This window comes from Cinclus cinclus, chromosome 4 (genome assembly GCF_963662255.1).
Source record: "Cinclus cinclus chromosome 4, bCinCin1.1, whole genome shotgun sequence".
In the NCBI taxonomy this organism is placed as follows: Eukaryota; Metazoa; Chordata; class Aves; order Passeriformes; family Cinclidae; genus Cinclus; species Cinclus cinclus.
The window spans coordinates 36,915,493-37,038,853 of NC_085049.1; the positions used below are offsets into that span (position 1 = coordinate 36,915,493).

The 123,361-nt window shown below is 37.6% G+C and overlaps 2 protein-coding genes across 2 annotated transcripts; both read left to right on the forward strand.

Moving 5' to 3' along the window:
- The first annotated feature begins 13,132 nt into the window (after window positions 1-13,132).
- Window positions 13,133-46,913, forward strand: BMT2 (base methyltransferase of 25S rRNA 2 homolog). Its single transcript, XM_062491100.1, has 5 exons — window positions 13,133-13,283; window positions 25,321-25,462; window positions 35,288-35,461; window positions 38,818-38,932; window positions 43,402-46,913. The coding sequence occupies exons 1-5, from the start codon at window positions 13,133-13,135 to the stop codon at window positions 44,029-44,031; spliced, it is 1,212 nt and encodes a 403-aa protein (XP_062347084.1). The 3' UTR covers window positions 44,032-46,913.
- Window positions 46,914-48,416: 1,503 nt separating this feature from the next.
- Window positions 48,417-70,414, forward strand: TMEM168 (transmembrane protein 168). The gene is made up of 5 exons (XM_062491101.1): window positions 48,417-48,454; window positions 51,743-53,008; window positions 61,362-61,504; window positions 63,892-64,166; window positions 68,425-70,414. The coding sequence occupies exons 2-5, from the start codon at window positions 51,815-51,817 to the stop codon at window positions 68,970-68,972; spliced, it is 2,160 nt and encodes a 719-aa protein (XP_062347085.1). The 5' UTR covers window positions 48,417-48,454; window positions 51,743-51,814; the 3' UTR covers window positions 68,973-70,414.
- The last annotated feature ends 52,947 nt before the right edge of the window (window positions 70,415-123,361 follow it).

Sequence of the window (123,361 nt, forward strand, 5' to 3'; positions counted from 1 at the left end):
GAGGCTCCAGTCCTATCAGGGAAAGGTTAAGTGTTCCTTCAAGCACCTGCCACAGTCCTGGCATTCTTTACACTGCAGAGTAGAAATAAGAACTACTGCTTTATTATCCCTTGCTCCAGCACCTTTTCATTAACAACTCCTATCTGAAGCATTTTGTTACCATCTCCAGTTTCCGTCCAAGCCCCACACAGCTGGAAAATTCCTGCTTGGTAGCAAGTGGACCATTTTCTTCTGTTTGGCAAGGGCACTACAGTATTAAATTTGGAGTATGCTGAAGTTACATTTTATATTGTATTTCTGCAATCAATAACATCACAAACTTACATATAAAGCAGAGTAAGACGACATTCTTAGCTGATATGATTCTAAAAGTTTATGCTTCAAGAAAATCAAGAAAATAAAACAAACCCCTCTTTACAACATTATTTATTTTTTAATCAACAAGGTTAACTGCTGCAAATTTAGCTTCCTGATTTGAAAGGCAGTCTCTCTTCCGCTGATTGCATTCCTACCAAGCAGCAAACTTGTGAAAAAGGAAACACTATGGTCAGCTTGTTTCTACTCATGTTATACTGCACATGCTGATAAAGGCAAAGGGATCCTCATCCCTGGAAGTTTTCCAGACTTAGCTAGACAAAGCCATGGCTGATCTGATTTAGTTCCAGGATAAGTTCTGCTACAAACAGCAGATGGGGTAGATGGCATCCACAGGTTCTTTCCAAACACTCCTGGGAATCTGGTCTGTCTGTGAAAGTGGTGGGAAAGTTAGTTGTATCCCAGTGCTTTACAGATGACAAATGCTGAATAAGGCAAGAGGAGAAAATGCACCTAAAAATAAAAATAGAGTCAAAGGATGCTTTGTTTTTCCTGTCTCACAACAGCAGCAAGAGCCAGGAGCAGGCAGAAAATACAAAAGATCTTTTTCTCTCTGGCAGCTTGGGTGGGTGACTCACAGCAAGTAATGAACTCTTTGCATACTGCTCCTGTCAGCACTGAGCAAATTTGCCTTTGAGCCCTGACCTGAGCCATGTCACTGCAGACAGAAAGAGGGAGCTTGGCGTCTTCCTAGAAGTTTTGTCAATAAGACATAATGCCAAGGACAGCTGAGGACAGCAACCACTGAAACTTTGACTTTGCAAAGCAGCTAAAAACCAAGTGACGAGAAAGCAGGTTTAGAAAATCCCAGCATTCTCTGAATTGCAGCATGCTGAGTCTCTCTCAAGACTTGTCTCCCCAGACCTCAGAGTGCCTTTGGATCCTTTTACACCTACCTACTTCAAGACAGAAAAACATATGATGTGTGTTCTTGTACTTCTTTAGCAGCTAAGCTCCCCACCAAAATTTGCAACTTTCCTTGTGACTTCTGACTTTAAAAAGGCAGTGCTTCCCTGTGGGGAGCAGGAAACGGGATTTGAGTATGATTTTGTAATTGACTCATTTTTGTCCAGATACTATATAACGTAATTGCACACAATCACTGAGGCACTGATGGCACATTTCACTGAGAGTGACATTTTATGCATTTTCACAGTGCTTTGTGAGAAACCTGCTCACATTCACACTCTTGCAGAGTAATAGGAAGACAAGGTTTTGCTGTAAAGATTTGGTTTTAAATTTCCACTTGTGTTTTCAAGAACTGATGTACTTGTGTATCAGCAAAACTTGCTATTACATTTATTGGACACACACAGTTTAATTGTATTTCATTAGACCTTCATCCATGGGTACTGGCTTTTAGTCCCCATAGCTTAGACACCACTACACCAGTGCCTTGCTTCTCCATGTAAATAGGATTTTTGATGTATATGTAAAAGCAGTGGGCAGTATGGCTGTGACATCTGCTCCAGAGCAGCTGTGGCTCCAGCTGATTTTCTTCCCTGGGGTAAATGTACAGCACAGTACTTAGATTCTGAGGAGGAGGTGGTTGGAGGGTGAGTTTACTATAGACAATATCTTCATAAACACCAATAACACCAGTTACTTGTTTTCAAACAAGTTATCTTACAGGGAGTATAATTTAAGAAGTATTTCCAACATTTCTCAAGCTTAAGAATTACAAACCTGGGTTTTCTAGTCTTTGCTGCACACAGTGTGTTACTGCTTGCACCCCAGGCAGAACAAGAGCACCTTTTGCCTGCCTTGCACAGCTCAAGGCTAAACACAACCACCTCTGCATTGTCCAGGCTTTTGTAACTGGAAGTTTCCCTGATGAATTCTCCAACACAAGGGCCAAAGTGACTGTTAATATTCAATGCAGGGCTGGTGGAAGCTTTTTAGGTTCATACCCTGAAATGGATCCTTCTTGCCCACATTCTGGAAATAGCTCAGGAAGTGGCAGTGCACTTTCCTCTTTCCTGAGGAATTCCTCCTTTATATTAAACAATAAAATATTTTGTAAAGAGAGATGCTTTTATTTCATGCTGAAATAGTTCTTCCTAAGAAGTCCTTTCCTCACTTATGCTTTCCAATCCCCTACTTCAAATCCACTTCAGTTCACTTTTAAGAGCAGCAAATCTAAGAGTTGCACATGAAGTAGGACGACCTATGGATGCTGAGAACAGCATACCACAGGCTCCCCTGTGACTGTGGTGGATTAGTCCTACTGAACACAGTGACTGTCTTCACCACTCCTAAAACAGCCTGCACACACCATTAGTGACCCATCTGCCATGCAGGCATTTGTCCATTTGAAACTGTCCCTGACAGATACAAAGCTACTGAAAACTACTAATAAGATATTAATTATTTTGAATTCCAATTAGGATAGATCTGAATCTGTGACTTTAGCATGAAAGAAAATGAGTTCTGTGAACTTCCTACAGAAAGTTCTAAGGAAAGCTGCATGATATCAATGGTTGCCTCCTTTCTGGCAGCCAGTCTCTGTTCAAGGTCAGGTAAGGGCAAAATAAGTGAATATAAAAGTAATTGTTTAAGGAAAAAAAAGAGGCAACACCAACAAGACTTGGAATTTTAACTGACATGAAAGGAGTTTATGCTTATCTAAAAGATGCAAATGTTGATAAATAAACACATATATTTTCATTTGAAGACAGAACCATGGATAAGTTTGCCCTTGCTATGTTGTCCAATTGATCACATCTGGATGATTTGATTTAATAGTTTTTCTGGCATGTGATCTTTCCTCCTCTTGGTTTCTATTGCTCAAATTTTTAGAGCATATTAGAAATCAGTTTGCAACTCTTTTTTTCTGATTGCAGACCACTCTTATAGTATCTCTTTTTATTTTAAACACATTATGAGCTTTAGAAAAATGTTCTATTCCTCTGTTTTCTAAGTACTGTATTTATTTGGTCACTTACCATATACTGGTAAGAAATCTACAGTTTTTACTTACAAGAGATCTGCAAATACTAGAATTCAGCTTCACCAGTATAAATAAATAAAAAATCTTCATCAAACTGAAGTCTCATAAGCATTATATTCACTTACTCTGTAAATTTAAAATCAATCTGGTGAAATCTAGAAAGATAGATATTTATTTTTTTTAATTTTTAATTAAAATTTTTATTTTTTTTAAGTTTTAATTTTTGCTTTTCTTCTGTGGTTCATTAGGTCACTTTCAATTATGTACAAGGCCCATTGTAAATTTTGGGTTTTTAAAGTAATACTTGGATAAAGTTACCATTTCAAACTATGTGCTCTTCAGAAAATAAGTACTATTTGCATTAAAATACCAAATTGGGAGTCAGAAATTATAGAGTATCAAGACCAAAAACCTGATTTATGGCAAGTTGCTCTTGTGGCACTCAATGACCACACTAAATACAATTACAGGAAAGGTAAAAACAGTGTAAAAACTGGTTTGGTATTTCTTTGTTTGTTTTATTCTGTTTATAAATCTCTTCTTATTGCAATCTTTTCTGGTCTTCTTATTTAAGGACTCAACTCCACAAGTATGTTTATAAATAAATTTACACTTACTTCTTTCTACCTATGTGAAATTACAAAACCACAAAAGAAACACTGAAGGACTTAAGTGATAACATACTTCTTCTGAACAGCCTATTCCTGCAGCCAGAAATGCAACTTCTTCAAAAACTGAAGCTATTTTGCCTATTTGTCAATCAAGATTTACACATTCACACACTCAATGCCAGCATGTGATCTAATGGCCATTACTGGTTTTGTGTTAGAAAAAAAGACTGATTACATTAGTCTGGAGCCAACTGTTTGTAAAACTGTTGTAAAAAGAGTATATGCAGAGGAACAGTGATCACAAGTCATATACTAAGCATATCAACCCAAGTCTTGCCACTGAGTTTAAGATATTCAAATTTAGACCTGATAAGCACCTGCTGTCAGAAGTGATAGCTGCTTATGTCAGTCATCTCCAAGACACAGCAAGCACATGTGAATTCTGCAATCTCCAGCAGCAAAGGAAGACCTCAGACTATAGTCATTTGCTTGTCACCTTCATTTAGGTGCCAGGTTCTTTAGGAAGAGGAGTCTCAGAAACATTCACAGATGACCTGGTAACTTGATCTACAAAACCAGCAAGTATTATAATCACTGAGTATATATCCCAGAGTGGAGAGAATAGAGAAGATAATTTGTTTAAAATAAAATTCCATTAGAAATGTGACTCACTGAAGATTAGCTAAGTCTTTTGGAAGTCTCTTACCCCATAACAGTAACACAGGCATTTTGGAAAGTCCCTCTCTTCACAGATTCAAAAATCTCACAAAGTAGATCAGATAGCAAAAAGGAAATCCTAGCAATGAAGTCTTAGCAAAGGAGAGCTCTAAAAGCTCACCCTTGTGTTGGTATTTCTCTTATTCAGGATAAAAGAGTAAATTATATTGGAGTACAATTCAAAATAATAACAGGATCAACCTCTGTATTTTCTCAACAGCCCGAAGATTACATGTTCTCATTACCCTTAGGGTGTGTTAGAAAAATCCCTGGTGTCTAACTTCCAGCTAAGCTTCTTCAGAAATGTCTAGTTCCTGTCTTCCAAAGGCTTTAAATAATGTAACTTAAAGAACATCAAGTGCAGGAGATTCACAGGCAAGGGCATTTCACATCATAGAAACATTTATGTAGTGCTCTTTACTCAATCCCCAGAAGCAAATGTTTCTTCCAGCAAAAGAAAATTGGCTAAGGTCCCATTCATGATCATCTGCATGAAGCAGCTATTGCAAAACTAACAAGTCAGGTATGAATTTGAAGTACAATAGCCATTTGTCTTGTTTCTCCCACTGCTCAGTCTCCTGCATGTTACACTGGGGTGGCTACAAAAGCTGCTGTTCACAGCTGGGCACATTGTCTCTTATTCAGAGGTTTTCCCTCCATTATTCATGAAGCAACAGCTGGCCCACCATCAATTACCTACTAAAACTAAGGAAAAACTTCAGCCTAACTTAGTTATAAATCATAACTAAGAATTCATTTTTCTCCTAGGTAATCCTAGGCATCATGAGCAACATCAAGACCAAAAAATAAATGAGATTTGTGGATAGCCTGAAAAAAAAATTGTCTGCAAGAATTCACAGAATGCCTTGTGCTGGATCTGAGGACAAGGTAAAAATACGAGTGACCCCAGGAGTACTCGCCAAACATGAACCACTGTCCACACAGAATTCAATGCCTTTCGTATTCCAAAAAATGGATGTAGCCTTTTTTCCAAAGGGAGTACAATCTGCAATATTTTTACACCAAAAATTTCTTCCCACCTGTTCAGGGGGAAAAAGGAAAAGAAAAAGAAAAAGAAAAAGAAAAAGAAAAAGAAAAAGAAAAAGAAAAAGAAAAAGAAAAAGAAAAAGAAAAAGAAAAAGAAAAAGAAAAAGAAAAAGAAAAAGAAAAAGAAAAAGAAAAAGAAAAAGAAAAAGAAAAAAGAAAAAGAAAAAGAAGTTAACAAAAAGACTGGCTTCAATATTATTTTTGAAATAGATTTTTTGTTATGCTTCTAGTTCTGGTTCAGGGACCATTTAGGTAATGATGGGTAAAATTCACCTTCATAAGTGAAGAGCTTGAAAGGTCACAAGTTATTTCAGAAAATTGGCCACAATTACTCTTTTTGATGCTTCAGAATAATTTCTATGTCTCCTAAGAAAATGCTGTTTCTATTTATGTAGAAAAGCCTCCAGGAGACCATTCTACCTTCTAAAAAGGCAAGGACAGCAATACTTCAAGTACCTGTCAGGCTGTGTGATAAGCTACAGACTGCATTTTGCTGATCATGTTAGTCTCCAAAAGAGGCAAATACTTTAACTTTATAATATGAAATTATGTTCCTGCTGAGAATATGTCCTGGTAGCTGACAGCCATTTCTCCTGGATTTAAAGGAGTTATTCAGCCAAAATCCACCTGTCATGTTTCAGCATGCAGGAGTGCTGTCTCTGGCTCTTACAACCTTCTTACATTACCTCCCATGTTATAATTTTATCTGTTTTGTAGTATGTTATCATTATGGCTTTCAAAATGAAGTCTTCTCCTTAGTGACCAGTGTAGAGAAGTGAGTAGCCAAAATAGACATTTTTATTACTCAAGCATTCTTTATATCCTCTCCCTGTAATGAAGTCATCAACATTTATAAGGAGTATTCACATTGGTTTGAAAACTTTTCTGACAAAGAGTATCACATGCAATGTGTTTCATGGAACACATGGAATGGCAAATGTGAGGACTTCAATACTGGATCCCAGAAAAATTCAGCCTGTTTTGAAAAACAGAAGACTTTTTATGTAAAGACAAGGGATTCACTAGATAACCACAGCTCTGAAGAAATTAAGAGGTACTGCCCCAGAAAAAAATATGTAGATGTGGTGCTTAAAGATATTTGGTGGTGGATTTGGAAGTGCTGGGTTAATAGCTGGATTTGATGAAATAAGAGGGATTTTCCATTCTGAAGTTTTTCAAGGCATTAAAAAGATGGGTAATGTCCAGGGACACCTCTGCACATAGAGAGAGGATATAGATAATTTTATTAGCCAGAAATCTGAAAGTTGAAGTGGTAAATAAAATCTGAACATCAGTATGAAATGTATGTCTCCATTAACTGCTACAGTACCTTTCTGTTCTTTCCCTATAATTTTAAATGCAACAGTCTATCAGTATATCCTCAATAAATTGAAACAGTCCTTTAATTTTATCACAACTCTACCTAGCTTTAAATAAGCATTTCAAAACTGCCTTCTTCTTCGGAAGTCTGTAGCATAATTCATACCTCAGGGCAGCTGCTACCAGATCATTCTTAAGCCATAGTAATGGAGATAAAATTTTGACAAAATCTACTGTGGAGGATGCTCACTTCATGGTATTTGTGTCACAGTTGTTTTATTATATGTTCTGGAGAAGTAAAAAGAAACCGTTCTTTGAAAAGATAATATTTATCTGTGGTGTTCATATGGGAAAATTACTGCAAACCTATGTGAACTTCCAGTCAAAATTTCTGAAGCAGCATTAATGTTAATGTTAATGTTAATGTTAATGTTAATGTTAATGTTAATGTTAATGTTAATGTTAATGTTAATGACTTCATTTTTCCTACCACCATTCTTTAGACTCCTTCAAAACAATGAAGAGAATACTAACACTTTTTATTTTATTTATAATGTCTTAGATACTACTGTCACTGAGACCAGACTTAACCAAACCTAACACATGATCTATGTGCAAGTCAAATACCATATGTGCAGGACAAGCTAGAGCTTTGGCATTCCTCGCTCTTCCTAAAGTATATCATACCACTTGCAATATGTTGTCCTGAAGATAAAGCCCCATTTGATGTTGTATGAATAGACTTTGTTGTTGTTCTGTCATCTGCTTAGATGAAAATTGACTTGAACTTCAGTAGAGTCCCAAATAAGCCATATGACAGCATTCAAGAGGCAGGAGAGATTAAAAGGAGTTGGGCAATCATTGGAACAGACAAGAAGACTTTATTCATTCTAGAGATGTATTTCTTTTATAGGTCATATCAAAGATACCTAAAATATCTTCTCCCACGCCCTCCCAGGACTTAGGAGGGGAAAGAAGGAGAAAAGTGAAATGACATAGCATATGCTGAGCTATACATGGCATCACAGAAATAGATTATTTCTCACAAATTTATTTCTTTTCCTGATTCAAAAATTCACATGCACCTTAGCCTTTCTCTGGGTAATTTTTAGCATACACTACTCCAATCAGACTTTGAGGTCATCTTAGTTTATGAGTCAGACTATCACACCTGCAGTACAAGATTACAAGAAACTGCAGTATTTCCCAAGGTGAAAATGACCTACTGTACAGCTATATTGCTGTTGAGAGGTACTAGAATTATACACATCTGACCCGTGCAGGAAGGCTGGAATTTTAATCCCAAAAATTGAGAACATCTTCAAGACTATCAGGTTTCGCAGATTCACAAATAATCAAACGTAAGTTTTTCTACTAGTATCAAACTCTTAAAGTTACTGTGTCTGAATTGATTACACAGCAAGTTTATACATAACAGCTGACAGAAATATGAACCAGTGCTAAAATCACATACAATTTTGACTGACATTGGAAGAAAACTAGTTAGACCTGCTGGATGTTTTGACATCTCTTGCTAAATCAAAGTGATTTTATGAGTTAATCTTTCATGGCAGCAAGAAATCAGCTAAGAAGAAACTCAAGCTATAAAGAGCAGCTAGTAGTGTTTGTTAAAGCTATCCTGATATTGACTCTGGTCATTGAATAATTAATGCATTCCAAATAATAGGGGAACATGCTCAGACTAAAATCTATTCAAGAAAATCCAACAGGGTTTAAGGTAATTTAGGATTGATTTAAAAAAAAAATATTTATATAATGATCTTTGTTACTAGAGTACTAAGTATGTTTGTGATGTTCACATTGCAAAGAAGTTCCTATCAATACAGCAATTATTAGAAAGTGCATTGTCTGTTCTCAGCATTAAAGGCTTGTTTTACTTTCATGCACATCATGTCCAGGATAATTTAGGTATAAAGTGCTTTGCTGCTTTTCAGTAACTATTTCAGTAGTTCCAGGAAATTTAATTCCCACTTTACTATTACACAAGTGATAGTCTGAAGGGATTTAGCAATTCTTTACTTTTCCCTCCTGTGACAAAAGAAACAGCTCCTTTCCATGGACAGACAATGGATGGTACCTGCTGGCCAGAATGGAGGTAGAGAATGTATTGTTTATCAGAAATGCTGACTGCTGTTAAAACTATTCCTGTCATTTTGCAACCCAAGCTAGCAACGAAAAGACACTATTTCAATAAATAAAATCTTTTATCAGTACCTAATTCTCATGGTCTTAAAGATACTTAAATACATTCCACAATAAGCCCCTGTGTGGGAAATATATTTATCCTTCTATAAACTGGGTGTCTCCACCAACTTGAAGAGCAACTTTAGTTTGTCCTGCAGTGGAAAAATCATCTGCTTTCCAAAAGTAAAATGTTTATTTATGTAAATATTGGGACTTCAAATGCAAACCAAAGTCAGTATTAAGCCTATTTTTTTCCACTGAACTACACAGGGTTCTAAGTAAAGGGACTACTGGTATGTACTTAGTTTTAAAGGTGTCAGTCTCCAGAAATGGAATCCAAGATGTGTAGTTATAAAATTATTGTTATGGGGTAGCAGTTTTAATTACTATATAACTTTAATTACTAAATTACTGCAGTGTGTAATCTGGAGAATGTAATAATAGGCCAACTCTAAATAACTGCATCAATGCAAATTCAGATGTGACTCCCATTTTTTAAACCAAATTATCTTATTTTCATGGTTTATAAGACTCCACAGTTAATGAAGAAGAAAATCTTAATTTCAACTCAAGTATTCCACTGCTGCCTGTTTCTGCCATTCGGATACATATGGCAAAAACCATTTCCACATCTAACAAAGAATATTTTGTTCCTTTTAGATCACCACTGTGTTTCAGTGTTCCATTAAAACAATGACATAGTTTTGGTAGTATTTTTGCAGATTACATTGCATTAAAGACTCTTATGATGATGTCATCACACTGGACAGATTCTTCTCGTTGATGTCTTTTTTCCAGTTAATTTTCAAACAGTTAGCATCTTTATGAGAGAAGAGATGAAGAGGCTGAGAAGTCTTGATGGTCAAAACTGCCAGTGAAAGAGACAGAAGCAAAGCATTGCTGATTTGCAGCTCACAAAAATTTTATGTTGCTTTTCCTCCACACTTTCACTGGGAGACAGACTGAAAATATAGGCTGCTGTCACCCTTCCCTTGGGAAGGAAGAACACTTCCACCTCATACAATCTCATAATAAAGATGTGGGTTCAGATCCCTGTGGGCAGAGTACACATGTGAACTGGTTTTCCCACATCCTCAGTGAATGTTCCAGCCACACAAGTACTGGAAAATGCTGTCACTATTTGTCCTCCCAGCCTGTGAACCAAGATTTTGATTCCAATGTTATTCATGAAAAGTGATTTGCATTAAAATATTTCAGAAATGTTGCAAGAAATGATGCTAATCTCTCCTAAATTGGCTTTTAAGATTAATTAATTTATTTAGAAAGTAATTAATACATAGAGGATCATTCATCCATTTTTTACATGCAAGGTAGTAAGTCCAGCTGCTCAAAACTATTCTTTCCCAGAAAGTGAAACTCCATCACCCCTATCAGGACACTTAGTAGTTTATTGCTTATATCCCCTTGGGGTAAGTGTATGCATCCTTATTGCTCATTCTATTCTCATGCCTCAGGGACAAATACATTTATGTTCATTTGTCCTTGAGTCTTAATTTGCTCCTCGAGTCTTCCTGTAATGTGTTCAAGAAGTGTATAGATCACACATGTTTTTTTCTCCACCTTGACAGACCACTGGGAGATCAGTTCCTTCAGGCCTTAGAGAACCAGTCCTGTTTTAAGAGCCCAATCCATTGCCCACCAGTATCTCCATGCAGCACTCTGGGGCAGTACCTCCTTCAATCATTTTGCATTTGAAGCCTGTCACTGGGACCCAACTCGCACCACACATTCCAGGGAAAGTATCTGTGTGTGTCCTGTGAGTATAATGCCTTTTCAAATATTCTTTTATTTTTATGGCTGGAAAGACTTGACATCTGATAAATGCTCCCTACTTGCTTATTGAAACTAAACTTCTGTGTTACTTCATTGTGATAAACTGAAACTACTTTGTATATAAAACCACTCTGCTAGTTTTAGAAAGAAATCCTGAGAACTGAAAAACAATTGATAACATAATTTTAACAGTAACATATTATTCTGAAAGAGTGTATTTCACATAAGTGTAATTTCACCCCTGTTTTCCAATTCTACAATTAGATTTTCTATTTTCCAAATCACAGACACACTCATATTTTGACTGTGTAACCTACACTTCCAAGTCTGAAGGCTCATGACTGGGAGTGTTGATGCCACAGCAGTATGTCAGGCATCTTCCAAATGCCTCCATCTCTCTTCTGTCACTCTGATACTCCTACTCTTCCAAGATGCCTCCCTCAGTGCTCTCCTGGTATGGTGCTACACACAGAACACTGGCTCATGTTTTTCCTCCTCAGCCTGTGCTTCCCCAAAACCTACACAATGTAAAAATGTAAAGAACGTTAACCACCATGTAGGCTCCCTGTTAACTGAAATGTTCCCAGCAACTATCACTGTAATCTCTTTTTACACCATCTTAGTCCTTCTTAGGTGGACTTGCATGTAAAACTAGAAATAAAAATATTCCAGAAGGATATAATTAACCCTAGCATAAAGTTTTATTTCTGATTCAGATTTAACTACCTGAACTAGTTTAGTGAGAATGGAATACAATAATCCACAGTAGAAGATGACTCTTGGATGTTTTCCAAGTCAAAGTAAAATTAATATACACAGGTATATTTTTTCATTCACATGTGATCAGCTATTTCAGTTTCAGAACTTACAGGAAAACGTAACTAAAGGAAAAACTCAGTCACTACACTGAATTTTTCCTTCTTAATGCTGGTGTTAGTAGCTAAAAATTTTAATTCTCCTTCTGTTATTCTTCTGTATTATGAGGGGAAAAAAAAACCCAACCCATAAAACAAAATGGAAATACTGACAATAAAATAAATAATACCTAAACATAGTGATGAAAGATCCAAAATTCAATGAAGCTGTTTAAACACTCTCTGAAATTACCAGCACAGAAAAACTTGGACCTTAGATTATTTGGGCACTTCAAGGTGATGGGTGACATCATTATTCGCCTACCCCTCTCAGAGTGAGTGAAAAAGGGATTACTTTGCAGTCAGTAACAATGAAAACCTTTTACTTTGACCATTAGAGTTTTGCCTTGATAATTGCACCTTCAAAATAATTTTATCAGAAAAGCTGAAAACCACTGTGTTCTGTGATTAGCTGCAATATTTTTTCTGGCAGGACCATCATGGTGCTGATAAGAACCGATTATACATCCCACTTCACTAAGTCGTGTGTCACAGACTTCTCATCAGGAAGAAATCTGATGATTTCAACCTACCCACCGTCAGATTTGTCACAGATTTAACTGTAGCCGCAACTACCCCCTTAATGTCTTTTTAACATCTTCAAAGAAGACAGTTAGCGGCTCCTGGCCACGTCAAACAAGCAGTTTCATGGCGTATTTCCCTGCCATTATACGTATGCCACAAACTTCTGGCTTTCCACCCAAATAAGTGCCAGAAAGACCACAAGCTCTTGAGGCGCCCGCGGCCACACCACGGACACCAAGCAGCCCAGGCTTGCTCGAGTGCGCTCTGAGTTCAGGTTTTCTCCGCAGGGTCGCTGTAGGCGGAACGGGTCTTGTCCTCCCTCCGTCAGACGGACTCCCAGCCGCCTCTCCGACGGGGGCCTCTTGGGAAGGCCGTGAGCTGCGGTAACACGCACAAGCTGCAGGGGAAGTCGCGCTGCCCCGGACACTTGGTGTGTTTTGACATGACGCTGTTTTGCTGCGCACCGCGGAGCGACCCGCTCCAGATGCGGGAAGCTTAGTCGGCAACAACGCGTCCCACAGTCCGGGCGCTGCCAGGCAGGGACGCGGAGCGCGGACTCCATGTCCCGGCTGCCCGCGCGGCGGGGGCGGTGCGCGCATGCCCGCCCGGCGCAGCCCCGGCACGGCGGCGCCTCCCCCTGGGCCGGGCGGTGCGCGCCGAGCAGCGGGAACACCATGGAGGCCGCTCCGCAGCCCCGGCCCCGGCCCGGCGGGGCCGCCGCCTCCCCGCCGCCGCCCCCGGAGCAGGAGCGGAAGCTGGAGCAGGAGAAGCTGTCGGGGGTAGTGAAGAGCGTCCACCGGCGGCTGCGCAAGAAGTACCGGGAAGGTAACGCGGGGAGGGGGCCGGCCCGGCCCGGCCCGGCTCGGCCGCAGCGGATCGGGGTATCCCTCGCGGGCGGGGGGCGGCCGGCTGGGCCGGTGTCGGGCGAGGGCGGCCGGGAGCAGCTCCGTTTTCGCTTCCTGCTCCTCCCCTGGAGACCGGGGTCGCCGCCGCCGGCTGCCCGCAGCCCCGCTGGAAGCACCCGGTCGGGTCTGCGGGGGTTGTGCCGCTTTCCTGGAGCTGTTGGCAGCGAAGCCCCGTACCTGGGCAGAGGAACGAGCTTCCCAGCCGTATAGCAGTGTTTTCCTAACTGCAAGCGTGAGGACAGTAGATGATGAATGCCAGAAGAGATTGAATGGTGGTCTGGAAAGGCACAGATCTTTGTGAATTATTTGTGCTTCTTGTCTTTCAGTCGCAGCGCAGTTGTTCAGGCAGGCGGCATTGGGTTAAAGCTGTTGTAATTACTCGTAGTCTTTGAAATATCCACTTTTTCATCGGCATTAATGCCCTTATGCAAGGTTTTTATGGGTGGTATTGGAATGCTTTAAAACCTTCATGAAATGCTAGGTTACAGAAAATTCATCCATCCATTCTTTTAGTGAGCCCACAGCTCACCTCCAGAAGAGCACACATGAAATGGGAGCTCTTCCTCTTGTAAGCACAAGTTCTTGCCTCTCCTCTGTATTTGCATATGACACTGGTGTTAAAGAAACAAGGTCGTACTGCCTTCTGGACTCCCAAAATCTCTCGTGGAGCCAGTTCCTGGGATTTGGGCGCAAATACTGACCTTTCTTGATACTGACCAAAAGTCGCTGTTTATTTTGGCCTTAGTGAGGCAAAACTTAAGGGGGGATCTTTCTCCACTCAAATGTTGAGAGAATTAACACAGTATATTTAAACATTCAAATCCTGGCGAAAGAGTCCAGCTTTTAGCAGCACATATTTCTGTGTTATTTCAGAGTGCCTGAAAGATTAAGACGGACAGGTTTGGCTTTGTTAGGTTATTTTTAAGTGAGAAATCTCTAGCAACTGATTTTTTTTTTTAGATGAGAGCCTAAATAAGGAGGAAGTTTTTGTAAGCCTACTTCTTAGCAAAAAGCAAGTTCGTGCTCAAGGGTAAGTTGTGTAGCTGGTTAAGTGAAAGAGCCAACAGCATTTTCATTTACTTCCTATGACTTGTAAATCATGTGTTAGTGAAAACTTTAAAGTGATTTTTCTAGTCACTCCGAAGTAGCAACATGGTATGTCATTTGATTGAGAGAATTAAAACCAAACAGTTCATCATATCCATGCAACAAGAAGAGCTGTACCCATTACCTACTCCTCCAATAGGTGGTTGCCCTTACGAATTACTAGCGCTTAGTAGCCAGTAGTACTTCCTATGTTAGGTCCTTTCAGCTTACGAATTTTAGTTTTGGACTCTTTTCTACCTACATCTGCCTTTGCTTCTAAAGGCAGACTTGAGAATCTCCTTCTTAAATGCCTTTAATGTTGTTCTGAAATTGTAATACCAGGACATTCATGATCTCTGAAAGGTCTTTTCTTAGATTTTTTTTTTTTTCTAATACTTGGTGATATTGACTGGCAGGTACGTTAACCCTGACAAATGAAAGTTGACAGTTTGTTAAATAGAAGTAAAAAAATCACTAAATCATCTGTAATTTCTCTGTACAATTTGAATTATGGCTTGAGTATGGAAAAGTAAGAGCAAAATCCCTTCATCCATCCTTACCTGTTTACAGCTTTTTACACAGGGAAAACAAAGCCTCTTGACCCCACAATTTAGCGCTCTCACCTCCATATGAAGCAGAAATATTATTCTGTATTAGTCCACAATCTTATATTGTCTTTTTTTCCTCTTTTCTTTTTTTTACTCTGCCTCCTCTCATGTTTTACTAGAGTTCTATGAAGCTAGTTTCCATTTTTTCTAAGTAAGCAAGCACTACTAGAATTGTTGTTGCATGGACTTCAGTGCTTTGTCTGTAGAAGCCAAAGTGGAATCGCCTATTAATTTTGTTGGTGGATGAAAAATCATGTTCATTATTCTGAAAGTATATGATTATTTTGCACAGGCTACATAAGTCTAAGAAAGCCCTTGGTATTGTAATATGATTCTAGGTTACTGTCTTCTGTTAGAAGTGTTGAAAGGAAATAGGTGCATCCTTGAGACACTGAGGTGTGTGTTGATAGATTTTATTTGGACTCGATCTCAATAAGCTGATTTCTTTGCTAATTCATTTGCCTTGCTGACGTTAGCAAGGTTTGTATTTTAATGGGCAATTTTAACAGGGAAGCCAGTATTTTATCTGAGTTGCTTATTGCTGCAGCAGTGTTATAATTTTGTTTCATTTTCTGCAATGGTTCCCCTCTTTTTTGAAGATGAGCCAGTAAAAAAGTGACAATATGCTCCAAAATTGCAACCCAATGTGTTTTTTAAGAAATTGCATACTTGTCAGAAGTGCAAGAACATTATTTCTTAACTCGGGGAGCATTGCAGCAAATTTTTGCAGTTACTAGGGAATTACTAGAATAAAGTTTTGCTTATCATGTCATGTAAAGGGTTTGATTTTATTTTTTTTCCGGGTGAAAAACTGTAATTCTGGAGATTAATCAAAGCTGAACCTTGGCTTATTTTTTAATTTCTGCACTTACTGAATCACTTATACTTGTAAATATGGTGCATGGACTTCATATGTACTTCTGCACTGTACCTCCTGTCATATCATAACCCCATGCCAATCATGACAACCACCATCTAAATTATGCAGCTGAAATGCTTTTGAGCTTGCAATGAAGTGCATGTTTTTGTTTTCTTCAACAATTTTAATTTTTTTGCTGTGTGACTAGTTCTTACCTTTTCTATTTGGATATTACCAGTATGACTTATAGTGGGAATATTTTTTTTCTCCTTTTTTGTCTCCTTTTTATCCTTCTTTATATCCTTCTCTGTCCTCTCTGTTAATAAGAAAATAAAGGGAAGCATGTCATTATAAAATGCCATGGCAGATTTGGTATTTTAAAATCGTAGGCTGCTTTTTTTTTTTTTTTTGTACTGTTAGTCCTGCAATATTCTATGTGGTATTTTGAAATTATTTAATGAAGTTTAGCACAAATGAGTGTAGGTTTTAAATTAAAGTGGTTGGTTCTTGTTTACACTGAGTGAATGTGTCAGTTAAATCAGATAACCATTAAGAAGTTGTTTCAGGCTACTTTTAGGTAGTGATAGAGTACATATATAGGGGTTCCTAAAATTAAACATCATTCATCCTATAAACTTTCTCATCAGAAAGAAAACTTTAAGTGAGAATAACTCAGAGACGTAATATGTTCACTTAGGAGTCTCTCTCATTACTATAAGGCTCATGGGGTTTTTTGGTTTTATTCCTGCTTCCTGTTCAAATGGAGTTTCATCTTAATTATTTTACATACAACCAGCAGTAAAATCCAAAACTGGAACTGCTCTCAAGTACTGAGTTATTCACTTGCCAGAAATTTCAGGGTAGTTATGAATGCTTTACACAAGCACTTAAAAAGTACAGAAATTAGGGTTTTTCATTATGTTTGAATTTCTGTTACTACACGGAGATAGAGAAAAAACAATGTTTGATTTAGTCACTTCCTGTTGGTTTTGTTGCTTGGTACCACAGGTGACCCCAAGTTTTATAGGGCTTTCCTCTGTGCATCTTTTGGGCACTTGCAGCCATGGGCTGTAGTATGTTGTATGGGTTGCATATAGGCATGAATGTTTCAAGTACTGCGTGTAGGCTGATGTGTGTAGAGCCTGGCACACAGTCCTGTAAAAGCAGATTTAGTGGTTCCTAAGGAACTAAGCAAGATCTGCTGTGTGATGTATATTTGTTTGCTTCCAATTGCTTATAGGAACCAAACAGGTTTAAATTTTACTGGGATAAAAATCCCTTCCCCTGATACAGAGGTGTCCTGTTTTTCTCTCAGTTTTTATTACCTTTGTAATCATCCAGAGCTGTATTTATCAAGTAAACATTTTCTCTCTAGCATGACCCTCAGTTATAGATGGTTTTGTGTATGTCTGAAAGATGATTTACTTTACTACTTTTCCCTTAAAATCCTGTAATAAGTAGAAGTAGAAAAAATTGCTGAGGTATCTGCAAAGGTATTTTTTGAAATGTTTTCCTGTGTGTTCACTAAAATAGTTCATTTCTCCTATATATGCCTGCTAAGGCTATTGAGCCTTAGATAATCACACAGAATTGTTGTTTGTCCTGTTACTTATTACCACATCACAGAAGCTGACAAAAAGCATTTCTAGGTGGCAGCTTGATTCCTTTAAAGAAATATTTGTTACAACTTCAAAGAAAAGGAACTTTTCTAAAGGTTTTCTCAGAAAATTGTAGAAAATTTACAGAACCCTGCCTGATGATAAGAAGTAACCCAAGTAGGTAGGTGGTTTAGACATTTAGACAGAAGGGTTGTTCTGAATTCAATTGTTTCATGGTCTCTTCATCTCCTGTTTTTCATGAAAAAAACTTGAGAGCTTAAGTTCTTCCTGATGTGAAACAGGAAACATTTTGAAATGGTGTCATTTTTCACAGGACAGGAAAAACTTTGTCATTGAACTCTACATGATAAGTTAACAGTTGTTATTCCTTTTTGTTAAATATAACTGCTTTAGAGTAGAAATAAACTTTAGTTTTCAAGATGCTAATTTGTGTTTTACCACTCGCATTGATTTCTTGGAAGAGGAGGACATTTGTAATACTAACTGTTAAATTTTATTTAATTAAAATGAAAATTGATGCTAGTTTATGACATGTGCTTGATTGCCCGTACAGTTTGCACACCACAGTTTTGCAACAAGGTTTTCATTAGAAATCACCTAAGGTTTACATTTGGGGGGATTTAATTGCTGCTATCATTTAGTTAGCATGTAAATTGGAAAACGTACTGGCTACAGCATAGGCTTGCACTCACTGAACAAACAGGTCTATGTCACCTTCCTGCTCCTTTGTTGCCCTGGCAGGGAAGATGGTGTTCCTGTTAGAGTCAGCATAATAAAATCTATGCATCAGCTACTTCTAAGTTTTGCTCCTGCATTTGCAAAAGTTACAGAAATAGGTAGTTTCAGTTGACATACTCATCTCTGTATTGGTTGTGTTAAGGTACAGCACATAGTCCATCCCAGAAAATCAGGTTTGGGAGAGAGGAATGAAGTTTCCAGTGGAGTAGATCCAACACCTGGGGGCAGTAATTGCTTAAACTGTCACATACATGCTGTTCGTCTGACAGCTGTCAGAGATTTGTAGCAGGACAGAGACACAAATTGTTCTTCAGAGTGATCTAAGTGGACCCCCAGTAGATGCTGAAATATCAGTCAGTTGGGCCCTCAGAGTCAGTTCAATGTAAACAGATGGATAGGAAGTTTACCTGAGAGGTCAGATGTAGAAATCCACATTTGGTCAAATGATCTTTTCCATGTAAGTTGAAGGGGGGAGCATTGATAGTGAGATGGAGAAAATTACATTCTTGCACTTGATTTTTTAAAACATATCTTATTCTGAAATAGTTGAGGTAACTCCTAAGAAGTGTGAAGCAGGTACTAGTCAGACATGAGAAGGAAAATATTAACTCTGATTGCTTGAACTTTGTCCAAGTTGAAGTTCATGTTCTGTATATAGACTTGTAAAATTGGAAAACAGATAAGCCAAAAATACCTAATGTCATTTGCAAGGGATGCTGAATATGCTTTTCGTAAGACAGATGTTCAGTAAGTTTATCTTGTGTACAATGAAAATTATGAATGTCATAGTATTTGCTGATATTCCTCGTATAATTAATTTTTCTTATCATTGCCACAGTATCCATACATTAGTAGTACAGCTAAATTTCAACTAACAGTGTTAATGAGGAAATTTTGTCAGGTATTCATAGGCATTTGATTTCAGCTTTAGCCTAGTGAACAGTGTAGAAGTAGCAGTGAACAGAGCTTTTCTCATTTACTGTTTAGCATGTTATAGAAGCTAGTATACTGTTTCCAGGAAGTGAGAGGTGGTCTTAAGAGACTGAAAATGAGATGGCTTGTTTTCATTCTGCAGTGCATTGCCATTAACAAACAAAAACACCCTCAAAAATCTTGCTAGGCATTGCTATGGCCAGCAGCCGGTCATCAGAAGTTGTCCAGCATTGTCATGGACACTTAATTGTGGGGATTGATTTCCTTTTTACAGTGAACAGTATTTATTAATTTTTATTAAGGTGGTGTAAATACTGTGCAAATATTAACATGTAGGTTTTGGTTTTGCCTTTTGTTGTTAGTCAATATATTGAGGCTATTTTCTCTTCCACCAGTGCCACCCAAGTTCTGGTAGAGGAGAAATTAGGAAGGCAATGTGTTGTTAAATGAAGGTACTGAAAAGGGAGTGGATTGAATCTGATTTTCTGCATTACTAAGTTGTACCAGCATGTAGAAAACTTCAAACCCTTAAACACTTGAGGGTGGGTTTTGGTGGGTTGGGGCATTTTTTGGTGGTTTGGGGGGGGGGGGGGGGGGGGGAGGGTGTTTTTCGTTGTTGTTTTTGTTGTGGTTTTTCCAGTTAGAACTACCTTGAAATGAGAAAATTTTACTGTCCCAGAAGGAAATAATGGCAACTCTAATTACTGTTTTTATTGAGGTTTTTGCTTGTTTTGGGGTTGTTTTGTTTTGGCAGTTGTTTTTTCTTTCTTTTTAGGTTATTATTATTTTATTTCTTTTTTTAGAGGAAGTTGTTGCTTAATGATCTAAATGTGCATTACAAATACCTGAAGATGTAAATGTCAGTGTTAGTTAGCTTTTGATGTGCAAGGTCTTGTTTGGTGATGGATGAAGTATTCTGTATTTAGAGATTGTCAGAGATGACTGCACTGTCTATCTGAAGAGCACCAGTGGACTTGTGGAAAATAGTAATTGCAAATCTCTTCTTGTGGGTGCAGATAGCACTTTTATAACTCTCTGTGACAACTACTGTGCTGTTTGATAAAACAGAATTATTCAAATTAGTTGTTTTGGGTTTCATTTCATTCCAAAATGAAAAATACTGCCTTTAGCAGAACTGAGCTGTATTTCTTTTATATTACAGAAGATTGTGTTTTCTTAAAATACCAGTTGACATGATTTGTTCTGTTAGAAGTTGAAGAAAAACTGTCTAATTATTTTTTTGCTTATTTTATAAGCTTACCTTAAATGACAGTACAATTTAACACTCTACAAATAAATGGCTTTTTAAATGAAAACAAAATTTAAAAAAAATGGGATGGAAGAGAGGTGGATTTTTTTCCTTAATAACAGACTACCTAGAGAGAAGAATTATGGTGTAGGTTTGTCTCACCAAGAAAGGCAAACCTAATATTCTCATGTTGTTCTGGGAACCTCCGATAAGGACTTGTAAAATAAGTACAGAACAAGGGGAGTTCTTACTAATTTTGTATGATTCTTCTCTATTAGAAGTTTTAAGTTGTTGAAAGTTACAGCTAATGTTTGGTCGCTATTGCTGTTGCCCACAATTAAAATTATCTTGTAATTAGGGTAATTTAAAAATAACTTCTACGTGCCTGACCTGTTCTCTCTGTGACAGTATTTAGCAACTGCTGATTAGTTGAGTTCAGGGTTATGACTGGGCTGTTCTGTGGGCAATATTAATATGGGTGGAAATGACTTAGGAATCATCTGTTCTAGGTAAGTAGTATTGGATTTTTGTTACTGTAAAGTCTGTGCTGCAAAGAGCAAGTCGAGCAGTCATTTGTTCTGTGACAGAATTCTAGGAAGCTGTGGGCTTTCACCTTTTTTGTTTTTATAGGAATGGTTAATCTTCAAGGTGAAGAGTAGGTTATTTATTTTCTAGATAATTCTGAATAAAATAGAACAAGCATTAATTAATTTTAAAATAGCATGAGTATAGTGGTTTGAGAGATGTGTAAAACTCCTATTATGAGCTAGTTTTGCTGGTCACACTTCTCAGCTGGACATGGGCATATCTGGCTCCTAGATGGGGATCTTAGGCCTATGAAGATCTCTGAAGGTTCAGCACTCAAAAGAAGTTTTAAATTGCTTAGAAGGTAATCTGTAACTGTAGAGTAGAAGTATTTAGTGCCTTCAACTTTATGTTATGGTATGTTCATGAGTATGATAAGTTTAATACACAAAATCAAATATTAAGTTTAAGATGTGATCTAAGATTAAAGGCTTTTCTTTCTATTCTATTAGATTGGCCTAACACAAACTGCTATTTAATTTTCAGTGTTCCTGATCGCTTAATACAAGACTTCATGTGTCTTATTTCTCAAATAACTAGTAGTTTTGTTATGACATCTTCATGCATATTTTCTACCTATTTGGTTATATAAGTAAAAATGTATTTGATTCATAAATAAATGCTTAACTCTAGAGTATAGATTTAATGCCATATTTGCACCTGGATTATAATGTATTGCTTAAAAATTAGTACCTAGTGGATTATAATATACTGATTGAAAAGAAGTTAATGCATAACTTTTCTGTGTTCTGGATATCAGTTTGAAATTGAATACTACAAGACTTCTCATAGTCACTGTCTCAACAGATAGGAAGGACTGTTTGCATTTTCAACTCAGTATTGGAGCATGATTCTGGATTTCAAGTTCCTATACCTGGTGTGCCTGTTTGTGTCTTCCAAAGCTCACTATGTTTAAGTATGGGGGAGAAAAAACCACAGCAAGACAATGCACTGCTGTGCTACTAGCTCAAAGGAAGTTTGACACCAGACATTTTGAAAAGCCCTGCACAGTGTTGTCAGTGCCTTAAGATGACCCATTATCTGCAGTCGTTTGGAGCTGGTATCCATGGAAGGGCAGAGAAATGGGCATCGTATCAAAATCAGTATTGACAGTGGGTCAGCAGCAGATGCTTAGACAAGAATAAGTGAAAAATGCTGCTGGAGTATCACTGTGTGCTTGCTTACTCTTCTGTCTTCTAGTGATTTTGTGGTCTAGGAGCTCCTGAGCTATAAATTTCATCTTTGAACATGGATTTTGTCATGGATTTTTTTTCTTCCTGTAATTTGCCCAGCTGCATGAACTTTAAGCTTAGTTATACATTTTATGAGGAAATAACTTTTTTTTTTCTTTTAAGCAGCTCTTCCTGAGTGTCTCATATTCTTGAAACAGCCAGAAGTTGTTCTATATTCCAGAGTATTCCACAATTCGGTCAGTTGTGATCTTGTGGAAGTTTGTCCTCATATTGTTTCATCTGCCTTCTTCCTTCCTCTGTTTCAGTGCTCCTCATAGAAAAGCAGGGCTGTATCTGTCCCATGTAGACAATTTCTGTGTCTCTGTATTGGTAAATAAAAATAAACCAAAAGTGCTCACAGAATTTACTTAATATGTATGATGGAGTTACTTTGTGATGAATTTTTCACTTTTGTTCTGCATCTCTCTCATCATGGTGTGTTATAATTAATTTTTATTTTCTTGTCAGCTCAGAGCCAAGAAGCTGTTACTGTTATAGGCAGCTCTGTTGTAACCCAAAGTTCATGTCCCAGTTTGCTGGTACTCAGCACTGGGTCTGTTGCTATGTGTCTCAATTTGAGACTCCTTATCTGCAGGTGTTTTTAACCCTCATCTGACTTCCAAGAAGTGGTGCAAATCTATGCCTTGTTCAGAAGGAAATGAGAGCAGCTGCTATGAGAGCAGGATTTGCTGTTAGAAGGCATCACTGCTGTTACTGAGGGTAGGCTAGTTAAGAACATCTGGTCTTTGCATATTTCTTCTTTGCCATCTGTCTTATTTCTTAAGCTTTAAGGAAAAGAGCTATTTGGAAATAGAATAATTGCTTCAGAATAGACCAGATGAAGTAGTGAAATAAAAGAGCAGTAATAAACTTCAGATTTTGTGTTTGTGATATTTTCCTTCAGTAAATGTTAATTCATTTACTTTTTACCTTTCTGATCGGCCATGTATTCAAACAAATCTTTAGCTACTGCTAGTCATTGAAGCATTTCACAGTTGTCTGGAGCATGCAGTAAAATTCAGAGTGTAGAGTTGGAGAAACCACAACACTTTGTCTAAGTTGCACCAGAATTAATTTGCTGTTGAGAATCACTTCAAATTTTGCTAGTGCTTCGATTGCTAGGAGTTGTGTTTGTTTTACCCCCTGTGCTTGTAGGCCACTGTTGATGCCATTTGCTGCTCTCTTTGTCAGGGTATGTCCCATTCGGCTTGTTTGTTTCTACAGAAGGTTCTCCTGAAACCTCTGGAAAAGTACCTCACAGGTTTTAGCAGAAATCCTTGTGGGGACTTGCCTGCAACTTGGGTGTTTGCTCTGGTGGTCAGCTGGTGACCTTGCTGCTACCATTTCTTATAAAGCACACCTCTCTGAATTTGGATAATTTGGAAAATAATGAGGGATGCTGTTCAGTATTAAACCTTTTTTTTTTTTTGTCCAGTGTAATAACTTTCTCATATATGCTTGTTGAACAGCAAGTAGAATACATAATTTCTTGCACAGCTTCCCCATTTTGATAACATTAAATTTTGGCCACTCCCTTCCATCTCAGCTGCCATCTCAGGCAAGGGAGTATAAACACTCAATTTTAAACATGACTCACTTTGATGATTGTACAAGTGTGCTAGATGCTTATTTCTGAAAATTGCTATGACATCCCTAAACCAAACCTAAGTAGGGGAGTAACCTGGATGGTTGATTTAAATCTTTTAAGTATACATCTATACCTGTCCATCAGGGCCAGTGTTTCTATAAGTGGAGGACAAAAGAGGTGAAGATTGTTGCTGCTTTACACAGGAGGGAAAAAATAAAAAGGTTATCACTGGAAAAAACCCTCTTGATTTACTGCTAATTGAAACAAAGTACATCAAAGAAATTACCATAAGTGTGTTGGAAACAGAAATCTCTTACTGGTGTGAGGACAGGTCATACTGTAAGCTACTTTCAGGCTTTAACAGACATTAATTGTTAGCTTACAGTTGATAAAGTATTTGAAGTATTTCCTTCTCATATAAAGATGCTACAAGGTGAAACCATGTTGTAAAAGGTCTGCTGCTGGTCCAAGTTAAAGCTTAAAATATAGCTGTGTTCTTGTAAAGTTATATTTAATTGTGTTAGCTTGTAAGTTACAAATCAGTATATATTTTTTATTCTGCAGATTGATATATATTCTGGATACTTGCATACATTCGTGATTTAGAAACACAAAAGAAATTATTGAACACCATACCAGGAAAGTGTCTTTCTTAGGGCAGAAATATCCTTTCAGGAAGGTACTCCAAGGGTATGCATGCTGTATAGGAATTGGGACTAGCCATGGCCTAGCATTTATCTTGTTTTTGTTTAGCAGTACATTATGCAAAGCAGGCTAGGAGAAGTGCATACTTAGGAGCAAAGAAGGAAAATCATCATGTTTAATGACTTTGAAGTGCCAGAACTTAACCTCCAAGACTTATTTTCAGCGAGGTGAGGAGCATGTAAATAAATCTGTCCCTAGAGATCAGCAGAGGAGTTTGTCTGTGATTTCCTGATCATAGTTGGTTTGATTCCTCAGTACTATCCCTAGAAGCTAATTTACTGGGCCTGGCTAGATTAGACAGCAATCAATGAGAGAAGAAAGAAAGAAAAAAAAGAAATCTATATTGTGGGTTTAACTTCCATTGCTTTTTCGTGTAATGTCATCACAGTATTTGCCGTGGATGTGAATGCTAGTAGAAACCTTTAAATCTTTCATTTCTAAAATGTTTATGATGTTAACACTCATGCACAGAAAACAGAAAGCAAGTTCCCAGGGACTTTAATTTCACAGAACAAACAGAACAAAATCTGTGTACTGATATTTCTTGTTTCTCAAGTATCCAACACCCCCTTCCTGCCCCAAAACTTGGAATTTTGTGTTTATGACTAGAGAAAGGTGAACTTGTTTTATGTTATGTGCAAGTAAAGTAATCTCTTGGTGCATTATGTAACTTTTTTACTGGATGGGGATTTTGCCATGGAGATAATGAGAGACTTTGTATCTGATGTGGAATTGTTTTGTTTTGTTTTGTTTAGTGGGAGACTTTGATAAGATCTGGCGTGAGCACTGTGAGGATGAGGAAACTCTGTGTGAATATGCTGTGGCAATGAAAAACCTTGCAGATAATCACTGGGCAAAAACTTGTGAAGGGGAAGGCCGAATTGAATGGTGTTGCAGGTAAATAATGTATTTGAAACACGCGTTTGCATGCTTTTATTTGCAATTATAATACAAAGCTTAATTTTTTTTTACTTGTTGCCAATATTTAACATTTGTCCTACAGCATACTAATAATGTATTGCTTTCTTTAAAAAATGCCTTCTTGATGTTCCAGCTTACTAAGGAAATAGCTTATTCAATGTTCTGTTATTAGGTGATCCTTTTTTTGAAGTATTTTCAACAATTTTTTTCTCAAATATTGAAACTGTTTGCAAATAAATGTATGAAGTAATTTTCCATGGTTTTGAACCTAAGCTGAAAAAATGCAGTGAGTGTAACTCAAGTTTAATTTTCAGGGGTTTGGTTTGACTTGTACATACAATAGTGTTTGATCTCTAAATGCAGATCTCTGGTACTTAATTTTCAATTCTTAATCTCCTGTGTCAGACTTTACCCCTGTGAAACTTGTTTTAAATGTATTTAATACTCTAAAATTCCTATTACTCATGAACATTTAGTTTTTGTTGGGCTATCTGAACTCACAAAAGTCATTAAATGAGGAGCTAAACTATTTCAGTCCCTGAGGAAAATAAATAGTAAAAAGAGGAGAAATGTTGGTCATTCAGAATTCTTGTGTACATTTGGCATCCAAGACATACTATGGAATCTATGTACAGTAGAATAAAACAAAATGCTGTTGAGATTTAAATGAGAAGATGATGTATCAATGGTCCTGCTGTTAGGAAGAGAATGACTTCAGAAAACCAAAAAGTAATCATGTGTGCCAGTTTGTAGGTCCTGCAGGTGAGTATTGCAAAGTGCTGAGCAAAGAACAGTAGATGTGGTATTGTTAAATTTACATTCTCTTGAGTCCATAAAACAAAGAAGAGAAGAGGGAATTGGCGGTGAAAGAGGTGATCTTGATGTCAGCTTGAGCTGTTCTATGGCTTGTAGAAATGGAGCAAGTAATAAAAATCTGAGGTTTTTTCCCTAGCATAAACTCTTAAATATTTGAAAGCTATTCCTTTACTTACCAATGTTTTATCCTTTAGCTTAAGAAAAAACCACCATAATTAAGTGTTTCTGTATAGACACCTTTCTGGATGTGCTTTATGTATCTATATCCCAAGTGTAGGAGAGGTGTCTCACTTAAAAAGCACTAAGCCCAAAAATGGAGGGAGCATTTCAACAGCTTTATCAGGGATAAATAAAATAGATTTTATTGATGTTGTAGTAGACAGTCATTAATGCTCTTAACCTTGTTTTGTGGCAGTTTGATATTTTGTTGGGTTTGGGTCTTATTTGGCTTTTTATGTTGTTTTTTTCTTTTGTTTGCGTGCTCATTTTGTTTTTGGTAATTGGCACAGCACTGGCTTTCACTCCTTTGTGATCCCCATCTGCCTATTTCTGTGTTACAGGCTTCCTGAGTTGCTAGTTATTTACTTGTATTTGTGCTATTCATTACTCCTATGGAAATGCTGATACTTATATTTCTCTTTACTACATTACATTCCCTTGAATCATACTGAATTCTAATGCTGCAATTTCTTGAATCATCTTCCTCCCACCCTGCCCTGGTTTGGCATCATTCTCAGATCACTTATGAGGAACTGAAACTGACTGTTTCACAGTTCAGGTTATCTCTGGAAAAAAAATAGCTGTACTGGACCCAGGGCAGATTCCATGGAACATTGCTTGATATTTTCTTACAATTTGATTGTCAAGTAATACATGAAACATTTTCAATAGAGTGGTGTGTTCTTGAATTTCATCTAAGCAGTAATCCCTTAGTTTATGGCAAGTTTGCCCATTACCCTGTAGGACACTGTTTGTTGTGCATAGTGATGACTTGTACATAGAAGATTTCGAGCTCCCACTTGATTTGTGTTACAGATCATTTACAAAGAAAACCTTGAAGTAAATGCTCAGTTTGGGCTTTGCAGCCTGAACTCATATTAGGAAGAGAATCCACCCACTAAGACACACTAAAATGCTCTGTCTTGGTATAAAGCCTCATATAAAGCACATATCTTTTCAGTTTGCAAAGTCAAAGGATCAGGAGTTTTTACATTAGTAGAAAAACAGAGGGTACTTTTCGCTTCTCAGATTATACCGAGGCCTGGATTGCTGAATACCAGAACATATCAGATTGACTTTGTATTCTGCAATTTTTTGTTTCTTCTCACGGGGCCAAGAGGTGTGCCAGGCAGGTGGCAGGTGCTGTTACTCCTCCTTGTGCCTGGGTGCAGAACTGCATGCAAGAGAACTTTCATCCGACTTAATTGAAAGCTTTTGCTCAGTGCTTATTATTACTATGTTACCACAACTGCAGGAAGGTAACTGTTTCATATTAGATGACTATTAATTTGTGAGTGGAGTGCTGAAATAATTTTGAACCACCAGTATATGCCTCCTGAAGAAAGGAGAGACTTGAGTTTTGTTTTAATTTGATGGAAGATCTTTTCAGCAATCTGAAACTGAGAAGTGTTTTTTTCCATTAGTTAAAAGGAAAAAGAAAAGTACAAAAGACTTTGTGGGGTTTTTTTTCCTTTCCTTCATTTTCCTTGTATTCTCCTAGGACCTGATAAAAAAAATCAGATAGTGTAGAATAACCACTAGAGAAGCTATGTGTACTTCTCAGGATCAAGAATAACAATTTTGTTTTTCTTTCTAAAGTCTTTCTAGCTATTTAAATGAAGACACTGGAAAAATTCTGACAATAATTCTTAAATCAGATGACACAAAACTTACTGTTTTACTTCTTCACTAGTGTTGATTTAAAGAGCATGTATCCAGACTCTAGAAACTGTAAAATTTGGAAAGCAGTACATGATAGACTGTGCTGGTTGCTGTATGCTGAGTTGTATAGGGCCAATTTTGTTTACTGTTTCAGGGAAACATTACAGAACTGTTAGGTGGGGAGAGGGAAGGGGGATTAAAACTATCTTCTTTCAGATCCAGGCTTATGATCCCCCGAGTGGTGGTGTAAAAAGCTTGGACAGCACTCAACTGTTTCTTCCTTCCTTTCTGTGTGTGTGTATATATATATATATATATATTTAGAAAATTGAATGGGAGTAGCAAGTGGTATTTGCAAATTTGCACTACTTTAAATAGTAATTGTGTTTCTATTACAACAGAAAACTTAAACAAAACAGGTTAAGATGGTGTTTACCCTGAATAATTATTGTAACTCTTTAATTTTTGCTGGCATAGATAGGCTGGTGAACCTTTCAATGGACAATGAATGCCAGCCTGTTCTGGTTCTAGTTAGAACAGAATAAGCCAGACCAGCAGGTTTGTTTCCTTCTGTAGCTTTTGTCTCAGTGTTGACTTGTATTGACTTGACTGTTTTTTAAAAGAGCAAAAAATAAAATCTGTTCTTCTAATTATCATGACAAAACACTATCTAGACCTAGTCTTTTGACTGTTTCATGGGCAAAGAAATACAGTTCTGATGAAATTAATGACAGATGAGTACAGAACTGTTTGGAAACATTTGCAGAGAATAACTATTCTCTGAGAAGCTTATCTTAAAAATGTGATTTACTGGGAAGGATTTGTCAAAGTTTGTTTCCATAACTAATCAATGCTTTTATTAGAAGCCTGCTAGAGTAAAATGCATTTATTAAATTTGGAAATGAGACCAAAGAGAGAGGAACTGTCACTCTGAGAGCAGAAATAAAATTAATACAGTGATAAACTATACTAAACATTATCTACTGTGTTAAATATCAGCTGTCCAAGTAAAGCCCAGGGAATAATCTATTGTTTCAGTCTTTCAAAAAACTATTTGGATTCTGAAGCAGGCTATAAACTGACTATGAAGTGATCATGGGATGCTTTTGCATTAGAGGCAAATATACTTGAGTGTGTTAATGAGATTGTACACAAGATATGTAAAATACTACTCTGACATTATTTAGCATTGCTCTTAGCCAAAATGTCACCTTGGCCACTGCGTTTAAAAAATAACAAATTGCAGCTCAAGTCCAAGAAGGATAATTTATCAAAAACCTTATTTTTTTCCACAAAAGCTTTGGTGTTCTTTTCTAGAAACTGGAGCTGTCTAGTCAAAAGAAGAGAAGGCTAAGTAATCTATAAGAGAGTCTTTGAGAATAGCAGATCTCTGCTAGAACTGGAAGATTGAATGAATAAGTGTTTTCAAGTCCCTTCAACACCATTTTGCAGGGGGATTTTTTTGGTGATTTTTTTAATTGAGCAATTCACTACAAGGAGAATGGAACTAAGGAAGGTGGCAGAAGCAGCAGGAAGGGAACCATTTAAAATGGGAGAAGACAATGTTCACATTTATATGACAGTCTTAATTTTTTGCTGTTAAACATGTTGTTTGCTGGTGATACCAAATTGTGAGGAGCTGTTAACTCCCTTGAAGGCAGACAGGCTCTCCAGAGAAACCTCAACAAATTAGAGGGCTGGGCAATCACCAACTGTACAAATTCTAACAAAGACAAATGCTAGATTCTACACTTGGGATGGGGCAACTCTGCATATATATGGATGGACTGGGGAATGAGATACTAGAAAGTAGTGCCTGGGAAAGGGACCTGGAGACACTGGTCAATGACAAGTTGAATGTGAGTGAGCAGTGCCCTGGCAGCCTGGAGGGCAAATCCTGTCCTGAGGTGCATCAGACACAGCATCACCAGCCAGGCAAGGAGGGGGATTGTCCTGCTCTGCTCTGCACTGGGCCAGCCTCATCTCGAGTGCTGGGGCACCTTTGGCTGCCATAATAAAAGAAAGATGCAAAGCTGTGAGAGAGCATCCAAAGGAGGGCAGCCAAGATAGTGAAGAGCTTTGAGGAGACTGAGGGGAGGTGTCATTGCAGTTACAGCTTCCTTGTTAGGGGAAGAGGAAGGGCAGACACTGATCTCTGTGATGACCAGTGACAGGACCTAAGGGAATAGCCTGAAGTTGTGTCAGGGGAGGTTTAGGTTGTATATTATGAAAAGATTCTCCACCGAGAGTATGGTTGGGCACTAGAAGAGACTCCTCAGGGAGGTGGTCAGAGCACTAAGCCTGACAGGGTTCAAGAAGTGTTTGAATAATACTTTTATGCACATGGTGTGACTCTTGGGGCTGTTTTTGGCAGGCCCAGGAGTTGGACTTCAGTGACCCTGATGGTTCCCTTTCCAACTCAGGATATTCTATGATTCTACGACTACTTTGTTCTGACAAGAGCATCTTTTGTTTGTTGAACACTAGAGCTAATTAAAGGACTGATCGTATGATAACTGCTGACTATTTTCAAGTTCTTTGAATCCTCTGGGAATAAAAGATATTACCTCCAGAAACTGGCTTGGGGTGGCCACAGCCCAAGAGAAATGCATGATTACAAACCTAGATATGTTTCTCAAAGGGAAAATATCTCAAACCCCTAGAATTGAGACCAAATATGAAAGTGGAAAAATGTATTATATACAAGTTTCTCCTCTTGAAATTTAAAATATATAATTATATTGATAAAAAATATGATACTTTACATTGGGAAACCTGGTGCTTTCACTTACGCTGAACACTGTTTCCTTAACTTGAAGCTGGGTGCACATGACAATCATGAAATATTTTTGTCTCAGAGAAACTTGTCTGCTCTTCTGAGTATGATTAATATGTACAGGGGCAATTGAGACTTCACCCTCCCATCACTTTGGAGGTTGGGAGGTAGATGGGTTAAACCTGTAGAAGCATTTGCAATTACATTTTTTTTTTCAGGCTAGCAGCTCTGAGAGTGAACATTTATAAACTTGTTCCTCAGTGTGTGGAAGGAGAGGAGATATATTTTGCAGTAGAAATCATGATGAGAAGTCCAGACATTTCTTCAGCTCTGGAGGGAAGTTTGCTATTTCTCTGTACTCTCACTGAAAGCCATCTTCAGTATTAGGTTTTGGTTAGTAAATATTCTAAGGAACATGAGTCAAGCTCACCTATTCCTCATTATAAAGCAGAAGGAGAGAGTCAGTCAATAAAACTGGGTGCTTGAAAGCCTCAGGCGTTGATTACACCTATCAGAAACTGCTTTTTGCCATGATAAAAATTGACCACACCAGCTTTAATTTAATTGTTCATTATTGCTTGAGCAGAAGAATTAATTAACAATTCTGTTATGGTTTTTTAATTTCATATAGGGTTTTTTGGCAATATCCCCCTCATTTTTTTTTTCATTTTATATTCTGTTTAAACTCATGCATTTAGTCTTTCTTTTTGAAAACAAAGCTTCTCTTTTATTGCTGAAGAGTATTAAGAAAATCATATGTATCCATATTGGCTTTTTCTGAGACTTCCTTTATGTGTTCTACCCAAGTGGCCGACAGAGCTGTGGAGTCAAGTGGAACAGGTTATTTACCATTTGAGATTTGAAATATGGAAAATAAGTTTCACTGAGGAAATACAAATATTTGGGGGTTTTTTAATTTATTTTTTAAAGCTAAGACATGAACTGCATATTTCACCCAGAAACCTAACCCGTCTCGCATCTAGGAAACCGAAACAGTTTAGACCTGAAATATTTATTTCACAGTTTGTGTGAACTGTAGCATCAGCTCAGATAGCATTTGCATTGCAGAATTCTTCACAAGAAAGTATGTTAAGTGTAGAGCACTAATATTGTGTCACCAGAGGCTGAATGCTTAATTGTCAGTTAAAAATGGAGCCATGTCAGTTTTTAGAATTATAAAATAGATTCCTTAGTTTTTGCTTTGTAGATAGTTGAGATGCTCTGTTCCTTACTTGAGACAGTTTTTAAATGTAGAGTCTTATATAACTACTTACTCAAAACCAGAGTGGTCAGTGATGCCTTTTAATGGCTGTGAAGTTAAACATCTGGCTACATGAGCAAGTTACCATGAGGTAAACTACAGAGTTTACAGAGCATTACCTCTGCTACCTACCAGTGCAGTGAATGCCCATGTGCTCACTGTTACCCCACAGGAGGTGTGGAGGTCACTTCTACAGGGAGTGTACAAAGAAAACTCTTCTGAGAGCTTGGCAGCCGAAAGGGCAACACAGTAATCATGTCAGAACGACAGTGACATCAGAAAAACATAAAGGGAAGATAACCCTCAGTAGCTATGAAGTGTAGTGTGATCTGAGGTTTTTTTGTTTGGATTGGATAGATTTGGTTGGGGTTTTTTGATGCCTTGTGGTATTGCACCAGTATGCAGAGCTTGGGATCTGAATGTGTAGAATTCTGTCAACTCTTGGACCTTCCTGTGGCACTGGCCAGTTGTCCACGAGGGGAAATGCAGAAGTAGGAGAAAGCTTCTCTTTGTGGTTGACTTTGATAGTGTCTTATGTGCAAATGAGGAAGGTCTGTTATGAAGAATATAGAATTATGAGAACTCAGTTGACATGACAGTGGTAGGATGGAAAAAACACTCATTTGCATCAAAACCAAGAATGAGGAAGAAATGGGTTCTCAGTGACCAAAGGAATTTGCACTTTACAAATGGTTCTCCTGTGCTCATTAAGTGTTATGCTGTGTAGCATACCAGCATCTAGAGAATGAAAAGGTTGATAACATGAATAGTTAAGGAAAGAACACATTCTTCCAAGGCTGAGAATTCTCTCATGTCTTACATGTCAGTGCAACAGTACTTAAACTGCCCTTGATTCTGGATGTTTTAAAAGATGTAGTGAGGAAAAAAGAATAAGAATGAAGAGACTGCAAGGTGCTTACAAAATGGTGCAGTAGCTGATAAATGGACAAAAAAGATTTTTCTTTCCAAGTTTCACTTCTTTGACTAATTGATACACAGAGCAAAATAGTTCTAAATTAATCACATAGTTGTAATTGATCACATTTATTCTTATAAATAAATAATAACGTGTAAAATACACTTTAATTAGCATACTAGCAGTAATGCAAGTGGTTTTTTTCTGGGGTTCTTCATTTGTTTATTAAGTTTTTTTTTAATCTCTTTCCTGCTAAGTTAAGTGGCTGGCTTCTTGTACTTACTTAATTTTAGAATTGTTGTCTTTCCATACGTGCAGTATGGAGAATAGATTAGAGAATGAATGACGTTGCTATAATTTTTAAGTCTGTATTTCTGTAGTCAGTAGTGTTGCAGCCTAGACTGGAGCATCTGTCTTATAAGGAGAGGCTGAGGGAGCTGGGCCTGGTCAGTCTCAAAAGAGACAATTGAGAGGGGACCTCATCAATGTCTATCAGTATGTGAAGACTGGGTCTCAGGAGGATGGATCCAGGCTCTGCTTGGTTCATACCAGCCAATGGGACAAAAGGCAACAGGCAGAAACTGATGCACAGGAAGTTCTACCTGAAAATGAGGAAGAACTTCTTTACTGTGCAGGTGACTGAGCACTGGAACAGATTGCACAGAGAGGTAGAATCTTCCTTGCTGAAAATATTCCAGAACCCTCTGGATGCAATCCTGTGCCATGTGCTCTGGGATGACCCTACTTGAGCAGGAAGCTTGGATCAGATGACCCTCTGGGGTCTCTTCTAACCTGACCCATTCTGTGATTACACTTTTCTGACTCAAGGTGCTTCTTCCTCCTACCTATCTTGGGGTAAAGTTACTTCTATTTGTACCTGCTTGTATATGTTTCTACCTAAGAAACTCAATGCCACTCCAGTGGCATTTTTTTTGTTGTCCTTCACCTCTTATATGATGAAGAGACTGGGTATATTTGATGCCTAAAATATCACCAAACCTTAGAAAAGCCCTGTGTATTCCAAGTCCTTGTCACTTTTTGTGATTTAAATGCACTGTTATACCAACACGTCCATCCTTAAATCTGTGATGTGTTGTGTCATTATCTTGTTCCTGCTTTGTATAAGATATTATTAAACTGAACATGAATTTATGTTTTGTGGAATGTTTCATTCAAACTTCTGCAGTTTTGTTAGAAGAAAATTAAGTGAATTTCTAGAAAGCATCATAAAAATGATTTGTTCAGAAAACATTATTCAAAGAAGTATTATTTCTGTTAAAATTTCCATGCAAATACTTGGATGGCAAATTTAATTTTAAAAAAATGAATTATGCAGGATGAGTCTGGATTTTTAATTTCACAGCAATCTTTTTTTTTCCTCTTCTAATAATATTTTGTGGATTATATTCAGTTATTCTCAAACAGTGCTTTCTTCTTATACACTAATGCTGACTACTGATTGAAGAATGCAAGCACTCTTTAACTTCTGTTGTAATATCAATTTCTTTAAACTGGCTAATATTTCTGTTCAAGTGTGATTAGATTATTTTGTTCTAGTTCTTATAAGAAAAATTAGTAAATATGGGGAAAAACTGAGCTAAAGTAAGTCTTCCGCAATAATACAGCTACTATCCGTTACTTAAAACAAAAAATGCCCAGGCAAACTCGGTTAAAATTAAAAACTGCTGGATGTAAGTTTGCACATAAATCTGGATTAGGTTTCTTTTCCCCCAGTTTATGTAGCAGCAAGACACACATTTTCAAAACCCTGTGTTGACCAGGAGATAGTTGATAACTCTTAGCACTACAATGGAGAACTGAGCTGAAGTTTACCTTCTGGTGATGTTCTGACAAGACTTCTGCTGTCTTACTCAAAAAGTGTATCCAGATAAAAATATTTTGAATCTGTTTACTCAGCTGTGACTTATGGCATAATTCAGGGGAAAAAAACCTCAACAACCCACCACTCAATTTTGTTGGGTGTATCACATCTTTTTTAAAGCTGATTTACCAAAGTTGAAATAAAACCCAGATTTGTTTAACAGCTGACAGCACTTGTGAATCTTAACCTTCTAGTATGTATCTTAGCTACAGTAGTCATTAACAAGAGCATTCGGTTTTCCTGAGGAATTTTTCTTTTTGTCTTTTCAGTGTATGCCGAGAATATTTTCAGAATGGTGGAAAAAGAAAAGCACTTGAGAAAGATGAAAAAAGAGCACTTCTTGCTTCTAAGACCACTCCAGCTTTAAATGTTCCTCAGACTCCCAAGATTGAAGATCCTTTGCCAAACTTTGGCTTGACAAATCATGAAGTTATGACAGAGGAGTAAGTTTTACTTGTTTTGACTTTTTTTCCCCCTTTTCTGAGTGTTAAAATCTACCCTGGCATTTTTTTTCCCCATAACATGTTACATCAGTCTGATGTATTTTTAATAGTTAAGAAAGGGAATTTTCATGTCAATATATACACTTCAAGAGCTGTTTATGTTGTAGTATATTTTGGTGAATGCCATAAAAAATTGCTTGAAAATGACAACTTAGTCATCTTCATTTTAGTGCTAGAGCAATTTCACCTTTAGTATGTCATCAGTGTGCAATGCAATTTATATTAAACCTTGAGGTGAAATAAGGGAGATGTTAATTAACTTAGAACCTAATGGCTGTTCAACACTGTTGAAAAGTCAATTGCTTATGTAAGTACCAAGTGCCAAATGTAAATATCAGAGTACTTAAAACTTTCTCTTCATAAAAAATTGCAGAGAAACTCTTGATTCCAATTACACACTTCAAAAGCAATTTGGAATTACAGCCTTTAACTTTTAATGTGGTAGTTTTCTGATGGCTGGCTCTGCAGAACTTGTAGTATCCTTGAGGTATTTTCCAAACAACAGTTTTAATTTTGTTTGTGACCTTCACTCAAGCAAGAATTTTATTTTTGGCATCCAAGATTAACTTTATTCTTTCTGAAGTCCTGCCCTCCATTTTTTTTTCCTAAATAACATGGGTCATGTTTGGGACTCTTCCATGTGTGATGGAAAAATATTAATATTTTGCAAGTACAATGAAATAATGAATGTATAACCATGGAATCTATAAAAGTTACACTTACTATTTGCTTCACATTCTCTATAGATTAGTTCTTAGAACTTTCTGCAGTTGTGTTTTTTCTGTTGTGTAAGGAGGTTTTTTGCCTTTATTGTAGCATGTGTGCTGTGATCAGCACTTAGTTGAAGCTAGGTGTAGTATCATTTAGGGAAAGAATGATGTGTTACTAATGTTTCTAATAGGTGTGTCTGTCCTTAGGAGCCTGGTGTCTTTCGTGTCTCTCATGTTTGTTTAAATCAATAGGTCTGATGATCATATACACTTTAAAGCTGTCTACTAGTGGGAGGCAGTGTCAGGATAAAGCATTGGTTCTCGCTTTGCATCTCTTTGCTCCCTCTTTGATCTGTCTTCATACTTTCTGCTGTTAATAGAGGCTATTGCAGAGCTAACTTCACCTGCCCTCTTGCTACCAGTTGTTTGTAGCCTTTGTTTTTGTTCTAATGTATACAGAAAGGAGCTAATAGAGAATTTTTTATAAAAATATTTTATAAGTATTTGTTAATATAGTGAGTGCTGATAATTTTTGTTTTCATTCTCAAAACTTTAAAAATATACACACCCCTTAAGACATACCTGCAGAGGCAAGTTTTATTATATTTACATGAGTAAGCTACTAATTACAGCAAGTTCTTAGTAGCCATAGAGACCTTAAACAAGGCATAACTGTCTGAGTTACTGCCCAGAGAAATCAAAATTCTTTTTTTTTTTCTTGACACCTTACAGAAGAAATTACAGAGTTTATCAGAAAGAAAATGGATTGCATATTACACAAAGCAGAGATCTTTCCTGAAAGGCTTTGTCATGTCTATGCTGATCCAGTAGTGAAATCTCAAACTTGGTACAAGGGATATGGGGGAACCTATGCGCAGTGTTTAGACTGTCACTCCATTCTGGTCATGTAACACTGCAAGTAAGAGCTGTGGTTTTGTCTATTGGTATGACTAAGCTTGTGATTCTTTGATTTACTCTGGTAGGTGTAAAGACAATAATTCTGTTCATCGCATATATAATCCTCTCTGAAGTAATATATAAATATATATAAATAAGGTAGCTTTTGTAAATAGTCAGACAGAATGCATCATAGGTGAAGTGGCTATCCTGGAAATCAGAGGCTTCTGGGATTTGCTGTTTAATTTTAATCTGTACAAGTATTTCATTGAACACTTTAAAGGGAACATGTTTAGCTCTCTAGAGGCTCTCTCTTTTTTATGGGAAATTTTCTCTGCAATGCAACATCTTGTTTCCTCCTGTTATGCTTCCTGTAGTCCCATGTGTCCATTAATTTGTTGCTACTACATTGGACTCTCACGTAGAATGCAATGAATATGCATAGAATACATACAGGCATACATTTTTGGGTTTGAATGAGGAAGGGTCTGCCATTAGCGTCTCCATTTGCTAGACAAGATCTAGCAATGCTGGTCTGAGAAACCTCAGACTACCTTTATGTGAGAAAAGACACTACTTGACTTCTGACCATTTTTGTAATTTATGGCTACTAGGATCTGCCTACATATTATCCAAATTCCTGTTTCAAGTCTGGAAACATTGTTGCTTTCATCTTCATTCTGAAATCTCAGTACTGATTGACTTACAGGGTGGCTTGGTTATGTTTGCAGCTTTAACTTAAAGCTAATTGTTGCACTGTTTGCCTTGGTCATGGTGGTATTTTGAGAGAAGTGTGCCCTGGATATCTTCTGTTCCATGTAGAAGCAAAATGCTTAGACTTGCTGTTAGTGTTTTGCCGAATGTAACAAGACATTTTCTCTTGCTTTTCCAACATCCTCTCTCTGTTAGGTTACTGGGAGTCTAGGAGGAGCCCAGAGATCCCTGATCTCTTACTGTTGCTTAGAGGCTTTTTTTTTCCTTGTTGCTTTGTTATGTGTACAGCCATGGCTTTGTTTTACTCCACTGGCCCTGCACCTCTGTTCCTGAAAGTTTTTACAGTTACCTGTCTCTCCAGGGCTGAGCCTTTCCCAGAAACATGGCAAGTTATATTTTGGAGAGGCCAGTTGGATTTGGCTACAGAAACTTGAAAAATATTTTCTTTCTGAAAGGTTATTAGCATTCTCATCTCTGTAAAGTCCCTGTGAAAGCTGTGACTTTGTTTGCCTCTGTTAATGGATTTTGGATAGTCTAAGATGTTACAAATCATTATGGAATGTTTTTAGATTGCAGCCCTATAAATGATGCAATTTATGTAGTTGTTCTGTTTCCCTTTTCAATTAATGAAATTTTAACTCTGGTCTCTAGTGGGACTTCAAAATACTACAAAGACTTAAGTGAGAAACACAAAATAATATGAGAAAGCCTGTCTAGTGGACACACAATTTGCCATTTTTTTTACTTACAAATGCACAAGTTAATAGTATTACAGCTGCTCTGAACAAAACTCTGCTTGAGGACCATCTGCTTTTATTGATGGAACTTGTTTTTTTAGGTATCTCAATTGAAGTAAAGCATTCACTTCTATTAGTCACTACTGTGGTGTTCTTTGTTTAAGTTACCTGAAATTGTGACTCAAAATACAGCTTTTAAAGTTACATTTGATAACACTTAATCCTTGCTGCTTCTTAGGTTCCTTCACTCCTTGGGAAAGATCAGATTACTTGATGTTGGTAGCTGCTTTAATCCATTTCTGAAGTTTGAAGAATTTCTGACAGTTGGCATAGACATTGTTCCAGCTGTTGAGGTATGTAATGTTTGCTGTGTTTTGTACAAACTTGATCCTCAGATTTGTGGAATGCCTCACAATTACTGTAAAAAAAGTATGTTTAATACTTACATGCTTTCTAAATATCTGTTTTAGTAGGAACTAAACACAGCATCCTTTCCCATGAACAGGCTCTAAAGTCCTAGTTATGTTTTCTTTTAAAAATACAATCTTTTTCCCAGAGCCATGCTTTTATAATAGCATTATTAATCTTGTAATTGGAAAATTCTGGTAGCCATCTTTTAATGGTATTTCAGATGAGTCCTTGCATCTTAAAAGGCATAAAGAATGATGAAGTAGGCTTATGCTTAGGCAAGAACCTCTCAGAAGCTGTATTCACTGACAGAAGGAAATGATCAATATTTGGCAAGTTTTTTTCTGGGAAGGTTTAGTAATCAGAGTGCACTATAAGGGAGCATTTCTGTTTATAATTGAGCTTTCAAAGTCCAGAGGACAAATTTATCCACGTATTTGGGGTAAACTGCTTCATTTTCTCCAGGCAGTAAGGTTCTTAAATGCCTTAATTCTGATGTAATCATACATTTTTTGTCTTTTGCACTTGACCCAACATCTGTCAGCAGTAATTGCATTTATCAACCACACAAAATAATACGGTGGAATAAATTGTTTCAAAAGACACAGAAATACATTTCTGACAGAAAACAGAAAAGCCTTTGACTATGCTCACCTTGACTACTTACAATTAAAAATCAGTCTCTATTAAAATCTGTGGCCTAAGGTAACCTTCTTTTGAAGCAGAGAGGTGAAAAGAAGTGTACAGGTGAAATAATACATTTAACTGGAAAGTAATGTTGTTATTTACTGCAGTGTGATTTACATGCTAAATGCCTTGTTGTTGTTACGTGTTTAGTCCATTAACACCTCATTTGTATTTTTGAATATATGCTGAGAGATACTGAAAGATATTCTTTAAAAATTTGAGTCTGATAAATTGCTTTCAAAAGCAATTCAACTTTTGTTCCATCTAAAACACAAACTTTGAGTAGATTTTGTCTTGCCAAATTTGAAACACAGGCATCATGATTGCTTTCCACCACTTTGGAGGCTGTAGGACTGTGTAGGGCTGTTGGGCATTACACAGGAGGTAAAAAAGACGCATGAAATGGCAGCCTGTGGCATTTAAAATGGCAAATGAATTTCTAGCTATGATCTATAAATCCTCAGTGTCTCTAAGGTACTAAGTTCAAATTACAGTCAGCAAGTATCTATTAAAAATAGTTAAATATCTGCTGTTCGATGGTGAGGTAAATGGAGTTCTGTATTGACTAATTCTCCAGTGACTATAATGGCAGCCTAGGTACCTAACGTGGCATGAGTTGAACCTAAACATTAATTTTTGGGTATGCCTAGTTAATATTTTTCTATCTTCTAATCTGTTATTTTGCTTTCAGAGGAAAGTTACATTTGTTCTCATGAAAATCAGTTTAAATACAAAGTGACCAAAACCTTTATTGGGAGAAGTCCTGAAAAAGTAACTTCTGTCGATTTAATGGAGGAGCACATGCAATCTCTATCTACTAGCCAGTTCTTTAGTATCTCTCCCAGTAGAAGAGAACAATCAGATATTTGATTTCTGCTTATCTGACATGGTTAGTACCATGGCTTCATGGTAGGAGCTTCCCAGAGTGCTATCTATGTTCATGTGGTTACACACATGCTTACTCTGAGGCCTGTCTCAACGTCTTTGATTCTCTTGGAAGCTTTGGCTTGTTCAGGGCACCTTGAAGCCTGGCTAGCAAGTCTTCTTGGAGGGACAGGGAGTACAGTTGGAGCAGTCAAACACATCTGCTAGAATAAGCTTAGTCCTACCTCCAAAACAGAATTAATGAGCCCTGATGTACTGAAGATGACTTTACTTTGAGCTGAATCAGCACCATGACCTTCTGAATAAATTTATCTTTAGGCCAGCAGTTGCCTGGGCTGATTTAAGGTTTTTGGAACAACAGCCAGAGCTATATTATGGTAGTTAATGTCATCTCCTGACTTGAAAAATTTATCTTGGTAAGTTGTGGTAAAAGCTGAAAATAAACTGGTAAAATTTTCTCATTTAGCAGATTTCTTAGGTAAAGATACTAAAGTACCTTTTAAAACAAATTGAAGCATGGAGGTTTCTTACAAAGCCGGTTTCTTAAATAATGTTGATTAGAGGGTTAAATAGTTCTTTCTTTAATAAAAAAAAGATTATACACCTTCATTTAGACATGCTTTGGATATAGACTAAGTAGTTGAGCAATACTTCAATTTATTTGGAGGAATAAGAAGGATGTAATTGTGGAAATACAAGAAATAGAAATATTAGTTATGTAACTGAAGGGTAAATGTCTTCAAAATTTTTAGAATCTCTATTTCACATACAGAGAATGCAAACTGTGGAATATGGAAATTATTTCCATTGGCAGGTTTTCAGAGGGAAGGAAACTGCTTACAAGAGAAGATTAGTATTTTCTTTAGTTAGCCAGCTTACACTCCCAGTGTCCTGATGTAAAGTATACTGAGGGAAATGTGCATTATTAGAAGCTAGGAGGATGGAAACTGAGAATGGAGTGTGCAGCAGATGTTGTATTGGAGTACATATAGTCAGAAACCAAAAATAAAAAGAGGCTGGAAGGGTACTGGAGTTAAGTTAGAATATATATCTCGATACTTGAGAGTCCCTTCCAACTCAGAGTATGCTGTGAAATATCTGTGCAAATTATTCACATAAGTAGGATTGTGTTCTTAAATGTTGGTGGATGCACTGAGACGTAACTGCTGTTTCAGTGTCTCTGAGGACTTAAACATTAGTTCAAGACTCATATATCAAAAGTTTAGTAGCAAATTCCAGTTTAGCAGCATTTTTTGTCCTAAAGCTGATCACAGATTCCACTTGAAACATACCTTAGTTCTAAAATTGTCTTTAATATTGTTTCTGCGTTACTAATCTATGTTTCTTTGCTACTCAGAAATATTTGCAGTCTAAATCAGTTTTTTCAGCTTTATTTGTGTGACCACTAATCTTTTTACTCTTCAAGTTTTCAAGTTCTAAGTAAAATTAGCACACCACTCTGAACAATCAGTTTTCAAACTGCTGCTTTCTTTTAAAACTTACAAGAGGATATAATGAAATTGCTACTGTAATTTCCTGTTCTCAGTATTACAGGGAAACAGAATATAGCCCTACAGGTATAATAGTTGCAATTAATATTTCTTGGTTATAGTCACATAATGAAAATCTTTTTCTGGGTCTTTGCATATTGAAGGCCAAGATTAAAGGTAACGAAAAATAAATCTGTTTTTTCTTTAACACTGATTGCTTTTTGTGATTTTCTGCTACTCTTGGAAGAGAGGGTGATTTTATATGAGCAGAAATAACATTCTTTTCTACTTGAAAACAATTATGGATGTTAGTTCCTTTATGAACACCCTTACAAAAGTGTTCTCGTAATCTCTTCTGAATGCTGCTTCATAAAACACACTTTTTCTACTGTAACTGTTTTCATGGTATGAAAATGCAACAGATTTAATTCCACCTTCAGATGTGTTCCACAGAATGTTTTGTGTCTGCTTTCTTATTTGCTTACCTGTTTAGTGTCTGTCAATCACTGCACATAGTCTAGGCATTAGGAACAACTTTTGTTGCTATCAGATTGCAACATTATATCTTACTACTTATTGTTTTATGAAAAGTCAATCCAGGGTTTTGATGAAGTGTCAAAACTTAAAATTCACTGAAGTGCATGCATTTACTTTTTGAATGCTTTGTGATTAAGGATGTTAAGAATTTATTATTCTGTATGTTGCATTGTGGTGTCATTGCTAGTCTTTGACAGATTGAGTGCACAAATGATTAACAGATGATTTGTAGTGCTTGGCTTACTTTGACAACTGCCCAAATGTGTGCCACTACATTTTGCATCTACAGCAAAGCTATAACATGGATCTGCATTACTGCTGAAAATCAGTATTGTAACTTAAGAATCTATATTGCCTTGTTACTCCTTGTGTCTTTACCAGTAAAAAAATTACTCTTTTTTTCCCAAGTGACCAAGCTATTAGTTTTTTGGATTATCTTTAAAGAACCGGTAGAAATTCTGGGGTATCAAATTTAGTTTCCCATTACTTATTTCAGGTTTATAAAAGGCTTTCAGTACCTGCAATGTTCTGAGTTCGTAAATAATTTGTGACATAGTTGATTCAATACTTTTTTCTTTTGGGGATAAGTATTTCTTAAATTAACAGTTCTTAGCTATCAAATCTCTAGTAAAACACTGCACATCTAAAATTTTGCATATATGTTAAATTTTTCTTTTAGAATGATTTAATAGCAAGAGGAATGTTCTGTAGGCTTGACAAAAAAAGGGAGTAATTGATTTTTCTGTGGATTTTGGTTGTATTTGCCCTTTAAACTAACCTTGATGTTTGGTTTTCTGTTTTTGTCACTCCATCAGAGCGTGTACAAATGTGACTTCCTAAATCTTCAAATTCAGCAACCTCTTCAACTGGCACAAGATGCTATAGATGCCTTTCTTAAGCAACTGAAAAATCCCATTGATTCTCTACCTGGAGAACTGTTCCATGTTGTCGTTTTCTCACTCCTTCTTTCTTACTTTCCATCACCCTATCAACGATGGATATGCTGCAAGAAGGCACATGAACTTCTCGTATTAAATGGCTTATTGCTTGTAATAACTCCTGATTCATCTCATCAGAATCGCCGGGCTATGATGATGAAAAGCTGGAAAATTGCCATAGAGTCCTTGGGTTTTAAACGCTTCAAGTATTCCAAGTTTTCTCACATGCACCTGATGGCATTTAGGAAAACGTCCCTGCAAACAACAAGTGACTTAGTTAGCAGGAACTACCCAGGAATGTTGTATATCCCACAGGATTTCAACAGTATAGAGGATGAGGAGTATTCCAACACTGCCTGCTATGTTCGGTCAGACACAGAAGATGAACAGCTAGCTTATGGTTTTATGGAGCTACCTGATGCTCCCTATGACTCAGACTCTGGAGAAAGCCAGTCTAGTTCTATTCCTTTCTATGAGCTAGAAGATCCTATATTGCTTCTAAGTTAATGTAGTCGTTGAAATGCCCTTTCAGTGAAACCTCTTGCTTAACTAATTTTGCTATACTAACATGGGCTCAACACAGAAAAATGGTTTGCATAAAGAAAATGCAAAGGTTTACAGAGTTTGCTATTTTTTTCTACTTTTGAATTTTAAAATTTATTCTTGTATGAAAGTGAAAAAAATACAAGTTTTATGCAAATGACTCATGTCATAGCATAAATTGCTGTTACTTTCTTTAGATTTGTATTGCTTTTTTTTTTTTTCCAGAAAGGTACATTCTTTTCTTTAGTGCTGTGAAGTGTGAATTCTATTTAATTTGTTAAATGTTGTTTCAGTATTTTAACTCAATGTGGTTGAGCTTAAGGCACTGGAATTGGCGGGCTTCTGGAAGTTATATGTAGGAGGAAATAATTTGCACTTTAATTAAATGTGCAGATAGGTTAAGACACTTGGTTGCAAATGTCCCTTCTTAATTATGGAACAAAACTTTTTTCTTCCAAAATTTGTTTCACTCTGGTTAAGCCTGGGCTGGAGAACCTATAATACTTGCACATTTGATTTTATGTTTATTGCAGCCCTCTTGATGTAACACCAAAACACTGGAATATATTCATCCATAGTTGTACATACGGTGTAATTCCATTGCATAACTAGCAATTTCTGAAGAGGCTTTTCCCCAGAGGAGTATGGTACGTTTAGACAATTATGTTTCACTTCAAAGCTGGAATATGTTTTGCAGTTCTATGAGTATACAAGCACTAACATACATCAGTATTTCCCCAACTATGGTGTTCTGTATTCTCTTCCAAATGTGTTTTTTTGGGGCGACAAGGGTGGGTTTTGTCATGTTTTAAAGTAAATTATTTATGCATTTTTTAAAAGAAACAACTTTTTCTTGAATTGTCCTTATTTGTAGAACTTCTAAGTTAGCCAGTGACTACAAACTGATTTTGTAAGAAGGAACATAAATGTACAAGTTTTTCACATATTTGCATAAAGCTATGTAATTCAGACCACACAAGTGAAGTTAACACATGCTTTTTGTTTGTTTATTAGGACCCAAAAATCTTCAGTTCAGTTAAATAAAAATTCCATAGCTGACTGAAAACTGGTCAGCACTGTAAGGAGATGAAATATGTATTAAGTTTTTAACTTGTGCAATGAATTTTAGAGTTTTTGCAGAAAAAAATTCTGTTCAGTGGTTTATAAAAGAGGATTCATTATTAGCTTACCTTAGATTTTCCTCCATTTAAAAATAATGGCCAGGATTTTCAGATTTGGATATTAGGCTCTTAAATCTATATGTAAGTCCCTAGTAGTAAATTATTTGAACTAGGTGCCAGATCATGATTTATTTCTGACTTCTGAAAATTGGTAAAAAAATACTAATGCAGTTTCACAGGTGATTGTGATGAAATATCTTACACCATATTAAATCGCTATGTTGCATTTACAATATGAAAGTTGTTAGACAAATTGAAGTTGTAGCATGAATTTTACAGTGGTTGCTACAAAAATTAAACTTAACTGCTTCCACTGAAGTTTTGCACTGAATGTGTGACAATTTGACCTGCCTGTTTTTCTTTTATAATATTTCCTACATAGAGTAATTGAATTGGTTACATCGCATTGAGCTTACACTCAAATGTGATCTGGACTGTGGTGCTGTATTCTTTACCATAAGCTTTTTTTTTTGGGTGTCTCTTGAATTTTAAGCATTCCCAAATACCTAATTCAAATTTGTTATTCAATCTGAATGATAGGGTTATCCAAAACAAACAGTTATATTCTGATGTGGGAAAAGAAAAAAATAATTAAGGTTAGACATAAAAGAGTCATGGTTCACTTGCTAATTTTTGTTACAGAGAATACTTCTCTAATGAAATACACAATGGCTTCAAAATTGGCTTTAAGTCAGTATTGTAATTTAAAGCCTTTCTTCCCAATTAACCGCTGCTCCCAGCAGTGCTCATGTTAAAATATTGCTGCTGTAAAATCAGTTGTTTATAGGATGTTAATATGTGCATTCTTCCAAGTATACCTAATGTTTTAACTGATACTCGATTTAAAAACTAGTACACCATCAAACGTGTTGGCATTGATTTCTGTAAATTGGTTTGTGATTCATGCACAAAGAAATGCAATTCAGATCAGGATTTATCCTCCAAAATAGCTTAAATATTAAGATTTAAAGTTTAATCCTTTTTGGGAGGTTGATAACAACACTGTGGTTTAGGGACCTGAGATTCATAACAGCTTGGTTTTCTTGCTGATCATTCTAAATGCCCGAAGTGGGTTTATTGGTTATTTTGTGGGGTTTTTTTCTTTTTTGGTTTGGTTCGTATCGTTTTTTTTCACAAGGGACAGTAGCTTGTGGTGGAGGAGGAAAGTGTGATTTACATAAATACTTGCATCTCCCTTAATAATAAAGTGGTGATATCAGGAGTTGTTGTATATTTGCCTTTGGTGCAAGAATATTATTTCTAGGTTATGAAATATTTGAAAATTATGACTGTGCAAGACACCTTTCATTCTTAAGGTGCTGGACAAGAAAAGGAAGAAAACATGTATTGGCATCTCTGTTGTCTTTTATGTCACTACTTTTGTGAACAAAGCACATTTATTAAAAAAATATGAAAAACTGAAAACGTTTTTTAAAAATTCTTTGGGATAGAGCTATTGTATTATTTTCTGTATAATCTGTTTATGCTGAAAAATCCAGTGAAATCAATGCAAAGCTATTTTCTTGATTTCCAAGGAGACAGTTGTCTTCAGTTGATTTTATAACCCATAACGATGTTAAATTTGGTACTTCAGTTTCACTTCTACATGTTAGTTGCGGTGTTTTCTTTTCAGAAGGGGTTTTTAAGTTCCATTTGATACTGTTACCATGTTGCTTTGCCTGCCCACTTGGATGTGGCCACTTGCTAATGCACTTCCTCTCATCCATCTCTGCCTGTTAATTTCTTCTCTGTCTCACTGAAATATTTTTACCAAGTGCCCAATTGCCCCTTTGATATCGTTATTGTATTTTTCTACATTGTGATTCTGAATACTGGAGGTGTTGGAAGAAGGATGACACTGGGAAAAGAAATCCTAAGAACTGAAAATTCAAGGCTCCTGCTCAGATACAAGTTCTAGGAAGACTGGATTTCAGTAGAATTGAAGTGTGTCGATAGCACTGCACAGCCTACCTGGCATATTCTGGTCTTTTAAGTGAGAGTGAAGATGACTAAATAGCATTTCACAGCTGTGCTCAGTGTTGCTTCCTGCAGATCCTTTCTGCCTCCTTCTGCTTCAGGAAGATTGCCTGACTTGCTTTACAAGTGTAATCATTCTAAGGCTTTTTAATCATCTCCATGAATCAACAGCAGGTTTTCTGCTGATTTTTCCTTCTTTCCCTCAGTTGTTTTCGATCTGTAGAATAACAAGGTGTCTTTTTAGAAAGTTTTTGTTTCAAAAACTTGCACAGAAGCTTAGTTGGGTTGTTTTACTCTCTAAGTAAAACACTGATGCAGAAGCTTCCATAGTTGCTTGAAGAGTATAACCATATCATGGTTGAATCAATACAGTACCAGTTAAGTGCTGTCCATAATGCAGGTACAGCATCTGAAGCATGTGACCCTCACTAGGCATCTGAGATTTCTACTGTAGTGCTTGTTAAAGGAAAACCTCTTAGCTTGTGGATTTTTTTATTTGGGGTTCACTGATTTTGTTTGTAACTTTTAGGCCTTTGGGCCAAGTTTTATCTAATATTTGAAGAGGTGTAATAATTTGGGGGATGACTGAGGTTCTTGTGAATCAGTTTGTCTGAATAATTGAGTCAGGAAAGCCAGAGCGGCAATCTTAGATGCCTAGGCTGTCCCAGGGCTTCTTGACTAGGGGCAGAAGGTGCTGGTTGTGATGAAGGATTACAGGAGCAAAGGATTCGTCTCCGCAGTAGCCCAGCCCACCTCCAGTTCAGAGTCCTTAAGCAGCACGGCCAATCAAACTCCTCTTGTTTTACCTTTCTCGGCCAGGGCATGGAGTTATTGTGATCCAGAGCCTTCCCGCTATGTGCTCCCCTCGCTGCGAGCGCCGATTCCAAAGGTGCATTTCCAACACCGAGCGCGGAGAAACGCACTCCGAGGCCGAGGAAGCGCTTGAGTCGCGCCGGATTACGGGATGGGGAGGGCTCGATCTGCCTTGCAGTACTGATTTAAACACAGTTTTCCCGCTTCCGTGCCTAAGCAGCAGTTGACGCTGTTTATGGGTTTGGTCGGGGCTATCGGTTGGGTGGTTGGCTCTTTTCGTGATTGTATCCGGCCGCGCTCGGGTGGCGCGGCGCTGTTTGAGCCTCGGCGCGGCCCGTAGCGGGAAGGGCCACGCTCGGCCTCGACATGGCGGCCACCGGCGCGGGGGGCGGGAAGGCTCCGGGCCGCCTGCTGAGGTGAGAGAGGGCCGGGCGGGGCGGGGGCGCCGCGGGATCCTCGCCGAGGGCGGCCGGGCGGACACCTCTGTGGGACGCGGGGGCCGCCAGCACAGGTCGGCGTCGCGGAGAGGTTGCTCAGGGACCCCGCGCCGCCGAGCCCAATGCTGTCACTGACCTTCCCGGGCCGGGCCGGCCCCGCAGCTGGAGCTCCAGCCGGGAACGCGCCCTTCCCCCCGAACCGGCGATCCGCGCTGTGGGCGCGGTGTTAACATCTGGAAACGAACGCAGCCCTTCACCGGGGGTTAATTCTGCTGTGTTAATGTATTAGCTAAACGGGACTTTTTGGGTTTTTTTTTTAAAAAAAAACTCCTACAGAATCGCTTTAAAAAGAAGAAAAGTGCCAAACTGTAAGAATAAAAGTGAAGGAAAGTGGATTCACTATTTTAGATAGGTCTCACCTGGGCTTAACTACTGAACCAGTTTCGGGGTTTGGTTGTTTTTTCCACTTTCTTAGACAAGTTAGGGTAAAAATTACACTGGGAGCAGTGCTTGTTTATATATAGGAAGGTTATTAGGTAGTTTGGTCTCTAAGTGTTAATGAGGCTCCAGGTTTTCCTTGAAATTATATTTGCAAAAGTTGACAAATACTTAAAAGTAGGTGTCCACATTCTGTTTTGAATGTAGATATGATTTGCTGAGATGTGTAAGTCGTGTTCAATCTGAAACCTTAGAGCCATTAGTATAAAACAAACACGACAGCATTACTCCCCCCAGGCCTCCCCCAACCCCAGGACTTTGAGCAGTCCTTGTGTAAACAAAGCACTGACAGAAATTACTAGTAAATAGCTGTGTTTTAGAGAACAAATCAGTTACTGAAATTTCTCTTTAAAATTGAATTGCTGTTGTCCTTTTATTTGGTAATAGCTGTGTGATGGGATACATTAATCATGAAAATGCACCTTTTCCTCTTCACAAAAAGTCGACCATATATTTTGGTTAAAAAATGCTAATGTTTAGTAGTGTGATTTAGGAGTACACATTTTTGCTAATTGGCTAGAAGGTGGGATCAGGAAGAAGAGATTGCATTCACAGTCTGAGATGTAATTTTGCAAATTCTTTGTGCCCAAGTAGCTTTTGTGTCTTTGCAGTAGGAACAGACATGTTGACCCATTTGTTCCCCCACCCCAAAAACCTAAGCAGCTGATGGGGCAGAAGCAGAGGATTTTCTCTTTCATGTTTCTCGTGGTGTGCTGGCAGCAAAACTCCACTTCGCACATGCTGACCCAGTGAGAGTTGTGTTCTGTCAGAGTGGGTCGTTGCTTGCCTGGAAGGGGGTTTGCTACTGTTAACGATCCCATGGAAAACAATTTCGTGATCGAAGCAAAATTTTAAGCCAGGTGTGAGGTGAGGACTTTGCCACTTGCTCGTGTGAAAAGGGCTGTTGGCTTCTGGGGCTGTTGTCCAACTGAACGTTTATGGGGTTATTCCCGACTTGGAGGGGTTCCAGAAAGGCTCAGGAATCCAGCTAAACAGGATAGCATGGCATATGTTCTTCAGGGTAGCAGTAACTGCGTGTCAGTGCTGTGGGTTTAAAGGAGATGGGAAATCATTTCCCTGTATTCACGGTTTGAACTAGAGGGAGCGGGAGGCAGGGAGAGGGCATGTGTAGCAGCTGAAATAAATGGTTCAAGTTGTCTATAAAATGAACTTTTGTTGTAGTACAAGAAACAATGAGATGCAATCAGCGCTATGAAACCTAAAGTGTTGTGACCTGGAATGTGAAAGCTAACTCATGGTTGTGTTATCTGTGTAACTGAGAAATGAAAGGGTAAGAGGAACTGAAAGTACCTTACTAAGTGAGGGAAGAGGTATTGTGAGGTATTAAGCACCCTGGAAACTCAGAATTAAGTCAGTATCTGTAAAACATTAATAATAACGAATACTATGAAAATGCACAGTTGAATTTCAATGAACTTTTAACTTAAAGCAAATTGCAATTACATTAAGTTATTTTAAATATATGGTGCTGCTTCAGGTAAACAGATTTTTAATGCATAGTTCTTCCAAGTAATATCTGCACTGTTGTAGGGTTTATAACATTATTTCAAAATACTTGTTACCAAACAAGTAATTTAAACAATAGGATTTCTTAGGCCTGGTTTTATTCTGCAGCAGTTACTTGAGATGGTTTTACACGGCGTCAGTCTTCAAATCTGCCAAAACTTACAGGCAAATCAATCAATTCATTATATCATTTGTTGTTCACTGGTTTAAAAAATAAGAATTTAAAAATCAAGAGAGAGTAGAGTCTAAATTTTGCATTTAACGTGTCTTAACATTTCCCCCACCATGATAAATAAAAGCAGTAGGCTATAACCAAGCACTGAGTGTTCTTGGCACACTGGTTTGTCTATCACACCAGTAATAATAGTAATAAGTAATCTTCAGAAGTCTCTGTAGGATGGGCAATTAGTTAATTACTTAAAAAATTATGGAGGTTACGTATAAATCTTTTTATGTGTTGGAGACTCTGTCCATAACATTACAAAACGCCCCTTAAAAATACTACTGTCTGTTCCTAACTATATTAAAAAGAAAATAACATCAGTTAAATGGATCTGAGTAGGAGGTGCTTGTGTTCTAAATGTAATATTTATCTTGATCAGCTTGTTTGTTTTCTTGTTTTTCTTGGAAACTGGCTTGAAGGGGTGCAAATGAAGGCTTTGTGCATTAGGAGAAGGCTCTGAAAATCATGCCAAACCAGTTGTTACATCTGTGTGTCCACTCTCCTTTTATGAAATGGAGATAATAATAAATTTTTTACTGTGGATTCAGCTCATTAACTGAGTCAGAAGTTCTTTTTGTAAATCATATACTTACAAATCACTTACTTGACTGCTAAAAGGAAGTTTTGCAAAGCATGCTGAAATGATTTAAGATAAAGTGAGAACTTACCAAATGTAATGGTGATATAAAATTGTGTTTTAAAATAATTTTAAAATGTTCTTGAAACAAGTGGCTATCATAGAAGGGGTTTGGAAATCCGTAGATATCTAATAAAGATACCTAATCACTGAATTCTATGGAAAACTACCCAGGCCAGGATTTTTTTCCTCTCATTCAAGTTATGAAATAAAGTTTATGCAAAACCCATTTTATATTGGTTTTCATACTTTAATGGTCTTTATTATGTGTTTTTTGAATCTGGATATTGAACTTCTTTGTGAGATGGGATGGGTCGTGTTTATGTTCTATAGGTTTAAAAGGAATTATTTGCCCCTAAAACTTTTCTTAATTCTCTTCCAGGACTTCAAGGATTCTTGACCACTGTTACTGAAATGATATTACAAAAGCCATCAGTTGCATTGTGTTCAGTGGATGAAACCTGAATATTTACTGTCAGTCAAGTGGGTGAAACCCCTACCTGCAGTTTACATGTGCAGGTCACTGCGTTACTGTGTTAGTCACTGTCTCTATGCAGCAATGACAAGGCTTGAAGAAGCAAACAGAGAAGTGAACATGCACTCCTCAGTCAGATACCTTGGCTATCTTGCCCGGATCAACCTACTGGTTGCCATTTGCATGGGCCTTTATGTCAGGTGGGAAAAAACTGCAGATGCACTGATTTTGGTCATATTTATTCTGGGGCTCTTTGTTCTTGGAATTGCTAGCATACTCTACTACTATTTTTCAATGGAAACAGCGAGTTTGAGTCTCTCCAATCTTTGGTTTGGTTTTTTGCTTGGCCTTCTCTGTTTTCTCAATAATTCTGCCTTCAAAACAGATGTTAAAGAAGAAGCTACAAAATATTTGCTTCTCTCTGCCATTGTTTTAAGGATATTATGTGCTTTAGTTGAGAGGATTTGTGGTTGTGTCCATCATCGACCAACACTGCTGACAACGGTTGAATTTTTGGAGCTAGTTGGATTTGCAATTGCCAGCACAACTATGCTGGTAGAAAAATCTGTAAGTATTATTCTGTTGGTCTTGGCTTTGGCCATGTTGATTATTGACTTACGTATGAAGTCTTTTTTGGCAATTCCCAATTTGGCAATTTTTGGAGCCATTGCATCCCTAGTCTTTTTTCCGTCACTGCAAATCCCCACAAACCCTTTTGCCTTGGCATGTTTCTTCAGCTGCCTCATTTCAGATCCCCTTCTTGACGTTTACTTCAGTGGACTTTCCGTTACCGAGCGATGGAAGCCGTACCTGTACCGTGGTAAAATTTGCAGGCGGTTTTCTGTCATCTCAGTTGGAGTCATTGAACTGATCTTTTTCATTCTTGCAGCCTTTAAACTACGTGATTTGGACCTCTGGTATTTTGTGATACCTGGCTTTTCTATTTTTGGAATTTTCTGGATGATCTGTCATGTGATTTTTTTTATAACGCTTTGGGGATTTCACACGAAGCTAAATGACTGCCACAGGGTGTACTATACTCACCGTGCAGAAAACAACAGCTTGGACAGAGTCATGGCATCTAAAGGAATGCGTCACTTCTGTTTGATCTCAGAACAGCTGGTATTTTTCAGCCTTGTTGCGACTGCTGTTTTGGGAGCTGTCTCTTGGCAGGTAAATAATAATCTCTTTATCTTGATCTCCTCTTGACAATAATCCTGAGAATTGCAGGCTCCATGAAATTCCTAAAATTTGATGGTGTGCTGTGGGTTAGCAATTGAAAATTGGAATGCGTAGGTACAGCGTGTGCTTTGAACTTAACACTGAGCTGCCTTGACTGTGACCTCTTAAAGCAAGTGCAACTGCCAGCTTCCTTATGTTGGCAGCATGGGAAAACATAATGCTTCCAGGGCAGAAGAGGTGAGCAAAATATTTTGCATTTACCTACTTGGGAAGTTGTTTTGCTTTGGAATTCATTGTGCCATAAAATTTGTTTTCAAAAGAAATCACTGTGCTAAACCCTCACGCTTCAGTGAGCATTTAGTAATGCTCACTAAATCTAGGGCTTTTGTTGTGTACTATTTTAATTAAATTGAAATGTATTAAATAATGTATTTTTCAGTAATTTTACTTGGCTTTTCGTCAATTACATGGAATCAGAGATCAGCTGATAAACTCATAAATTGTTGGTATAACATGACCTTTATGTGTCTCACTGAAAAATCTGGTTATGAACCCCAGGATATATCTGAAAGATCAGTCATTAAAATCACACAGTGTACTTTTCTTTCCATTTATGAGTTAAGGATGTTGTCTTTTCTTTAGCAGAAAGCATACATTTCTTTCAAAATGTTTGTTCAGTGCCCAAGTTAAGACACGTGGTATGTTGCCATAGTTGCAGCAGGGCATTGTTTTCTTTTTCAAGTTGATATAAACCACAAAAGCTATTAATTTTGTGTCCATTCACCTCTTATATGAATTACAAACATATATTAATATATATAAAATATCATTTACAGTAGATAAGATTTACAGACATGTCTTTGTAGTGTTTCCAGAACAATTTCCTGCCCACTCCTGTAGAATTTCTAATCCTGCAGATTTTCTTAGATTAAATAACCTTGTGGATGAATGGTATTAATGAAGTTAGTGGAAGATGAAATTAACAGTTACTTTGTAAGATTCTTTGTTGGGGTTTGGTTTGGTTTGGTTTGGTTTGGTTTTTTTTTTTTATGAAGAGCATGAGAGGTTAACAGACAAGCCTGCAAGGAACACTGGGTAGTTTTGCTTTTTATTGGTAGATTATCAGCACTCATATCTATGGTGTTTGGACTTGCAGAAAGGACAGAAGGAAACAGAACCAAAAAAGTAGCAATAATAAACAATACTGATAATAAACAATCAGTGCAAAAGTTGAGGGGTATCAATTTGGCAAGAAGCAAGTTGAAGCCTGGTAGGTAGGAATAGTTCTTCATATGGTGCTGAGCATATCATATCATATCATATTATATCATATCATATCATGACATGCCATGTGTTCCCCATGGTTGCAGAGGCTCAGGAGGAAGCAGGACAAAATTCACTGTGGCATGTGTACTCTCTGAAAACCACATCTGGCTCAGGAAGTTCTTGAGCCACTAATGGTTAAAGTAGTTGGGAAACATGTTTGGTCTGTCCTTATAGTCTTTCCTAGGCAACCATTTTGCCTCTTTGGAAACCAGACATTCTTCTGGATGGACCTTTGCATATTAATACAGCCATTCATACATTCTTATATTAAGGATTTTTTTTATATTTTACATTTACATTTTTAATGTATTTTTCCTTAGAGTTTCTTAGGAATGCCAAGTATTCCTTGGTCACCAGTTCCTGAAAATGTGTTTGCCCTTCTAAAGACTATTTAAAACATTTTTTTGCATGTGTAAGATGAACAGTTTTTGTCTTTGGAACATTAGTTTGGGATCTCTGTAGTTGTTTCAGTATGTGTAAATTATATTTGACATCTGTTAAATGCTACCTGGAAGGTGGAACATTTTTTATTTATATCTTTCCTCACTACTGAAAACTTGTTTAATGATAGTGCAATTGATAAGAGAGGTGGGCTTGAAATCACTTTGTGGTCTGCCATTTGACCTTGTATGAATAGAATTGCTAAAAATCTGAGCCTTGGAAAGGTGCTTTCTAATAGTCAGCTATAAATAATTAGCAATAGCTTATAAAAAGGTCTCACTTATAGCCAGAAATGTAGTGGTGGAAAGTGGGGAATTCCCTTTCATGGAAGATGTTTTGCAAGCATGTTATATGTGCCCCCTTAACATTTCTGATAACTCTGACATCTGTGCTTCATGTGTATGAAAAATCAAGACCTAAAGCACCAGTTGTCTTTAATTGGTGTCTGGAAAGTATCCTATTTTATTAAAATGGCCAGGAAAATATAAAATCTCCTTTTGTGGAAAAGTTTTTAAAGTGAGGTGAATTAACTTGCTGTAGCAGAGACAGTGGTGTTTCTTACTTATGCAGAGCTGTTGAGGCTAAAAGTCCTGTTAGCCAAGGACCTTTCTTTAAGGGGAACATAGCCTTTGTAATAAGACAAGGGTTTAAAGTTTCTGTTCGTGGTACTTGGGTATGGGCTTGGGGAGAACTGTAAAAGTAATGTGTTAAAGTTGGGTGCATTAAAAAATGGGGCGTGTCTTTAAGCTGGGACATGGTCTGCTTCTGAGAATAATCCTTGTTATAGCTGCTGAGGAAAGACGTCTTGTTCGTAAAAATATATGGACATTTTAATTTCTGCAAAATCTGCAGGAGGTGGTCAGCACCTGCCTTTACATTTGTGTGAGTAATTTCAGTCAGATCAATAGACTCTTTAGCTCCAACTTATTTCAGCAATTAATCATGTGCCTGTTCGTAATTAGGCCCTTGGATTGGACAAGATCCAGAAGAAGTCATGCAAATGACTCAGGTGTTACTTCTTCAAGAATCAAATATCATGATGAAAGTTTGCAGATGAAGAGCTTGTAATTTTCAGACAAAGGTCTTGGAAGGGTTTGGGGCACTCTTTTTCTCAAGAATTTGTAATCAAATTTTGTTAAGTGCTCTATCTGAAGATAACTACAGGTTTTCTGAATTACTGGCCAAAGAGAATTATTATCCATGAAAGGCTTGTATTTAATATTAACATGAGAAAAATTAACTGTGTTAGAGCAGGTAAAGTATGAATGAAGTACTTTCAGTACATTATTCTTGGTTTTAGTGAATTTTATGGGTTAGTGAAATAGTAGTATTCGTTACATGCTTGAGTACTCAAATGGACCATGCTATTTAACTCGAATTATTTATAGGAGTCAAAATAAGCTTACTGTATATATGAGTACTTTCCTGTTTGGGGAAGAGCTAATGATTTTGTAGTTTTTACTCTGGTGTGGTTGCCTGTATATATAGTAACAGCTGTATTTGCTTAGACATACTTTTTGTTAACATCACTGGTTAAAGAACTTGAATGCAAATTGTATCCAGTCCTTTTCTTTCTCTTTACCCCTGTTTTTCTTCCTGGCTTGTATTTTTAATTCAGTCCTTCTCAGGCTTTGCTTGTTTGATGCTATTTTTTGTTGATTTTTTTATTCGCCCAGAGGTCTCTGGCTTCTTTCCATATTTTTTTCAAATATCCATGCTACACCTGCTTTTTTAATCTGTTTGTCTGGTCATGTTTAGTTCCCCCCTTTCTTTTTGTCACTGACAGTTTATCGCCTTCTTGCTGATTTGCCTACCTGTGCTTTGATGTTATTTTAAAGACTTTTCTGTTGAGTTTCTTTTCTAATACCTTTATTCCCTCTTCTCCTACTGTTCCATCAGCTCTTAAACTGCATCCTAAGTGCCCATTTCTCACTGCTCACCATTTCTTCTCAGACTCACCCTCTATCACGTGTACTTTTGCTGCTTGTCACCCTCTCTTTGGTGTGTGCTCAGCCCTCCTTAGCTCTCTGCCTCTTCAGTCCTGTCCCGAGGGCTACCTCAGGTTGCTGCTGAAATCCACAGTGGCAGCACACCTTGCTGCTGTCACCACCACTTCCAGAGCTCCTCAGTCCTGAAGGGGATCTCTGGTGACAAGAGAATGTATTCACTGGTAGTCTGAACAGTCTATTATGTGTTTAGCATGCTGTCAAAAATTCATTAATTTCAGGATTCACATTTTTGTATTTAAAAAATCAGAGTTTTTAGTATGCTTTTAAACTGACAGCTAACTGCTTGTGGCTTTGCTGGAACAAATGCATGTCGATTAAAGCACAGGTTTTAATAGTTAGAACAGAAGTCAGGGATGGGAAACACAGCACATGAAATCCATCCACCAGTGATTGTGACAACTGCTTTCTGCAAACTGTTTTCTAGATTTTCCCACTGCTGTTCATATAGTCAGAAGTAAAGGATTATTTCTTGATCTCCATAGACTGTCAATTCAGTAACTTGTTATAAGACTGGTGTACTCTGGTAGCTGATGTACTTTATAGCTTAACAAATTTTGTCTTGAAGCTTTTTTCTACATGTAATATACATATCTTGTCCTCATCTGAAATAAGCTATTCATCAAATGCTTGTAGATTAGTTAGCATGTTACCCTTTCTCTCCTGAACCTTCTCTGTCGTAGAGGGTGTTCTTCTTTTATACTGCTTTTGTTTGGGGGGGGGGTTGTGTATCTCTGTGTGTCTGTCTATAAAAACAGATAAATATCCAGCTTGGATAATGGAAAGCATGGCAGTATTTTTGCTTGAAAGTGCACAAAGGCATCTTTGTAAGCTTTCTTAGTTATTGGTCTGTTAGATATAATCCCAGGTGCCCTGCTGTGTGAGCAGTGAGTTGGACCAAACAATTTCCAGAGGCTCTTTCCGACCCCAACAGTTTGGTGATCCTGTGATCATCTTAGTTGACATATGTTTAGTGTTTCATTTCTGTTATAAACAGAAGGGCTCTTCTATAGGCCTTTTTAATTTGCTTCCAATTACATTTTATACATTTTGGGTTTTTTTCTTCAGTCACACATCCATAATTAAATACAGTTCCAGAGTTATTCTGTTTCAGACAGTGGTTATTCTTTGGGATGGAAGTTGTCCTATCGATGAGTATAAAATGACATTGGCTGTAAAATACCTCTAAACTCTTCCGGTGTTTTAACTATTACACATAACTATAAACAGTGCTCAAAAAAAGAGAAAATGGAAAGATACAACTACTAGTGAAATCTCACCAATCTTTTATTGTCTGTCATTTTAGTCATTAGGGGCAAGAAGCAATTTCTTTCTCTTACCTTTCCTGTTATTTGAAATGAGACTTCATTGTTAATTCCTTTAGAGCAAGACAGACAAAGGGAAAAAGCCACCAAACTCAAGGATTAAGAGATAAAATGATTTCTCATGGGGTTTTTTTTAGTAGGATTTCCTAGATGGTCCCTGTCTTCTGTTTGCTTTTTGAGCAGTCTGTCTGGAATCAGTGGACACTTGGAGTTCAGGGATATACTGCAGACTCACATTGCTAGTGCGATTGAAAAAAATGAAAATGGCTTGAACAGATGAAAGAACAAAATCCCTTTCTGGCTCTGCCTGTGTATCCATGGCCATCTGTTCCATTAAGGACCAGTCATCAAATCTTTAGGATTTAATAAAGCACTGACAGTTTCTACCTGGAATTTTAGCTGTTTATCTTCAGGGGGGAACCTCTCTTCAGTTTTACTACAACTACTAAATCAGGTATTTTTTGCTATTTGAAGTTCTTATTGTTTAGGATTTTTAAATGCTACCAGTCATTTTTTTGCCATGCTGGATTAAGATATTTTATTGTCCTACTGTAGATTTGTTCTACTCATCATTAGTCATTTTTACATTTGTGACCTATTTCTTCTAAATCAAAGCTGTTCAAAAAGTGCTGACAGCAAGTGCCAGCATCTTTACATTAGATAGATGTCTACAAATGTAAAATATCCAACATTTTCCTTAGTCCATAGCATAAGATGGCCACTAAAAGGCAACACAGTTGAAACCTCAGATGGAGCTGAGTTGATTCATAACTCTATGGAGTTTATTTCCTATTCCTGTTATAATATTTGGTACAAACTCAAAGCAGGATACAGAGCAAAATGGATCACTGAGATGATCCTTAGTGTTTCTATGTGAGATCCTTATTTCACAAGTACTTGGGAATTTTCTTTGCCAGTATCTTCATATTAGTAGGAGCATTTTCAATAATTAAATATAAATATTTTTAGGAGTTAAAACTCTTAAGTGAGTCTTTGTGGTAATTTCAGTTTGTGTTGTGGCAGAATGCTGTGGGTTTAATAAGTTGCTTGTGTTTAGGGGATTGGGGAAGTGCAGTGAGAATTTAGAACAAGATGGCATGTTGTAAGAAAACTACAATAAAAGTCATATAAAGTAATATTATAATAGTATTATTTAGGGTATTATGATCACTCTAGTTTTTATTTGGTAATATGTTCACTGCAGTCAAAACACCAATGCAATATAGGAGCAGTTTGCTCTAGCAAAGTCCCAGAAAATATATTTATATGTGGTGGAAAAGCTGAACTTGTCACAGAAATACTTCCCCTTTTTTTTCTGTAACTTAAAACACATTGCCTTTCTGGAATCTACGGTTGGAAAACTAAGTCTCCAGATCTTGAAATTAATTTACCTAGAAAACTCTGCTCTTTCATCAAAATCTTATACTTCATAAGATTTCTTCAGAAAAAAGTCTAACCAGAGCTTTCTTAGTTTTTGTTGCTACCGTGCTCAGTCTTTTTCAGATTGCACTGGGGAAACAGAGCAGCAAAAAGGAGCACTTGCTGTTGATAGATTTGAAACAGAAATTATATTTCCTTAGTTTAAGGATTTATTTTCTTCATATTGACAACAAAATAAATTGAGATGGTACCATAATAGTTACAGTGTTTTAAGCTTTCCTATCTTCTTGTGATCTCAGATAATGCTATCAGTTAATAATGCTATCGATTATTATTTAATATCAGATTTTGGTATTTATTTGTGATTAGGAGTATCGGTCTCACCATTTCAAGGGCACATAGGTGAGATCCTTCCATCAGAGTTATGATGTAGGACACTTTTAAAACCGGGACAGGTAACAAACTATTCTTTGTTAGCACATTAGATTGGTAAAGCTGTTCTTTCTTTGTGTTTAAAAACTGAATGTAGTTGAGCTAGTGCCGTGTGCCAGCAAGATCTGGGTTGGTTTACATGTCATTTTTTTCAGTATAATATTATTTCCAAATTATTAACAGTGTTGACTTTGTGTTAAGTAGAACTACCAGTACTCATCAAATCACTGAGTCTTACAAAGTGAGGCAATATCTAGATTTTAAAAAAAATCAATATTGTAGATTTGTACAAAGAGGGCAAATATAACGGAGGGGGTCAGAGACCACAGGACATCTCAAGACAGAAGTCTCTAGCTATGAATTTACTTCCTTTGCTACCTAGCAAACATCAATATTTAACATATGCACCATGAAGATTAAAGTTTTTGTTTAATTGTATGTTATAATACTGTTTCTGTCTTTCCTAAAGCATTTGATACCTCATTAAACCCATTCACATCATGCTAAAATAATTAAAATTAATCTTTATCTGTTCTGCATCTTAGAGACATCTGGCATTTCAGAAGTCCATTTTTATTTTACTAGTACTTGTGGTTGAGATATAACTGTTGAAACATCTTGTTTATTTGTTTGTTTGTTTGTTTCAGAAATCAGCTATGTATTAGTATGTGTAATGTTTTCCAAAACTTCTTTTTCCCTGTGAAACAGGAAAGCTCAATTTAGGGTATTAGCTCTGTGAATGCTATGAAGTCCTGTAGAACATGTTCCTTTACTTGTCTGGTATTTATGTAACTGCCAAAGAATTGTCTTTTTAATTGAAATAATGTTCACAAATTAACTCACAGTTTATCTCTTGTGTGATACATGGTATTCCACAAGTGAAATGTTTATTTTTAAAGATCATAGAATGGTTTAGGTTGGAAAAGACCTCTATGATCATCACATCCAGCCATTAACCCAGCACTGCCAAGTCCAGCACTAAACCACCTCCCAAAGTGTCACATGTACACATCTTTTACATTCCTCCAAGGATGGATGCAATGCAGTGTTCAGTCATCTCATGCTAGATACATAGTATCTGTTCTATACTTCTGACCCTGCAGATGCTTACAGATCTTAATTTATGCACACAATTAATTTTGTGGCGTTTTATTTTCATGCCTCAGTTGGTAAAACTAAGCTATGATCACACTTTTTACAGCTAAATTCTATGCTGTCAGTGTTTTCAAATGCATTCCTTTCAGAAAAGTGATCCTTGCTTACCAGCCACCTTCTCCCCAAGCTTTTCATTTGTCTTTACAGTAATTCACCATGTAATATGTGGAAAAATAGATATATATTGCCAGTGATACTTTGCATATTTCAGGGCCCAATTATATGGGATCAAACAAAGGGATTTTCATACAATTCCTAAATCCCTTAATTTTTTTTTAGCCAACCAGTGGGATCTTCATGAGTGCATTTCTCATCGTTCTACCTTTGGAGTCCATGGCTCACGGGCTTTTCCATGAACTGGGAAACTGCTTGGGAGGAACATGTGTTGGGTATGCTGTTGTGATTCCCACCAACTTTTGCAGGTATGATTATGTGCATTTCAGCTTCACAGTGTGTAAATGTACTGTTTGCTGATGGAGGAAATGCAATGCTGTTGCTTGGATTTTTCAACAATTAAATACAAATTCAAATAATAGGCGGGACTTCTGTTTCTCCTTTTGCTCACCCTGGAATGAGTCACTCCACCTTTCTATCTGGGTAATTTGCTTTTAGAAAGCAGATGAATACAGACCAGCTGTGCATAGGTAGGTTACACAGTCCATGTCTCACACAAAGGAGGATTGGGACATTTGACTGAGACCACGTGTCTTGCATGAGGAGATTTAAAAAGCCAAACAGATCAGTTCAAAATAATTTTCAGCTCAATTAAATGAGGTAGTGTCTACATTTGAAATTCATTAAAATTAGATTTGCAAGTGGACCACATGTCATGTACTGGTGTTGAGAATTTGTAGCTGGTTTTTGTTCCAACGTAAATGTTACCATATGAGAAATGCATGATTGTAAAGGGATTGTACTACTATTATTTGCCCATTTTTTGTGTTTTTCTTATAAGCTTTAAATTTGCAAATGCTGCTTGTGCCATAAAATTGTGTGCACCACATTTTTTAAATAAATTATAAACAAGAGCTATATAAATTATCTCTTCAAATTACAAGAGAAATAGAGTAGTGAGTTGAAATGAGAGGCTTCAAAATAGAACTGCCCAGTTTATGAAAACTTCACAGCTTCAGTATGTGTAATGGATTTAGTGGATAAGGAGGAACTTAACATCAAAGAAGCCAAAGACAGTGTGCTAATCTTAGATAACTGTATCTTAAATACTGTAAAAATTTTCTGAGCTTCTGAACTACTGTCTTTCAGCTGTGCACCCTTAAAAAAATCCATGTCAATTATTGCTACAGATTTGAAAACCAGATTTTGAAAATTTACATTACAATAAAAATAAATTAATTTTGTTTCCATGGTAACAATTTAATTCTTTCATTGTATTATATTATTCTGGCACAGGCAGTTCCCTCTAATTTTGAGCAAATTAGATACTCGAGCAACTGTTTAGGACCTGACAGAGCTATACTTCCTTATTAACAAAGCTTGACTGTTTCAGTGATGGACCTAGTCTTCACTTGCTAAAACAAACAGTAATCATGAGCAATTCAATGTAGCTATACCAGTGGAATATTAATTTTCATAAAAGCCCTAGACAGGTGAGAAAGTGTAAAATTTAATTAGCTAGACCAATAAGGAGACCATGTAGCTTTACACACAGAGTTGCAAACAAAATACATGAAGAATACACACATATATAGGGGAAAAAAACCATAATGTCATGTTTTATATTAGTAGAGTAAGACTTATCTCCATATTTTCACCTGCAAAACCTCTCCATGTCTGTAATTGAACATAAATGAGGCCAATTTGGCCCAGCTGTCAGTCACGTTCCTTATCGTTACCCTTATTACATCTGAAGTAATGAATGCTTTTCTCTTTCTGAAAATATATGCTGAAGAGCACTCCCCTAACTGGGTGTCTTGCAAGACCAAATTTCCTGTTATTATGATTAATGAATAGCTGTGTAAACCTAAAAAAAAGTGTGTTTATATTAGATATTTTATATACTATGTATATTTGGATTTATTTGTTATATATTTATCTATATTTTATATGAAATATATATATTACTGTATAAATAAAATTAATTTTAGAATCCAGGGACGTGTTTTTTATTTTCATTATATATGCATATTCATATCTGTGTAGACATAAGTACACATACATGGTTTGGTCTAGGTCTAGTTTGTAACTTGCTTAAAACTTTGTTTTTCTAAGCTGAGAATACTGTTTATGAAACACGTTTCTTATGCTGAAAGAACAGCATCTGAACAGCACAAACAAGAATTAATGTATTTGTGAGTTCCATATTTCAGGGTATGTGAACAAAGTGTGTATGTGGATTTCTCTTTTGTTCATTATTGGAAACTAGTTTGTATTATGTATTATGGTTTGTGCAGATTAACAGTCCTTTCCCCTGTGCTTCTTTCCAGCTGTCCATGAAAATTTGCTTGTGTGAAGGCAGTGCTCCTCAGTGGACTTCATGAAATTGTTGGAGCCTCCCTTCTTCCTATTGCAACTTCCTTCTCTTTCTGTGTGTCTCAGTTGCAGGAATAGTGTAGGGCTGAGTAAGGGCTATGCTTTGAATTTAATTGTGATGGAAGGAAGATAGTGGTCCCTCACTCAAATACAGCAATTTGAGCTGTTTATAAATGGTAAATTTAAAGTAACTTTGAGTTTAGAATAGTGCCACCTCACAGCAGTTAAAATATGCACTGGGGAAAAAATCACCAGTTACTAAAAGTCCACTAAGCATGAAATATGAATCATAATAATTAGCTGCTCTCCTTCTCTTTAGTCCTGATGGCCAACCAACTCTTCTTCCACCTGAGCATGTCCAAGAGTTAAATCTGAGGTCTACTGGCATGCTTAATGCCATCCAAAGATTTTTTGCGTACCACATGATTGAGACATACGGCTGTGACTACTCTACAAACGGACTGACCTTTGATACCCTTCATTCCAAGATCAAGTCTTTTCTCGAACTTCGGACTGCAGATGGACCCAGACATGATACCTACGTTCTGTATTACAGTGGTCACTCACATGGCACTGGTGAATGGGCACTGGCAGGTAAGTGGTTTTTATTTTTATTAATTGTTTTGGTTATTGATAAACTTTCCACATCAATTCATTAATTCTGTAGAAAATCGTACTGTATTGCATAACTTTGAAGTTTTGAATGTACTTACTTTAGGATTGTTCAAAATGGCAAAGAGCCATCAGTCTTTAGAGGACAGGTTTATAGAAATTCCTGGCAGGGAGGGAAGGAAGGAAAAGGTAGTATTGCAGAGCATGACTGTTAAGAGATTCAGAGACTACAAGAAATTGAGAAAACAAGCCAGGTTGCAGGCTGACTACCTCTGCTAGTGGAGAGAATGGAGAAATGCAGAAGCCCCTTTGGTATTCAGGTAAGTTATTGTTAAGAGGTGGCTCTTTCCTTCCCTTGCATTATGTGACAGGTGTGTTACTTCATGAACTTTGTCATTTTAGTATTTACTGACTTAGATAAAAAAAACATTTACAACCAGCTGATTTTACACTTATTCTCAAAATTGTCTAATACTGTTGACCCTAAATGTATTCTTCCAAGTTTAAACACAGTTTCATATTTCCTGACCCCAAATGTATTCTTCCAAGTTTAAACACAGTTTCATATTCCCCTGATTTTCCTCCCATATGATTTTTGTATTCAACAAGTTAGCTTTAAAGATTGATTTTTCTTTCCCTGCATAGAATTAAAAGTGGAAGTTACACACCCCTGCTCAAAATGCAGATTTTCCCTGTATTTTGAGGAATGTTTGTTCACTACAATAAGCAAGCATGTTTTCTCCTTCTTTGTACATGACAGAGTGAATTACAAGAGTGTTCTGTGACACTCTGTCAGTTAGACTGTCACAAAGGACTGCATTTATGTCCTTAAGATGCGCTTTGCTTTTTTTTGTAAAAGACAGAATCAGTAAAAGGAACAGGAGACAGAAACACAATTCTCTCTAGAAAAACACATCTTCAAATGTATACCGAACCTTGTATCATAAAAACAGGTATGATTTGCTGACATTGCAGACTTTGGGAGTGATTGTGGGCATAGTGTACCCTCAAGACTGTAAACCTTTATTTAATGCCTTGTCATATGCTTGGCATAGACTTCACCATTTGCCCTTTCTTGGCCCATTTGTTTGGTAAACTTAATGAAGTTGTCAAGTCATTTCAAGGTTTAGCCTTTCTCTGCTGCTGTAGGGAACTGAGGGCACTGTGTGCAGAAAGGGAATCTCATAGTAAATACATTGAAAAATTGTAACTTTTTTCTTCCTGGGATAGAATTAATTCCCTTGGATAGCACTTTGCCTGTGAGCTCCTGGGTCTTTTGTCAGCAGTGTCTCTCCAGGTGCTTGTGCCCTTCAGTAGGACGTGCCCTTCAGTGTGTGCTCGTGCTGAGATAGGTGTTCAGGCACAGGTTGGTTTCCATCTGGAGGCTCTGGACCTGTTTTGGTGCAGCTCCATCCCTGAACCTTTAGACCTGCTGAAGAGCAGTGTGTATTTTTTGTCAAGGGCTTTATCTGTATCAGAGATTTTAAAAAGCCACAGCTCTACTGTGAGCTTTGTGCAAGTGGTGAACTACAGTGTATGTAGGGTGGCCAAATGACTTCTCTGAGTAGGGGGTGGTTTGTCCATAAGAGCAGCTGCCACCCTGTACAATTGCTGAGTGTCTCCACATCTTGTGTGAAGCAGGCTATCAGCAAAACTCCACCTCCCACATGTGCTCCAGCCAGCAGCATAGACAAAGTCAGCTTTCTTGCATTTGTAGAGCCAAATGTTCCTGCAAAAATTGGACAGCTTCCACTCCAGTCCTGACTTACATCTAGCCACCCTGGAGTGTGACTGGGGAGCTCAGGTCTCTCTGTACCATGTAGGTAGCTGTAACCTAAATTAATATCTAGCTTTTAGGATAAAGGCTAAGGTAACTGGTAAAACTTTCAGTGCTGAAAGATACAGTGTGTAAATGCAGTGGTTCAACTTCTTCACAAAGCTGCTTTTCAGTTCTCTGTCCAACCACATCTTCAGCTTCTGCATGGATACATGTATAGTCACACAAAGGAGAAGAGCAGGCAGCTGTCACAGGTCTTGCATACTATTTTTGTGATTAATTTTAGTTAAATAATGGAGTGTAAGGTGATCCTCCTTCCAGATATAACTGCTCCCTCATGTAAATTGAAAATATAAACTGAAAAGATAAAGGCTGTTTGACTGTAATTGTTCCCCATGTATCAGACGCTGGCATTTTGTGACAGATGGAACCTTGGTCATCAGTTCCAGTAATATGTAATACCCTCTGACCTGTAAAGAGGATGAAAAGAGATGACAACAATGAAACAAAACATTCATCTGATTGAAAAAGTAGTTTCTCATTGCTGGCTTATGCCATGGTACAGCACAGCAGTAGCAGTGTAGTCTTTGCTTTGTAATGACATCTTTCAAAATAGGCTTACTGAATTTGTTATTTCAGTAGTGATGTTTGTTGTTGGAAGCTGAGATACAACATAGTGTGTATAAAAGAAATTGTTAACCAGTCACACATAACATGAGTAGACAAATGACCTGGGAGATCATGTTGTGTGAGGGAAGGCAAAGGCATGAGCTGGACTAATAAAGCTTTATCTCTGTCCTGAAATTTTGAGTACCTGCTGTCCTGCCAGAGAACCAGAGGTATCCAGACACCTGCATTTCTTACATAGCTTGGTGCCTAACTCTTGTGCTGGGTGATAAGCCCACGTGTTCGAGGTCCATTGGGTTGGAAGCCAAGCACGTGTTTGCTTGTGTCTGTGAAGGATGAGATGGTTTTCTTTGGGTGATTCTGTCCAATGCTGTTTTGAAATCACTTTCACTTCTACATAGCTACACTTAAATAAAGTTTATTTATAAGCCTTTAAAATGTGAACAAATAAAGACATTTTTATAGATGATTCAGACGGAAGGTGTACCTAGAAAAGGGAAACTACTTTTATAAAAGTCTCTGCTCTAAATAACTACAGCAATATGAGGGTCACGTATGAAGACAAGTCATTACTTTAGGTTTGTAGAGATTTTCTTTGGCACTAAATTTTCCAGTTTTTTATTTTCTTGGAGAAAGGTGCAGCTCTGTAATTTTGCTTTCGCTTTAACCGCAATAGCATGCACAACCCTTTAATTCTGAGATAGTGCTTTGAAACACTTTTTTGTCACCCCTTACAGGTAGAACTGTAAGTGCTGAAATATGCAGCTAACAACATTTTAAACACTGCTTAATTATATTCCACAGTGAAAAATCCCTCTGGAATTAAATTTTTAAATACCTTCTTCTTCATTTTTTAAGTTGTTATTTTCAAACAAGAGTGTTTTGTTGTAAACCTGTATCATAGCTTCAACTAGCCAAAACCAAGACATACCAATTCTTTACTTGAATATCACTGGGGAGACAATGGAGAGTTACTCACTTGTTTGAAAGATGTCATTAGGTACCTGAGTAAGTATTGTGCTTTTCAAAGCTACCTGGATCCTGCAGCATCCAGTACGCTTAAGCAGAAGGACTTCTTCAGGTTTAATTACAATCTCCTCTTTCAAACTGCTTTTGGAGCAGGAGCTGAGACAGAGCATGAGAAGTTGGACACTGGTTGCAAGGGTCTTCTGACCTAACAGGAAAAAAAAAAATTGTGGAAGAATTCCAATGAGATTTTTGTTTCGCTGAGTTGAAAAATCGATACCAGTTTTCTTGAGGCTCTGAAAACAGCTGTCTCTATAGTGAGAATCTCTTCATTCCTGGTCATGTGAATTTTTGTGCTTGCATGTGGCTTTCTCATTGTGCTTTGAAACTGTTTTGGTTCCCACCATTTGAAAATGTATTTTCTTCTAAATTCTTGTCTTAGAAGAGCCTTTTTTTAATATTCATAAAAACATATTTTAAAAGAGTCCTATTCCTGTTCCTAAAATTATTAATATTTAATACTAAATAAATTTTACTTCATAGTTTTCCCTGTTTATCTGTATTTTCCAGATTTCTTCATTTGGCTATAATTTCATTCACTCTGTAAAGGAATTTATTTTTTGTTATTGGTGGTGGGTTTTTTTTCTAATCACAAGGGTAAGTTAATGGCTTCATGTGCCACAGCAAGTCATTTAATACCTCTATGGAGATATGCAACATTTACAGACAGAAGGGATGAATTGAAAACATCTGTTATATCTGTCCAAATTGTTTAAGTAAGGGATTCTTAGAACCAGGCAAAACAGTTGAAGTTCTGCAGAAGTTTCTGTTTCTTCATCCTGATATTAAATCTTTTTGTCTTTGTGGCAGGGGGTGATGCTTTACGACTTGACACGCTGTTGGAGTGGTGGAGAGAAAAGAACGGCACTTTTTGTTCTCGACTGATCATTGTTTTAGACTGTGAGAACTCTCAGCCTTGGGTTAAAGAAGTAAGAAAAGTAAATGACCAGTATGTTGCTGTGCAAGGAGCAGAAATGGCCAGAGTTGTAGACATCGAGGAAGCAGACCCTCCACAGCTTGGTGACTTCACCAGGCAATGGGTTGAGTACAACTGTAACCCTGACAGCAACATCAGCTGGTCTGAAAAGGGCCGCGCGGTGAAAGCAGTGTATGGTGTGTCAAAGCACTGGAGCGACTACACTTTGCATTTGCCAACGGGAAGTGATGTTGCCAAACACTGGATGATGTACTTCCCACGCATCACCTATCCATTAGTACATATGGCAAACTGGTTTTGTGGTCTCAATCTGTTCTGGGTCTGTAAAGCGTGCTTTAGGTGCTTAAAAAGATTGAAAATGAGTTGGTTTCTCCCCACAGTGCTGGATACAGGACAGGGCTTCAAACTTGTCAAATCCTAATCAGCAACCAAAGAGAAAATGAAGTGAGGGCTCTGTGAACTTTCTCACTGTACCGTACTTAAAAGTTTTTCTAAGACTATTTTTCTCTGAAAAAATCTTCTCTACTCACTTTATTGAGCTTTTTGATCAGCTACAGTATATGCAACAGTTAGAAATTGCAATCTTAAACAGAAGAGGGTAGAACTATGATATTTTGAATTTTGTAACATGTACATACCTAAGAGACTTATTTAATATGACTGTGCATTTTGGAGTCAGGTCACACGTTCATATGTCTATTTAAGGCAGCCTTTGTTTAGAGACACTAGTTTGATGGACAGGAACTCCTGTGAATGCTACAGCATGCTGATCTGTCATTTGTACTCACTATATGGTTTAAAAACAGGAAAGGAACCAAGCTAATACTCCAGTCAATTTATGTTTCCTTGAACTTATGTGGTGGGGTCACTAAGCCAAAAACCCCAGAATATATAAGTAAGTAGCTACCAAGAAACTTTAGTTTTATTTGCTTTTCTCTACTGTCATCAGTGGAAATTTGCCATGAAAAACAAGGAAATCAGACAACCCTCTAATGCTCTGATACTTCTCAGATGGTGTGTTCTGAAGTGAGTTTTAAAAACATTCAGTGTTACATTTGACATTAAATATCTTGCTGATGATCTTCGAGCATACATTCCCAGTAGTTAATTGATATATGGAATAAAAACTGCACTGAGCATTTTTCCCTCACCTGTTAGGTGATTCTGAATTTTCCAGGCTCTTACTAATTTGTATTTTGTAAAGCTAGACTGAAGAAAACAAAGCAAAACAAACCCGAGGAATTTAACAAAGAAAATAATCCATAGATAAAAAATGGGAATACAGGTGTTGCCTTGCTTCCATGTTTATCTGAAGTCTTTGGTGTGCCTAAGATCTTGATTCTTTGAAATTCTTAGTACAGAGTTGGACCAGTGAGTTCATTATTTATTAAAACCACAAGCAAAGTTTGTTTGAATGAATTACTCCCTTAGGAGACGAGGTTATCCTCAGTATTCCTTAAGTCTTTTCTCCCACCCACAAGGTCCAGAGCTGGATGGGACTCTAGAAATCCCTTCCTTCAGTCATATAAGTTTCATAGCTTTTTTAATGCCATTTTCTCAAATATAGAAAATAAGGGGTAAAACAAGTTAAGTGGCTAAGACAGTAAAATTTGTGGTGGTTTATTTGCATATGTGTGCACAATTAAGTAGACCTATGGTTTACTTTTTTCTGTTTCCAACAGTATTTTAATAAAAGTATTAGGGAGTAGCTGATATTTGTCTAAAATACAACTTAGCTTTTTTTTTTAAATTTAAATACATGCAAATAGTATGTAGTTCTTTAAGTCTGCCATCATGGCTTTTTCTAATGCCATTTGAGCTTTTTAGCCAGTTAGAAAATCTGCTAACACTGATACCCATCAGTAACTCCCAAATTAAATAATGAGAACTACAACAGCCAAAGTAATTTGTACCTACCAACTTCAAAATGGTGATTTTCTCAGATGTACAAGTGGCAGCCACTATGTTTCTTCATTAGTATGTATTGCACAGTGTTGTTTAGCAAGACACCACTTCCTACACTGCTTTCCCTTTCTCCATCCCCTTCTATAATGTGAAAATAGGATAAAGAAATGAGAGATAAATTATATCCTATGAAGACTCAATGCCTTTGGGTCTTCTTTGAGTAAATGTTGTGATTGCAGCTCTGTCAGGGAATCAAGAAGTGGCTGTTGTCAGTAAGGACAGAGAGTTCTCACACCATCTGATTTCGGGTATCCATCTTAAGTTCCTAATGTGGGATGCAGAGGTAGGAGTCATCTCATTTAAATTCAGATATCCAAAATCCAGATAGCTGCATCCATGCTAGTGATCTGAAGTGCTCTGCTGCTCATTAGCAAGGATAAGTAAGTATTTCCAGAGAAAAACTGATTTGGTCTCTATTCTAGGATGAATTTTCCTGTGATTGAGGGCATTACATTTTTTTTTTTGTTTTTGCTTTCCTGTGCCAAAGGTCAAGCAGATAAATCCCTTATTTCTCTTGAATAACCTTAGAGCACCTCTAAGCTATCCTCTGGAGCCTGAGCTGGGTGGGTACCTAAGCTCCTTGTTTGAACACATAAACTTCAAGCACAAATACTTGAAGTTGGGTGGGTTGAACAAGCATTTGTCAGGTTGCAGAAAAGAAGCACTGCCTTCCACAGAAGTCACTGTCTTCCTTTCCTGGTCATCAATTCTTGAGTATAGATTCATAAAGACTGCCTTTACATTTGGTTTGTAAAATCATCATTGTTTTGACTTCATTTTCAGGAAAAGTTCACCTGATTGCATCATAAACTGTTACAGCTTGGGCCTTAAAAATTTTTAATAAGGTCCCCATAAACACTTGATGTTCACCCTGTGAACATCTGAAGTCAAAAAGTTATTTCTTTCTGTTCTGTAAAAGCTTTAAATATCAACCATAACACTTGCCATTAATTATAATTGACAGATCTTAATGGGTAAATTTCTACCTGCTACTGTTAGATTTTTATGGACATAATCTGTATCTTTCTTTTTGTACATGAAGGGGAACAAGAAATTGGGATTCCTGACATCTCCTGAATCTGTGAGCAGGAATCTGCTATGCAGTGCAGTGATGGACTTAGCTCTGGGCAGAATAAATGCAACAGTTTGTCCTGCTGTTTTGCCTCTGGATATTAAAGGGTTTCCAGTTTACTTACCAAAGTTAGATTTTTTTCCTAGGATAGGCTGGGTGATATTCAGCTGTTCTCTGGAAGGCAGATAAAGAGCTGAAAAATAGAGCAAAAATACTATTTGCAAAACTAATCATGTGTTTGCAGATTTGTTTCTGTTTTTTCAGTAATGGACCTCTGGTTTTCTGAATTTGAAATAGTTCTAACATGAGCTAAGCTGTTCCTACTTCTGAGTTTGTTACTGTTTTAAACAGCAAAGACATGGTGAAAATGCCAACTTATAAAAGAAATGTTTACAGCTGTTCAAATTTTGAGGCCTTTTTGGACAAAGAGACTGTCAAGTGTTTCAAAACACTATCAAACCAGGGCTATGGATGATGAGGACTTCAACTTCATCAGTTCTTCACTTCTGCACTGACTTATATCAAGACATCCTATAGTGACCCACATTCCCAGGTGGAATTTCTCTCCAGCTCCTGGTGCTTACTCCTCTCCACAGGTTTTCTGCCCGTTCTTGGGCATGTGCCTGAGGGGGAAACACTGAGAGCTCCCATAATCCAAGTGAGGAGTTACCCTTCTTCTGTTCCTGTATAAAAGACAGGGCCTGAAAGAAATTTAAATCTAGTTCCAAAGAATATGACATATGCTATCCATTATGAATATGTCTGTCGTTTAGTGCTAACGTGTACAAATTCCTGGGTAGAGAAGAACTTTTTTGCAAGGTTTGTCTCTGTACTGTATATTCAGACATTTTGCTATAAAGTTTGTTATAAACTTGTGTCACAGAATAATTTTATGTTGACTTTGTTTACCTCCTGCATAATATCAGCCTTGCGGAAACACGTAAATGCACTGAGTCCTACAAATGTAAGTCTTTTAAAGGAGTTCAAATTGCATATTCACAATAGTATTTTTCTCTGAACAAGTATTGGAGGGGAAAAAAGCCATTATTCTTCATTTTTGCACTACTAGAGTTATGTATTTGCAGTTCCTTATGCTTTGTATGCCTTGTAGTTGTTGTCCAGTCTTCAGTTCAAGTTTTTCCCAGAATAATTTTATTTTGTAAAAGCATAGTTAATGCTATGCTAGCAGTAAGTGTGTCTGTTGCCAGCAGTAGACAATGAAATTGGATTAATTTTCTTGTTTATAAATACCTTTTGTGGGAGGATTTTTACTGAATATCCAGTTTTTAGATATGTAAATAGATTCTTGAGTGTATTTGTGATACTACTTAAATATATTTTGCTGTTTTTGATGCTCATTTCCATTTCATTTTTTTGTTTGTCTTGATCACTTTCCAGATTCCTGTGCTCCCTCTTGAATTACATGGGGGGTTGCTATACAGCTTGCTTCACAGGAGGTTTTTTATAACTAGAAATTGCAGCAGAGTTTATGGGAAATAGAGTATTTTGAAAATACTCTGAGGAATATTTTTGGTTTAATAATTTAATAGAAATGAGAAATACTAGCTTAAATTATTAATGCCTTTCACCTTCTCTTTTTTATCACTTATTCAACAAGCTAGTAAGAATGTTGTTTATACTTAAGGACATAATTTTATAGAGATATGATTAAACACTTCCTTTACATGAGTACTTGTAGTTAGTCGAACTTCTTATCTCCAGTAAGATCAAGTAAATGGAGGGTTCCTGTGATCCTGAGATCAAGCCTGGGAGAGGAGGCAGAAGCAAACTGTTGCTCCAGAATGGTGAGGAGGACAAATCTGCACATCTGCTTCTCACAGAAATTGCTGAGGAGGTTCCTGCACTTGGTCCTCTTGGAACAGTCCCAGCCTTGCTCTTTAAAAGCTGGACTTGTTAAGAGAAGGCTTTGGTGGGCAATGGAGAAGCAGAGTGATTACTGTGATAAGGGGTGATGGGCATCTCGATGGTAATCCACTGTCCAGAGCTGCCGAGAAGGGCGCTGACCACAGGCAAGTCTTCTGGCACATTGCCTGCCTGAGTACAAGGACGATTTAGCAGCACCTTTTGGTTGGTTGGGTTGATTTTTTTTTTAACAGAAGGAGATGGCTCTTGTACTTTGTGGTTGAATTCATTAATTTTGCAATATACTAATTAGTGTTCTTTTCTTCCTAAACTTGTGTAGATCCTTTCCATTCAGTCACAAATCCAGAGGTAGCCCTAGAAACAGCACAGCCCACCCTCAGTGGTGCCCTGCAGATAATTCTAAGGCTCTTTGAATGAAGTCAGACAACAGAAGATATGTCTCCATCCATGGCACTGGGTTTGGGGGTTTTGGTAACTGTTTTTGGTTACTTGGGAAATAAAAGTCAGTGCAAATAGCTCTGTCAATGTTGAAAGAATGTTTCTCCTTAAGTGTTACACAGATACATTATTATTATTATTGGAAAACAGGTGTAGCAAAAAATTCAACCCATTGATTTGGAGCAAGAAAGGCACCAAGGCATTGATCGGTGTTATCTTCTGCACCAGCACTGCCCTCAGTTGTTCTCTGTTGGCTCTGCGAAGTCAAAATCAAACTCTTACTGCTGGATTATACTGGAGACCAGAAAGCTGGATCGGTAAAGACCCTCAGTATTACAGAGCTTGCCTTTACAGACTCAGGCCTTGAAAGAGTTTAACTTTCTCACACAATCATATGCACACACCTTAGGTGTTTGTGAGGAGTATTAGATTGCAAGCAGCAGTCTAAATCTTTAGGATACTGAGGAGGAAGAAATTCCCTAGAGGTGCCTGCAGCATCCATCTACTTACTGCTAGTGACACAGAAATTTAGAATTTCATTCCTTGCCAGCACTGAATCATTTTCTCTACATAGTAATTATACAGTCACTTCAAAGTGCAGTGAAACATTCTGGGCTCTTGCCTTAGATAGTGCTCTGCACAGAGCTAAGGAAGTGCCAGTGCTGATGCTGATGGACAAATATAGCCAGTTCTGCTTATTACAGACAATTCTGTGGTTAACTGCTAAAACAAATCCCAGTGAACCTGGTTTTACTGTCCCAAATGCAAAGCCAGGATACTGTAAGACTGTGTCAAGAGTATAAAACAGGCAACTTGGCTTCCTAAGCAAATCAAAGAGAACAGATTCAGAGATTGGCAATAGCCAGAAGAGTAGTAGAAACTTTTTGCAAAAAAAATGTTTGTTCTATAAATTCTTTATCAGGTCCCTAGATATTCTGGTACTGACTACATTATAAATGCATAAGAGATCCATTAAGAGAGATGGGGGGGGGGGGAAAACTGACAAATTAGGTTTTTATAGCTGAAAGCCCCGAAGATTTCTTCTGCCTTGCAAAAGAGTAGAAGGATTTTTTTATCCTTAGACAAAGCTTAATTTTTTTTTTAGGAAGAAAGGATTCTTCTTTTCTTAGGAAGAGAGGAGGGGGCTGAAGAAAATGAAGAAAAGAATGGAAAAAAAACAAAAAGCCAAGAGAAACATGTATTATCAGATGGGTCATGTTCAGTGCTGTGGCCAGAAGAATGGGAATCATGGACCTGGAACTAGAGAAAGGCTTCAGAATTGATCTGTTTAGTTTCTTGTGGAGGCAACCTGTGTAACCTCACACAAGCAGTATGCTGTGGCCCATCCTAACAAACTGACAGGATGGACAGGCAAGTTTCCATTCTGGGCTCATGTCCTGGCACCATTTAACATTCTGAAGATGGCTTCTAAAAATTATGATTATTATATGTGGAATACAGTGCCTGTAAATAGGTAAGGCTGCACAGCTACAGCTGGCTGAGCTCTGGGGCTTTTATAGCACAAGACAATATAGTGGATGTTACCTACCCTTGGGCACATTCCCACTGTGGTGTTTGTGCATGATACATCTGCTGCAGCACTGAAGAAATCTCCATCTTCTGCCATGGCTTGTGAGGAAGGTAGCTCAAACCACTTAAGCCAGGTCTCTGCCTCTTGTTTCATTTTTACTCTCAGGTGAGTCTCCAGATGCCTCTCTGGATGAGGAAGCATGGTACCTTCCAGCCTGAATTAGAACCAGGTTTCTAATATGAAAAACTGCTCACTAAGATAAATTGTTTAAAGATTGAGCGTGTTGTGGTAAGAGATTTGATGAATGGAGACAGAATACTGTGCTGGCATACATGAATGAGGTATGTGAATTGGAGAAGGGCAGAAAGCAGGGCTGGGAAGAGAAACCTATAAAGGAGCAGTATCCTGCTTGTCTTGCATCCAGACATACCACAAGACTTCTTGAATTAGGAAGTTAATTAGTTTGCAATTCCTGCTTGTTTGGGATAGGTGTATAAAAAGAGATAAAGGTGTATAGAACTAAGATAAGTACCAGAAAGGATTTAGATGCTGGACCTACAGCCTACCTCAGCTACAGATATGAAAGGGCACAATGGGCCAGGGCCACTCAGGAGCTTGCCCTTATCTGAACAAGTGAGAACAGACTCATAGCACCAGAGACAAGAGGAAGAAAGTCAGGATCAGCCTGTTCTTGATGCACGTAAGTGTATACATAAACATCATGATTAGCTGTTGGAGAATTGTAATACTTGTAGAGAGTCTTTTAGGCATCTTCACTTTGGGACAAGCAATTTGGGGATGATAGACTTAAGCTTAGTAAGTATGGGGGGCTCCTGAACATCTGCTCCAAAATGTCTGTTGGATATTACAAAATTTTGTTATTTAGAGACAATTTCTGTCTCTTCTGAAGGGGGCAAAAAATACCAGAACCCAACCATCTGAAACACTAGTACTTTTCTGCAGTTCATTGCTGTGCCTCAGGTGCCCTGTAGCTCTTTTGAGGAAACAAAAGAACTTGATGGCAGCTGGGATGTTGCTACTCACAATTGCACAATGAACTGTTGCCAGAGAAAAGTAAACAGCTCTCACTTGTGCACACCCTGGAGAGAAGTTTTGTTGGTTCATTGCATGATGCTGGATATCAAGTTGCAGCTGGAGTATTGTTACCATTGTTAATTTTCCATATTTTTTTACCCAGCTGGTCACTAAGTAACCTTAATAGAGTTAAACAGAGGATGGTGCAGATGCTTGTATTGATTTGAGAGATCTAGGACAGATTGATGGAAAAAAGCTGTACCCTGGGCTCTGAGACACAAAGCGAATAGCCTAAGATCAGGACTGTTTGAACCATTCTTAAAGCTCCTCCCATTTTGGTCGCTCTGAGAAATATGGTGCTGGGTTGGATGGGGCTCTGACCAGTTCCAATGCAGCTGCTCTCATTTTGCATCCTCCTTCTCCCTACAAAGCTTGCTGCCCTCCTGTCTCCCCAGTGAGAAACATCTCCCAAGACCAGCACACTCTTGGTGGTTGCCAAATGGCATCTGTAATGTGTCACGTCAGCTGAGGTGCACTAGCAGGTATCTATTTGGGGATCCCAGGATCTTTAAGATCCATCAGTAAAATATTTTTATCTCTAGGCACATATTAGATTGTAGGACAGTCACTTGTATGATCCTGAATACCCACAACTTGTTTCTGTGCTGGTTTGATCTGTAATGTTACAACTGAAGTAAATACCCAAAACCAGCACTATGAGGAGAGAATTCATTCCCTTCTCACTGTCTCTTGTCTTCTAGTTAGTTACTGCTCATTGTATTTCCAGCAAACCTAGGATGGTTTTAGTTGGGTTAGTTAGTGTTTTGATGACTTCGGAATTTATGAGGCACTCAGCTTTAGACCACAAGAAGAAATTAAGTCAAAACCAGTCACAAAGCTGTCAGTTCACAGCTCATTCCAGCTCATCCATCTTTCACTTCTCATTTATTTATGTGGTAGCATTTCCCACAGCAGAAATCCCCACTCTGAGTGCATGGCTTAGATACAGCTCCTATTCAAGCTGTCACAGATTTACCTGAAACCCCACTAAGACAAAACCATAATGAGAATGGCAGCAGCAGAGTAACCACTGAGCATGCAGGCAGCTGTGTGAAGCATGCCAGTGTTCTCATGGGAGCATCCTGTATCTGTAAAGCTCTGGACACCAATGTCAATGCTTCTGCCTATAGGTTGTACAGTCTAAGAAACACTGGTTTACTTACTGACAAGTCAAAAGGAGACAACATACCTCAAAATCCCCCAATTTTGTGGGATTTGTAGTAGGACCCAGCTAGCACTTTTCCACTAGATGTTAGTCCGATACCTAAACAAAATCAACTCTGCTTTCAGCCCTCCATTTGGGTTTCCCTAGTGTACAGCAACATCCTCTTCCTTCACCTGAGCTGCATACATCCTCACATGCATTACACAGCAAGGCTGCACCCTCAGGGCTAGAGAAGAGCTGCCCTCTGGAGAAACGCTGCTGGCCATTTCCCCCTCTCCAGAAGAAGGGGGGACTTGCCCCAGAGCCTCCACCTACTATCAGCACAGGGTTTGAAGGTGCGGTGCTGCCCACACCCAGCATTTCAAGAAGGCAAGCTGTGCAAGGGTCTCTGAGGCCACCAGCAAGGCAGGACAAGGTTGATGAACTGAGTAGATAGAGTGGTGGGTACTCGGCCTCCAGTCAGAATCATCTGAACACAATCTCCTTATAAAGCTCAAGCTTGTGGGTATGATTAGACAAGACCTCCAAACATGAGCTCTGTACAAGAGCTGCTAAGATGGGAAAGAGACTTTCCTATTTAACTCAATGACAGGTTCCAGTACTCACTGAGGACACTGGAAACTGGCCTTGATTGCCAGCACTCCAGCTAAATTAAAGTGTTTTAAGATACTAGGGATTATGTTTCCTCACTCAGGGGAGCGTGATGCTGCTGAGTACAGCACGTCACCTTCCTGGGTGAGCCAGCCCACCACACAGTGTGAAATGGAACACTTCTGTGATGGGGACTGGAAAAGACACTCCACCAGAGAGTACTGTAACAATAGGTGGGAGGTTCTCACTGAGCAGCCTCGGGAAGTGAACTGTGACCACCCACACCATCGGGGATGAGCTGTAACGTTTTGGGTAAAAAAGAAAATTCCTGTCTCCTTGCCAAACAGCTGTTGATCTAGCAGGGCAAGGGAGTGTTAAGATTCCAGGAGCAGCTTGTCCTTGTGTACAACAAAATCCCATCCTGTATAGCTTTGTGGTGTTCACAGGAAGACTACCAGTGAGTATTTACTTACCCCCCCCCCCCTTAATCTCAGGAAATCATGCATGAATGCAAGCATGGGAAGCTGCATTTTAAATGTCAAAATATGCTTTACAAGCTTCATATCAGCTATATTTTTCCAAACTGGAAAAATACCAACAAGAATAATACAAAGCAAGAAGAAATTAAATTACTTTTTTCTCTTTTCCCTTCATAAACCACACCAGCACTAATATATTAAACTGTTTTTTGCCAGTGGCATTTTGCACATCAGGAAGTGCTCATAATTTTATTTTGAATTGGCATTTACATATTCAGTTAGTCAAATCTATTTCCTCTCATGATTAAGCATGCTGTATAATTAATATTCTTCTTCCCTGTAGTGTGACACAGCATGTGGCTCAAAACTTGCCTAAATGAAGATACTCATGAATGCTAAAGCACAGCACATGCAGAAAAACATGTTGCATTCCCATATGCTCAGGATGGAAGAAAATAGCTGTAGTGCTCCCTAACCTACCTTTTTTCAGATGACTGGGTGGTGTCTATGTTCTGAGAGAGAAATATTAGCCAGGAAATACTAAGACAGTTCTCTCCACTTGTAATTTTGTGAGTTTGAAGAATGTTGTGAGACTGAAGAATGTTGTGAGAAATGAGCTGATCAGACTGAGGATGTATAAATTTCTTGTAAGGACAGCAATGCCAAAGACTGTTTTAGGCTTCTTTTTCATGGATTTTGTTGCGGGTGGTTTTTAAATATTGAATTTGCTTTAGGAAATGAGCCAAATTTATACTTAGAAAGTTGCTCCAAAAGCGCACAACCATTCCTGTGGGGTTTTTGCCCTGTACAGAATATGAAAAGCAAGAACAGAGCCTTCTACTTCATCAAGCATTTAGAGAGGTATCACATGCCCAGACACCTTCTCCCTGTATTTAAAACTTCTTCCACCCTAACCCAGACTTTTCAAACTTTTGGTAATTGAAAAGTATGCCCCTGGCAAGTATAAAATTTTAATATTAACCCACCTGAGACGTCAAGTGAAGAAGAAAAGTTTTTAAAGGAATTGAATCTGAGGAAAGGATAATTGCTGAAACAACCCCTGGAGTAAGTGAAAACCTTCGCAAACCAGGACCCAGGTGCTGACCACAGGCTTAGAAACAACTCTGCAGTGCTGGGATGGCATGCAATGCATTCTTCACGGGCCTATGCCTACCAGCCCTCAATGTCAGATGTACGTGTTTCTCCACTTCTTAGCAAGCCTTTATTTCTTATTCAGATCCATTTCTCTAATTCTGAAATGATGCATAACACCAGGCAGTGTCATTATATTGCAAGACAGCTTAATTTACAAATTAATTCCATGCCAAGAGAAAGGCAGCAGAATCCCTAATTCTAAATAAGATCTATTTTATGCCAAATACCCTTGCCAAAGCACTCTAATGAGCTGGCACCAAATGGCTTCACAGGAACATCAGCAGTGTTTTGTGTTTTCCAGGCATTACTGGCACTGTATGCCAACTCTCCTTTTTCCTGCGTGTGATTGTCAGTTTGTTCTACCCTTCTCCAAAGAGTAAGGATGTGAACTTCCTCTCTCAGCCACTACACATATTAAAAAAGCAGGTCACTTCAGTATATTGTACTGCAGCTTTGTCATGTCTGGAAATAAATTTAACACTACTATTAAATATCTATATATTGAAGCAGTTCTGTGACTGATAAAAAAAGAGGTCAGTGTTGGAGTCTGAATCACAAATGCCAACATAACACCTCTCATTCATACACAGACAGGAGAAAAACAGTGTGGGATTCAATTGTTTCAGGTGCTTACATGAATTACCCTGAAGGCTGCTTAGCCCAAATGCTCTTCACCTGTGAAAAAGCTGAAGATGGCCACTCACTGTCCTATTAGGAGTTGAGAATAGAATACTTTAAGGCCTCTCTTGACAAGTAAGTATTTTCCTCTAAGGAGGAACCAAAAAATTAAACCAAAACACTGTTTTATCTCTATTTATTAAGTCATAGTGAGACAATTTCTAAGCTAGTTTCTTACAAAACTGCCATTAGAAGAAACTTGCCCTAAGAAGCAACAGAATAAACTCCAGGAACAATCCCAATGTCTCTCCCCATTGCCCAGCAAATACAACACATCCCTGCAGTAGCAAAATCCCAGTGGTATGTTTTAACATTACAGGTAGAGTATTGTTACTCATGAGTAGTTGCCCACATTAATTCATAATGTTTTGTACTATATTGCTATCCACAGTCATGGACAGCTGAGTATAACAAAACGTTTTAAAAAGAGAAACTAGGGAGAAATCATTTCTTTGGATGCAGGGAGGATGTGTTCCTCACACCTGCCCCAACTGAAGAACCTCCTAACAGGACAGATCATGCCTCTAGAGATACAATAAAAAGCCAGCAAAGCTGGGGAAGCAGCACACCAATATCTGACTCCTAAGCTCTGCAAAAGCCAGTCACTCACACTACCCAGAAACCTGCTACTTCTGCTCATCAGCCAATACTTGGGCCTGAGCAGGTTTCTTGCTGCCCCAGGGTGGGACTGGCCTCTGCTGACATAAAGAAAATCCAGCTGATGCAGGTAAGACATGATATGATTTCAAAATTATGAAAGCAATTAAAGAACCTTATTTATGCCTCCTTGCTGTTCAGTTGTGTCTGTGTTTTAGTAGAGTCCCTTACTCCAAAGGATTGTTTAGAGCAATGATATGTTTGTCAGCATTAATGTCCTGTGCTGTCAAGCACCTACTTCCCTCAGCTTCATTAACTGCTGTAATGGACAACTTTCCTTCTGAAGACCCACCTTATCCTCCACTTCCCTGTTCAAGGAAGCCTAGTTCTGAACAGCTGATGAACTGATGTCTAATTAGCTGCAAGGTAAGGATGAAGTATGAATTTAGAAAACCGAAAGGCAAGCTGTAAGGTTGGAGACTTGCATTTAACAGACTTTAGTGTTAAGATTATATACTTGAAGGCACAGAGGTAGAAATTGTGAGCAACTAGAAAGTTGGTCTCTCCAGAAAAACTTTTTGCTGTCTCTGGTCAAGGCTGTCAGATCCCTGCTATGATGGAAAGGGATTATTTTTAATAGTTAATAATTTAAAATAAATTCCAGTAACACTGCAGTGGTGCTGTCTTCATGCTTTCTGAATGACCAGCCTATGAACAGCTGGTGAGAATGTAAGATCTATTTTGTGAATCTATTATGAAATTTGCCTGTCTTCCTTTAACAAAATATAAGAAAAATTAATGGAAGATGTCTGTTTGCTTACAGGTTGGAAGACAATTTATATTCCTGTGATTTATTAAGTTTGTGGTTTTGATAGAAGTTTTTTATGCTTTAATATTGTATGCAAGTTGCTATTAAATGTCATGAATATTACTATGAAAAATAACAAATATTGTAAAATATGAGGTCTGAACAATTCATGAAATGCAGCATACAATGAAAACTGGGCATGTGTTGGCTTGGAGTATGCCCAACTTAGAACATATTTCACTGAGATCTTAATTATTTTCATTATACACTGGCAGTTATATTTTATGAAAACCTCAGGGAGTCTTTTTAAAATACTTTAGATATTTCATGAAAATTGCTGAATGTGAGAGGAGAACTTCTTTGGCTGAAAGTTATGTTTTTATAGAACTTTTTTCAATTATACAGATGAAAAAATACTTCTTCATTTTAGAAAATGAAGCAGTGATACGCATGTTCTTTTTCCAAGTCCTTTTGTTTATGGTGAGATTTTCTTCAGTTGTAACATGGCTAACCCCTCATCTTTCTCTTTCCTACCTTGCAAGATACTGGAAACAACCTTGAAAACGCTGTCAATACCTTGGAATCATAGAGTGGCTTGTGTTGGAATGGACCTTAAAGATCATCTAGTTCCAACTCCTCTGCTGTGGACAGGGACGCTTCTCACTAGACCAGCTTGCTCAATGATCTATCCAGTGTGGCTTTGAACACTGCCAGGGGTGGGGCATCCACAACTACTCTGGGGGACCTGTTCCAGTGCCTCAGCACCCTCACAGTGAAGAATTTCTTTCATATATTTCTAATCTAAATATCTCCTCTTTCATGGGAACCCATTATTCTTTGTCCTATTACTTCAGTTCTCAATGAAGAGTCCTTCTCTGACTTCCCTGTAGATCCCCCTCAGATATTGGAAGCTTGCTATGAGGTGTCCATGCAACCCAGGAGGAACAGCCCTGACTTTCTTAGCTTGTCCCCGTAGGAGAGTTGCCCCAGTCTCCTCCTCAACTTCGTGGCCCACCTCTGGACTTCAGCTACTTACTATATACTCTTCAATCACTTCCTCTTTTGATTCTTCTCTCCTTGTTCAGAATTGCAAAGAAGGAGGAAATTGTGCTTGACAGCATAAATGGCTCATGTTGCATTACTGTGAAAAGCAGGCAGAGTAACATGAACTGATTTGGATGACTAAAAGATGCAGTGTCCCACAGCTTTCAGTTAGGAGAAGTTTGCATCGTCCTTAGACTAGAAACAAAATTCATTTATCTGCTTTGTTTTCCACAAGTATGCCACCATATGGTCGGGAGTCCTCTCTGTGTGCTCCCATGGCACATGGCCAGTGGGGGCAGGTGGAGGATTTTCATTGATCAAGAAGAGCTGCCCATCAGCAGAAACAGTTCCCATCACTTCAGCAGGAAGGGGAAGAAGAGCTTTCAGAGCATGTTGGCAGGGGAATGCTTGGGGAGGCCATGGAACAAATGTCATGCTTTGAATGCCAGCAGGAAGTAAGCTAATGATTGTTTGGTGGTTTCCACTTGCAGACTGTATCTAGTATTAAAAAGCACAGCTGTACTTGTTCAAGAAGGCAAATGGAAACTCAGTGAGACACAGGCTGATTGATTCCCTCACAGAATGCTGCTGGCATGAAAGGGTATATCTTGATATAGCAGAACAGAGAAGGGAATGCTGCCTGGCAGGGCTACAGATGTACCTTCAGTGTATCCTGCAGACAGGTAGAAAGTTCATTGACTGGTTATAATAACCCCTGTAGGATTCCCTTGTAGAATTGTCTTAGGCAATTAAATGCTCTATCACTGTGGCATAATTCTGAGTCATCTGTCTCAACAACCTAATGAAAAAAGTGAATCAAACTGCTTTAAATGATGCTTTGCTGCTAGATTGATCCATAAAATTGCTTCACTATAACCCTAAATCTAGCAAGTGGCACGCTAAAAACATTCCAGGGTAGATAGGTTGGCTACTAATGCAATCTCATCTTGGACCTCTCTCTCATCAGCCCTGTGCACCAGAAGCTGTCAGCAGCTAAGAGAGGCTCACTGTGGACTGCTCTCTGATGAAATACCATCCAGTTTGTTGAATCAACAATAAAAGTACTGCTGGACATCTGGAGTTTGCCCAGCTTCCTGTGGCAATGACACTTAGTAACTGCATATGCACATGTTCTCAGAAATCGATATAAAAATTGTTTTGTGTCAACTTAGCAATGTTAGGTTCATAAAGATTTCACAGAAGTATGCAGAGGAGATAGATGGGGACCTTTCATAAGAACCCCTCTTGAATGAAAGGCTGAACCACTTCAGGTGCTGGTTACTGCACAGAGGAGTAAATATATCCTGAATGTCCTATTGCCATAGTGTAAAACATGGCTAGTGTCATCAAATCGTCAGAGGGTCCATCTGGGAGATTCAAATCTACAGGTAACTAATTTCTTTTTGGTTTTGCTACTCATGAAACCTGCTGTTTGCTATTTGGATATTCTACAATTTTCTTTTACCTCATTCTTAATAAAACAGGCTAACCCAGATGCCTCTTGGTTCAGGTACCCTTTCATGGGATACTTCACAAGTCCATTTGGAACCTTCCCTTCTTCCCCAAAGTCACACAAGTCTGACCCTTGCTGGCTGGCAATGCTGGAGTACCACTGTCATATTATGCTGCTACTGAAGCCAGCAGTGTGCAGGCAAAAATGCCCACAGTTTTCTCCACAGCTGGATAACGCCTGAAAGCAAAAGGACTACTTGGACCTGTTGTGAAACACAACAGAAGGGCTGCCATGCATTAAAGCTTATCTTTGCTGTATTACATCAATAAGCAGTGAACTGAAAGTACCTTCAAAACAAACCAAAGAACAAACGCTGTCTTGGCAGTCAGTACACTCTAATTGGTTTGCATTTTTAGTTTGCTGTGGCTTCTTTTATGAGCAGTAGCTGAGCTTTACACAAAATAAATACCCTTGTGAAGACATATCTTTAGGTTCAGATTTATCATCTTGTCCAAAATGTTGCAGTGGCATAGGAAAATAGCTATTTTTGAACATTCATTCTCTATACCACTTTCTTGAACTGTTTTGTAAAGTAATCTTCAAGGCACATTTGTGTGGTTGTTCATGGTATCCAGTGGAATGACTTAGCCAAAGTAAAGCAGGTACCCTCAGATGGGTATTTTTACAGAGTGGGTAATGCAGTATCACAGGCCCAGCTCAGGAGAGCCCAGAACAGTCCCCATAACTCAGCAGCAGCCCCCTGCCCTCCACCCCCCCAGCTGGCTGCTTCTGTGCTGAGCACCTGCAAATGAAGCAGGAAGTTGGAGCGTGCCAGCATTATTCTTTACCGACAAAACTCAAAGTGACTGACAAAAGTTGAAAGTTGCTTTGTGGTGCCTAATGCCGTCCTCAGCTTGCTCAAGGCAGAGTCTGCGACATGGAGACCAAGGTGATCAGAGGGTAAGTGGTTCTCCTGCCCTTTAAGGTAAGAGACCTAATGTCAAGTCTCGCAGAAGGACACCAGGTTCACAGGCTCATGGTAGATGGGTTCTTCCAAGATCCTGGTCCACAGTAAGAGGCAACAGACCTCTACCCCCTACAAATTTATTTCCTCCTGTTTCTCCAGTTTTACACATCTGGTCATTCTCCCAGTGTTGTCCCATTTCTTTTCCCATAATTTGTCTTTCTCTTCATTGTAACCCCAAGTTTTCTCTTCCCCAGCTTTTCATCCTGTAGTCTCTGCCCTTGGCAATCATTCACAGGTAGTTTCTTTTTGAATTATCTGACTTGTAACTCATATAAAGCAGAACATTTCATAGGGTATTTCTCTTAAGTAAATAGAAGAGATGGACAGACAGTTTCCTGCAACAGTCTTTTCTAAATTCGGCAGTTTGAATTATTTCTGTCTGTGAGAAGCATGAACATTACATAAACCAGATGGTGTTGCAGTTCAGTGGCCACCCTATGTCACCACTGCATCATTGTCAAATGGAAACTTCACAAGGCCACATTTTATTGACCCAAGAGACCTCCCTCAGTATCTCTAAAGAGAGAATTAAGCTCTCCATGCAGGTACCTCAGAAGTGCAGGAGGTGCTTTGCTCTGGCTAGATAAGTTGAGTAACTAAGAATATTTGGGATACAAAGAAATTAATGATTTTCAGTTCACATCTTCACAAAATATGGGACCTTCACCTGCTAGCACTTAAAAAATCCTGTTTTATGAAATGGAAAATGAATCTGAGGACTGCTGCCTGTATTTAAGTCACAAGTGCTATTCCACTGAAATATAGGACATGCTAAATTTCAAGATAGTCTTGAGTGCATGTGTCCAATTTATACTTCCAAAAAAACATTCTTTACATTTGAAGGGCATATCAGCTTCATTCTAGCAGTCGGCACTGTAATGTGAGCTGCAGATGAAGCTGAAGACTGTAGTTCATGAATGCACAGATTACCTATCATGGTGACTTAACCTCTTGGAAGGTTAAGATGCTCTGCTTCAGGTGTGCCTCTGCAACAGCTGCTAAAAGGTCAAATATTTACAGACATTACCCCTGAAATACAGTCCTTCAGTTGCTAGAACAGACACATCTGAGACCACAATAAAAATGGAAGAAGCAGGGCAAAAAACAGGAGGATGACAAGTTTGTTGCATTAAGGCAACAGACTATTATTCTGAGCAAAAAGATACATGCATTTCCAAGAGGTTTTCTTGTGCCTACAGAACTTCTGAAAGCTAGGTCACATGTTTTAGTGGCTAAATTTAAAAATTCAAATACCATCATTTTAGTTAAATTAGAGATGAAAATTTACCTTCTTATTCTAAACAAACCTATCACAGACCTACTGTCTTAAGATCACCTTCTCTGGTTGCATTTTCTGAGTGCAGGTTGACTTGGGATTCTGTCCAAAATTGCTGCAATGTAGTTTAAAGTTTCCCATCTGTATTTCTGAGATCCCATCTGGGACAGGTGAGGATGAGTATAAGCTGTGTGTGCACCTTCAGGACATATCGTGGTAGAATGCTTAAGTATGAACCAACACATGCAAAAAGGTAGCTAGACTTAACTTCACACTGTGATATCCAAGGCCATTATTATGTTGCAAGTTATATTAAAGCCTGAAACTTAACAATAATACTAAGATAAAATCCTTTTACTATAGATTTTACTGCTGATTTTAAAGAAGCTTAATACCTGAAATTATTTGACGTCTGTTAATTATCTATAAGTATTCACAAAAGCATGAAAAAGATAATTATGCCAAAATTCAATTTAACCTTTGTTTCTTTTTCATTTACTACAAGTTTGTCACATAAGCAAAACTGTTTTCTAGTATGTGAAAAAAGGACAGTTGGAGCTTTATAATGTCAAACTGAGAGTTGTGCAAGCATAGCTTCAGAAGCTATTACACCTAGAGCAGACAGAGATCTCCAGAGCAAGAGCAGGGAGTGTACAGAAGGTGTTCACTGAGTAGCCACTGTAGTTATCTGAGTTATTTACACTAAGGAAATGAAAATAAAATACTCTGATGCTACAATAATGTTTCTTTTTAGCAACCTTAATTAGCTACTAAGCATGTGATAGATTAACAAGAAAAATATTATATAGCCTTTGTAATCAGTTTTCTTTACATTATTTGTTTTCTGAATGAACAGAGGATCACAATTTTTCTGCATTATGGTCATAACTTTGCATGTTAAAATATGTGCATCTAACTTGGATAAAGTAGACTGAAATTATTTTCTTGCTTAGTATCAACATAGATGGACATCTATGTCACAGGAACAGTTTAATGCAGTTAATAATTCAGCAGCAATTCTAAATACTGCAGCTGTGCACAGATAGAAGTGAAATAAAAGGATAAAATTATAATGTTTTAATACTTTGAATACAATGAGTCTAATGCTTTTGAGACCAGTTTTTCAAGACTGCTCAGCTTCCCCAGGTTGTGTATGAATAAACAGCATTCAGTGCCTCCTTAGGAGGATGAGTCCCACAACATACAGTCTGGGAATACTGTAAAGCACTAGCACCTCCCAGAGGATGCTGTCTGCTACCAGCTCTGTATCACCCCAAATAGTCTCTCCTCCCAGGTAGTAATCTCGTTTTAGGGGTGTTGATACAGCTGTGAGTTAGGGTGTGATATATCTTGCTAACACTACACAGGAAGACCTCAGGTGAAGCCCTCACACAATGTACAGTCACACCACCTTCAGTCACAGCCAGGGAATAATTTTCTGGTGAAACAGAAATTTTCCCACTCCAGGAACAAAGTGTAAGAGCTTCAGAAACCCAGAACATTCAGCTCATGTTTAATCAGGAGATTAAAGCAGACACTTCAGTTTCTAAAAGGAAAATGTTTTAAAACATTCGGTACTGAGAAATTTCAGAGGAACTTTTGATATTCCACCTTACTTGAGTTATAAGTCATACCATTACTTTTGCAAGAGTATGAATATGTCAGAAGCTAAATCCTCATATTTTTAAGGAATTAGGTTAATTAAATTGCGTTTAAAACTGGTGTGTGAGTAAGCATAAAATAATCCCAGTCCAGAACTAAAACTCATATATACTACTGGAGGAAACTTGTTTTACTTTCTTGAAAATGGCTAGACTCAACACAGTAAAGTGTAATTATTTAGAGTGATACAATTCTATGGTATTAAAAAATCTTAAATTCTTCACCAGATTATCCATGCCAATAATCCAGAAATAGTTTATTTTAAAATGCTCTATGATTAGCTAACTGCTGGCACTGTACCATACACATGTCAACATATTCTCCCCTTGCCTTTTCAGCCAGATGGATCTAAATGAAAACATAGGCTTTATGAGATTAATGGAGTATTTATTACCTAACCCTAAATTGCAGGAAGCATATTCTGTAGAGATAATAAATACTTCCTGTTAGAGGATGATACTTCTAAGAGTAAATCTACTAACATTTAAGCAAGTGCTCTAAGAGCTTTGAAAGCCAGCAAACCCCAAATGATCCAAAGGAGTTCAAAGGAATTTGTTCCTTCTTTAATGTCAGAGAAACAAATTTCTCATAATTCAAACAAAACATGGGAACATTCCTATTCCTATAGCCACTGATTTAAATAGAAATAAGGCAGAAAACCTGAAATACAAGGTGTTACATGCTGAAAGAATATGAGTTCACAAGAGCTGTCTCAACCTTGAAGTTTGGTAGAAGAATCAAAACATCTAATGCTAATTAATGAAATCACATGCTTGAGCTAACTTTTAAAAGAATATAGGTTTATAAATAGCCCCAAAGACCATATATATGTGCAACTGCAGAATTTCAGCACCTCCACTATGTGTCTTCAGTGTCGAGGCCCAAAATTTAAATTCCTAAACACTCATTCTGCTGTTGCCTGTAAAGAAGCCTTAAACTCCTGTTTCATAGAAAAATGTAGGTGTTCAAAGTGGAATTTAAATCAAACACATGTACTTAAATCCAGCAGTGCCAGTCAAAGCAACAGAGCCCCACATTTCTACCAGTACAGGAGATGCACAGCTCTTCTTGACAGAAAACAATGAAACAATCCAATCATAGGGCATTAAGCTCAAAGCTTTGCCTTATAAAACACGTTCTCTCCTTACAGCCCAGAAAATATTTAAGTATTCCATTTTAAAATGGAACAATTTCAAGTAGAGATTGCAAGCACTCCTTCAATGAGGAAAAATTCCTTTTTTCAGGCGTTATGTCCTGTGATTTCAAATTCTTTTCAGGGAAAGCAAGGAACTGAAACACTTCTCCAAGATCTGAAATGAGTGGCCTGAGACATGAATTCAAACATTTGACATTTTCAAATCGTATGATTTTTTCTTGATGTATTTCTAAGAGTATTCTGAAGTGTATCAATTTCTTACCTTCAGAGAAAAGTACTTTGTTAAGTAAAGTTATGAGCATTTATCAGTGCCCAAAATGTATGTATAGTCTTGGAAAAACCACTTGATTTTTCAAAACAGAGTAAATGGAATATAAGCATGCTTCCTAGAGAAACATTAAAACTGCTTTAAATTGAGAGCCCCAGCTTTCATTTCCTCTAAACTGAGAAATGCAGAATGAAAGCTCTTGTTAGTGTAGGTCAAGGGGAGGAGGTCTGGAGGACCTCAGAGAGTCAGACTAAGTCTGTATGTCAAACAGATTGTATTAAGCATTGGCAAATGCAAGGTAGTGTGTGCAGAAAGGAGCAATGTGTTGAGTTCTAAACTAACTTTATATCTCATCAAAAAGAAATCTTGAGACTAAAACTGAAGTTCAGTGTGCTGTGACAGTTAACTATGCAGTCTTAGAAACAGAAAAGATGCTGTGAAAAGATTGTGTTTCAACCTTTTTAATCTATCACTGAGCTAGTCTTCTACAAAACTAATCCAAAAAAAGACAACCAAAGGATTGTAATAATTAGAATCAGAGAAGAATAAAAATAGTATACAGGCACAAGAAATAATGATACGAAGGAGGAAAGTTGAATGTTTCTGCCCACTTGTTCTTGGAAATACAAGAAATATTACATAATATTTTTTATAAATATCATCCATAAGGTTTTCCATTCCAGTGTAATAAACCCCAAGTACTTGTCATCAGATTGTCTTTGGTTTGATACAGTCATGAGGAATCCCAGCTGAATGTCCTTATGCCTCGTGTTGGAGCAGTCCTGTTCCTCTTGCATTCTATAATACTATACATGATTACAATGGAAAGCGGTTTTAGCCATAGAATCCATAGTGAATCATCTTCATTTCTGTAACAAATGTTCTATTCTTTCTTTTTCAAGTATGTTTTTTCATGGATAATGACATCAGCAGAGAGCAGCCACAAAACTGCTGTTCAGGTTAGACATTTGTGGGAAAAAAAATAAAATTTTGCTTCTATTAGTGAATATAACAGAGGCAGTTAAAATTATAATGGAATGGGTTTGTCTCATAATAGTATCTATCACAGTAAGATATTCCTTTAAATAGCATTAAATATAGTAATCTTGACCCCTAATCCATTTGTAATGGGCCACAAAGCCAAAGTGAGTTCCAAAGAATTCTGTCCTGTTCAGGTTGTCTTAAAGACCCCTGATCATGTCAGCAGTTAAAATCTCAGCATTTTCCTAGATCAAATTGAGCTTGGTCAATGAGAAAGTTAGTTAACAGTAAAAGCAAAGATTAAAGATTTTCTTTGGTAGAATATAAAAAAATATTAAATTGTTTAGGAAGAATTTGTTTTGCAACTAACTAATTTTCCTCCTTTAACTATGTATTAATCAACACTTTTATCAGCATCCCTGGTTTTGTTCAGAGCAATGTCAGAAGTCTTCTTTGCTCTACAGAATGTTCCGCCTAATAAAATAATTAACAAATATTACCTATGCCTATTAACATTCATTTCCTTATAATCTCAGATTACCACTACCAGTTACAGTGTCACTATTACTAGATAACAGCCTGCAAAGTACACCATTACCTTTAAAGAATATAAAGCTGTAGGGTCAGAAATAAAAAGGATCTTGGTTGAGTTGAGATGAGTAAGACTTGGATATAAAAAGCCTGAATAGAGTAAGAGATGTTCTAACATCTCACTAGGGCAGCTGTAAGAGAGAACTGATGGAGCTTTAGAATTGATGAAAACAATCTCATCTGCATTTCAGAGATGAAAGTTGCAGCTTTGGAGCTGTTGCTCTGAACAACAGAGTTGGTTCATTGCAATTTTTCACTGAAAAGAGAGAAAAAACCCACAGAGATCCAAGCATTTTGAGCTAACCGAATTTTGGGTATTATATTTTATCATGTAGTTGTTGCATATGCTATTTGGGTAAGCAGGTTTGGACTAGTCTTGTTTATGTCTCCTCCACTGACCATTACAAATGTCACTATTCCTGCACTGAGAAATAGTGCAAGCTGCAAACCAAAGAAACAGTTCTTGCCTGCAAAACCAAGATGGAGCAATAGAAAAACATGACTCTTCTTCCTAATTATTTTTGCCTTTTTCAACCTACATATTTCTGATAAACACTCTCAGTCAACATCTATGCCCATAGTCCAGGGCCTCTGGAGAAGCCACATGCACTACAGTAAACCTGAATTGTCATGACTGATGTTTATGTCTAATCAGCCTCACAGATGTGACAGGATAATTCAGCCTGAATTGTTTACTTTCAGCAGTTGAGTCATATAAGAGGTCAATTATACTGAAGATAATAAATAGATATTTAATTTTCTAACTGTAAATTCATATAATGAATCAGACTGAAGAAATGGGATTACTTAAGAAACAACAAACAATAATTACCTGTATTTTTAAAAAATCACTCTAACAATTTAAAATCTAGTTCAGTCTTATTTCCCACATGCTAGTCAGATTACTTAAATTCATGAATAATAATTCATCACATCTCTTCTGTGATGTCTTGCTGCTTTCTATAGTATGAAAAGACAAGCATTATGGAAATGTAGGATCCTAAAAAAGTATCTTGTCAAACAGTCATAATTTTAATTTTATGTTGCTAGTATAATTGACAAAATACTTGATACTACTGATTATGCCTTTTCTTGTAAACCACTTATTTGATGGGCTCAAACAGCTGTGGGCTTGCCTCTATAAGTTTGTGAAGTTGTAAACAAGATATGAAAGAGCAATAGGGAAAGTTCTAGGCACACAGGTAAAGGCTAGCATAGCAGCAACGATATAATATCAACAAAGATATAATTCAATCAATATTGTTACATTTCAAAAAAAAAAAGGAGAAGGTTACTATTATTCTCCCCTCCTCTTTCCTAAGTAGCCAATATAGATGTGCTTTATTTCTATAGAATAACTTTAGAGATCTGCAAACATCTGTCGCTATTAATCAATCTGCATCTTACCCTGGGGCCCCTTCAGTCAATTCAGCTCTTTTCAAAATTTTTTTAGGATCCATCATATCTGATATAAAACTACACCAAAGGCTAATTCAAACATAGTGGCTTCAAGTTTAGAGAAAAGAAGGTTAGAGTTAAGACATGTCTTGCTCATCACTACATTATACCATTTCTGCAAGTGGAACCTTCCCAAACTCTACTACAATAAAACAATTACAACCAAGAGGAAAATACTTGCCAAATATTTTGTTTTGTAATGCTTACTACAAAGTTATTTGCCACTAGAGTACTTCAAACTTTTCAAGTACTGCACTTAATTCTACATTATTACAAACACTGAGTGAAAAATTATCTTCTCAAAAATATCACTTTCAGTTTGATGAGACATTGGAGATCAAGCCAAAAGAAATGCACCCAAGACAGAGAACTCAGAGACACCATGACAAACTGGAATCCAACTGGCTGAAGAGCAGCCCTGCTGAAAAGGGGTCATTGTGGTGGGTCTAAGGCTGTACACAAGCCAGTAGAGTGCACTGAGAGAAAGCAAACACTATCTATCTGTCTATCTATCTATCTGTCTGTCTGTCTGTCTGTCTGTCTATCTATCTATCTAATCTATCTATGCTGGGAGGAGTAAGGACACCTAACTGCAGGAAGTGGCAATATCTCCTGGTGCTTGGCATTGGTGAGGCACATGTGGAGTTGTGGATCCACCTGGCTTTGTACCACCTGGCTTGTGCAGAAAATTAAGGTAACTGGGGTAGGTACAGGAGAGGGCTCATGAGGCAGAGGACACATGGGCTATGAAGAGAGGTTGAGGGGAAAATCTTGTTTAGTTTGACAAGGAGGAGAGGAAGGCTGAGAGGAACTAACTGCAGCCTACAGGAAGTACCTGAAAGGGTGGTGTAAACATTTTTTAGAAATGGTCTCAATTGTGTTTTAATACTGGACACTAAAAAAATGCCAACACAGGTATATTAAAGCTATTTTGAATTTTGTCTGGATTCTCAGACAAAATGACCCTTTAATATCTACAGAGCTGTCTGTTGTTCTGAAAATACTGGCATGGATTATTATGGCCCAAAGCCTCACTTCTTTCATATTTCATGATGGCAAAATGTGGAGGAAACATCTGGAAAGGAATTGTCTAAAACTGCTTATGTCAACTCTGCTATTTTCTCCTTTGGAACAGCAAATTTTGAAGAGGCTATTTTAGGCTCATGAAAACAGAATCTCATCCTACCTCCACATTAGTGCTTAGATAAACTAACAATGCAAAACAATCTGTAGAGAAACAGCAACCAGAAATGAGTTTACATTTGCACTTCAAGTAGTTTCCTTTTTTTCCTCTGTTATTTCACCCTTTAACCTAAACATGAAAATATACTCTGTATTTGGAAAAAAAAATCTGTTTTGTGGTTATAATACTTCCTCATGCCTCTAACTAAAAGATGTTATTATTTTTTAACTGTTTTCATTCCATTTAATCAATTTGACATATCCAAGGAAAAAGTGTCTCTGCAACTGAGTTTTAAAAAAAAACCTCTACCCCTTTTAATCAGCAACTCAGTATTTCTGGTAAGTATCACTGAAAGTTATCAATTTAGGTGCCAGAATCTATGTCAGACTTTGAAAGTCATAACTTGGTCATTTGCCTGCAGTGATTTTATTTGTGAAGTTTTACATATATTATATTTTACAGATTGTTCAGGAAATGTAATCTTCCGTCTTGAAAATCCACAGTTATAAGCCTTTCATTTCCCACCTGTCCATTCTTGCCATATTGGCAATTTTAAAAATACAAACCAACAAAACAAACAAAGTCTAATTATAACAATAATAAAAATTAGAGTAATACTAATAAAAAAATCAATCAAAAAATTCCCAGCCCACACTTTGTGTAGAGGCTGAGTGGAACTTTGCTTTATTTTCCGTAAAAGCACTATGTACTTCTATATTTACCTCAAAATGCTTCTCAATAAAAAGAACAGAACAAAAATTTCTAGGAGAAAAGAAATAGGCCTTCCAATGTTGCATGCACATTGTCTCCACATCTGATAGCCTCCTTAAAACAGCACTGTTGTCTGGATATCTCATTGGAGTATTGTGCTTGGAAGACTGCATTTTTAATGTGGAAGTGATTAAATTGCATGCTGTCTCCTTAATGCTACACCAAAAGTAAACAGGCTTTCTCAAAAGATGGGAGAATTCAAAAATTTTAGTAGAGCATGTTTTATGATTCAGAAACACATTCTTGAAAAAGTATGTAGTAAAATCTTCATTTCATTCAGAACTATGGTGTGTGGGGAGTAGAGTGGAGAATGTAAACGCACTGATATGTATGGAAAACTTTACTGACTAAAAATGCACTGGCACTTCATCCTGACATAGTTCTGCCTCTCTCTGAACACTCCTGAGGCTTCCCCACAGCCAGAGCTGCCTGTGACCACAGCTCCAAGGCACAGCTCCAATACAGCCAGGTGTGTAACCTTAGCTCTAAGCACTAAGCAAACTGCAATGTGAGAAAGAGTAATGAGAGGATCTGCAAAGTGAAGCCAGGCAAGATAAGAAAGGTAAAACTACAACTAGAGGATTACCGAGATAAGGATCCTTAGGAGTTTAAAGGACAAAGAAAAACAACATATAAATGTATAAAAGCATTCAGGGAAAAAACAGAGAATAAAAAATTAAATTCAGCATCATCAAGGATCTGTTTCAAGGAGGAACAGAAGTCAACCTTCTCCCCCTGAATGATACCAGCCTGACCAGCATTTATATAATATTTGCAGTAATAAATACCTGTTTCCTTGTGAGGTTGTATCATCTAATAAATACTAAGTGAATGATCTCTCTTATGCACTGTTCATTTGAGGTACTTTGTCTGATATTCGTATTTTGTTACTGGTATTCAGATCACCTAAATTCTCACTGAATTGTAATGCAGAAGAACTTTTAATGACCAACAAGCAAAACCATAATAGATCAAAACTTTTTCTGACTGGTCATTTCAGGTAGGCTCTTTATTCTCTATATAATCAAATGAGTTCTCACTATCATAGAAACATGCCATTTTAAGACTATATGAGTCCTCTTTATCAAAAAAACTGGCAAGTTTTCTTGGACAGTTGTAAGACCTGTTAAGGGAATAGAAATGAAATTTTACCAAGACTATCAACTACATAGGATTAAAGATATAACAACACAGTGATGATTCCTTGAGTAAACTTGAGCATGTGAAGAAGCTATAGATACCAAATTCCCCAAACCATCACTCCTGTTTCCTTGAGAGAGTAATAATAACAAGGTGTCCACCAGGCAGCTTTAATACACATGATGTCAGTGTTGATCAAGAATCGTTTAATTTGTGAAGACCAGCCATTTGCCTGAGCAATACAGCACTGGCACTATGAGTCTCAGAAGTTGAACTAAAAAACTTTTTAAAGGTAGATCTTACATTTCTACATCTTCTGTCTCCAGGGCAAGAACAAAGCCTACTGGAAAAGCATTTTTTGGAAGGCAGAATACATCCTCATTATGCTATATTCAGAATAAGCAGCAGCTTAGAAAAATTATGAAAGTGCCTACAAGTTGCTTTACATACAAGTTCCCTAGCATCTACAAAACAACTTGTTGAAGATCAATTTCTACTCTAAAATGTATTGGATTAATTTTTTTACAATAATTTTATTCATATGATATTGCTGAATTTATTCTAAGGGAATATATTTTCTATGAAAAGTAATATTTTTTAAATATTTTCTACTATGTAATTTGTACACATTAAAAACAGAGATTGAAAAAAATCCCTAGAGTAGTTCCTTTTCAGATTAACTCTTTTCATTTTGTATTTAAGCTCATACTTTCCTTTCCCTGCATATCAAGGAAGGGAGAATAGCATGGAGTATCAATGGGAATTAAGTACTGATGAAGAAGAGACTGCAAGAGAAGATGACATCTGGCTGCCCAGCTGCCAAATTCACACTGTGCTCAAGCACAAAGCAGTGTAAGACCCCTTTTGGACAAAAAAACACCACCTCTATTGAATATGGGTGACCAGCAAATGAAACTATTTTCGTTACTCAATTTCCATACCTTTTCTATCACTCTGATTATGGTAAGAAACAGAAAAAAAAAAAAATTATTCCCATTGGCAAACTTTTGTACCTGAACTTCAATATATGTTGACTAAATTTAACCAGGGTTCTAGAGAATCTCAACACATTTCGCGTGTGTGCGCTTCCCAGCCAAGTGCTGGAGTTTGGAGGACAGATGTGGAAACAAGGCCAACCTGACACACCCTCTGAATAAAAGAGACAGGATCATGAACTATAAAGGTATGATTTAAGCTGCAGTATTACACTACATGAGTCTTAATGCACCAAGTAAACAATTCCATTACAAACTTAATGATATTCTTGAGACACCCGCATTAGCACCACTGGTTTTTTATTTATTTCAAATTATTGTTCTTATTTACCTCAGCAGGGCTTTATGTGATTAACTCCCCAGACTGCTCAGACTTCTATGGGGATGATTTATATTGTCATTCCAATATAATGTTTCCCATAATTGTACCGTGTTTAAAAAACATTAGAACCCAAGGGGCTAGACAAGGAGTTATGATATTTATAGCATGCTCATATAAATCAATTTACTCCCTTGGAGGGAAAAAAAAAATTGAAAATAAGAAGTTAATAAGATTATAGAAGTACAAAGCCAATGCAACTGCTCTAAGTGTGTTTAATCAATAACTGTAAAAGAATCACAGATAACACCTGAAAATGAAAACATAAGCAAGAATCAATTTCCACATGTGCAGTACTATTGATGTTAGTAGACAGATCACAAAAATTAGAAAAAGCATAATTTCACTGAAAAGACTCAATCCCATAAAGAAGCGAGTGCCCCCGGTACTTGCACAGTATTTTTAAGAACTCTCAGACTCTTGTAAGATCAGCCTGGCATTAGTGGCAGACATAGATTTATAAATGCATCATTTTAAGGATTGCAAGTGCATTGCAGCAATCAAGAGGTAACACATGATTTCAGAGACTGACCACTAAGGATAAAACCTGATGATAAGGGTTACATGAGTAGAAAACCAGGGAACTTCAGTCTCTCTTTTCCATTACTCACTAAAATATCTCATTTAAAAAAAAAAAAATCACACAATTCATTTTTTAATATGCTTAATGCTACTTATAAGCATAACTTAATACATGCAGAAGATGGATTACTTGTAGCTCAGTCTAGCCTGAGCCTCTAGATGCAGTATCTTTTATTATATTCACTGATCTAATTTTGCTGTACTGTAGCTATATTCTAAGACACAGCTGCCAATCACTTTAGAATAAATTGAATGTAATAAAAAGCTACAAGACTGAAACAAGACAACAAATATTTTAAAAAAACCACTTTTCTGATATATTCACTGATTGAAAATGTAGCAGCTCACTAAACCCAGGATGTTCTCCCCACTAAAGAACAGGCTATTATGCAGTGAAGATACCACAAATCCTGTTGCAGATGTACCTTTAGGATAGATGAAACTTCTATTGCTTTACTGAGTTCATCCAAAGCCTCTTTATGGTGATTCCATTTCTGTGAGGCTACAGCTAAGTGATCAGAATCACAACTAGTTTTTTGTACTTTTATTCTTTTCTTTACCCTATTGATAACTACTTTTAATCTTTTTCATGTGCAGCCATTATATCCAAGCATCTGTCTACTTCAAATGCCTCCTCTAAGATGCTTCCAGGCAGTGTCAGTCTTAGGACAGACACTTGCTTTCTGTAAAGCCCTCTGATGTTTAGGATTAAATGGAAATATGCTGCCTCACAGCAGCTGAAAACATAATCCTTCACTCATTGACTAGAACAAGGAAACTTGCTGCTGATGTTATTATCTCACATTACAAAATCTTCAGAAATAAAGGAGATGGTTTGTAAATCAGGCACGTTAATTTAAATGTTGCAAGCCACAACAAAAAATATTATTTACTTCAGGCTTGTAAAAAAAAATTAGGGGGGACCACTGAAGGGGTAATCCTGGACCTAATGTAAGAGATAAATGGAGTGACACTAGAGCAGATCAGATAGAAGGGGGTAACAAATTAATTGAGTGTTTGTTGGTATCAGCCAGTAATGGAGGAAATTGGAGTTCCTTCCCCTTGCACAACTGCCTTCTGAAATCAGGTTAAAAATTTGGCTGGAAAAAGAATGCTCTTCCGAACAGCACTAAGACCTGTTTCAACTTGGCACTGCCCCATCTTGAGAAAAGTGAAAGCACAGCACAAAACTAGTAATGATCATACAATGAACATCATGCATGTGTTGGGCAGGTGACTATGTTACCTTCCTTAGGTAGAAACCAGGTTTATCAGGTGAACTAAAATGATTTAGCATTTATTCCAATCTTTTCATAGTAGTATTTTAATTTTTTTCCCAAACAAGTTTTAAAAGCCAAATCCGCTTATAAGCATGGCACCATTCCTTGGAAAATACAATTGTTCAGTATTAACTGTGGGTTTTGTGATTCCTGACATCTAACTTTCATTAAATCAAGAAATAAAGAGCTCATCTTATCATGAAGACCCATAACAGATAATTTAAATGCCTAAATCATTTAAAGAACATAGAGTATATTTAAAAATTTTAGATTGTTACAGTGGCTTACAATTGCTTAATTATTAACACCTCAAAATTATTATCTTTATTTTTTTTAAAATGTTTCTCTAAAAGTATTTCTCTACAGTGAGGATGGCTAGAGGTTAGTAAGGTACAGAGAAATACCATTTTTCTGTGTTTTTTCCTAGCTTATTTTCTCCTGTATCATGTACATGTTTTATGGTTAAGCATCAGACTGCCATGGGTTTCCCAAGTGCAGCTGCACACTCCTACAACAAAGAGCTGCCACATTTAAAAAATAACAATACAAGTCTTAGCAAGGAAATTATTCCTGTTTATTATTTTTTTTGCATATTTATTAGCTCTGACCCTTGTCCATATTTAGTCTCTGTCAATGTGCACATCAGAGCTGCTGCAGATGTGACACATCCAGGTGTGTCGGTGCTTTTCACAGCGAATCATCTCAGGTAAATTATCTGGATCATGCAGGAGGTTCTGCACTTTCTCATTAATATATGACTGGCGCAGTTTTCTCTACTCTGGATAGTTAAAATTAGAGTTTGGAAACAATTCAAAATCCCCTATGCACAAAAGGGCAATTTGGGAATACTTCAAAGATACCTCATATGTACCAGCTGCCAAAAGAGGCAGCAGCCCCACTGCCTTCCCCAGACTGAGCTCTTGACCCAGGGCTGTCACTTTTCTGACGCCATGGAAAGGCAGTTCATGGAGCCAGCTTGGCAGTAAGTTGGAACAGTTTCCCTGCAGGACAAGACACACACCAATGCCAACTGAGAGACAACTGTAGCACACAGGTTAAAGATGGGAGCAGAGGAGGAAAAACAGAGCTGTCTGGACTCGCAGCAGAAAGTGAAACTTGCTTCAGTTTAGCCATACCACCCTGTAAGCAACAGAGTATCTAAAACTGACAAGAAAGTTTAAATGAAGGTTAGGAAAACCAGTACCCTATTATCTCTGCTGTGTTCCTGAAGTAGCTTTCACCCCCAGAGGCAGCAGAGGCTAAGGTGTTCTCTCAAGAGTTGGTTCTTACAAATGCTATCACCAACAGAGCAAGGCTTCCTATTCTTCTTTTTAAATCAAAGTGAGATATGTTTATTAGTGAAAGCAGGACGGTAGCATGTGAAAAACAAATATGGAAATCTCTTTTGTTCATGGAGAAGTTTGGACATCTTCCATTTTCTTAAATAGTACCCTCTCCATTCAGGCCCTATTCTAAGGAGAACAGTAGACCGACATCCACAGCTTACAGTTCCCAGTGAATTACAGACTCTAATCCCTAGCACAATAAAAATTACGTTTTTTTCAGCTGTCCAGAGCAGCAACTATAGTATACAACAAGCCACTTTGAAACTATCAGCCCATCCAAGTTCAGAATCTTACTACTGAAATGGCAAAGCAGAAGTCCTTTAAAATTCAGGCTGTAGAATACATGAAATTCCTAATTCATAACAAAATGACATTGTATGAAAAATAACCTTCATCACAGCTTCTATTTTACTGTTCATAGGTGTTAGCATTATCCACAAAAGAGGTAGTTCAAATAGACTTACATAAAAGTGAACAGTTGTGTGCCTTTAAAGCAGCTACCTCTACAATGAAAATGCTTTTTCTTTTACCTAAGATGGGATCTGTAGGAGATTCACATTTCCCCAAATTTTGATATAGATCTTGAGAGCACAGAAACAGGTGCTGTGAAACATGGAAAGAATTTGCCTTGGAGCAAAAAAGGTAGACAGTAATGACAGCCCATTTTATACCTCTGTGATTGAAGAGGCGATTAGGTTAAAAAAATTAGTTATAGCATGGTTAACAGAAGCACTGAGACCTGAGCCTTACTTCAGGCTACTGAAAAGGTTCTTTGAATTATCCTTTCTCTACTCCATTAATATTGCTCCCTCAGAGAACAAAGGGAAACTAGCAAGCAAAAATTCCATGCTTTCTGCTCTATTCTGTGATTGATGCTCCCGGTACTTGAGAAACTATGTGGCTTAAACTCTCATTTCAGAGTGAAGAGGAGCAACATTAGACATATATTTTATTCCAAGAACAGAAGTTTAGGGGGAAAAACAATCAGCTACATTATACAAACAAGGAGAAAATTTTTATTGTTCCACTTCTAAATTGCTGACAGCTGATGAATCTGTAAGTGTATTTTTACTAAAAATTATCTGTTGAGATTTCAGGTAAATCCAGAAGGAGAATATGGGCACTAAAGTCTATGCATCCTCCAAGTGACAAGGGTAGTGGCAGGGGTGCTCTTTTCACCATCCATTACCCCTCTTGAACCAGTATAAATGTGTAACAAATTCACAAAACTAGCACTGAAGGAGGTGGGATGAGCATGAGTCTCATGAACTGATGGTTAGCAAGGCCATATTGGAAAGAAAACTTAAGCTTCTATTCATTGCAACCAAAGCTCAGATTTATATTTTCTCTATTTTATTTCACATAATTAGATATAATGGAAGAATCCTAGGTGCAGATGGAGGGGAAAAGCTCAGTTTCTGGTTTCTGCTTAGGCTGAAGCTAGAGTCATGCAAGGAGCTACAATGAATGCAGCAATCCAGCTGCTGGCATCCTCTTTAAGAAACACAAACTTATGCTTAGTTACCTAAACTCTTACTGAGCCTTACTTCCAGCCCCTAATCCCTCTCTTGGATGGAGCAAATTGTTGTGCTACGAAGATATACAATTATTAAAAATATATCTACAAATAACAAGCAAATTTCTATAAAACTCGGAGTAAAATGTTTTCTTTTAATTTAAAAATCATTCTAAAAATTATAGCATGCTCTTACTTACAAAATCAAATGTCTAAACTCCTGTAGTTGATCCCACAGCTCAATTAAAGTTTGAGCATCTCTAATTGGTTGTATACAACATCCTTCCCCTTCCTGTCCATGAAGAATTAAGAGAATCAGGCCTTTGACACTGAATCCAACATAGAATCTACCGGGGGAAAAAAACAAACTATTCATATTATGCCTGAAAAACATCATAGTAAGGCCTTGTGCTCCTCTCCGTGGATCAGCATGTTTTTCTGTTAAATCTTAATACACTGAATAACTGCTTCTGTCACATAAAATGGACTCGAGAGAGCAGATGGCTAATTTAAAAAACTGAAAAACAGTACCTACATCATTTTGAGAGATGCTGTACTGTGCAATCCAGTATTAAACATTATATTTTACTTTAAAAATGTAAACACTTTCCACCCTTTGTCAGTTTTCAAAATAGATTCTCATAACCTGTTTTATTGATTTATGGAAGTCTGGTCTGGAGTATGGTAAACACGACATTTAGCCTATTTTCAGTATGAAACATAAATGCAAGAGCAGGGAAAATGCTATCACAGCTTTCAGCCGACAATATAGAATAAACTTAATTCTTTCCCTTTCTGTGACAAAAAAGAAAAAAAAATGCAGTATTTAGATTTTTATTATCCACATAGATCTTGGAAATGCTGTCAGAGAAAAAGGCCATCTGTGCAGAGACCCTGTGCTCCCATACAGCTGCTCTGAACATGCTTTGTTAATCAGAATTAGAGGACATTAAAAGTATACTGCTGTTGGTTCTAGGCTCCCATGTCTTACAGCAAAGGAATCACATAATAGGATGTATTTATACATAATCCCGTTATCAAATAGCAAAAGCCTAGTGCTGAACTAATAATCCTTTTTTTTCGCCAGCATTAATTACCAGTGCATGCTGGTATTATCCTTCCCTAAAGGGATGCTGGTATTTTGCTCCCCTGTTAATGAGAGAAAGAATCAGGTTGCAAATCTGAGAGCCCTTTGCAGAAAGCTTTCAGCTGGCAGGTGTTTGTGGTTTTGAACAAGAAATGTTACACTGTTAGTGCTCTCACTGTCCCAGCCGTTCCAGGAGTTCCAGTGTACAAGGACACCAAGAAAATCCCAAGCTGACTCGGGAGTTTTTCAGCTCAAAGCCAGTGTCTCAGACTGCATGGGGAAATAAGCAGACTTACCACATCATGAAGTACTTTTGTTATATGCTCTGGGAAAATTATTAGGCTGCTCATTTATCCACAGCATCACTTTCCTTTTTAAGACAGAACCATAAAAAATATACCATAGGCCAGTATCTAATGCAAGAGTTATGCACCAAGATCTCTTCTCCAAAACAAATATTCATAGCTTACTGGGAAGCAGAAGCAGAAAACTCCTGCATCAGTCCTGCCATGCTTAGCTAAGAGCAGCAAGCAATATGCAATTTTCCATAAGTTAGAACTTTAATCACAGCTGTCAATCACACACCTTTAAAATGCAGATGTATTGTTTTCCATATCTTCCAGCAGGTCTCCCCAACTTCATACCATTGCCTCAGTCCAGAGTACTGAATTGCATCCACCTGTGCCCCAGCTCTGGTCAGAACCTCTTAACAGGTAAAATGGTGAAGAGCATCATTGTTATAATACTATAAATAATGCCTTCTGAAGAAAACATTAACCACCCACCTCCAGTGCTGGCTATTTTCTCTAATGAAAAATTGAAGATTAACTATTTCAGCCACAATTACTGCAGTGGTTATTAGAGGGTGAAAATAGTTCAGCACAATTAGATGATGAAACTAGTAGAGGACATGAAAACTATTGCTTAGACAGAGAAAAAAGAGATACCTTTTGGCACTGCATTCCAGTTAAAAAGTGATTAACAAACACCAGGATTGCAGTTATCTCTCACTATACCTGCTTCCTGTCAGGTCAGTTTCTAGTATAAGAGATCTTTATTTCTTCTTGAAGTGTGCAAGAGTGGAAAATTATATGCCAAACTTCAGACTGAATTTCATAACACTATATTGTAAAAAGCTCTTGTCTCTCCAAAGCATTGGTATCTAACCAGATGTGGATCACATTAGATTACTTGTAGATTAGATTCCAGAGCATTAAATACTCAAAATTCAGGTCAAGTCTATTGACTGTCTATTTTTAAAGAGCTTCGTTATCTGCCTTTTCAGACTGCAATCATCTCAAGACACAACAGAGAAATTTCAGACTTTGATCAGCCATGAGCTCATGAGTGCATTCAGTCTCCTAAATTCTTATTCTTCCTTGCTTCCAGGGGCCATCTCCAGGTAAATATTTAGTCATGTACAACAGTCTTTCTTCGTTACACATCTCTACTATGATTTTCCCAATGACATTGTATCACAAGATTGTCTCTCCTAAAACTGTCCTTCACCTCAAAATTCTGAGAACTCTTGCTTGGTCATTTTTGGTCTGTATTGTCACCTAGACAAACACGGCTCAAACAGAAAGATACCTCTCAGAAATTTAGGTACTTTGAGTGCTTCTGGAAGATGTAATATCTGCCTAAGGAAGATTATCTCTAATAGACTTTTTTTAGAAAGCATGTAGTCTCTGAAAGGAAAATCTCCAATGATGCACAGCACTTTCCTCTTAGTACCCTGATTGCTCCATGTCCCTCTCCTCTCCTCTCCTCTCCTCTCCTCTCCTCTCCTCTCCTCTCCTCTCCTCTCCTCTCCTCTCCTCTCCTCTCCTCTCCTCTCCTCTCCTCTCCTCTCCTCCCTTAATTCCATTAAAATTTTGAAGATGAGAGACTGTCATTCCTTAAGAACAACCTATCCTTCAGAAGGTAAGTGAATCCAAATAAAACACCACAAAACAAATATGTGAGTTATTCAAGCCATAATTCCCAATTCAGTGTTGGCAAGCATGAACAAGCAAAATAATTTCAATTACAACATCCTGCATGCAGTATCTGCTTGTTTATAGCACACATCTGTTCTGAAAAAGATCTATGAAAGTGAAAAGATCAATGCACAAGTCTTCTGTTATGGAGGTAATGTTGTGGAAAGGGTAGAAAGCCAATGACATGCTTCTAGAGAAGATCAGTCTGTCTACCTGGGGACCAGGATCACAGTGCAGTTTTAATTTCTGGAGGTGTAAATCACAGGAGAAGATGCATTTTCTTAAGATGGTTGTCTTTTTCTGGCACACAGAAAGAAAACTAAGCATTCAGGCTTAAGCAGCAGTAGCAATAAATATTCAGCACTCCATTATCTTAATTCCTAAGTATTTATACACTAAAACGCAGTTTTTTGCCAACAGCCTGTTTTGGCATGGTCCCAATTTTTATCAATGACTTCCAATTGCAGATGAACAACTAGAACACCAAATAGTATATTACTTCTGGAATTATGTCTTTGTCATTATCAAGAACAATTGTTGTCTTTCACTGTGAATAAACCAATTTTCTAAACGTTTAAATGTTGAGCAGGAATGATCCCAAATTCTCTAAGGTAATTCCAGATTATTTTCTCCTCAGAAAAGACCAGTCACATAAAGCAAGCTTGCCTGCTTTTCTTTTTCTTTTTCTTTTTCTTTTTCTTTTTCTTTTTCTTTTTCTTTTTCTTTTTCTTTTTCTTTTTCTTTTTCTTTTCCTTTTTTTCTTTTTTCTTCCTCTCTCTTCCTCTCTCTTTCTCTGTCTTTTTCTTTTGTTTCTTTCTTTCTCATTACTACAATACTGTGTAATATGAGATTCATAACACTCAGGCCTAGCTAAGACCTAACCAAGGCAATTCTATACCTCTTATTCCCCACTGGAACAGTCACTGTTGTTTTAAGAAACCCATTCTCCCAAGAGAAAAAAGCACTCTATCTTTTCAGTACACTCACCATTTCTGCTGCAATTCACTGATCATTATCACTATTGTTTTTATCAGTGGGGTTATGTTTATAGGTCTGCTTTCATTGAATCATTTTCTTCTCATAAATCATTTAGTCTCTCACTAAGCTGCAATATCACACTTGGGCTGTACAACAGACAAAAGGATGGATGATCAGAATAGATGCAGCCAGTAAACCAGAAATTTAGAGGTCCATAAGCTCTTTCAGGAGTAGTCAACACGTAACATAACTTCATAACTTAAAACATGTTACTTTTCTACTTTTAGACTTCCTGCTTTTAAATGCACAAAGTTTAATACTGTTAGTCCCTCAAAATTACTTAAAATATTGGCAGATCCACAGATGGCATTGTGTATAAAAAAGGCAACCTGGAAAATCCTTTTAAGCAGTACACAGACTCTCTTTAAATATATGAATTTATGGGGCCAGTAAAAAATTATCAAAACAATAGTAGGCTCTCTGTCTCCTCACAGATAGGTCTGATATGTGGACTTAAGAAGACTCTCTGGCTATGTGTCATGCTTCTTTCCAAGCAGAATTTAGATTAATTTAGAATCTCTCACTGAAAAAGTTTAATTATTCCAGAACAAGAAACATCAACGTTTTAATAAATTGTATGGTGACCTACAAGTTGTGCTCTCACAATTAGGTAAGCTTTATCAAAATGTGTGGCCTAGGTCTAAACACAGAAAAAGATTAAGGTAACAAGCTTTACAGAAAGAATGCAACTAGTGAAGTTAGATTTACCAAATAAAGGCTCAAAGCACTGGGACCACAAAAAGGTAACTTTATTGATTGCATTCTTTTCACATTGTCATTTCTTCCTCAAAAAACAGTAAGTTATGAAGACTGCTATCCTTTTTGACAGATACATCATACAGAAAACACCTCCTACACTAGTACAGTCAAATTTAGATCTTGCATTAGAAGATTACCAGCATTAGGTCTTTATTAAAATAGGAACAACAATACTTAATAAAAATTTAACCCCAGGAAATGCCCTTAAAGGATCATATGCAGTGGAACTTCACTATTCTGAGCACTTGGGAGCTTTTACCATTACAGATGATGGAAATTTGCTGGTGTTAAAATGTGATTTCTACTAGCATAAGTCTATGTTCTTATTTTTTTTAATAGAATGTGAGAAATTTAACCTAAGATAGAATATGCAATATCTTTAAAATTAGTGTACTGAATGCATACAAACACAGGGCTAGATTAGCAGCTCAGGAAGCACCAGGGTAAGGTTTAATAAGATGAGATTCAAAATATACTTTCCATGGCACATTCTAAAATGGTTAGACAGAAAACAAAGGGAATTTCTCTCAAGCAGTTATGTAGCATGGATAGGCATTAGGGCAAGAAAGAAGTAGCAGAGGTAACAGGTAAACAGAGCCCACATCAGTGTGTTTTATCTTTCCCTGCACTGACCTCCCCAGAGTCCACAGCACTATTCATGAAAAAAGGACATGACTTCTTTTGGTTTTGACCTGATGCTCCAGTCATTACCTTGTACTTTCTGCAGCCATGTCTACATTTTTAACTCCCTTTGCAGAAGTTTTAATTAGATATTAGATTGAGTACTTCAGCCTTTCTGCATCCAACAGCTATACTGGTGGCACCAGAATTTGTCCTCTGCTTGCACTTGTCGCCATACCCACTGTGTCTCTTTTTCATAAAACAGAAACCTAACCATTTCTTTTTTTAAAACAAATAAGATGCAACACTTATTCCTCAAAGCTGTAGCTGTTTTTATTTTTTCTCCAAGAGTTTCAATGCTTTTAGGATTTAATGTGTTGCTTGGTGACTAAAATGTAATTAAATCCGAGTATATTAAGACTGCTTTTATGTTGTATTAAACAGAGTATAACAAAGACACAGAGTTCACACAATTAAAATTTAAAAAAATCTTGTGACTAGGCCTTAGTTTAAAAAGTAAATTACAATAATTTATGTTATTAAAATTCTTTAAAAATCTTTGTGTGTTCCATATCAGGATAAATTGCTCAGCTCTATCAGTACTGAACTGCAATTGTGTGTTTTCTCTTGTCCTTTCAAGGATGTGGTTAGAAATGAATGTATGTATATCTGTATGTTTGTTCACAAATAAAAGTGAAGATGTTGCAAAATACTTTAATAGCTGTATCTAAAAGTCTAGAGCTAGTAAATGCACAAGAGAATCTTCCATGGACTAAAGAGATGGGATTCCAGGTAGAGGTGGTAGATCACACTCTATATTTGCTAATGCTTTTACTCCACCAAGGCACAAGCAACTGTGTTAATGTGTTTTTTTTTTTAAGTGCAAGGAAAGCAACATGCTGCCTCATTGCAATTCTGATACAGCAGTAACCTGATTCTGCACTCATTTGGAGATAAAAGCCATTTTTGAGTAAACCATGCATAACTTTCATGAAATCAGTAGGTTTAAAACAGTGCAAAATTGGGATGAAAGAGAAGACATATTTTTCAGCTGCATAGAAAAATCATTTTCATTATATATTCCATAAATTTATAGGAAGCTTACATAAAATTTTCCATTTAGGCAATTTCCTGTAGCATAGATAATTACTGTCATCTAACTAAGGGGAAACATGTAATTGCAATATGAGTCACTAGAACATTAAACTACTCAACAGAAGATATAGTTTGCATAAACAATCTCAGCAGCAAATTAATCTTCGAACAATACTGTCCTCTATTTATTTCAATATTTTTCAGATATATTTAAAAACAGAAAAACTGCTCAATGGTTAAAGTTGAAGACCAGGAGAATGTGTGATGACTTCTTTTCTCCATGTCACTGCTAAGTTGCCATAGGAGACTCAGGTTTTTAAGTAGAAGGTGTTCTACCATAATGTCCCCTGCGTATTTCAATGCCTATTTCTGGACAGGCTGAGATATGTCTTAATTTTGGTAGAACTCAGAAGGTCCCACCTTTCAGGGACCCAGAAACAGGCATTTCTTGTATGCTGTCCATGAGATGAGTTGGTGAACGTTTTGGCCACATCTGCCAAGTCAGCACAAGGTAGAAGATAAAGTACTTCAGTGTGTTAGACACACCCAGGGGATGCAGAACAGCTACCTTGACTTTTTCTCCATATCAAGAAAAGAATATCATTGCAGAGGTCTAGAATGAAGTTCTTCTCTGTGTAGGTTAAAAGTGTAGGAGGGTTTCACTCTAAAGACTGTTGGTGGACAGTCAATCTTTCTTGAAGGTTAAGTCACCTCTGTCAATTGAAGTTTGCTCAGATCAGCACTCAGCCTTTTCCAGATTAAGTTGTGGCACTCTCAGGTGTTCCAGCTGCATCCAGTCTGTTGATGAAAGATGTCACCTTTCCCTGTGAGCCTTGCCTACTTCACTTGCCTGTACTTCCTGGCTGTAGCAGTACTGCTGCGGTGGTGGGGGGTATGGGGAGCACAGGAGCACAAGACTGCAGAGCCCTGACAGTGACAAAGCACTTAAAAAGTTTGGGGATAGTCAGATAGACACAGTCAGAATATTACTGATGTCCACAGACCAGAATTCCCTTCAGTACTGGAAGTGAATAGAATTGTCCTTTAAAGCTGTTGGATTCATTTTGATGCAGTGCACAGACTTTGAGAATTAAAACTGTTAACACATCTCTGTCACAATATGAAATTCAATAGTTGCTTATAATCTGTCAGTTCTGCTACTGAAGCCTGCTTACTGTCAACTACCATTAAAAATCTTTTGTTCTCTTTATCAAAGCACAGACAGCAAAGGGGGAAAATGAAAGCACAAGCAACTGAAAGTATTAAGCTTTAATTTTATGCTTTCTTTTCAGTTGCCTTTTAGAGGCCAGTGGTTATCCTATTCAAAGGGCAATAAGGAAAAGTTTCAGGGATTGCAACTGCAACTGCTGTTGTTGCTATTGAAATCTAATTTTGTGTTGTGAAGATAAACCAAAACAAGCACGTACAAAGCAGGACAGAAAAGCTAAGATAACCTGCAGCTTTTTGTTCTGTTATTGGTTTTCAGTGCTGGAGCACCTAGTGTAACAAACCTTCCCTCAATATTAGATTGCTTCTCTGGTAGCAGTTCCTGTCTGCAGCCTCTTCTAATACCTGAGCATGAATGCTGCTTTCTAACTCTGCTTTCTGAACTACCCAGGTGTGTATGGATCCTTATCCTCGGGATGGGGACCAGAAGCATCCAACTTTGCCACGTGCATTGTACTGAAGCTCTAAACATGATCCCTGCCCTCTCCTTCCTTATATCAGTGTTCAGAAGGACAAAGACAGGTAAAATGAAACTCAAAAAACATTTCAGTTAATTGAAGACTGTCCTATATGTTATTTGGTCAAGGGGCAATCTGCCAGTGCAAGTAGCCAAACAGATGAAAGAATTTGTCTCAAGCAGGGGACTAAAAAGATATTGCTGAACAATTTGAATCGGTAGCCAAAAAAGCCCAGCAAACAAAGGAACTTCCAAAACTGCTGCAGTAGACCAAAAGGGGGATTCAGCTTTATTTCACTACTTCATCCTGGGAAGCTGAGCCAGGACAACTGGACCAAATCCTTTCCATATGGTAGGTACCTCTTTATAGCATAACTCACAGAACAAAAGATGAAAGATTCTTAAGCACTTCTTTAAAATAATGTTGCCAGAGTCTTCTGTTTTCCTATTTCAGTGCCAGATAGATGTCACTGGACACTTGAGAGTTGTGTCTAAAGCTAGGAATGCTACAGTGCTCTGCTATCCAGCTTTGGTCTGCTATATCTACTCAGGTACCCAGGCTGAGCCTGGGCTGATCTAATGTGGCCCTCAAAAGCCATGGAGATGAGGGAATCTAACCTCCTTGGCACATGCCCCGGACAGCACTTGATGATGATTATCTCTAACTAGTACTTGTTTATTCCTGTAGTTCTTGTATGCTTGTCTAATATTTAGATCTGCATTGTTTTCAGAATATAACTTGATATCTGCAGGCTGACATTCAGAGAAAAAAAAATAGTAATAATAATTTAATACTATAATCAGAGTTAAAAATATCTGTAAATTCATTCAATATAATGACACGGTTTTTTTTAATTTTCCATCAGAAAATTTTATTTTTTTACTGAAAACTGTTTCCTTCTAACCACCATGCAGATTTTTAAATCACAACCTAGTGACTGCTTTGTTCTCTAGAATTACAAACACGGGAATGTTTAACCTGATTTATGGATATACTTTGAAGCCACAGCTGTTTTTCATGTATAAAAATAAGTAACAGAAAAGAAATTCAAAAGAGTACCAATTTCTCAAGCATTCCTACAACTTTATCATTACTAAAATTCACAAATAATACTAAGTATAACCACAGAAAATGAATGCTTACATAAAAATAAATGAAAGAGTTTCTAATTCTGCAGCTTCAGAAAGATTTTATTGGAAACAGAATGTAACTCTAAATAGAATAAGTATCAGCATAATCACCATTAACTGCTACTAGCTAGACTTACATTTTTCTCACACAGATCAGAGAATTCTGAGGGACAGGAGCTGTTGTATCTATGCATCTGCTAACATGACCATGTATTTTATTGGATTTCCTAATATGATTAACCATATTAATCAATATGTAATTATATGATTAATCAATCAGTGTTTAAACACTGAAGACCTCTACCAGAAAAATATCAGATTTGTATTTTTTTTTTCTGAATATCCTTGTTCTTTGAAGAGAGGTATATAAAGGATGCTGGGAAATGACCAGGGATCAGCTCCTAACATTACTGGTTATGTGTCCAATAAAATACAGAAAACAGTATGAAGTGTTGTATTATATTCTTCTTGCTTACAAAATTGTGACTAAGTCAATGTTTTCCTGAGGAAGAATGGCACAACTGAACCTCAGACTCATATATTGTAATATGGAGATATTTCCCCTGCTATAGGACATTCCCTTCTACCTAGCACAAATGTAGTTTATATTATTCACACTACCCTTTCCACTTCAGCATTTCCCAAGGTGACCTGCCTGGCGTGAGCATAAAGGGGTAATGATCAACATCCATTTGCACTGACCAAATGACTACAGCTTACACAGGACAGTGAAGAAAAGGCCTTATTTTATTATGACACATATAATTATGCCTTTCCAAAAATGTCTAAAGTAAAAACAAACACAACACCATTCCTTAATAGGCATTAATCTCTTCTGGCTGTAGCCTCTCTGTTTAAATCTAGTCTTTTCATAGACACACTAAAACCACAAAGCCCAGTTCTCACCTGCTACTTTTGTTTCAGTGCAACTCCAGTAATTCTGCACCAAAAAAAAAAAAAGAAAAAAAAAAAGTGGAATTACACTGCATGTTGCTGCTGCTAAGTAAATAAGTAAATAGAGCCTATTATTTGACACATCATCAGGGAACCCTACTTACTGTACTTATTGTAACTCCACAGGCATCTCCACAGCTGTTCTTCACAAACTGTGCTCAGTGGAAGTGTTTGAGGAAGAGAAACTTTGGCCTGGATAGCTGCCACCTAATTGCCACTGAAGTCAGAGGATACATCAAAAACAAAGAAGCTTTGGCATGTGAGGACAGCTTTTTCCTCACAACATTTGCTAGGAAGCAAGAATTGATACCAAAAATGGAATTAAATTTCAATTCAATTCAGGAATTTCAATTAAACTGTTCCATTTGTGTCCAGCGTGAGGTTGCTCAGGATATTTGCTATGCATGACATTTTTAGATCCTTCAAACTGTCAGATTAGAGATAGTTGGCAAGGAGACATAATAAAAATATAAAACTGAATCAGCACTTTTCATTTGTTTGTTGTTTAAAATTCAAAAAGCATTTCTAGGCCTACAGTGATTGAGCTCCTAAGTTATTTCTACATAAAAAAAGATGGTAAAGCATTATAAAGCAATAACTTGCAGGTAAGTTGTTCTTCATGCCCATTTTCTCTCTTTTGTAACAGTTCACATACTGTGACTGACTCAACATCCCATTCTAATATAACTACACTTCATCATTTTTAGCAAATAAGGTATAATGCAGTTTTGGATAAAAATCCCATAACACCAATACCACTTTTTAAAAAGTGGATTAGAAAAAGTGGAATCCATCTCAGACTGTCTTAATTTCTTTTTGTCAGATTTGAATAACAGTACTTGATATAATTTCCAGGACTTCCAATATATAATTAATTTACAATCATATATAGATCTATATATTTCAAACCTTTGAAAATACTTAGGAAAACATTTCTGGCAATATATCAATAAAATGGAAGCCTGAAACTACAGTCCCAAGTGAGATTTTAGAATGCTAAATTATTCTCTTCAGCCCTGAACATTTTAATATATTTTTAACATGCTCTGGGTTTCAAAACAGCAGAAAATGAGCAAAGGTTCTAGCTTCAGATCTGAAGAATGATTTTATTTATATAATCAAAATATTTCTTATAATTAAAACTTTCCCAAAAATCACATCAAAAGTGATTTGAAGTCTTCCAGGATTTGAAGCTCTTGCAAAATATTTTTATCAGATGAGCAGGTGCACTGAGAAAGTACTGCAAAAGTTTAGTTTAAATCTGCCCACATGATGAAACCTGCTGCTTATACCAGTTTTCTTCTAAAGAGTGAATGATAATGCTAATATCCACCATGAGAGCTGACAGTGCACAAAACAATTTAGGCTGCACTGAAATTGTTCTGCTCCTCTGTGTCACGAGAGTGTCCCAGTAACACATATTCTTCATTTCACCTTTGATGCTGGACCCATTTGCTTTCTCTTTCCCTCTAACACTGCTCTTTTTTTATCGTTCTCATGCCATGGGACATCTTAAGAAACTTTAAATGTTGGACTCCCCCTGCACCTCTGGACTCCTCTGGGACTGATGACCAGGGCAGGCAAATCCAAATTTAGCTCTTTGGCTTCAGGGTATCAGGAACCCCCACACAACCGTGTGTCTCTACAACAGTGCTGTCTCTACACTAATCTGCACCGAGACATTCTCTGTCCTTTTTGTGGAACTGGGCACTTCATACCAAGAGTGGATATTGCGTGATTCATATGCAAATTCAGAACACAAGAATGAAAAAGAATACATACAATCAGCAACCTGGAGCATTGCTAACAGGATATGGAAGAACCAGCTTAGTCCATAATCTGTAACAAGGAGTGGAGGAGTTTTTATGTACATGGCCTCAGCTGACATTTTCCTGTATCATTTAGGGAACACAGTATTTCAGGAAGAATTAACATTCCCAGGAGCCACAGGGACAGAGACACAGATTCAGCCACCTGGAAAGTTTTCCAAGAGCTTCCAGGTACATATCTGTGCCTGGTTCTAGACATAACTGGGTGAAAATCTCTAAAGTCAGTGGCAAAACTCCCATTGGTATCCATATAGGAAAAATGTTCCAGGAAGGAAGCTACGTGCTCAGATGAGTAGAAGTTTTTACTGACTCAGATGTAACAAAGAAAAAAAAAATTAGTTTTCACCACCACAGAAATTTACAGAAGGCTTGATGCAATCTTGCACTCACTGTTCAAGCAACTGGTTTCAGTAGCCATGTCTGTCCTACCTTTGTGTGATGGCTGGTGACTGTGATCTTACACATGACAGCAATCTGTAAAAAAAAAACAAAGTTCCAAATTATTGTTAGTATTTGTTGAGAATTCATAGAACAAGACAGAAAACCCATTGGCTTACCTGTGTACAGGTTAAAGTAATCTTGCTGTCTGTGGGTACAGTTTTTTCTCTTCATTTCTATGGTTAAATTAACATCAGGATGGCAATTAAATTGAAAACAAATTCTTTAAATCAGTTTCATGGTAGAAAGAAAAATGGTAGAAATTGGAAGAGGGGATATTTTCAGTACAAGAGTAAGTGAAACCATTTCTTTTAATCATAAATTTAGGGAGCCTGATAAGGGATTTATGTGATTCTGGACCATGAAATATAGGAAAATTGCTCCTACAACATGTTCAGTCTGCAATTTCCCATCATTCAGTGCCAGACATAACACTTAACGCTTGGAATTTGTCTCATGCTTACCAAGCAATCTTTGAGACTTGAGTAAAATTGCCCCCATTGGATAGAAACATTTTTTTAATTAAGATTAAATATGATCACTTTTCCTAAAAAAGTACATGTTAAGATGAAATGTTATATCTGTATGAACCTACATTTCTGGATATTTTAATCTTTTTTGCAATGTATCTGTAAGAAATAAGGCATTTTAGAGGAACAATAACATTTTTTAAAATTTTCTATTTTATGTGCTTAGTTGTATGTGTCTTTAATACAGTTTGCATGTGTGCATTTGGGCATGTCCACAGATATGTGTATGTCTGTGTGTAATATACAAACCCTTATGGCAAAAGAATATTCAGCTTCCTATTTCAGACATTCAGAAATCAGAAAATGCTGGAAAGGAAGCTGTTGGTGCACCAGCATTAGCTCCCTTATCCAGATGTAAGAGTACTAATGGATACTTCTTCACTTTTTAAATGTTATTTCTGTTTCTCCCAAAGCATCACAACGGTCTTCACAGACACAAATACAGATTTCTACTAGTATAAAACACTCTTGTCAGCCTCTCAGAAAACACAAGCATGCACACAATTTATACTATAATATTATTATTATCTCATTTCATATTTTATCTCCAATTCCATATTCATACTCTTATTTAAACTGGTATCACCATTTTCCTTTTCACACATGGACAGCCATTTCAAATACAGGAATTAGGAGAGTACAGTACTTCCTCCATCAAGTTTCCTTCCCCCTTTCTACCTGTCCTTTGGTTGTCTCACCAGTTCACAGCTCTGAAATTCCTCTTTTGCCATAGTGGTATGAATTACAAAAATCACAGCTCTGAAGCAGCCAGCCAGAGTGATTTGCTTCATAGCACTCTAATATACAAACTGCTCTGTCCTCCAGGCACCTTGCTTACCTTGCTCTCTTTCTCCTTCTTGCACTAAGGGAATTACAGCATCTTCCAATTACCACTGATGCGTGGATGTGTTGTACATGTTTCTGACTTGAATATAATTTATTTGGTATATTGTGAATCCTAAGACCATCTGAATTTGAATTTGCTTTGTTCTAGTCAAAATACAAGATAAAAACCCCAGCACCTACCACAAAGAACTTACACTAAAAATAGACACAGGGAAAGGGAACATATGCCCCACCTGTCAGTAGTTTGAGCAGCTACAACTACTTGTGTTGGGAGCTACCTGATCACACCAGACATAGAAGAATGGATAAAAAAAACACAATTTCTTCATATTGTTGTGCTTATCTCTTCAGAGTTATAATGCTGGTGCTAGAGAAATCCCTAAGAAGATTTTCCAACAAATCATCTGATGCCATGATGAATTCAGTAATCCACAATCTCTTGGGAATATTTCATCCTGGCAAACTGATCTTGGGCCACCAGAATTATTGGGAGTGGTGTTGCCTCTCAGTGGATCAAACTGAAGACTACTGCACTGAACACCTGTCTTGTGGTACATGTAGGAATTAATAATGTCAACAATAGTGAGCAAACAAAATCATAGGACAATTAGGATTGTAAGGGGTTTTAGGAAGTCTGTAGTCCAACCTTCTTCTCAAAGCAGGGTCACCTATAAACTCAGAGCAACTTCCTTAAGGATTTATCTGGACAATTCTTGAAAAATTCTGAGGCTGAGATAATGCAACCTTTTTAAGAAGCCCATACGAGTGCCTGACTGTTCTCATGAAACAATTGCACCTTATATCCAGTCAGAACCTCTCTCATTGCACTTTATGCTACTTGTCTCTCATCATCCTGCCATGCACTGCTTTGTAGAGTCTGGGTCCCTCTCCCTGACACATTCCCCACACATACTGGCAAGAAGCTGTTACGTGCCCCCAGAGAAACCATCTCTCCTCCAAATAAATTTGAAGAGAAGTACTGTAACTCCTACATTTCAATACCATTGTCTTGGCTGAAAGTCACCACATAGGGAAGGAATTGTTTGGATTGCTAATGTCATCCTGTGTAATAGAATCTTCTAAAATAACCTTTATGTAAGTGATACTACACTTTTGAGGGTGAAGGATAACATTGCAAAATTAGAAACCTAAAAATTAGGTGCAACATTTAATGAATAATAGATTTCTGCAAACTATTAGAGAGTATCTGTGGAATGCAGAAATTCTGCTCCTTATATTTAGGCAGAACAGAAAACAAGGCCATCTTGAGTCCTTCAAAAAATGTAACTTTTTGAATGACACATCAAAAATCAAATAAAAAGGCGGTATCCATCTCTTTTATTAGAATTTTCAACATAGTATTATTTGCTGGGGTTATCAGTGGTCCATAACAAAAAAACACTGTGGGGAAAAAAACCCCACCTTGAAGTAATAAGAGAAAAGTAGTCTAGTGATGATCACACCTGTCTAAGTTTTGCTAGCTAACTGGAGATTTGCTGTCATTCATCATTATAGTACTGCATTTCAGGTCTGATCTGGGCATACCATTTTAGCTTATATGTAGCCAGCACACATGGGTTAGACCTCAGTTGAGCAGCAACACAGTATTTATCTCAATAAAACCCCCCCAAAAACCAAACCAAACAAAAAAAAATAGCAAGGAAAAAAAAAGAAAAAAACCCCCACCAACCCAAACCTAAAAATTTATAGGAAAAAGTGTATCAGCTTCAGTAACCACGCAAGTCTATAAATGTTCATTTTATTGAGGAGTATGTTACACTGTTTCAGAATAACCACTGTGTGCTCCACTAATGTCCTAATGTCTGGCAATCAGGTAGGAAATGTCACCAGGTATCCTGGCATATCAGTGAGTGGACAGGACTGGCACTCTGAGGCTGCAAGGTTACTGGGTGTGAAGCTAATCTAATTCTGCACAGCCTCCCTGCTTGCAACATCACTGCCTAAACCACAGTCAGAAATCCCTCTCTGGCTCTGGGAGTAAAGGAGAGCAGCATGGAAGAACGGGGCAGAGGCAGGTATTTCAGGAGATGGAAGGTATCTCAGGAGATGGCAGGGAAAGTGATGTTGATCATACTTAAGAATGCAAGACCTCTTCAGCAGTAAGAGCAAGAATTACAGCCACTGCACAGACCAGTGGGTACCCATGCAAAGTGGAGGCTGCTCAGAGATCAGACAGGCCAAGGACAGAGATCAAATGGCAAAATCATGTTCCCTGGCAATGCCATGGAGAAGCAGAGCTGGTATGACCCTCATTGGCAGGTCCAAAAGAACACTGATTAGCTACATCTCAGTAGCTGAAGGTATCGCACCATCTTTTTTTTCCAAAAAATTGTGACTTCACCTCTGGGATGTGTTACTGAGATAAGAGCCATGAATTTCAGTGAAAACAGTACATCCTCAATGAAAACTGTGGTAGTTGCTTTCATCTTAAAACATGAATCATATGTCAGGTGTGACTTGGGTGTAGCTTTGAAGAAAAATGTATGGAATAAAGTCAGCAGCAGCTGTCTGTTGGTGCTGTACTAGAAGACTTACCAATACCTTGTTCCTTCTGTGATGTTAGCATCAGAGCATGTACTTTGTCTCTGCTGTTCCAGCCATGAATCCAGCCAAAAGCAACAAAAAATGGTGCGATTTTCAAATCTGTTGTTAAATAATTGATTGTTTCACTGCCACCATGAGGACATTTTTAGAAACAATGCTTACATGGCAGCAATTCCTGGGTTGTGAGAGAACTTTGATGCATGTTAATTAAAACTGCTAATTTAAAAAATGTATTTTGGCAGTTGAAGATAAATAAATGCATGAGAGATTTGTTTCCTGAGTTTCTATGTTCTGAAATTACAGATGACAGTCCTTCTGTAGAGGGTGAGAGAATTCATTTAGATTAAATTATCGTTTCATTTCCTTCTCTAAAACATCAGAAAACCTCCCTAACTGACATTTTTGCCTTTGTGTCAGGGATAATATTAAGAATAATTTTCTATGATTGTCTCTTCGACAGGCAGAGAACTCATTTTAATCGATACATCATAAGCTGTTATTACAGCTATTTTCTATCTTAATTCAGCCTGCCCTTCATAATTAAGTGGGTTTTTCCTATTTTTTAAAGCTCTGGATGGTGGCAGATTTCCACCACCTACTGGGAGAAGTATGTACTGTCTCCTATAAAGCTTTGCTCAGATTTCACCTTAATGCCTGTTTTAAAGCTTTACATTGTAAGCCCCTTTTACTAGCACTTACAACCAAAGAATGTATCTTTTATTTTTTTTTTTTCACGAGCTGGTGAATGTGCCAAGCTGTATAAAACTCTCCTTGAAGGTGTCAGACATTATATACTCAACAAAAAATACATCTCAATATAGAGGAACTGTATGTCTGTGTTTTCAATTCAGTAATTTGTAATGTGAAAGGAAAACCGAAAAGCTTAAATAAACTGAGGAAGATCTGCCAATGAATGTCACTGCTTCCCTTCATCTGCTTCACAGAGACCCCTCATCCCCACTCAGGTGTTTCCTCAAGGGCAAATTGTGCTAAAACCCACTGTACTCATTCAGACAATCTTCTGTGTCTGGATGCTCTGTGTTTTAGTCACCAAGACTGAAGTGCCAAATTAAATCAAGGGAAATTTCCAGAAAGGAGAAGGTTAGTGAAAGGCAAATGCAATTGCTATTATTACCTCTTCCTATTTGCTGTCAGGGCAGTCTTGCACACCTGTGGAGTATCCTCTTCCTACCCACCTCTTCTGAAGTGAGACTAAGGAAAAAAAGATAGTCTTCAGATCCAGCTTTGATCAACAGTAAGAGCAATAGGGTTAAGAAGCTCTCTTCCTTTTGCATCATACAGATAGAATAATGACTCAGAAAAATCCTGTTCCCATTGATCCTAGCAGGATTTTTCCTACTGTTTTCCAGGGGGCGATGGGCAAAAGCCAAAACAACAAACAAACAAAAAAACAAACAAAAACAACAAAAAACCCCACAAAACCCAAAACAAACAAACAAAAAAACACCACCACAAAACCAAACCAAACTAAAACAAATAGATGCCTCACACTATTTAGCTTATCCTGATAATGATTCTTTTATTGTTACCATCTTGCTGCTTTTAGCCAGCACCTTATTTCCAGCTGCCACTTCATTCATCTATGTTCAAAATTAAGATCTTCAAAACTCCAGCTAATTTGCCACATAACTTTGGAAATATGTAAACACACCTTTGCAGCAGAAAATTTTCCTGATCATCTAAATAGCCACTCCTGGCAAGAGTGGTCAGTTAGTGTCTAGTTCACAATACAGAAATTAGTCTTTTGCACCTCACTCTGTCCTACAGTACCCAGTCTGCTCAAGAAGGTGAAGGCTACAACTCTCAGATTACAGGGCATTTAAATGTAGTTCTTGGTGACAACTGTTAACCTTGTACCATTTACATGGAAAACATACATTTGAGAAAGAAAATGCTTAAAGTACAAGTGCCAGCTGTTAGGACTGCACCTGGGGAAGAATAACCCCTTGTACCAGCACAGGCCGGAGGCTGACCTGCTGAAAAGCAGCTCTGTGAAGAAGGTCCTGGGAGTCCTATGGACAACAAGCTGTCCCTGAGCCAGCAGTGAGTCCTGGGGGCCAAGAAAGCCAATGGTATCCTGGGGTGCATTAGGAAAAGCACTGCCAGAAGGTCAAGGAAGGCAATCCTACTCCTACTCAGTCCTAGTGAGGCTTCATCTGGAGTGCTGTGTTCAGTTCTGCACTCCTCACAGAGACATGGAGCTCCTGGAGTCCAGTGGAGGACTACAAAGATGACAAGGGACTGAAGCATCTCTCTTACAAGGAGAGCTGGGGGAGCTGGGCTTGCTCAGTGTTGAGAAGATATGAATGAGAGGGGACCCTCTCAATGTTTATAAGGTCTCTAATGGAAGGGTGTCAAGAGGATGGACCAGGCTCTGCTCGGTGGTGCCAGGCAGTGGGACAAGAGGCGATGGGCAAAACCTGATGGACAGAAAATTCCACCTGAACATGAGGAGGAACATCTTTACTGTGCAGGTGATTGAGCACTGGAACAGACTGCCCAGAGAGGTTGTGGGTCCTCTCTGACTGGAGATATCCAAGAGCCATCTGGACACAGTCCTGTGCCATGTGCTCTGGGATGATCCTGCTTGAGCAGGGAGCTTGGATCAGACAACCCTCTGTGGCCCCTTCCAACCTGACTCATCCTGTGATTCTGTAACTTTCATATGATGATTTTTTTTTTTTTCAGTAGGAACAAGAAAATACAGTGCATGAGTAGCTGGCAAAAAAATAACAGCAGGTGTGGTACAGTCTGTGGTACTCATAAAAGGATCCCCCAGGAAGAGGCGACTTAATTAGAAATGAGAAACCCCATTGCTTTTTAAGATATCTAGCAAAGAGCTAGAACTACGCTATGCAACATAAATTGTTGGAAACTACCATAAAGACTTGTCAAGGACACCTGGAGCTGGCAAGGAGAACCTGGATGGAAAGTTTTCCAAATAGTTATTGCATGCCAAGTAATGATATTAGTACTTGCTATTCCTAAGTAAAGGATAGAAGAGTATATCAACAGTTTGGGAAGGGTAAGTGTTGCTACCAATTGCACTGTATAATACTTCTGTGGTCACAAAAATGTGAAGACTGCTGTCCCTTAAATGGAGAAAGAACTCTGTAATGAGATGCACAGAATCATCATGATATTGCTTACAAATAAGATGCTTCACTTCCTGCCAAGGTGGATAGCTTAAATGGCAATAAGTACCAGTTACAAGTCCTTATATACTAGGCTGACAGTTTTAAGGAGACAAGCAAGAGTTTGTCTTGAAATATTTTAAGCTGCAACAGGTTTCAATTGCTCGGAACAAAGAAATCAGTCAGATGGCAGTAATCCAGTGAGGACTGAACCCAGACCAGAGGTCCCTAGGAGGAAATTTGAATACAGAGGAGACTGCAGTCTCTCAGAACTGAGAGGACTGGCCCATTTTGAAAAGAGCCAGTTCACTCTGCAGTGTTTAACTACTCCTTTCAAGAGCAGAAAGAGACAGTTTGTTGGCTACTTTGGGATGGCAAGTATTGTATAATATCATATTGAGATAGGTAGTGTAGCTATTTCATTAGGATGATAGAAATTCAAATTACAAATACCAGGTTCTTATAGAAAGGGAAATGTACCAAGGCATCCATAAAGCATAATGGAGGACATTTGTTGAAGGAATTGGATTCATCATTACTAGCCTTATAGTGTACTGGGAAGGGTTCTTAAAGTGGCATAAGAAATTCTGCATCTCAAAATGAGTGAATAAATCATGAATATAAAATTGCCCCTTGTCTTATGATAATTTTCCAGAGGGCCTACATATCCTCCAAATCAATGCATGTGCCAAAGTGTGTGCCTGCAAGTTGATGATTGTCTAAGAGGCTTAGCAGTACATTCTCCATCAGCATGTGAATGACCATTCCAGTCACTGGCAAAATGTCATTTTATCACAAGTCTAAAGAAAGAAAAAATTGTGCTGAATAGACTAGTGTACATCCAAGTTAACCACTTCTCAGAAAACACAACCCCAACTCCCAGGCCTGGCCAGTGCCACATGCTGAGAACAGGGCTCCTGCCTTGTCTGCCCCCAGACAGGACTGCATTTCATTATACCCATAGGGGCTACCACAGACCTCCCCATGCACACAACAGGCTTCTCTGCCCAAAAAAATGACCATTCCTTACCTCCAAGATGTGATGAGATGTGGGGCGGGGATGAGAGTCCCTAGCCCAGCTGTGCCCCTTACATGGCCAAAGCAGGTACTTGAGAGGTTCAAGTTTTCCAGGATAGTCAGACACGATCCCTCTGTACATCTTCATCTTTCAGTGCAGGTCTCACCTGCCTGTATGCTTGCTTGTTTGCTTCCTTCCTTCCTTCCTTCCTTCCCTCCCGTGAAGGGGAATGCTGAAAGGCTTGTGCACATTGCAAAGGTCACTTACATTGTTTAATTCCTTTTTAGACTTGATTTGATCATGACCCACCCGCCCTGGGTGCACTGCTGTAGTCCACAGCAGAGTTAGCTTCACCAGCCTCGGGTAACGGAGTCAGCAGTGTTTGGATCACAAATACTAAAAGGCACACTGACAGTGGTACATGTTTATGGTACATATTACGTGCGTACTAGATCTTATTTCTCTCTCTTCAGGGTAATATCTTTGACCAGCTGCATTTTTGCCAAGCCTTTTTG

Coding starts and splice junctions, on each gene's coding strand:
- BMT2 (XM_062491100.1), top strand. CDS start 13,133: ATGGAGGCCGCTCCGCAGCCCCGGCCCCGGCCCGGCGGGGCCGCCGCC. Junction 13,284..25,320: donor GCGCAAGAAGTACCGGGAAG/GTAACGCGGGGA, acceptor TGTTTTGTTTAG/TGGGAGACTTTGATAAGATC. Junction 38,933..43,401: donor ACATTGTTCCAGCTGTTGAG/GTATGTAATGTT, acceptor TCACTCCATCAG/AGCGTGTACAAATGTGACTT.
- TMEM168 (XM_062491101.1), top strand. CDS start 51,815: ATGAAACCTGAATATTTACTGTCAGTCAAGTGGGTGAAACCCCTACCT. Junction 61,505..63,891: donor ATTCCCACCAACTTTTGCAG/GTATGATTATGT, acceptor CCTTCTCTTTAG/TCCTGATGGCCAACCAACTC. Junction 64,167..68,424: donor TGGTGAATGGGCACTGGCAG/GTAAGTGGTTTT, acceptor TCTTTGTGGCAG/GGGGTGATGCTTTACGACTT.